The sequence below is a fragment of the Artemia sp. Qi Xiang Cuo genome, chromosome 5 (genome assembly GCF_049724085.1).
Source record: "Artemia sp. Qi Xiang Cuo chromosome 5, ASM4972408v1, whole genome shotgun sequence".
NCBI classification, from domain to species: domain Eukaryota; kingdom Metazoa; phylum Arthropoda; class Branchiopoda; order Anostraca; family Artemiidae; genus Artemia; species Artemia sp. Qi Xiang Cuo.
In genome coordinates, this window is record NC_142798.1 from 72,407,621 (window position 1) to 72,545,277 (window position 137,657).

Below are 137,657 nucleotides of genomic sequence, written 5' to 3' on the forward strand. Positions count from 1 at the left end.
GTATCGATCAATATCGAAGATAGGACTCCGATATGAATGTGTTCTGGCTGTACTGTCTGCATTCAGCGAGGGAGCTGATAGTGAAGCTCGAGCAGAAGCAGCTGGGCTCCAGAGGAAAATGGAATCTTTCACAGTTATATTCCAGTTGATCTATCTGAAAGCAATTCTGAGGACGACAAACTCCCCTTCTGAGCAGCTTCAGGCAGTTAATATGGTAATATATAGGTCCCGCACCTTGATTCAAGCAACAAGGAAGGAAATAGCTGAACTGCGCTCTGACACTTCATTTGCATCGCTTTTGGAGAAGGCAAAAGAGTTTGCTGAAGGTCTTGAAATTGAAGTGCCTGACGTGAATGGACCCGCGACTGAATCCTCCTCTGCAGGTCAGAAGGGACGACCTAGAAGAACCCAAAAAATATCAAACACCTGAAAGAATTCATGACCAGTTCGACCTTAGGAAAAAACTTTGTTAAATCCGACAATAGAGCTCCAACGCTAGCGGAAGAACTGAAAAGAGAATACCTGGAGACTGTAGATTGTCTGATTGCGGAATTCGACAGACGGTTTACAGATAACCTTTCAGTGCTCAGTACACTCGAAGCTCTAGACCCCAGCTCTACCAAGTTCATGGATGCAGGGCTCCTCAAGCAGTTCTCTGAACTTTATTCTGAAATGGACATTTGACCAGATTCTTCTTGAGGCCAAAAGCTGGTATTGCCAAGCGGTTTTTGCTCGAGGAGGAGGCAAAGCCGAAGAACTTCATGGACGTCATCGATGATATCGAGACACTTCCAGTGGCCTATTCAGAAATTATCAAAGTTCTTTATATTGCTGCCACACCTCCGGTCACGACAGCAAGCAATGAACGCTTGTTTTCTGGGCTGGAAATAGTGAAGAACTATCTGCGCTCGACCAAAGGAGACGATTGTCTCAGTCACCTGCTTTGATCTTTGCAGAGAAGGATTTAGTCAAAAACTTGGATTTCGACAAGCTTGTTAACGACTTCGCGAATATGAAACCACGACGGTTCCCCTTGTTGCCTTGAGTGTTCACTGATCTGTTTCAAAATTGTGTTGTATTTTTTGATTTTGTAAATGTAATTGATCGAGCAAAGTTGTGCATCGTCATAGCCGGAGCGTGACTCCGACTTGGACTAAAGTATTTACTGTAAGCAGCGAGCTGAAGAATTCGGCTACAGAATATACTCTAGTCAAAGCGTGAGTTTCTACAGAGGTTCGGCTTTCGTCAAGTTATAGGTTCGGAAAAGTGGAAAATTCCCAAACGGCTGTTTTTTAAACATCGCACATACCGTTTCCACTTTCTTCAAATATCTGGCCTTTTCTGAACCTATGGCATAAGAGCGAAAGAAGGAAAGGCAAAGCAATTGAGACAATTTCCTTAATTTTTACGGTAACTCCCACGGAAGGCAGTTTTTTTTTTCGGATAAAGCTAGAAGCATTTTTTTTATACAAGCCTGCTTCGGGGCCCATGTCGATTGCTTGCCCACCCTAAGGTTTGGCTGAAATGGCGCCTCTGACCCGGGGTTTGATTAAAAATCCTGAAGGGCTAGCGCAAAGACTTTTGTATTCAATGAGCGTTGTTAAGCCATAGACTAAACCCTGTACTAGACTTTTGGTGAAGGGCAGACTAAGGAAGTTTTTTTTTTTACAAGCGTCAAATGTACGACACAAACACTACTGTTTTACCATACCTACCTGTATGATTACCTACCTTCCGACCTATATGATTTTCTTTTCAAAATTGAAGACAAAAGACGCAAAACACGTCTTCTAAAGGTATTGAGGCGAAGCTTTAAAAAAATATTAAGGCGGATGTTTAGCTAAATCAAATATAACTATGAGCATGCAGATTGTAAAAAAGCAATATCTGAAAATTAATATCAGATATCTGACATAGCAGTATCTGAAGAACTGCTTACGTTATTAAGTTTGACCTTTCAGGGTGAGTTGTGGCGAATTTTGAACTAGCCAGAAGGGACTATGTGCGTACTATTAATACTGCTACTACGATTACTTTTGCTCATTTTGCTTTAAAAATAAATGTTGCTTTAAAACTAAATCAAAAGGCACTGTGTGTATGCTGTTCGCCAATAAGAGTTCTCAGCAATATCTCAAGAAGTACTAGAGGTATCAAGTTGAAACTTGAGTTGAAACTTTTAGTCAAGACCCACGTTAAAGAAAGATCGCTAGAAAATAGTTACTAGGCTTAAACTAGCTAAAGAAATAGACATAGACATTTTTACTTTGCCAAAAAAAAAAAAAAAAAAAAATCAACCAACATCAGAAATAACTATACAACCACATTAAGATTTTAAAAAACCCTGTTGGTGACTGTATCTTCTAACCGCCCTTTAATCAAAAATAAATAAAAACAATAATAATCATTAATAAATTCTTATTTTTTCAAAGAAAGAAAAAAAAAATTTACATTGTCACACTCTAACCATCCTCCTCCCTTCTCTCTTCCTCCCCCTTCCCTCTTACTGCCCCCAATCTCTAAATCTGGGGCAGAAACAAGCGCTGAAAACGAATATGTGGTGGCGCATTTAAAAGTCCTTGCGCCAATGGCAAAAAAGGGTGTATCAGCAGAACTAGGGAAAAAAAATAAGATTGGGTATATTTTTATTCTGGGGAGCTTTTTTGAGCGTTTTGTCTGGTAGAATATTTCTCCAGGAGTGCCATTTCTGATCCAATTCCATTAATAAGGGATTTCAAAAGTTGAGAGGGAGTATTATTTCTCCACTCTGCTATTCATATTTACCTTGCCTTAATTTGCACATGAAAACTTTAGGAATTCCCTAGTTCTTCAACTGATCGACATTAGCGTGAAAAGCTATACTTTGTGCAATACTAAGTATTTTTGAAAGTTATCTTCCCTTCCCCACCCTAACTCCTCCGATATGACCGAAATCTTTCCACCCTCGGACACCCTCTTTTTGCTACACTTATTTTTTTGCTGCAACTAGCAGAAATTTTACGGAAGCGATACCTAGCAACGCAATCTCATTGCACGAACGTCAATGTCATCACTTTGTTGATAATCAAAGATTTTAAAGCCAACGAAGGACTGACTAACTGTCACAGACAACAAGTATGTAATACAGAAGACCAACTGAAATAATTTTATGGTACTAACAAGTTAGTGCTTGCGCTTTTTTAAAATGTTTTAATAAAGATTGCCAAAGTTCAAAGAATAAATTTTAAATTTTATCTGTATCATTCGAGTATATTTTGAAAATTTTCCTGGTAAGCGCATCAAAGCTAGCTAGCTATTTTAGGCCAAGGGCTTGGTTCTGAGTGTTTCACAAACTGTTAGATTTCTATAGCACTGGTCTAATGATAACAAGGGCATACTTTGGACAGCTGAAGATGATGAAGATGATAATTATTTTCTGGCAGTTCCATTATGGTGAGAGCTCTGACTGCTGGTCTGACCACCTTCTAGGTTCTAAATTAATGCTACCCTTCATTGTAGCTGCAGGTCATCACAAGTATGCAAAGTGTCTGATACAATACATCTTGGAGATGAGGAACCTGCCAGATGAAGTGCAAGACTTATTTGAAAGAGGCCTATTCAATGTAAAAAGGTGACCAGGCTCGTTTAACCTTGTGCCGGATCATACTGTTGAATCCACCATAAATCTTGATTAAAAAAAAAATTATCGTCTGGTTGGTGTTACAAGAAGCCGACTAGTAGTTGCAAAGTGGATTAATACCCTACCTTTTGTTGCCTCAGTTTCGTCTGCTTTGTATGATCTTATTAATATGAATGAAACATCAGAGTTTGATTCTCCGCATCAGGAAGATAGCTCGAAATTTATCGAAAGGCAGATGATGCTAAAAATGGCTCTGTCCGTATTGCACTGTCACACAGGCCCCTTTACTACAACTGAAGACATCCTTACGAATATGATAACCAATGAGCAGGCCAGTCCATCGGTTGCCAGCTCCTTACTTGCAGATGAAGAACGAGGACTTAAAGCTGTAGCCATGTATGTCAAAGGGGATGGAAAAGCCTTTTGAAAAGTTGAAGTAATCCCAATGAATGTTTCTTCAAGAAAATCGGAATAAAAAACAAATAACGTTGGACAAAGCGCAGTTTTTCTTAGACCATATGACAGTGAAGAGAATCCTGTGTGGGATAGATTCCTGCATCCTGCACTAACAGAGGACTGAAACAGCTTAAAAATATTCTTAGATTTGAACTTATTTCATATGCTCCTTCCATTTTTAAGCTCAGGGATTCTACGTTGGCACTTCGAAGTTGTGCTAAGTCTACCATGCTAGACTTTCTGAGAGAGGGCAGTGACTTACGCGAATGGCCTGAAAACCCGAATTTCCAAGAGGAGCGATGCTTGTATGGGCGTGAAGCCTTTGTTATAGACTTCATGCCACTGGTTCACCAAAATCCACCAGCTGAACATGAAACCGTAGAAATCTATGCCATGCAGTTGCTTAAAGCCGTGTTGAAAGGGATACCTGAAACATTAAGTGAAATTCATATCGTGGGTGACAGGTATGACGGACTGTTTGGTCACACTGATCCAAATGGTGGCAGTATATCTCTGAAGGACTGCGATGGGTGTCACCAATTACGTGGCCACTGCTTGACAGTCAACTCCTTCTCGATGAGCTCAAAAATTGGAAACTGGACAAAGATTGATGCAAATGCTAAGAGCAAAGTAAATTTGATGAAAGCAATTTATGAAACATGGGAAGCAAATGTATTTGACTATGTAAACAGTTTAAGTACTGTCGACACCTTAGGTGTATGGCTGTCTGGGGGATTTGAAGACAAGATGAGAGCTGTATGTTTAAGTCATGATGTTGATTCGCTCAGTTTCGAGGAATTTCTATGTAGCACACATGAGGAAGCGGACACCAGAATGTCTCTACGCGTTGCCTTTTGCTTCAGAAATGGTTTTGAAACGATTACTTTTGCTCATTTTACTTTAAAAATAAATGTTGCTTTAAAATAAAATCAAAAACTAAATTAAGTTGAAACTATATTGAATTAAATCAAAACGCACTAAGTCCATGCAGGTTGTTAAGAAGACGTACCCCTCCTCCCCACCTCACTCTATTACTACTATAACTACTACTAACAACTCCCCGAAGCACCAAGTCGACTGGGGCTAACTCAGCTACACACGCTCCTCCTCCATCCCAAGCTATTCCTCCCTCTTTACACCCTCCCAGGAAGTTCCTATTTCCTTTAAATCTTTCTTTATGAAATCCTCCTACCCCAACTGAGGACGACCTGCTTTCCGTTTAGCCCTAGGTGGTTGGCCAAAAAGGAAATTCTTTGGAAATCTGTCATCCTTCATCCGCAGAATGTGTCCTAGCCATCCCAACCTTTCTCTCATTATAGCCCTAGAAAGCGGGATCAAACCACATTTTTGTAGAGCCTAATGTTTGAAATACGGTCAGTCAGCCGGGTACCCAGAACAATCCGTAGGCAATTTCTGTGGAAAATGTCTAGCAAATCTTCATCCGCTTCTCGGAGCGCCCATGCTTCAGAGCCATATTTGACCATTATCATCACTGTACCTTTCAATATTCTAATCTTGTTTGCATACTTATCTTGTTATTCGTCCAATTTTTTTTTAACTGTGAAAAAAACACCCTGAGTCTTGGCTATTCTACTTTTAACATCTTCACTGCTCCAACCGTCTTTACTTAAAATAATACTAAGGTAAGTGAAGCTGCCCACCTGATCAATCTGTTCGTTACCCAACGTCACATTTTCATCTTCACTTATTCCTAGGCTTTGTGACTTAGTCTGCTTAACGTTAATTTTCAAACCTATTCATTCATTTTGCTCAAACTATCATCTAGGATGCTTAAATCATCAGCATAATCTAAGTCCTAGATTATGCAGTCGTAAGAGTTTTTCCTTCCCATTTGGATCTGCGGTCTTCCATTGCCTTTCCTGTGCTCCTTAAGACAAGTCCATCAAAATGATCCATATAAAGGGGGATAGAACGCAACCCTGCTTAATTCCTGATTTCATACGAAACCAGCTGCTAATCTCATTTCTTACCTTAATCGCAGCAGTGTTATTGTCGTACATATGTTATTTTCGTACATATGAGCACTAATGACCTTAATGTATTTGCCTGGTATACCATAGGATAAGACCTTCGCTAAAGCTCTTTTATCAACATAATCGAACTCTTGTTCATAATCTATAAGACTGAGGACCGAAGGTGTTTGGTGCCTCGGGCACTTCTCAATTATTAACCTAAGAGTGAAAATTTGGTCGACAAATCCTCTACCTTTCCTAAAACCGCACTGTTCTTCTCTTAAAACTTTGTCTACAGCATCTCTCGGTCTAAAAAGATTCATATTACTAAGTAATTTACTATCTACAGAGACCAGACTAATGCCTCGATAATTACCGCACTCCCTTTTATCACCTTTCTTATAAAGTGGCTTATATAAGGTTTTTCTAAAATCGTTAGGTACTTACCCTTTTTCAAAAATCATTCTCGTAATCTTCAGTAACTTATTTTTCACCTCAGAGCCGCTATATTTAAGAAACTCATTTACCACACTATCAGCACCTGGAGCCTTATTATTTTTTAATCATTTTAGTAGTGTCACTAATTATTGCTCACAAAACAAATCTTCCTTCATATCCAAGGTATCACAAACTTTTTCATTTTCCTCTATATTTTCTCCTGCAACTCTATCTCGGTTTAGCACATCCTCAAAATGTTCTGCCTATCTCTCTTTAACTCTTTCCTTATCACTAATTGTGGCCACGTTCCTATCTTTAACTGGGACAGCTTTGGATTGACTACTTCCTCTCAATTTATTAATATGCTAGTACAATATTTTACTATTATGCCGTCTAGCCGCACCTTCATAAAGAGAAAGATGTTGAGGAGGGTGCAAACCCCCTCATATTTGTAATAAAATAGTTTGTTTTAAGCTTTAATGTTGGTCCCTACTTTCAGTTAAAAAAAACTCACTTTTGATTTAATTTCTGATCGTTTTTTAAATCGTGCCAGAAAATCAAGCTCCACCTCCACGCATATATCCCTCCTCTCCACGGATATATCCTTTAGATAATTCAATCTTGGTGAAAATTTACTCTGGACAATAATCCGTAACATCTCCACTCATAAAATGGAGTCGGCGAAGAGAAAGCAAGATATACGAAGAATTTTGAATAGAAATTTTGGCAATGTCTCATAGCTCAAAATTTCCCCTGTAAAATTCAACCTCTAGAAACTTCCCTGCCCGTGGAAAATCCCACCAGCAGAAAATTCTCCTCTCCCACCCGAAAAATGTATACATACTTCCCAATAACAAATACTATACATAAACAATAAACGAATTTTATAACTTAAAGACCCTTCCCCGGCAGCTTTGGGAGGGGGGGGGGTCATGTTGTCTTCAAAGACATAGTTATTCGGCTTTTCAACTATACTGAAAAAAATGGCTATCTCAAAATCTTGATCGGACGACTTTGATTAAAAATGAGCGTGGGAGGGGGTTGCCCTCCAATCTTTTTGGTCACTTAAATAGGACACCAGAACTTTTAATGTCCGTTCGAATAAGCCCTCTACCAATATTTTAGGACCACTGGGTTGATATATCACCCCTGAAAAAAAAACACAAAAAAAAACGAACAAATGAACACGCATCCGTGATCTTTCTTCTGGCAAAAAATACAAAATTCCACGTTTTCGCAGATAGGAGCTTGAAACATCTACAGTAGGTTTTTCTGATACGCTGTCTGATGGCGTGATTTTCATTAAGATTGTAAGACTTTTAGGGGGTGTTTCTCTTTTGTTCGAAAATTAGACAAATTTTCTCAGGCTCGTAACCTTTTATTGGTAAGACTAAACTTAATGACTATATTTGGAATCAGCAAATTAAGATGATTCATTTGATGTATCTATTGATATAAAAATACCGTTTTTTAGAGTTTCGGTTACTATTGAGCCGGGTCACACTTTACTTACAGTTCATTACCACGAAATATTTGAAACTGGGTTGCTGTTATTGTGATTTCTCTATTAGTTTAAATTTTACGTGGTATAACAGAAACGATGATAATTTGTTTATGAATTTCATTTTGTAAATTAAGCATTTTAATGTTTACTTTTATATTCCAGATTAGCTTAGAGAAATGTATTCAGTTTTTTTCTTCAGTCTAATATTCTGTTTTCTATTTTTCATTCATTTTGTTTATCCTGGTAGTATATACTTGATTATTTTACCGGAATATTCCTTTTATAAGTATAATTATTCAATGAATTCATTCATATCAAGATTGATAATCCGCGACTTCTTTTTTAGCGAGCATTCTTCAGTTTTCTAAGACCACTAAGTCGTTGAAATCCCATGTCCTATAGGACGGGGGTTCCGAGCCCTGGTGTAGCTTGTTATTTAGTTTGGAACAAGGGTCAGTGACTTGACTGTAAACTTAGCCAGGGTTGACCCAGCTTTAAATGGGTAGGTGGAGAAATGTGGGAAAGGCGAACAGGAAGGGTATGTGAAAGCACTGGATTGCTGGCTCCAAATCCCCAATTGCTCTTCCTGGCTGAAGGGCTGTGAAACGAAAGTCAGAACCGCCGGTAGAGACTGTAAAGTCAAATTTCATTTTTTTTCAACTATTTTTTACCTTTTTTTACTAAGTGGCTCTAGGTATTGGGACAGAAAAAAACTTGTGTCGTGGGGTTTTCAAACATACTGGATTTGATCAACCACACTTTTATAAAGAGTGCAGCCCTTCTTAGGTATTTTTTTCCTTTTCTGAAACTTGTATATTTTCTTATGCTGCATATTTTTACACGTAAACAAAACTTTAATAAGTGGTGAATATCCGGAATCAGCATAAAAAGCTTGTTATTTCGCTGTTATTTTGTTTTACTCTGCCTCTGTTCTTACATTACCTGAAAACCTTGCAATACAAATTTAAAGAACCATCTGGAGATTTGTTTGGGCGGGGAAACTTGAAAAGCTGAAGAAGAAAATGTTCTCCATTTGGAATTAGGTGAAATTGGGGTGGCAGTCTTTAGAAAAATATGTAAGTCGTGCTTCCTCAGAAATATTTGTGAATTTGTGGTTAAAGAGGAGCCATCAACTATAATTTTGAGGAAGTGGTTTCTTCCTCTAGTTAATGAGGATGTAGAAGAAAAGGCTAGAAAATTCCGACCCCTCTACGGTGGATTACCTGTCCTCTGAGGCAAGCAAAGGAATTGGGAACATTAAGAAGTGAATTAGAAATGGATGAACTAAGAAAGGTATTACGAGCCGTCTGGAAGTGAATAAGGTTCTTCCCATGAGAAAGAACCGGATTATAGAGCAAGAGGAACGGAATCGTTCAGTGATTTTCACTTATCATTTAAATATTCAAATGAGTTGCCATTTAGCTATGAACAGAAGGAATTTGTGCACTGAATAGTTCAAGGAATCTTGCCCTTCAGGGAGAGACTTAGTCGCAAATTGAGAACCCAAGCGCCAACCTGTTAAATGTGTGAAGATGAAGTGTGTGACAAACTGACGCACGAATTGCTTCAATGTCCCTCAAACAGTGGGTTACCCATAAGATTATTGGAAATATTAGAAAATGAGGGAGTAAAAACGACGTCTATAGGAGAAAAGAAGAAAGTTCTAAAGCTATCTTTCTGCGCTGAAAATAAACCGAAAAATAGTGCGTCTCTTATCTATCTATTCTGCATATTAGTGATAAATGTGTACATGCATGTGTAAAAATTTGGAAACGGCTAAAGCCAGTTAAGATTCGTTTGACAAAACCTTGGTTTGGAAGTTCTGTGGAATTCTTGGAAAGGAGTCGGATATAAAGAGAGCAAGAGAAAGCAAATATGGAATGGATAACAAAATCGAGCCTTAAAATCGTCAAAAAAATCAATTTTTTTCTTTTTTAGTTTGAAATTTGAGTAGCCAAAAGAGTATAATAACGAATTCAGTAATGTATTTGTGTTGTTTTTTTAAGTTTTTTTTGTGCCTTTACAAAGTTGTTTGCAAAGTCACAGCGAAGGATGGAAGGATAGAGGATGTTCTATAGTTGATTAATTGTTCTAAAGTTGTTTGCAAAGTCACAGCGAAGGATGGAAGGATAGAGGATGTTCTATAGTTGATTACCCTCCCCCCTCCGGTTATTGCCCCCCGGAAAATATATCCCCGCGGAAAATACCCCCCGTGGAAAATATTCTAAAAAATCCCCCAGTGGAAAATACTCCCCGGAAAATGATCCCGCGCAAAATACCCCTCCCCCGCGGTAAATAGCCCCCGAAAAATACCCCCCACGTAAGATACCCCTCTTGGAAACCCCCCCCCCGGAAAATACCCACCCACTACAAAAAAATACCCCTGTGGAAAATACCCCCCCCAGCTAAAAATAACTCCCTCAGAAAATACCCCCTATGGAAAATACCCCCTGCGAAAAATAGCCCCCAGAAAATACCCCCTGAAAAATACCCCTCCCCCGGGGAAAATACCCCCCGTGGAAAATAAGGCTTTCGAAATTAGGCTCTTGACAAACGAGAGTTCGATTTGAAAAGAAAAACTTAGCTAAACGCTTCCGAGGGTTCACTCACTTTTAAATATCGTTCATCGCATGGTGGAAGTGTGCCACGCATGGAGTGGAGCGTGCAATGCATGGCGTGGAGAAGCTTTGCGCGTTAGAAGTTGGCCACACTGGGCGAAACAAGCGGTGCTCTGAGAAACACACCAGGTGATGGATATTGGGCAACCCCTAGGGTACTTCTTAGCGGGCTTTAGAACAATTACTCGAAAGAGTTAGCGGTAAACTTTCTTAGTAGACTTATCTTTTGTGTGAACAGTACTAATCATGCCATTGGTAACACTTAAGAGGACAGCTCACCTGAACTCATCTAAGACCAGAAAAAAGGGAGGAAGCTGACTATTAACGTAATGAAATTGCTTGTTCCTATTCACATGAGAGTTGAGAAAGCTTTCCTGGTACCGTCGGAAAAACAAAGGTTATGAAGGATACAAAGCCAATGGTGTCTTCTCGCAGTTTTAACAAGCTGGAGAGAATAGGAAAATAAGTTTTCGAACCAAGGCAAGAATATTGGAAGTTTAAGTGATGATTGTCGTCAAGTATGATTCTGGAACTAGGGCGATTTGAAAGACGGGTGAAGATTTATTAGATGTTTTCCAGAGGAATTGTCTACGGATTGTTTCGGGTACCATGTTATCAGTCAAATATCAAGCTGTACGAAAAATGTGAGATGGTTAGGACAAGCTCTGCGGATGTAGGATGACAGATTGCTAAAGATCGTGCTTTCTGGCCAACAGTCAGTGCAATACGAAAAGATTGTCCCGGAATTGGATGGGAGGAGGCCGTAAGGAAGGATTTAAGGGGAATTAGAACTTCTTGGGTGGTGTAAAGGAGGAGGCTTTAAATAGATTGGGAAGGAAGAGGAGCTTCTGTAGCTGAGTCGGGCTCAGGCGGGATGGTGGTGCAGTGAGTTGTGTTAGTAATAGTAATAGTATTAGTAGTAATGTATCTATATATTTCAATTACACATACAATTACACATAAAAGATTCTAATTACACATGAAAAAAATACATTGAATTGCGCAAGGAAAACCCACGCGTGTGTCATTACACTTACACGTGAACATTCTAAAGAGCTGGCAAAGATTGCACTATTGTTGTCAATTGCGCATGGAGTTATACTTCAGCTTCACAATGTTTGATTGGTGATTAGGATTTGAATAAAAGGAGTTATTAAAAAATTGGATGCTACAATCAGAATTGTTTGATTGACATTTGCAAAAAGGGGTAAGGGATTTGTGAATTGGATTGTATGAAGGTGGAAAAAAAGAAAAAAAAGGATTAAACTAATTATCAGTTAAGGTAACCCCTCGGGGTTGTCAACTCCGGCAATTTGTTATAAATTTGAGACAATATAAATCTATGAAAATGGTTAATGATGATAGAATGACATTGTGAGTTGACCTAGCTTTACCTCTCCGATGTATTCTGTATAATACACAAGTTGTGTTTGAACAGTGTTGTCAGTTGAAAATAGGGTCCAACGTTATAATATACTAAAAAGTTGATACTAAGAGAGATGTAAATGGCAAGAAAATAATTTTAATAATGAAATTCAGAACAAACCATAGAAATCCTCGCAAATCAAGTAGTAAGGTGTATGTGAGTGCGAACCATCAAGGATCATAAGCATCAATGACCCTAACCAGCAGAGACATCAACCCCCCAAAGGTACCCTATCCCCAAACTCGAAGGGTGCCACACTCCCCCCCCTCCAACTTTTTGGCCCCCTCCCCCCCCCAATTTTTTTATTTTTTTTTTTCTTTTTTTTCTTTTTTTGGCAATTGACATTTTTTCTGATAACAAGTATCATTCATTACGATCGTAGCTTTCAAATGTGAAAATTAAGTCCCTTTTTGGATTGAAAAATAAACTATTTCTGTAGAATCTGAGTTAATAAGAATTTTCGATCGTAAACTCTATTTTTTTGTAAAAAAATTATGGAAAATACAATTCTCTGGTTCAAATGTGAAACTTAAGTCCATTTTTGGATCGAAAAATAAAAACTCTATTCGTAAAATCTGAGGTAATAAGGGTTTTTGACAGTAAACATATTTTTTGTAAGAAAATTATGGAAAATACAATTATCTGGTTCAAATGTGAAACTTAAGTCCATTTTTGGATCGAAAAAATAAACTATTTCTGTAAAATCTGAGCTAATAAGGGTTTTTGACCGTAAACTCTAGTTTTTTTTAAAGAAAATTATGGAAAATACAATTCTCTGATTCAAATGTGAAGCTTAAGTCCATTTTTGGATCGAAAAATAAAACTATTTCCGTAAAATCTGAGCTAATGAGGGTTTTTGACCGTAAACTCTAGTTTTTTGTAAGAAAATTATGGAAAATACAATTCTCTGCTTCAAATGTGAAACTTAAGTCCAGTTATGGATCGAAAAATAAACTATCTCTGTAAAATCTGAGCTAATGAGGGTTTTTGACCGTAAACTCTAGTTTTTTGTAAGAAAATTATGGAAAATACAATTCTCTCCTTCAAATGTGAAACTTAAGTCCATTTATGAATCGATCAATAAAACTATTTCCGCAAAATCTGAGCCAATTAGGGTTTTTGACCGTAAACTATAGTTTTTTGTAAGAAAATTATGGAAAATACAATTCTCTGGTTCAAATGTGAAACTTAAGTCCATTTATGGATCGAAAAAAAAACATTTCTTTAAAATCTGAGCTAATAAGGTTTTTTGACCGTAAACTCTAGTTTTTTGTAAGAAAATTATGGAAAATACAATTCTCTGGTTCAAATGTGAAACTTAAGTCCATTTATGGATCGAAAAATAAAACTATTTCAATAAAACCTGAGCTAATAAGGGTCTTTGACCGAAAACTCTAGTTTTTTGCAAGAAAATAATGGAAAATACAATTCACTGGTTCATAGGTGAAACTTAAGTCCATTTATGGATCGAAAAATAAAACTATTTCTGTAAAATCTGAGCTAATTAGGGTTTTTGACCTTAAACTCTAGTTTTTTGTAAGAAAATTATGGAAGATACAATTCTCTGGTTCAAATGTGAAACGTAAGACTATTTTTGGATCGAAAAAATAAACTATTTCCGTAAAATCTGAGCTAATAAGGGTTTTTGACCGTAAACTCTAGTTTTTTGTAAGAAAATTATGGAAAATACAATTCTCTGGTTCAAATGTGAAACTTAAGTCCTTTTTTGGATCGAAAAATAAAACGATTTCTGTAAAATCTGGGTTAATAAGGGTTTTTGACTGTAAACTCTATTTTTATATAAGTAAAGTATGTAAAATACAATTCTCTGCTTCAAATGTGAAACTTAAGTCTATTTTTGGATCGAAAAATAAAACTATTTACGTAAAATCTGAGGTAATAAGGGTTTTCAACCGAAAACTCTAGTTTGTTGTAGGAAAATTATGGAAAATACAATTCTCTAGTTCAGGTGTGAAACTTAAGTCTATTTTTGGATTAAAAAATAAAACTATATCCCTTAAAATCTGAACTAATAATTCAATATTTTTTTCATAAAACAAACAATTTTTTTAAAACTTCGAAATTTTTCAACTTTATTTATTTTTTTTCTTTTTGTATGTATCTTAAAATGTCAAAATATGCTTACGGTTCTAACAATTGTGCTCTATGATTGGTCAGAGACACGATTTGGCTTTCCCACTGGTATTCTATGACCAGTTATCAACACTACCTGGTCTATTTCATTTATTAAATCAGTATTTTTTACGCAGTGGAAAGATAAACACATAAGTCATATCTTTAAAAAAAAAAGTGAAGATGGAACATTTTAATAGAGTGTGTTCACATAACAAGGTTTTTTTAGCATTGAATGCCGACAAGGAGAAGTATTTAAACTATGAAACAAGTACAAGTGGTAGCACTATTTGAAATTAATGCATGCATTGTCATGACAGTAAGGAATTAAACTTCTTTGGAATACCGAAAAAATTCAACTCTTATGATGGTGATTATGCGAGATTGAGATCTCCAGAGATGATTGCACTCAAAGAGAATGCTAAGATAAAAATAATTATTGAGGATAGAGGACAACTCCTTGCTACTGTTGCAGGTAACACATTACCTACGGTTACATCCAATCATCAGCATTCGGGTATTAGCATTCAGCGGAAGGCTAATAAAAGAAAGGCCTACTCTGCTACTAATATCGTAAACTATATCTTGTTTACGTGCCGAAACTTTTACCTGTGTAAAAATATTCTGTTAATAGACAGTGAAATTGTCAGAAAAATAAAAATGGCATTGTCAGAAAATATCACTACGGAATATAAAGATGAAACAATGAAAGACAAAGCACCAGCAAACGTTACTGGCATTGATAAAACAGTCAATGAATTAAATAATACCAAAGACGAAAAGCATATTGAGCCCGCTCATGAGACACCAGTAAAAATTGTGTATGATTCAAAATGGAATAATGATTATTCTACTGATTACGAACTAAGAAAAGACAATAGCTACAATATCAAGAGAGAACAAGATGAACTATTTTATGGAACAGATTCAAAATGTCCAAAGTTAATCATTGATATTAATAATGTATCATAATATATTTTTGTATTAATATTCTACATAACATTATTTCATTAAAAATATTATATTGTTATGTGTTCATTATTTTTTAGAGTAAGCTAGCATATCAAGTGTTTAGAATGTCTATTAAAACATCGGAGATGTAAGAAAAGGAATTTGCGTACATCTATTGTCAGACACACTATTTCCGTAAAATCTGAGCTATTAAGGGTTTTTGACCGTAAACTCTAGTTTTTTGTAAGAAAATTATTGGAAAATACAATTTTGTGGTTCAAATGTGAAACTTAAGTCTATTTTTGGATCGAAAAATAAAACTATTTCTGTAAGATCTGAGCTAATAAGGGTTTTTGACCGTAAACTCTAGTTTCTTGTAAGAAAATTATGGAAAATACAATTCTCTAGTTCAAATGTGAAACTTAAGACTAGTTTTGGATACTCATAATGATGATGAGGACTGATGGTTCTAATTCAATATTATTTTTTTCATAAAACCTGGTCAGGAAGTGAGAACTGTCCAGGAGGAAGTCAGTGAAATTTGCAGCTTTTTCGAGGTTGAAGCACTCTATGTAAAGGGTAATGTACCTACAGATAAAGTTTTAATTCAAAAGTGTGACCCTAGGATTCCACTTTTCAATCTAGAAGAATTTAAGTATCCTAAATTTGAAGGGGTTTATCACCGTCCTGAAGACGAGGTCAGGTTCTTCGCGCACTGGATACTTAAGGACATATCTGATCGTGATAAATGCATAAGACATGGTAAAAAACCAGTCTATATCATGGGACCATCGTTTCTGGATGTTTAAGAGTGAACGTGTGTATGACTACGTATCATAATATAATTTTGTATTAATGGTGCTTTGTTTTTCATCGTTTCATCTTTATATTCCGTAGTGATATTTTCTGACAATGCCATTTTTATTTTTCTGACAATTTCACTGTCTATTAACACATTATTTTTACACAGGTAACAGTTTCGGCACGTAAACAAGATATGGTTTACGATATTAGTAGCAGAGTATGCCTTTCTTTTATTAGCCTTCCGCTGAATGCTAATACCCGAATGCTGATGATTGGATGTAACCGTAGGTAATGTGTTACCTGCAACAGTAGCAAGGAGTTGTCCTCTATCATCAACAATTATTTTTATGTTAGCATTCTCTTTGAGTGCAATCTTCTCTGGAGATCTCAATCTCGTATAAGCACCATCATAAGAGTTGAATTTTTTCGGTATTCCAAAGAAATTTAATTCCTTACTGTCATGACAATGCATGCATACATTTCCAATAGTGCTACCACTTGTACTTGTTTCATAGTTTAAATACTTCTCCTTGTCGGAATTCAAAGCTACAATAACCTTGTTATGTGAACACATTCTATTAAAATGTTCCATCTTCACTTTTTTTTTTAAAGATATGACTTATTCGTTTATCGTTCCACTGCGTAAAAAATACTGACTTAATACATGCAATAGACTAGGTAGTGTCGATAACCGGTCATAGAATACCAGTGGGAAAGCCACATCGTGTCTCTGACCAATCATAGATTTTACGGATATAGTTTTATTTTTTAATCCAAAAATAGACTTAAGTTTCAAACCTGAACCAGCGAATTGTATTTTCCATAATTTTCCTACAAAAAACTAGAGTTTACGGTCAAAAACCCTTATTAGCTCAGATTTTACGGATATAATTTTATTTTTCTATCCAAAAATGGACTTAAGTTTCACATTTGAGCCAGAGAATTGTATTTTCCATAATTTTCTTACAAAAAACTAGAGTTTACAGTCAGAAACCCTTATTAACTCAGATTTTACAGAAATGGTTTTATTTTTCGATCCAAAAAAGGACTTAAGTTTCAGATTTGAACCAGAGAATTGTATTTTCCACAAATTTCTTACAAAAAAACTAGAGTTTACGGTCAAAAACCCTTATTAGCTCAGATTTTACGGAAATGGTTTATTTTTTCGATCCAAAAATGGACTTAAGTTTCACATTTGAACCAGAGAATTGTATTTTTCAATCCAAAAATGGAATTAAGTTTCACATTTGAACCAGAGAATTGTATTTTCCATAATTTTCTTACAAAAAACTAGAGTTTACGGTCAAAAACCCTTATTAGCTCAGATTTTACGGAAATAGTTTTATTTTTCGATTCATAAATGGACTCAAGTTTCACATTTGAACCAGAGAATTGTATTTTCCATAATTTTCCATAATTTTCTTACAAAAAACTATAGTTTACGGTCAAAAACCCTAATTAGCTCAGATTTTACGGAAATAGTTTTATTTTTTGATCTTTAACTGAACTTAAGTTTTACATTTGAAAGAGAGAATTGTATTTTCTATAATTTTTTTACAAAAAACTATAGTTTACGGTCAAAAACCCTCATTATCTCAGATTATACAGAACTGGTTTTATTTTTCTATCCCTAATTGTACTTAATTTTCACATTTGAACCAGCGAATTGTATTTTCCATAATTTTCTTACAAGAAATTAGAGTTTACGGTCAAAAACCCTTATTAGCTCAGATTTTACAGAAATAGTTTTATTTTTCGATCCAAAAATGGACTTAAGACAGAGACTGGACAGAGAATTGTATTTTCCATAATTTTCTTACAAAAAACTAAGGTTTACGGTCAAAAACCCTTATTAGCTCAGATTTTACAGAAATAGTTAATTTTTTCGATCCAAAAATGGACTTAAGTTTCACATTTGAACCAGAGAATTGTATTTTCCATAATTTTCTTACAAAAAACTATAGTTTAACGGTCAAAAACCCTAATTAGCTCAGATTTTACGGAAATAGTTTTATTTTTCGATCCAAAAATGGACTTAAGTTTCACATTTGAACCAGAGAATTGTATTTTCATAATTTTCTTACAAAAAACTAGAGTTTACGGTCAAAAACCCTTATTAGCTCAGATTTTACGGAAATAGTTTTATTTTTCGATTCATAAATGGACTCAAGTTTCACATTTGAACCAGAGAATTGTATTTTCCATAATTTTCCATAATTTTCTTACAAAAAACTATAGTTTACATTCAAAAACCCTAATTATCTCAGATTTTACGGAAATAGTTTTGTTTTTTATCCATAAATGGACTTAAGTTTCACATTTGAAGGAGAGAATTGTATTTTCCATAATTTTCTTAAAAAAAACTAGAGTTTACGGTCAAAAACCCTCATTAGCTCAGATTTTACGGAAATAGTTTTATTTTTTGATCCATAAATGGACTTAAGTTTCACATTTGAAGCAGAGAATTGTATTTTCCATAATTTTCTTACAACAAATTAGAGTTTACGGTCAAAAACCCTTATTAGCTCAGATTTTACAGAAATGGTTTTATTTTTCGATCCAAAAATGGACTTAAGACAGAGACTGGACAGAGAATTGTATTTTCCATAATTTTATTACAAAAAACTAGAGTTTACGGTCAAAAACCCTTATTAGCTCAGATTTTACAGAAATAGTTGTTTTTTTTTCAATCCAAAAATGGACTTAAGTTTCAGATTTGAACCAGGGAATTGTATTTTCCATAATTTTCTTACAAAAAACTAGAGTTTATGGTCAAAAAACCTAATTATCTCAGATTTTACGGAAATAGTTTTATTTTTCGATCCAAAAATGGACTTAAGTTTCAAATTTGAACCAGAAAATTGTATTTTCCATAATTTTCTTACAAAAAACTAGAGTTTACGATCAAAAACTCTTATTAACTCAGATTTTACAGAAATAGTTTATTTTTCGATCCAAAAATGGACTTAAGTTTCACATTTGAAAGCTACGATCGTAATGAATGATACTTGTTATGAGAAAAAATGTCAATTGCCAAAAAAATAAAAAAAATAAAAAAATAAAAAATAAAAAAATGGGGGGGGGGGAGGGGGCCAAAAAGTTGGGGGGGGGCATTTACATCTCTCTTAGTATCAACTTTTTAGTATACTATAACTTTGGACCCTATTTTAAACTGACAACACTGTTCAAACACAACTTGTGTATTATACAGAATACATCGGAGAGGTAAAGCTAGGTCAACTCACAATGTCATTCTATCATCATTAACCATTTTCATAGATTGATATTGTCTCAAATTTATAACAAATTACCTGAGTTAACAACCCCGAGGGGTTACCTTAACTGATAATTAATTTAATCTTTTTTTTTCTTTTTTTCCACCTTCATACAATCCAATTCACAAATCCCTTACCCCTTTTTGCAAATGTCAATCAAACAATTCTGATTGTAGCATACAATTTTTTAATAACTCCTTTTATTCAAATCCTAATCACCAATCAAACATTGTGAAGCTGAAGTGTAATTCCATGCGCAATTGACAACAATAATGCAATCTTTGCCAGCTTTTTAGAATGTTCACGTGTAAGTGTAATGACACACGCGTGGGTTTTCCTTGCGCAATTCCATGTATTTTTTTCATGTGTAATTAGAATCTTTTATGAGTAATTGTATGTGTAATTGAAATATATAGATACATTACTTCTAGTATTATATGGTATTTTTCAATGTTACCTTCTAGTGATCAATGTGTATACCTAAGAATGTGGGAGGTACAAGCAAAACTAATGATCTCCGCATCTTTAGAAGACAAAGTGGCACTCAAGTTGAGCGCCAAGTGGAGCTCAACTTGAGATTTCGTGTATTATTTTCTTTTAAGTCGTAGGTTAATTTTTTCAAACCAAAGCAACTATCCGTTTACCGCAAAGATTAGTTAAGGAAACCACATGATTGCTTCACATTGGATCAAAGTTATTTTTCTCTTTTTGCTCGCATAAAATAATTATCTTAACTTTCAAATAAAGTGGTCAGATAATTTTTCATTTCCAGTTGTTTTTCCTTTTCGTAGGGAAGGGAAATATGTCTTAAGAGACCACAATAACAAGCCCAAAGTTTTTCTGGTTTTATTTCGTTTGTTAGGGAAAAAACGTTTTTCAGGGAAATATTTAGAGAAACATGGAAATCTATGAAGCTTTTACCTTCCACTCTACTACTCCTTGGGAAAAGAAGTGCCTCCTTTTTAAGAAGAGAAAGATCCTCTCGGTCTGATGTGGGTACATTTAAGTTTATGGAAGAATGGATTTTAACTGAGATATGCTCATAGCATTATCGGGTCTTTCTTTGAATAATGTCTCGAGCAATCATAGGTAGCGCATAGCATTGCCTAAGAAGAGGGCACATTGTATTTTTTTCTTTTTTTTAGATCCGGTCACTTCGTATAGAAGGAGTTGTCGCAGAAATTTCAAATGGTACTCATTCTATTAGATATTGAAAGGGCTAGTGCCCTTTTTGATAGTCGAAAGTGATTGAAGGACAGCCCCCCCCCCGGCCATCATTTCCCCAAACACACCTAATCAAAATTTTGAGATAGCCATTTTAATCAGCGTAGTATGAAGGTCCGGAAGTTATGTCTTTGAGAATAACAAAAATTATATCTATGCTCGTTTACAGCCTGGATTAAATCACACTTTTTTGATTTAGTAAAATTTTAAGAGCAGAAGTAGTAATAGAGGTAGCCCCGAAAATTTGCACTTACTACCCTAAGTCATTCTTGATATATTGCTGAGATATCTTATTGGCAGCCAGCATACAAACAGTTTGTTTTGATTTAATTTTAAACAACATTTAGTTTTTAAACGTAAGACATAACTATGGGGGTTGACCTGCCAAATAAATCTAGAGACATAGTTTCTTTTTCAGCTATGCTGAACAAAATGGCTGTCTTAAAATTTTGATTGGAAGTGTCTGGAAAATTATGAGCTAAAGAGGAGGGCTTATTGCCCTCCAATCCCTTTTGAATTTTAAGAGGGCACTAGAACTTTCAATGTTCTGTCAATTTAGCTGCTTTAAAATATCAATGATACTACTAGCTATGATATAGTATCGCTGCCTATGTCCTTATATGCCCTATAGTGCTTATATTCCCTTTTAATACCTCCATGCATATAGGTTTTTCATTTAATTTAAACTCCTCCTAAATGTTCCCTAAAAGTTTCCAGTTGATGTCTTTAATGTCGTTAGTTACAGTAACCGTAGAAGCAGCATTTCAAGAAGTTCGTAGTAACGAACTGTAAGTGAGGAGCGACCCGGCCCAATACTAATCGAAGCTCTAAAAAATGATACCAATAGCTACATCAAAAGAATCAGATTTTAATGCTGATTCCAAATATGTAAGCTTCATCAAATTTAGTCCTACCCATCAAAAGTTACACGACTGAGGAAATTTGCCTGATTTTCGAAAAAAAAGGGAAAATACCCCGTAAAAATTATAGAACTTTAATAAAAACCGCACCATCAGATTTGGCAGATCAGAGAAACCTACTGTAGAGGTTTCAAGCTCCTATCTGCAAAAATGTGGAATTTTGGCATTTTTTTACCAGAAGAAAGATCACGGATGTGTGTTGATTTGTTGTTTTTTTTTCCCAGGGGTGATCGTATCGACCCAGTGGTGCTAGAACACCGCGGGAGGGCTCATTCGACAGTTCTAGTGCCCTTTTTAAGTGACAAAAATGGAGGGCAACTAGGCCCCCTCCCACGCTCATTTTTTCCCCAAAGTCACCCGAAAAATTTTGAGATAGTCATTTTGTTCAGCATGGTCGAAAATATAATAACTTTGTCTTTTAGGATAACTTATTCCCCCAAAATCCCCGGGGGGAGGGCTGAAAGTTATGAACTTTACCCAATGTTTACATATAGTATTGATTATTGAGAAGTATACAGATGTTTTGGGGGTTATGTGGGAGGATCTTTCATGGGGGAAGGGACATTGCTATGAAGGGGGCACCCGATTTCCCAGCATTATTTAAAAAACGATCAGAAATTAAATTAAAAAAAATAAGTTTTTCAAATTAAAGTAAGGAGCAATACCAAAACTTAAAACGAACAGAAATTATTCCGTATATGATTGGGTTCGCCCCCTAGTCAATACCTCGCTCTTTAAGCCAAAGATTTTTTTAGTACTTTCATATCAGTTATTTATTCTAATTAGCGGCCTTTGTGATTAAGGGGTCATTTTTACAGAATTGGAAGAAAATTCGAACTTTGGCGTAAAGAGTGAGGTATTGACTTGGGGGCGAACCCCCTAATATACGTATTAAAAATATATGAATAGAGAAGTTCGTTATGCATGTTAATTCGCAAGTTACGTATATTTATTACTAATAAAAACGTTCGTAAATAAAATTAAACAACTTTCGAGAAAACCATTTAACCAAATACAATTAAAATGCAAATTTTGTTTTAATTATTGATCTACTGTGAGCCAAAATCAAAACCTGCGTTAATTCAATACCATTCAAAAATTAAATAAAAAAACAAGTTTTTTAACTGAAAGTAAGGAGCGGCATTAAAACTTAAAACGAACAGAAATTATTCCGTTAAGGCGAAAATTTTGGGCAATATTGTAACTATATTGAAATAAATCGAAACACACTAAGCCCATATAGGTTGTCAAGAGAACGTATAAACAATGCTTCAGGGTCGGTTGATGGTATTAAGTTAAAAATTTCATCGTGTGTTGAAGGGGATGTTGAAAAAAAGGTGCTACTTGCATGCTACCACTAATGCTGCTACTACTGCTACTACAGCTACTGCTACGCATAATTACTGAACCTTTCAACAATGCTGAAAAATTGATGTCTTAAAACTTAGCTTGGATATTTGTTATGGGACATGATGGGCGTGAGGGGGGGGGGGGCTGGTTCTTTCAAATCACTTTGACTCTTATAATGGCACTATAACTTCCAAGTTAAAATCAAATCAGACCCATCTGAATTTAACACGACCACCCATTACATAAAAACCTTATATGTCCCCAGGTTATAACTTAACGCCCTTGCCCCAGGGCTCTGGGGTGTTGTGCCAACCCTGGAAGCATTGTTATATGTTCTTTGGACTATTTTAAACAAAATTGCCGTCGCACAGTTTCAATCAGATACATTTGGTGAAAAGGAGGTAGTTGGGTGGGGGGGGGGGCTGCTTGACCTTCATCACTAGTGACTCTTAAAAGGGAACTAGAACTTCCAATTTCAACCAAATGAGTCACCTCAAAAGCTTATAAAACCATCCCTTCCATAATTACCCTAAATACCCCAGGGGCATAACTTACAACCCTCGTCCTCAGTCTCTGGTGGCTTGTATTAACCTCAAAAGCCTTGTTATATGATATTTGGACTACTTCGAATAAAAGGACTGTCTCAAAATATCTATTGGATACATCTCAGGAAAACACGTGTTTATGTGTGTGTTTGGGGGGGGGGGGAGGGTAGCTGCGTTTTCATCAGTTTGACTCGTAAAAAGGGCACTAGAACATATGATTACCAATCCAATGAGTCCCCTCCAAATTATATACGACCACCCTTTTTATAAGAACCTTATATGTCCCAAGGGCATAGCTTACAACTATATCCCTGAGAGCTGTAGGGGGGGGGTTGTATTCCTCACAGACACAATTTCTGAAACCTTCAACTACGATGAATAGAATTGTTATTTAAAAATTTTGATTGGAGATGTTAAGGTAAATAATGAGCGTGGGGGGGGGGCTGTTTGATCTTAAATCACTTTAACTCTTAAATAAGACACTATAACTACCAATTTCAAATCAAATAAGTCCCATCTGATGTTTATACGACCGCCCATTCAATAGAAGCCTTATATGCCCTCATAAAATAACTTACAACCCTATCCCCAGGGCGCTCTGGGGTTGTGTAATCCCTAGAGACATTATTATATGTTCTTTGGACTATTTTGAAAAAAAAGGCTATCTCATAATTTCAATCATGTGCGTTTGGTGAAAAAAAGGGGTTGTAGGAGAGGGGCGGGGGGGGGGGGGCTAAATGATGTCCGTCACTTTTGACGCTTAAAAAGGAACTAGAACTTTCAATTTTCAACCAAATGAGCTTCTTTTGAAGTTAAACAGCACTCCTTTCCATAAAAGCCTTAAATACCCCCTGGGCATAACTTACAACCCTGTTCCCTAATTTCTGTTTTTTTTTCAACCCCAAAATTCTTGTCATATGATACTTTGACTATTTTGAATAGAATGGCTATCAAAAAATTTCTAGTGGATGCATCTAGGGACAATACGACATGTGGGTGTGTGTGTGGGGGGGGTGGGGGGTTGGGGGCTTCCCGGCCATCACTTTTACTCTTAAAAAGAGCCCAAGAATTTTTAATTAGCAATCCAGTGAGCACCCTCCGAAGTTTATATGACCGTGCTTTCTAGAAAAACCTTATATGCCCCCAGGGCATAACTTGTAATCCTCTCTGCTAGGGCAGGCGGGATTTGTTATCTACAAAGACATTATGTCCAGACCTTTCAAATACGTTGAACGAAATGGATATCTCAAAATTTTGATTGGAAGTGTTTGGGGTAATGATGGGCAAGGGCGGGGGGGGTTTCATTTGCCCTCTGATCACTTTTGACTAATAAAAAAGGCACTAGTCCTCTCAATTCCCAGTCAAATGAGCTCTTTTTGAAGCTTCTACGACAAAACTTTCTATAAAAACCTTATATGCCCCAATATCATAACTTACTACCATTGTCCTGAGGGCTATAGGGGGGGGGCGGCTGCCATCCTCAAAGATATAATTTCTAGATCTTTCAAATACGTGGAACAAAATGACCGTATCAAAATGCTGATCAGAAATGTTTGGGGAAATGATGGGGGTTGGGGTAGTGATTCTCTCTGTGATTACTTTCGACTATTAAATAGGGCAATATTCCTGTCAATTTCTAATTGGATAAGCCCTTTTTGAAGTTTTTGCGACAACATTTTCTATAAGAACCTTATATGCCCCAAAGGCATAATTTATAACCTTAGCCCCGAGGGCTTTGAGGGGGTGGGGGAGGGGGAGGGGTGGTTTTCATACTCAAAGACGTAATTTCTGGACCCTTCAACTAAGTTCCAAAAAAATGTCTATATCAAAATGTTGATTGGAAGTGTTTTGGGAAATGATGGGCGTAGGGCGGGGGGGCATTTGCCCTCCGATCGCTTTTGCCTATTAATATGGGCACTAGCCCTCGCAATTCCCAATTGAATGTGCCCTTTTTGAAGTCTCCACGACAAGATTTTCAATAAAACCTTTATATGCCCCCAGGGCATAAGTTACAAGCTTTGCCCTGGGGGCTGTGGGGGGTTTGTCATCCTCAGACATAATTTCCTGACCTTTCAACTACGTTGAACAAAATGGCTATCTCAAAATTTTGATTGGAAGTGTTTGAGAAAATGGTGGACGTGAGAGGAGGGTTGTTCTGAGGGGGGGGGGTTGTCATCCGTAAAGTCCTAATTTCCAGAGCTTTCAACTACCTTGAACGAAATGGCTATCTTAAAATTTTGATTGGATATGTTTGGGGAAATAGTGGGCACTCCATTTAAAATATTGAGGGGGAAATTTGAACTAAATCAAAAGACGCTATTTGCATGTACTATGTGCATATACAAAAGAGTGTATCCCAAGAATTGATTTGGGTACTAAGTTGAAACTTTCAGAGAATGCTTAAAGGGGAAGATCATGGGACCAAAAGACAATATGTGCACGCTACTACTAATAGTACTATCCTTGCTACATTTACTACTACTACTTTTACTACCACCACTGTAACTACTACTACTATTACTACTACTACTACTACTTCAACTACTACTTCTATTAAAACTACTTGTAGAGCTAAGAGCATTGGGATGAAAGTTTCGAGTAGTATAAGAACAAACAGGTTATCAAAAGGACATATCACCAATGTCATAGCAATGGCTATTTATATTAATTGGAGATTTCTAAGACATGATGAGAGGGATGTTCAACTGACCAAAAGGCAATACGTTAATGCTATTGTTGCTACTAGTACTACTGCTATTATAATTAATACTAGTACTTGCAATATCGTTACCCCTACTATGATTATAATTACAACTATGCCTAATGGTATGAAGGTGAAATTTTGATGGAATTTCGAGGAGGGAACGTGAACTGAATCACAACACGCCATATGTATACAGTTTGTCAAAATGCCGCAAGAGCAATGTTTTAGGAATATTTTGGTGTCTGAAGTTGAAACTAACAGGGCTTGTTTTGGTGAATGTTGAACTAACCAAAAGAAAATATTTGTATTCTAACTCTACTGCTTCTACTCATACTACTACTACTGCTACTATTATTACTACTTCTACTACTACTACTACTGCCACTAAAGCTAAGACTTCTACTACTAGTTCTACTGCTACTACTACTGCTGCTTTTAGAACCTTATTACGACCTTATTTAGGACCCTTTTAATTCATTAATAGTAGGGAAGATTATAACAGACCCCTTAGAAATTGCAAATTCCTATGTGGGCAAGATTTGGCCCCTCTTGAACGACAAATTCGGGAATAGGGTGGACGGGACATTACAAAAGCGTCAATAGCACTAAAATAGTTTTATTTAAATCAAAATGCGGGTAAAGTTTATTCACATTTACTGCATGCTGAAATTTTAGCAATTCATCCGTATTTAGAAAATGTTGAGGGTGTATTTACGGAATGGATAAATAGTATTGTAACTAAATTAGGTAATTATAATGAAAAGGGTAGGGGCAGTGATTTTATTTATCAAAAATTTAAATGTAAATACTTCTAAATCTGAAAAAGATTTTATTTTAAGAGAAGGGAAGCCGGGGAAAATAACAGTTTTAAAATATAATTCAGATTTAGAGGGATGTCAATGTGTGGAACAAATTTGTTTCATTACAGGGCTACAGTGTTTCAAATATGCATTTCTTATCGCGGCCCACCGACCCCTGAAAGATAATTCTACTAAGACAAATTTGGACAAATTGGCAGCTATTGGAGGTGGAGTGGGTTAGAGTTTCCTAAATTAGATTTGAATTGTTTGAATGGTCAATATGCAGTAACACTGAAGGGAATAGATATTTTTGAAGAGGCTAATTAACATTTAAAGATTGGTGTTATTGTTTTAAAATATGAAACAGAATTCGAGGAGGGTGAGCGTAGTGATAAAAAGAGGGTAATATTTCCAGCGAGGACTTCGTTGATTGAATCAGTGATGCACTGGGTATAGCTTCTTTGAACGCCAGCTACAGAACCTGATTCAATTGGACATTTTGATCAAATTACAGATATTAGTAGGGTTTATTAAAAAGGGATGTGGGGTATGTTACTATTGTCCAACATTTTTATCTAGACTTCATAGCGATTTAAATCTAAACCCTGACATGAGACACTGTAAACGTCATGCGTACTAGTCTGTGGAAACGGTTAGTGTTGATAAGAAAATTCTGCGTTTCAGGAATTTCCAGAATTCACTCTTACAGAGTGACAAGATCAATTTAGACTGCGAGGCCAAACTCACAGATGTGTACGATTTAACAAACTTAAATCGTGTCAAAGAACTTGAAGCCATAGCAGTCTCTTACGCCCATGCTCAAAGAGATTCATGTAATACCATCCAAGTGGTAGATGTAGTTGAGTCATTGGGTGTGCCAGATTGCATTTGCCCAACCTTGACTGCACTTATTATAACAGTAAATAAGGTGATCTCCCGGTTGCGCCGCACAAATTATTAAATAAGTCTATCACCAGAGGACAGGTTTGCCATCAAAAATCGGAACAATATGTTGGGTTGGTAAGGGAAAATTTAATGAGGGTAAAGGGAAAGTGGCTAAAGGGAAGGTCTGTGACCACGATCATTTGTGGCAAGAAATTTAATCGGGGGGGGGGAGTAATTTTTATTGAGGGGCCCATCAATAATAAAATTTAAACGTTAGCCAGAAATATTTTCTACCTGTTTTTATACACAATTCGATTATGATTTGAAATTCATTTTACCAGCGTTGGCACGTATGCGGAAAGGTTAAGTTGTAGACGACGGATTGGTAAATAGTTCTTTTTCCTATTATATCATACCCAAATCATCTGAGAAGTTCCTTCTCTTAGAATTCAAATGGAAAGCAATAGATAGTGGTTGTACGTGCTTGAATAAAACCCATTTATTAGACTCCTTTAGTTTTCTCCATATCCCTAAGCCAATTGATTCAATCACAGAAAAGTGACAATTTTGATAGTTTCTCCCTCCTTAAAAAGTGCTTTCAAGATGATGAAATGTATGATTTATTAACGCGTAAGGGCATATACCCGTATGATTGTTACAGCTCCACCTCGAGGCTAATTGAAGTGAAATTACCGTCCATCAAAGTGTTTTATAATTCACTTAATGATTGTCAATGCTCCACTCCAAAGTATGAATTTTTCAAGAGGGTTTGGGCAAAGGAAGGTTGTAAGAATGAGTGGGATTATCGCAAAATGTACTTTGGAGGTTATTTATTCACGTTATTAGATATTGTCTGTAAGAACACGGATAAAATCTATTTCGAATTTGGGTTATGATTTTTAAATTCCTCATCTGGTGATGGATTTAATTCTAAAAATCAGTAAAGAAGAAATTGGTTTTATCACCGACGTGGATAATCATCTCTTTATAGAAAGATCAATAAGGGGAGGCTATTTTTTTCACGGGAACCGTAAATTCTATTGAATCGCCAGAAGTAGTTTAATTTCCAGAAAAAATATACTATTTCTGAATTGTTTGGGAAGTGTCAGATGATAAAATAGAGGCTATTGCTGCACCAGATACTTTGGTAAAATTCATACGGAGACGTGATTTGTTCAACAGTATTGAACCAAACTCTTTGCTGATTGTTGGTTATTTAGCTGAATCCATTGAACAATGGTTTCAAGAAATACTAAAATTGTTCACTGGTTACTCACATCATGAACTTCCGTAACCCCAGCTCTACCAAATCTCTTTCATCAGAGCAAATGGGTGAAAACACTTTCTTTGAACTCTACCTACTATATAATTTACAGAGTTGTTCGTTACTCAAGTTCTCGAATAACTGTAAATAAACAAATAAATCCCGATGCTCCAAAATTTCTACTTTCAGCGTACGGTCAGGTAATACATAAACCCTATGGTTGCATTCTGTTGAATCTTAATCAGAATACACCCGATGACTTGTGAGTACTCACTGACAATGAAATTACAGTGTATCTTCCGGTGAACAGTAAAAAAGGTTATTATTTGCCATCATGACACTGAAGAAACCCCATGAAAATAGATATTTATTATTCGTTCTAAGCACTTCAAAACCGCCATTTAGGAAACCCATACTCAAACATGGTATTGACAAAGAATTCATTAATCTAATATCTAAACTTTGTTTAAATTTAACCGAGGGAAAAGTTTAATTGTCAGAAGTAGTTAAGCAACAGACAAAGCAATATCGTTCCATTGTACATTCCTTGGCTTGCAAAAAGAAAAAGGAAAAGATTTCAAAAGATAACGTCTTCTCCAAGCGGGTGGTAACTTTTTTACACTTTTACTACCAATAATTGCAGAACTTGTAAATAGTTTTCTCTAGATGGCTAAACCCTACAAATTGACGCCAATAAAACTCGCCCTTTCACCAATGGAAAACTTTAAGGGCAATCTAAGTTAATTTATTAATGGTGAGAATATTACCGATGATAAAAACCACTTTTACTTTAAGATGCACTTCGACGAGTGGACAAACATAAACCCTATCGCGAGAGACCAGTCAATGTAAGTGTCATTGATCCCAAAAAGGAAATATCTATTCAAGATTCTGCTGGAACAACAACACAATTAAAGGAAGAGGACCTGAATTCAATATTGTCAAGTATTTAATATCTATTGCCAAACTCAGATCGGGAACAAAGTAAAAGAATCTTAATATATCTCATGTTGGAAAGTGGCCAAGATCACATTCAAGTTGCTAGTAATGGGAAACGATTCATAATTCAAAGGAAAAGTTATAATCTACTTTATTTAATTTATGATATGGTTAAAAATCGTAAATAACTTTTATCATTTGACAATCATCTATATAACTTTTAAATACATTAAACTCCCCGAAAAGTCTTATTACCAATAAGCAAATTCTAAAGAAATTAAAGGAGTATAGTAATACTACTACTGGTTCTCTAAAATCTTCATTAAAAGAAGAGGAAGAAAAATAAGATTTTAAATCAATTTTGGAAAATTGTAGCACACCTAGTAGCAGTAGAAACATTGTCTATTTGATGACACCAGTGTCTTTAGTCGCTACACATTTTCTACTCCATTGCGGACAAAGAGAGGTGTTGAAGTTGCTCAGGCTGTAGAAAGTATTCTTGAGCAAGATTCTTATACAAAAATTCAAACGGATCGTGGTAGTTAATTTGTTAATCCACATGTTTAAAAGATATTATTGAAATGTAATACAATGCTCTATCAAAAGTCATAGTCCAATAAAGGCTGTATTGGCTGAACGATTGATATGAACTATTCGACTTTTAATTTTGAGATATTTTACATTGAAAAATACTGCTGATTTTATTCAAGATTTAGATAAAATCATGCAAAATTTATAATCAACGACCCCACCGATCTCTGTCCAACGTTAGCCCACAGGAAGCTCATCGAGGAAATCATAATACACTTGACACTTTTCTTAAACAATATTCCAGTGAAAAGGTTGTGAAGAAAAAATCAATGCCGGTGATACTGTTCGAATTAATAGTGCGACTAAAATTTTTCAAAATGGAAATTACTTATGGTCCACTCAAATTTTTAAAGTGTTAATAATCCTAGATACTAAACCTATAATATATCGTCTACGAGACATCAAAGATGAAAAGATTCTCGGTTGTTCTTATGATTATGAATTACGAAAAAGTTAAAAATAATAGTGAAATTTATCATATTGAAAAGGTATTAAAGAGTATTACACAAGAGCAAGAGACAGTTGCTTGTTCGTTGGCTAGGATACAACTCTGATTTTGATTCTTGGGCAGCAGTTGGACACATTAAGAATGCCCAATGATTTCTATGTGACATTCTTGTCCAAGGTATCTGATCCACTCTACAATTATTTGAATAAAAAAAGTAATTTTTGGACAAAATTCTCTCCCACCATTAAATTCGATGGCTAGTATGAAGTTACTCTTGTCGACTGTATTCTCAAAAATACATTTGACATTCTAAGAAAATATCATGAATTTGATATTGAAATTGTACCACATGATTGGCCACTCGTTACCAATCATCAGATAGAAAATATGAATTCTTCTGAATATCCTTTTGTCACATTATCATGCGAGGAATTTGGAAGTATCAATGATTTGTGTCGTGCCATCACTAAAAGAATTTCGCCTCGTAAAAATGGAGCCTTTCAATTCATTTATTCAATGGAAGATGGCAAATTCTACATTAGTTCACCAATTGACAATGAAAAGGTTATTGTCAATGATAATCTGAGAGATGCTATTTGTTTTAAACAGAATATAATCAATGGTAAAAGTGCTGGAAGCATTAGTGGCATGGATCGTGTCATTTTTGCTGACTGTCCGCCTGCCTTTTCCTCGGACAGTTGTATTATTTCTTTACGCTTCATTCATTGAAACACCCAGAGTTGGTAATAGCAATGTTCCCCTCATACAAGTTCTTGAACGAAAAACCAGTAAAGATCGTATTCATCATTAAAATATAAAGCATCTTCATTATATCCCTGTAAACACTTCCTATTTGGAGCTCTGTCAGTTAACATTAAGAACTGAATTAGGTGATCCTTTATTAACAACAAAAGGTTTGGCATTGATTACGTTTCACTTTAGACCTGTCTTCGTTCAATAACAAGATGTCTAATTGAAAATGGGATTCGTTTGTCCTGATATTGCTTGCTAAATTGCTACTTTTGGTCCAAGGCAATTTGGTCATGGATTGGACTATTACAAAGGTCGTTCATCAATATCGGGCTATGGTCTTGGCAGTTGGTTTGCTAAGCTGGTTTGCTCTGTACTACCCATGGCTAAAAAATATATTGTACCGACTGTGGCAGATTTTGCATCCTCTACACTACATGATTAGGACTCTGGTAAGGATTTTAAAAAGGGGTTTCGGAGAATATCAGGTCCGGTGCACGAACCCTTGGCGGGCGATTGAAATCTCGGCAAAATGGAGGAGGTCTAAACAGGTCAAGAAACGCTGCATCACTCATCAGTCTCTTCTCAGGTCAGTAATGAAAGACACCACTCTTGTCAAAAAAGAAGAAGAAGCGAAGGAATGGAATTATTAGATCAAAAAAGGATTTCTTTTCTTAGACTAAACAATAGCATATCTACCTCACAAGAATTCCCATCCGTCAGTTACTTCATCTTTAAATCTATTCAATGCAGAAAATGTTGATGTGAGTGTAAAAAATGGTTGCTATGAACAATTCTATCCACAACAACCGCTCTCTGATAATATCCACTTTCAAATTTATTCCAATGAATACTACTTCATGGATATATCTTCAACATTTATTGATTTACACTTGGAAGTCAATAAATCTGAAAATACAATGCCACTTCTTATCGATGGAATATCTTATGAAAATTGTATATTGCAATATTTACAAATTTACACTTTTACAAAATTTATAAATTTACTACTACTACTACAACTACCAACTCACGGCAGCACTAAGCCACCTGAGGCCAACACAGCTACGCTCGCTCCTCCTTTATTCCAATCTATTCAAAGCCTCCCTTTTTAAACCCTCCAACGAAGTTTCCATTTCCTTTGAATCTTTGTTTATGACGTCCTCCCACCCCAGACGAGGACGACCTGCTTCCCATTTAGCCCTAGACTGTTGGTTGAAAAAAACAACCTTCGGCAATCTGTCATTCTTCATCCTTTCAATGTGCACTACCCATGCCAACCTTTCTTTCATTATAGCCCAGGAGAGCGGTGTTGAACCACATTTTTCGTATAGCCTATTGTCTGAAATACGGTCAGTCATCTGGGTATCCAGAACAATCCTTAAGCAATTTCTCTGGAATACATCTAGCAAATCTTCATCCGCTTTTCGAAGCGCCCATGTTTCAGAGCCATATTTGACTACTGTCATCACTGTAGCTTCTAATCTACTAATCTTGGTTTGCAGACATATCTTTCTATACTTCCAAACTTTTTTTAATTGTGAAAAAACACCCTGAGCTCTGGCTATTCTACTTTTAACATCCTCACTACTCCCACCATCTTTGCTAATAATACTACCAAGGTAAGTGAAGCTGCCCACTCGATCGGTCTTTTCGTTACCGAGCGTCACCTTTTCATCTTCACTTATTCCTAGCCTTAGTGACTTAATATTCTTAACATTAATTTTCAAACCTATTCTCGCACCCTGAACTCGCACAACCTCTAAAATTTCATTCATTTTGCTCAGACTTTCCTCTAGGATGCTTCAATCATCATCATGATCTAAGTCAAGGGGACTTTTTCCTCCCCATTTGATTCCGTGGTCACCCATTGCCTTTTCCTGTGCTCCTTAGTACAAAATCCATCAAAATGATCAATATAAAGGGAAATAGAACACAACCCTGCTTAACTCCTGATTTAGTACAAAACCAGTTGCTAACTTCATTTCCTACCTTAACCGCAGACGTGCTATTCGCGTGCATAGCACTAATCACTTTAATGTATTTGTCTGGTATACCATACAAGCATAAAACCTCTGCTAAAGCTCTTCTATCAGCAGAATCAAACGCTTGCTCATAATCTATAAAACTAAGGATCAAATGTGTTTGACAACTGAGGCATTTTCAATTTTCACTCACTTTAAGAGTGAAAATTTGGCCGACGCATCCTCTACATTTTCTAAAACCGCTCTGTTCTTCTGTTTAAGCTTTGTGTACGGTATCTAGGACTTGCACTGAGAAATGTATGGAACCATACTAAATATGTTGATTATTTGGTTTGTGTTCATGGTGCTAGGTCTAGTAGAACACTGCCGTCGGGTGTGATTTCCCAATAGTTATCAAATTGACTCAATGATATTAGCGTGATACTCTCAGTCAAAGCATCGGCAAATGTACACTCTAAACGTACATTCTCTGTTCGTACTATGCTCATATCCTGGGTCCCCGACAAGTCCAAAACAATTACACCATGATTTTTTGAAAACATTGAATCGGTTATTCCATTTTCAAATAGTTGGGAGTCATGATCTAGGGATTGCATGGTCAACTCGTACAGAGTTCTATATAATTTTTTTCAAATGATATAGTGTACAGTGGAATACCATTCACTTTGCACAAAAGGCTAGATAGACCGAAAAAATTAAAATCATGGGGGGATTCAGTCCAGGATCCAACGGCACTGCCACTCTTCACAAAGCCCAAAGCCAATTTTGATGGCCCAAAGCCCCATTGATAAATGTTGAATCGGTATAGCTACGAGAGCCGGTGGCAATGTGACGTTGATTAATGATCGTATGGGGGACAAGAAGTTTAATGTTGTTGCCATTGGCTCTTAGCTTTTCCACTGCCAATGCAACAGAGCTCATAACCTGTTGTTTTGAGACGTGGAGAAATGCCGATGTGATAATGACATTTGCATCGGGTGCTGCAGGAACTGTTTTTCTCAAAATGAAATTCGATGAGGCTAGTTGCAACTTTATGTCAATCTTGACATTGAGGGGTAACCATTGGGATATATTGAATATCTCATGATTTAATTTTCCAACTAAATGATACTCCTGGCTCACTGCAGTAGTCAACTCACCGTCAGTATCAACACCTGATTGATATTCATAGCCAAATGACTGTCCTCTCAACTCCTTATATGCCTTTGTTGACATTATCATATATTGTGTGTAGCTACCATAGTTGGATAAATTATTGCTAGTGCTCACCAATGTTCCGCTAATAAATACATTAATTTGTTTGAACAAACTGTGTAGAATACAGTTTTCGTAAGAGACTCCATTGGAAACAGTTGGAGTTGTATTATCTGACTTTTTTTTCACCGCAACATTTAAATCAATAAATATTGATGACAAATCAATAAAATAGTATGCATTAGAAAATACTTGAAAGTGTATTTTTTCCGAGAGGGGTTGTTGGTGGTGAAATTGTTCATAATAGCCATACTTGACACTGACATCAACATTTCCAGCATTGAACAGATTCAATGAGGAACTGATTGATGGATATGATTCCTTGTGAGGGAGATAAAGTCATCTTAAGAGAAGAAATCCTTCTTTGATCTAACAATCGTTTTCTTGTTATTCTTCTTCTTATTGGTCTTCGTTGTCTTATTTCTCAAAGTCCTTGTTGATGTCCATCGCTTCCCGCCTGGGTAGAGACTGATGAGTGAATGACGCGCACGCATCCTTTTCAATCCCTTCCCATTTTGCTGAGATTTTAATTCCTCACCAACGGCTCTTGCTGAAGATCTAATATTTTCCATAACACTCTCCTTGAAATTCTTGCCCGACCCCCAGTCCTGTAGTTTTGAGGCAGCAAAATTCGATTCAGCAGGTATAAGATATTTTCTGTCATGGGGTAGTAAAGAACGAAACGGCCTAGCAAACCAACTACCTAGATCATAGCTAAACATTTTAATACGCCCCTTGTAGTAGTCCAATTCATTGTCTATTTGACGTGAAGTCAAAGCACCAACATAGCAATCGATGTCTGGACAGACAAATGGAATTCTCCTATTGTTCATTTTAGGTGATTGTGCTATCGACAACAATGGGTCGAAAATGACATTTAATCACTACTAAGCCTTTTCTTATTTCTAGAGGATCACCCAACTCACTTCTTATTGTTAACTGACAGCGTTACAAATACGAACTGTTTACAGGAACATACTGAAGATGCTTTATTTTATAGTGATGAACAAGTTCATGGGTTGTTTTTCGTTCAAGAACACGTAGGAGGGGGACATTTGAATTACCAACTCTCGATGTTTCCACAAAGGATGCGTAGAGAAACAAGCATGAGTCTGAGGCAAAACCAGGAGGATAATCAGCAAAAATAACTTGATCCATCCAGTAAACAGTGCCAGAGTTTTTCCCAGTGATCATATTCTGTTTAAAGCCAAGAACGTCTCTCAGATTATCATTTAGAATAATTATTTCACTGTCAACAGGTGCGGTAATATAAATCCTATCGTGTTCCATTGAATAATTAAAATGGAATGTACCATTCCTACGATATGAAATTTTTCTATGGATTGTACGACAAAAATCTGTCATACCATCATATTCAATATATTTCAATTTGACATGTGGAAATTCGCTAGATTTATGTGCTTCAGCCCATTCATACTCAACAAAGAGTGACCAATCGAATGATATAACTTTGATACCATACACACGATCCTTTCTCAGGATGCCATAGGTATTTGTGAGAATACAGTCGACAAGAGCCACTTCCTACGAGCCGTCAAATTTGATGGTGGGGGAGAGTTTCGTCCAAAAATCACTTGTATTATTCATGTCGTTGTAGAAAGGATCGGAAATATTGGACATAAAAGTTAAACAGAAATCATTGGACATTGTCAAGATTCTCAAAGCCGATCCAAAAATCAAAATCAAAATTGTATCCCAGCCATCGAACAAGTACCTGTTTATCAACCCTGCGAGTACGATTTTTTAATATATTTTCAATTTGATAGATTTCACTATTATTTTTTACTTTTTGTAGTTCATAGTCATAAAATCCGCCGAGAATTTCTTCATCTTTAGTATGGCGCAAACGATAAGTGACGGGTTTAGTGTCTAGGATTTCTGCCAATTTAAAAAGTTCTGTGGACCATAAGTAAATACCCTTTTCAAAAACATTAGTTGTTCTATTAATTCGAACAGTATCACCAATATTAAATTTTTTCTTCTTGACAATCGTTTCACTGGAATATTGTTTAAGAAAGGTGTCAATTGTATCATGATCAGAATGATGAACTTCTGTTGGGGTTGAATTGGACATTGATCGATGAAGTCGTTGATTATAAATCAACATGATTTTATCTAAATCATGAATAAAAGCAGATGTATTTTTCAATATACAATATCTTGAAATTAAAAGTCGAATAGTTCTTGTCAATAGTTCGGCCAATGCAGCCTTTATAGGGCTATGACTATGATAGAGCAGTGTATTATATTTCGCTATTACTTTTGCAACATGGGGATTAACAAATTCCCTACCACGATCCGTTTGAATTTTTTTATACGAATCCTGTTCGATAATACTTTCATTGGCCTGAGCAACTTCAACACCTCTCTTTGACCGCAATGGAATGGCATATGCATAGCGACTAAAAACACTGATTGCAAGTAGAATGTAAATAATGCAAGTAGAATGTATATAATGCAAATGTATATAATGCCCATTGCATATAGTGCAAGCAGATCTCTTAACTCTAGATGAGATTCAAAGACGTCACAATACACCGTAAAAGTATATTCTACTTGCAATCACTGTTTTTAGTCACTGGGCATACGCCATTCCATTGCGGTCAAAGAGAGGTGTTGAAGTTGCTCAGGCCGTTGAAAGTATTCTCGAACAGTATTCGTATAAAAAAATTCAAACGGATCGCAGTAGTGAATTTGTTAATCCCCATGTTGCAAAAGTAATAGCGAAATATAATACACTGCTCTATCATAGTCATAGTCCTATAAAGGCTGCATTGACCGAACGATTGATAAGAACAGTTCGACTTTTAATTTCAAGATATTGTACATTGAAAAATATATCTGGTTTTATTCATGATTTAGATAAAATCATGTTGATTTATAATCAACGACCTCATCGATCATTGTCCAATTCAACCCCAACGGAAGTTCATCATTCTGATCATGATACAATTGATTCCTTTCTTAAACAATATTCCAATGAAACGAGTGTCAAGAAGAAAAAATTTGATGTTGGTGATACTGTTCGAATTAATAGAACAACTAATGTTTTTGAAAAGGGTAATTACTTGTGGTCCACAGAACTTTTTAAAGTGGCAGAAGTCCTAGACACTAAACCCATAACTTATCGTTTGCGCGATACCAAAGATGAAGAAATTCTCGTTGGCTTTTATGACTATGAACTACAAAAGTTAAAAATAATTGTGAAATATATCAAATTGAGAAGATATTAAAGACTCGTACTAGCAGGGGCGATAAACAGTTACTTTTTCGGTGGCTAGGATACAACTCTGATTTTGATTTTTGGATCGGTGTTGAAGATATTGACAATGCCCAATGATTTCTATGTAACTTTTATGTCCAACGTTTCCGATCCTGTCTACAACGACTTGAATAAGACAAGTGATCTTTGGACGAAACTCTCCCCCGCTATCAAATTTGACGGCGCGTATGAAGTGGCTCTTGTCGATTGTATTCTCAAAAATACCTATGACATCCTGAGAAAGGATCGTGTGTATGATATAAAAGTTATACCATTCGATTGGTCACTCTTTGTCGACTATGAATGGGCTGAAGCACTTAAATCTAGCGAATATCCACATGTCAAATTGAAATATATTGAATATGATGGTATGACAGATTTATGTCGTACAATTAATACAAAAATCTCATATCGCAGGAATGGTATATTCCATTTTAATTATTCAATGGAACACGATAGGATTTACATTACCTCACCTGTTGACACTGAAATAATTATTCTCAATGATAATCTGAGAGACGCTCTTGGCTTTAAACAGAATATAATCAATGGGGAAAACGCTGGCACTTTTTACGGGATGGATTAAGTTATTTTTGCTGATTATCCACCTGGTTTCGCCTCGGACTCTTGCATATTTCTCTCTGCATCCTTTGTGGAAACATCGAGAGTTGGTAATTCAAATGTCCCCCTCCTACGTGTTCTTGAACGAAAAACAACTCATGAACTTGTTCATCACTACATCTTCAGTATGTTCCTGTAAACACTTCGTATTTGGAACTCTGTCAGTTAACACTAAGAAGTGAATTTGGTAATCCTATAGCAATAACAATAGGCTTAGCAGTGATTACATGTCATTTTCGACCTATTGTCGGCGACAACACCTACTAAAATGAGCAATAGAAGAATTCCATTTGTCTGTCCCGATATCAATTGCTATGTTGGTGCTCTGAGTCCACGTCAAACAGGCAATGGATTGGACTACTACAAGGGGCGTACTACAATGTCTGGCTATGGTCTTGGTAGCTGGTTTGGTAGGCTATTACGTTCTGCACTACCCCTTGCCAGAAAATACCTTGTACCTGCTGCATCAAATTTTGCTGCCTCAACGCTACAGGACTGGGGGTTAGGTTAGAATTTCAAAGAGAGTATTAAGGAAAATAATACATCTTCAGCAAGAGCCGTTGATGAGGAATAAAAGTCTCAGCAAAATGAGAAAAGCTTGAAAAGCATGTGTGTGCGTTATTAAATCAACAGTCTCTAGCCAGGCGGAAGGTGAAGGAAATTATCTAGAATTTTGAGGAATAAAACAAGGAAGACCAATAAGAAGAAGAAGAAAAAAAAAAGATTGTTAGATCAAAGAAGGATTTCTTCTTTTAATATGATCTATCTCCCTCACAAGGAATAACTTCCATCAATCAGTTCCTCATTGAATCTGTTCAATGCTGAAAATTTTCATATCAGTGTCAAGTATGGCTACTATTAACAATTTCACCCCGAACAATCCCTCTCGGAAAATATACATTTTCAGATATTTTCTAATGAAGATTATTTCATTGATTTGTCATCAACGTTTTTTGATTTAAATGTTGCAGTGAAGAAAAGGGCAGATAATACAACTCCAACTGTTGCGGATGGTCTTTCCTACGAAAATTGTATTCTACACAACCTGTTCAAACAAATTAATGTATTTATTAATGGAACATTGGTGAGCACTAACAATAATTTATCCACCTATGCAAGCTACATACAATTTATGATGATAACACCAAAGGCTTATAAGGAGTTGAGAGGACAGTCATTGGGCTATGAATATCGATCAGGTGTTGATACTGACGGTGAGTTGACTACTGCAGTGTGCCAGAAGCATCATTTGCTTAGAAAATCAAATCATAAGATATTCAAAATTTTCCGTTGACTACTCCCCAGTATGAAGATTGAAATACAGTTGTATTTGGCCACGTCAAATTTCATTTTGAGAAAAACACTTGCTGCTGCACCCGATGCTCATGTTGTTTTTACATCGACAAGTCTTCACGTTCAAAACAACAGGTTATGAGCTCTGTTGCATTGGCAGTGGAAAAGCTAAGAGCCAATGGCAACAACATTAAACTGCTTGTCCCCCATACGATCATTAATTAACGTCACATTGCCACCGGCTCTCATAGCTATACCGATTGATCATTTATCAATGGGGCTTTGGGCCATGAAAATTTGCTTTGGCCTTTGTGAAGAGTGGCAGTGCCATTGGATCCTGGACTGAATCCCCCCATGATTTCAATTTTTTCGGTCTATCTAGCCTTGTGTGCAAAGTGAATGGTATTCCACTGTACACTCTATCATTTGACAAAAAATCCTATAGAACTCTGTACGAGTCGACCAGGCAATCCCTAGATCATGACTCCCAAATATTTGAAAATGAAATAACCAATTCAATGTTTTCAAAAATCATGGTGTAATTGTTTTGGACTTGTCGGGGACCCAGGATATGAGCATTGTACGAACAGGGAATGTTCGTTTAGATTGTACATTTGCCGATACTTTGACTTAGAGTATCACGCTAATATCATTGAGTAAATTTGAAACCTATTGGGAAATCACACCCGACGTCAGTGTTTTATTAGACCTAGCACCATGAACACAAACCAAATAATCAACGTATTTAGTATGGATCCATGCATATCTCAGTACAAGTCCTATTGTAAACTATCAGCCTTCATTGAAAAAATTCTAAGTGTTAACACTACCCTAATCATTTTTAATAGCAGATTTTCAAATTTAAAGACAGGCCATTGGCTGTGCATCTTTAAAACAGTGACGAATCTTGAATTTTTTTTTCTTCTTGACCTTTCGTATAAACTATAAAGTCCACATATCGGTAACTGTATTGAAAATAGTGAAAAAGCTACAAAGAGTAGTTGATTCAAAATCTAGAAGGATTACAGGATTTAACGACTAAAGCATATGGCTTTCACGCTATATTCTTTTTCATATTCAGATGTCGTGGCTATACCTACAAACAGTTTCTCGACATTTACATTGACTTACCTCGATTGAATGACTTTCTAGTGGAAAATATACTAACAAACGTGTTTAATATTAATTTTAGTGCCCTACAAATAAAATATTCTAAAAATGTATGTGAAATTGTTTATTAATAAATGAAAATTGTATATAAATTATAAAAACGACTTTTCTACTCTTTAGATTTCATCTTCTACTAGATATAGGTATTTTTCAATAACAACTAATGCAGGTAGATTATCCGAATTCAGAGTATACTGATCCTGATGTGCTGCAATGTTAGGCTCACATTTTCTACAGTAGAGTGTAACTTCATTCTTGTCATATCTCCTTGTATAATCAATGATACTATTCTCATTCATATTATAGAATTCACAAGTTTCAATTTGTTTATTTGAAACAATGTCACAAACAGTGTCCTCAAGTGGTAAATGACAATCTGTCACAGCAAAATAAAAATCAGTGGGCTTATAATCATAGTAGCCATTGTCTTCACAACGATGACGTAGAAACCAAATTCTTTTGTTGTTCCAACAGCTGAATCACTGACCCGGGTCCTCCTCCCAAAACAATCTAAAACCACGACGATACCAATCTCTTAGCAATAAACTAAAATGACGCTTAGGATTCTTTCCAATCATACCAGGATATGTATTCTCCCATTGATTACATTTATCATAATGGCAATTCGAGCATATGTGCCCTCTAGGATGAGAGTCACAAACCTCTTCAAGACAGGAATTACAACCTTTAATTTGTACTGCATATCCTCTATGTAATTTACACGGGTTGCATAATCTGCACTTTTCATCATACTCATCAATCACTGTGCAATTCTCACATAATGACCAGCTGCCCAGTCTGTACATGCATAGCGGACATGTATGGAACATTTTTTCATGTGTTGACACTCTCACTGCCACAATGAAACTGAGCTACCAGCAACAACAAATTGAGTGGGATGGAGAGAGAGAGAGGAGTAAATCATCCTTGAACACCATCTTTCTTATGAAAAAAAGTCCTAAATTTCTAAACTAGTGTTTAAAAGCATATCCACAATATCATTTTGCCGTGTCGTGATTAATATATCAATAAATTGTGTAAATGCATTTGAACCAAGACGTAAAAGCTTCATGCAATAGTCTAGTGATGGAGAATCAGTTTTCATTATATCGACAAGTATTTCCTGAGAAAGTATCTTCCTTTGAATAGACAGCTCTAGAAAATCCCCATCTAGAATCAAACCTTTTTCCATAAACACTAGATTCCCCATGATTCGCTCTTTCTCAAATCTATCCATTTTTTAGAGTCCTACCACTCTCACAACCAACTTCAGACTAACCAAATTTCTTTTTCTATGAAAATCACTCCTTTTATTTGAATCCAATTACCAGTCAAGTTATCGTATATGGAGTAACCTCCACTGTCTCTGATTGGCCCTAAAAAATAGGTGTTGCCTCAAAAACCAGTCTGGTTGAAAACGTGGAGTTGAAGCAAACTTGTGTAACAAGCTAGACTTCAGGAACCAGTGGGGAATCCCCACTCAACCTGCTCGCTTTATGGGTGTTGTCTCAAAAACCAGTCTGGTTGAAAACGTGGAGTTTAAGCAAACTTGTGTAACAAGCTAGACTTCAGGAACCAGTGGGGAATCCCCGCTCGTACTGCTCGCTTAATGGGTGTTGTCTCAAAAACCAGTCTGGTTGAAAACGTGGAGTTGAAGTTAACCTGTGTAACAAGCTAGACTTCAGGAACCAGTGGGGAATCCCCGCTCGCACTGTTCGCTTTTTAAAATGTCCACGTGAAACTGTAGTGCATATTCTTGTGAAATTAATATCAATAGCAAAAACCAGTCTGATTGTCTTATACAATCCTGACTATAGTTTCAAAACGTGTTTGACCACTTTATAGGTTTGCACACTTTTTTGCAATGTGCACGTGAAACTGAAGTGTATACCATGTGAAATTCCTTGTGCAATTGATATCAATAGCAATAACCAGTCTGGTAATCTGCCTTGGAAAGGTGCCAAGGAACGTAAAGTAAGCAAATAGCACAGGAAGGAACGTAAGCCAAGCAAATAGCATGGGAAGGAACATAAGCTAAGCAAAGTATAAGTTAGGACTCTACTCACATAGTAACTAATCAGTCATTATATAAAGGATCGGTCGAGTTAATTATAAATGAGAATTCTGAAAGTTTAATCGGTATAATGGCTGGACAGAAGGTTGAAAACTATCAAACAGTTCGTGGTAACGAACTGTAAGTAAGGAGCGACCCGGCTCAATGGTAACCGAAACTCTAGAAAACGGTATTTTGATACAAATAGATACATTAAAAGAATGAAATTTTAATGCTGATTTCAAATATATAAGTTTCATCAAGTTTAGTCCTACCCATCAAAAGTTAGGCACCTGAGAAAATTTAGCTGATTTCCAAAAATAGGGGGAAAGACCCCCTAAAAGTTAGAAAACCTTAATGAAAATCACATCATCATATTCCGCGTATCCGAGAACCCTCCTGTAGAGGTCTCAAGCTCCTATCTACAAAAATGTGGAATTTTGCATTTTTTGCCAGAAGAAAGATTACGGGTGCGTGTTTATTTATTTAATTTTTTTTTCCAGGGGTGATCGTATCGACCCAGTGGTCCTAGAATATCGTGGGAGTGCTCATTAGAATGGAAATTAAAAGTTCTAGTGCCCTTTTTAAGTGACCAAAAAATGGAGAGCAACTAGGCCCCCTCCCACGCTCATTTTTTCCCAAAGTCACCTGATAAAAATTTTGAGATAGCCATTTTGTTCAGCATGTTCGAAAATATTATAAGTATGTCTTTTAGGATGACTTAATCCCCCGAAGCTCCCGGAGGGAGGGCTGAAAGTTATGAACTTTACCCAATGTTAACATATAGTATTGGTTATTGGGAAGTATACAGACGTTTTAAGGGGAAATTTCTCCTGGTAGTGGGGGGTGTGGTTCGGGGATTATTTGGGAGGATCATTCCATGAAGGAAGTTTTCATGGGGGAAGGGGCATTGCAATGAAGGGGACGCCGGACTTCCCAGCATTATTTAAAAAAAAAAACTCAGAAATTAAATATAAAAAAATTAGTTTTTCAAATGCAACATCAGAAGCATCAAAACTTTAAACAAACAGAAAATATTAATTAAACGATTGGCCTTTACCCCTAGTCAATACTTCGCTCTTTGATCCAAAGATTTTTTAGTAATTTTACAATAGCTATTTATTCAAATGAACAGACTGTTTGATTAAGAGGTCATTTTTAAAGAATTGGAACAAAATTTGAATTTTCGCTTAAAGAGCAAGGTATTGACTAGGGGACGAACCCCTAATATACGTATTAAAAATATATGAATATAGAAGTTCGTTACGTAAGTTAATTTGTAAGTTACGTATAGTTATTACTAATAAAAACGTTCATAAGTAAAATTAAACAAGTTTAGAGAAAGCCATTTAACTAAATAAAAGTAAATTAATATGAAAATTTGGTTTTAATTATTCATATACGGTGAGCCAAGATCAAAACCTGCATTAATTCAAAAACGTTCAGAAATTAAATAAAAAAAACAAGTTTTTTTTAACTGAAAGTAAGGAGCTACGTCAAAACTTAAAACGAACAGAAATTATTCCGTATATGAAAGGGGCTGTCCCCTCCTCAACGCCTCGCTCTTTACGCTAAAGTTTGACTTTCTCACAACTGTATTTTTGTTCTTGTAAACAATAAAAAATTTTAGCGCAAATAGAGAGGCGCTGAGGAGGGGACAGCCCCTTTCAAATACGGAATAATTTCTGTTCGTTTTAATGTCGCTCCTTACTTTTAGTAAAAAAAAACCTTTTTTTTTATTTAATTATAGTAAAGAACGACGTCTAGCCCATGTTAACTGAAATTATCTATTGTATCAAGATAACTTGAAGCAAAATGCTTTTGAAAGCTGCTTCTTTAAGGTATGTTATACAAGGGATCATTAATCATAAATAGGGATTATGTAAGTTTCATCGTTATGTTTTTAAGCTTGTAAGACATTTAACTGAGTAAAGAGCAAAAAGTGACTTTTTAAAGTCACTGGTATTGACACCGAAAGTGCGAAAAAGTATCTACAAAATGAACCAAGTTACACTCTACATCGAAATCAGAGGGTTCGTGGTAATCATTATGGAAAACTAAAGCCTTTTCCCACTGCATATAATGCAAGCAGATCTTTTAACACTTGCAATCAGTATCTTTAGTCGTTATGCATATGCTATTCCATTGCAGACAAAGAGCGGTGTTGAAGCTGCTCAGGCTATAGAAAGTAATCTTGAAAAAGATTGTTATAGGAAAATTCAAACGGATCGTGGTAGTGAATTTGTGAAAAGGTATTATAGAAATATAATACAATACTCTATCAAAAGTCATAGTCCAATAAAGGCTCCATTGGCCGAACGATTGATAAGAACTATTCGATTTTTGATCTCGAGACATTTTATACTTAAAAATACTGTTGCTTTTTTTCAAGGATTAAAAAAAATAATATCACTTAATAATCAAAGCCTCCATCGACCGGTGTCTGACGCTAGCTCATTGGAAGTTCATTGATTAAATTATGAAAAACTTGATAATTTGCTTAAAGAACATTCCAGTGAAAAGGTTGTGAAGAAAAAATTCAGTGCCGGTCATACTGTTCGAATTAATAGAACAACAAAAACTTTTGAAAATAGGAATTACTTATGGTCCACTGAACTTTTTACAGTGTCAAAAATCTTAGACACCGAACCTATAACATATCGTCTACGAGACACCAAAGATAAAGAGATTATCGGTGGTTTTTATGACTATGAAGTACAAAAAGTTAAAAATAACGGTGAAATCTATCAAATTGAAAAAAACATTAAAGAGTCGTACACACAATGGCAAAAGACAGTTGCTTGTTCGTTGGCTAGGATACACAACACACACACACACACACACACACACACATATATATATATATATATATATATATATATATATATATATATATATATATACATATATATATATATATATATATATATATATATATATATAAATATAAATATATATATATATATATATATATATATATATATATATATATATATATATATATATATATATATATATATATATATATATATATATATATATATATATATATATATATATATATATATATATATATATATATATATATATATATATATATATATATATATATATATATATATATATATATATATATATATATATATATATATATATATATATATATATATATATATATATATATATATATATATATATATATATATATATATATATATATATATATATATATAGCCTGGTATATTTGTTTAAAACTATTTTTATTGTTCGGAAAAGGGCTAGGGAAGGTTAGTGTCCAAAAGAGGCTAGTTAAAAACAGCACCCATCATTATAGTTTGCACCCTTTCTATGCTTTATTTTTCTCTTTTTGCCCTACGTTGCCCTAAGATGTTCTTTTATCTTTGATCCAATTTAAAGTTAAAAAAAAAGAAAAAAGATCAAACAATAAATAAAAGTAGTATTTTTCTTATTTAGTATTTTCTTTTCTAGATACTGCCAGAGGGAGTTTTTTCCCTGGAAGATTAACCCGGGTTTCCTCTCTTATTCGCTTTCTAAATTTTTGACTGGTAATAATTTTGTGTGTGTGTTTATGTGTTTATGTGTTATGTTAATTTTGTTTATGTGTGTTTTAAATTGCATTTTGCGTTTCAGAGACCTCAAACTCAAGTGAATGTCCGTTCTCCTGTCGTTACGCAGCAGACAATTGGTGCACAGCCTGGATCGCCTAGAACCCCAAATATACAAAACAGGGTGGTTGTCATAAGTGTAATATACATATATATATATATATATATATATATATATATATATATATATATATATATATATATATATATATATATATATATATATATATATATATATATATATATATATATATATATATATATGAAACTGTTTTATTGATGAGTTTTTGAGTAAAGTAGTTGTTTTTTTATGTATACAATATTTTGCTGACGACAGCTGTTGGCTATATTGCCGAAATATTCGCTTTGGCCGGAATGTTATGGAGTAACATTCTGAACAATAAGTAGAACAACAGGAAAATTTTCTTATATAAGACAGTGGAACGCAAATTTAAATGAATGTTTTGACCCTATATTCAAGGGCCATCCTCAGCAAAACAAATGAAGAAACAACGAATATAATAGAACTCACATTAAAATAAAATCTTTTGTATTTTGTAACATTCTGAGATAGCCAATAAGCTAAAAACTATTGAAATGAAATTTATATGCTTACCAATCTATGTTACTATATTGGCCTACAGCATACACAGCATTTTCCCCTAAACTTACATGCAATCCAAAAAAATTAACCGATATTATAGGCCGTTTGTCAAATTGAACTGACAGTTGCGAATTGTTACATAAATGCGCTCAACTTAGTAGGGCTGAGGTCAGAGGATTTCTTTTAAAGGAAAGGGTTACCTATAGCATCGAAAGTTTATACTTTCGGCCTATATTTTCAAAATTTCCATGAGAGGTGCTTCAGATAAATATAATGAATATCCAGACCAGATAAACATGAAATTAATCTCTGAACCCCCTTCATTTGCAAGAATATTTATGGTGGTGAATATAGGAGAGTGACATGCGGCATATTAGAGAATAGTAGCGATTAATTCTCTTTATATCCAGCAAGGAGCACCCTACTTATTACAGAGTATGCTCTTTTACAGATGCCCAGCCTCCCTTGGGAGAAAGTTGCGTTTGGTTGCTTTCATGACCAAATTTCGACTCATTGTTAAGGGGAAGATTCTGAGTCTGCTCAAGCACAGCCATTGGTTGGTGGTATTCAGTATAGGTCCGTCGAAGGGAACCTACCTTCTCCCCCTTTTGCATCTAAAACTGGTGGGACTACCCGCTGTTGTTTTTAAAAACATGCAGTGACTAGTCTTCAATTGGTGTGCGTTTCATTAACATTTCTTTTGCCTTGTTTTTCTACAGAACACCCTATACCATCTGGGGAATCAATTAGTGGCTCAAGGAGGCCCTCTTCCCTCTTGGGTGGCTCTGTTGGAAACAGAGGGAAACTCTGGAAACTTTTTTTCCATTGCTCGATTGGTGCACTAGAACCAAACCATTAATGACTTCTCTCTGAATGTTTCCACAATTTTGGCCTGGTTTGTCAATTGGCATCTGCACGGATCAAAAGTAGTCTGGCCAGCTAGTCAAAAGACTGATTTTTGGTAATCCTTTTACTATATAGTCTAATAAAACAAAAATAATAGCACATGTTCGGCTATTTCTTCTAGACCACACATGGAAGAGTTAATTTAAAAATGATCTGTGGACTTCTAGTGAAATAGTTTAACACCCTTGAACAGAGCTAAATTAACTTCAAGGGGAACTACAAAGCCTTACGAGGAAGTTTCTGCTCTCATTTATGATTTCTCCGCAGTTTCTCAGTGGCTCCCAATTCTAAATATTTGAAACTATGTAAATATCTAATAATGACGTCTAAGTTGCTACGGAGCCATTCTAATATTATTTGGCGAGAGGGATAGATAGGAAGTTCTATTTCTAACTCTGAATTCATTTTTAAAGCTCTAGAGGCCGAGAACTAGGAATATAAGTTACCTTGACAAAGTATTAGACTATCCTCTGCTAAGAAATCCTCCAAGATGCACCATCCATTTCTTGTAAATCTTTGAAACTATGTAAATATTTAATTAAGAAGGTCTAATTCCAACTCTCAATTAATTTTTAAAGCCTCTAGAGGTCAAGAACTAGGAATATAAATTATCTTGACAAAGTATTAGACCCTCCTCTGCCCGGAAAATCCTCCAAGATATGTCATTCAATTGTATACAATACATTTTTCCTACTGAGTTGAGCAGTAGATTGTTATTTTGTTGAAGATCAAGTTGCCAAACCCAAAAATAAACCTCAAAAAGTAGAATTATGTACTACCAGATTTAACTAATCAACCCCCTTTCCTTTTCTAGTCGTAATAAAAAACACAACAAATATAAATACAATTGTTCGAAATAATAAGAAAATGTTTTCCCTACCAGGACGGGGAAAAAAACTGCCATCTAAGAATATTTCGGCTCTACTATCAATCACCATCCAAAGAAACGTACAAGAAAAAGTAAGTAAAACCATAGGAATCCCATTCAAGGCTGTGATCATGAAAATTAATTGGGTGCTCCAGGACCCAACAAATCCAGGAATTTTTTTCCGCAAGATCTGACAAAAACTGGTTTAGGTTTCTGTATTCTGAGACAATTAGCTTAGGCTTAGTGAAAAAACTACGCTGTAGGTATATCTTTATTATATATTTAATATATAGAGTCGGTATTTTGGTTAGGTTAAATTTGCATGCAGCCCCGCTATGCTTAACCCCCCAATGTGCAAATATATAGCCCAAAGTATATACATTCTGTTTATCTCTCAATGTGTCTCAGTTGATTCAACCCGTGTGCCTGTAAATTGAATCAACTTGGGTGTGTTCGGAATAATGGACAAGTACCAATAATTGATTCAGCATTTGTATTTGTGTTTTATCCTAATCAGTCAATTACCATCTTGGACGTCTTCCCTCAGTACGAGCTATCGCCCGTAGGATATTCTAGAATTAAGTAAATGATAATTTACTAGTAGCTTTTTAATGAACACTTTTTAATTAAGCTAAAGAAAGCGCACGTAATGTATTAACTAAAAGTTTTAAATCCATTTCGGCTGCATCGGTTCTTGACATCCCGAAGTGGACCAATAGTTGATTTTCTTCGATTGATAATTAATTTTTAGCGTGAGTAGACTCAACCTTGGGGATTTTGACGAAGAAAACCAACTCAGGAAAGCAATTTTATTTTATTACTTTGTTAAGATAGGCCTACCCAGACCTTTTATTATTTTTTTTAATTAACATAAACGAGATAATTATATCTATTGTTATCATTAATCTTAAAAAAAAACTTTCTGAAAAAGAAGTTTTTCAAAGAAAAGAGAAAGCCTCATTAAACCTAAAATGAGCAGAAATAAAATTCTGCAATAATTCGAACCTAAAACGACCAGAAATTACTATAAAAAAATAAATAAAACCCAAAACGAAGGTGAATTAAAATAAATAATCTTATTAAACATAAATTTAACTGATGCTAAAAAAGATGAATAAATAGATACTAAAACGAGCTAAAATTAAACTGACACCTGAGTCAAACTTAAAACGAACAAAAATTACTATCTTCTGATTTATTTTAACATCCCCTTCAACATTCCCTGGAGTTTTAACATTCTCCTTAGGCATTGTAGATATGCCCTTTTGGCAACCAGGGCACACATAGTATTTTTAACAAGTTCAACATACCCCTGAACAGTTTCTGAAAGCTTCAGCTTGATACCCTTAACTGTTTCTGATATATCGTACAAACCATTTCAACAAGCTAGTTGACCTAGTATCTTTTGATTTAGTTTAACATTCTCTGAAAGTTTCAACTAAATACCATTTGCTGATCTTGAGATATTACAGATACGCCCTTTTGACAACCTGGATGTACGTAGTTGTAGTTTGATTAATTTCAACATCCCCCTTAACATTCTGTGGAAGTTTCAACTTAATACCCTAACTGTTCCAGAGGTAATGCAGACATGTCATTTTCACTACCTAGATGCAAATAGTGTCTTTTGATTTAGCTCAAATCCCAAACAACATTTCCTGTAAGTCTCAACTTAATAATGAAAGCCGCTTTTGAGATATTGTTGCTACACCCATTGACAACTGGGATGCGAATAGTGTCTTTTTATTTCAACATCCTTTCAACATTCTCTGAATGTTCCAACTGAATACCCTTCCCTAACTGTTCTTGTATAATAAGCCGTTTTGACAACCTGAATGCATGTAGCGCACCCAGAATCAAATATTCCTCCCTTTCCCAATGATAAATCCCGTATGTAAGGAATGAGCAAATTGCATAGTTTACAACCCTTTCCCCGTGGCTGTGGGGGCACAGCAACCCCGTAGGCATAGTTATTAGTTCTTTTGTCAATTTTGAACGAAATGGTTGCTTTGAAATTCTGAAGTACCCACACTGGGGTATTGTTGGTGCACCCTTTTGACAACCAGCATGCACATAACGTGTTTTGATTTTGCTAAACATCCCCTCAATATTTCAGGGAAGTTGTCACAGGTAGATAACTGCAGTCTTAAGTAGTCACAGTCGCAAGTAGTCGCAGTCGCAAGTAGTCACAGTCGCAAGTAGTCACAGTCGCAGTCACAAATAACCGAAGACGAAGTCAAAAGTAGTCACCCTTCCGAAGTCTCTCTTGTTCATTGAATGAGGGTTAGGGCCCTTTAGGTAAACATGAAGACTTACTCGGTAAGCTTACATCGCGCCTGCAAGACCAAGAGATTCAGGTTTTTTTTCACTGGCCAGGGGCATCCTGGTAGCTTGCGTTTTACAGACAGATAAAATATATTTATGGGGAGGATCGAGACTGAACCTGCCATGGAGGGCCCTCAAGCCTTGGTTGCAGGTGTTGGCAAATTGGATACCACTACATAAGGGATATTGGAAATTTTATGATGGGATGTCTTGGGAGGTAAGTGTGCTTACTTCCTCTGTGAGGAGGCTGAGAATGGGCTGGAGTAATTTTTGAAGATGCCAAAGATTAGTGAATTTCAGGGATAAATTTTTTCGAGGGAATATATCGGTGCTCCCAGGTATTTTGAGGTCTACTCCGAGAGACGTAGTTATTGCGAAAAGATGATTTAAATAGAATGGCATGGAAGACCAGAAGGTAGTGAGTTTAATTTTTCAAATGTCATTGCTTTTTTTTCTGTGTTCGTGTCTGTTTTGCATATAGGTTCACGAGTTTTAAAATTCATTCATGTATGTATGTATCCTTCTCGAAAAATATACGGAATTTTGTATTTTTGTTGATAGGAGTTTCAAGCACCAATTTGACAATAATCACTCTGATTTTCAGAGATATTCTCCCCGTTTTATAAAGATAGATAAATTTATTCACTCCAATATGTTTCTCGATGTAATTTCTTGACATTGTTTTAAATCCAATATTCAATATAATTCAATTTATCTGAAGCATCTGTCATTGAAAGCTTCAAACTGTTGATCTAAATGTACTTTGTAATGTCTTAGACCCGCCTGATAACCTCCTCATAATAAAATCAGTAGGTCTTCACCCTAATAGCTAGTGCGCAACTATGCAACACTCAAGAATCATTGATTTTATTGGATAATAGGTTAATGATAACGGTACATTTTTTATGGATAACTACTATGTTTAAGAACAACTGTTGTACTAGGCATAATTGTGGCCTAACCCTTTCGTTATTTCTTAGAGTTTTTGCTCGATAACATTTCGGGCCAACAGGCCAAAATTGTTGCTGCCTAAGTAAAGAGTGATAAGGCTTCAACGTATTTTTTCTCAGGCAACTCCATATTGAACGAGCTACCGTAAAGTCTTCGGAGGGAGCACGTCCAAATGGAAATTGAAAGTTCTAGTGTATGTTTTGAGAGTCAAAAGTGATTTGGGTGATTGGAGGGCAACCTTACTCCCCCCACAACTCTTTTAGATGCCCTCCTCCAATTCTATCCGATCAAAATTTTGAAATAGCCATTTTATTCAAAATAGTTCAAAGGCCCAATAACCATACCTCGGTGCTGACAAGACCACTCACAACCCTTGAGACAAGGGGTGTAATTTATGCAGGTTGCCTATGTTCTTGACATACAGATGTTGTTGTTGGGATAGGGGGTCTGCAACTACTTGAGATAAAATACATTTTAAACGTTTTCTCTTTTATAGCGTTAATAAAAATACAGAATTGCTGCGACTTCCAGGAACGAATGTCAATATGTATCATAATGTCAACCTGCATTTCATTAATTATTTTCAGTATTCTTGATTATTCTGGTAATTTTCTTTCCTTTTTGTTCATATTATGACAAATAACACACACAGCTTGAAATAAAATTGTTTTCAGTAAATTACAAATGACTTTCCCTGTTTGCTGTAGTTTCTGTTCATTTCAGGTTTGACCTGATCATTTATTGTAATTTCCGTTTGTTTTGGGTTTTATTTATTTATTTATTCTAATTTATGCTTATTTTACGCTTGATTCACTAGTTGACTTTATTTCTACTCGTCCTAGTTTTAATATTGCTATTCACTTTTCTTTGAAAAACTTATTTTGTGGGAAAAGTTTTTTTTAATTAATTTCTTTAAAAGGCCACTACATATTTAAGTTTCCGTTCTAAAAAGCCCCTTTCGATAATCAATGATCACAGGTTTAACGTTCAATACAATTACGCAATAAAAAACAAAAAAAAAATATACAAATGTTCATCTTTATAATAGTTTTTGACAAACAAATTTAAAGTTTATGAATTTTGTATATTTAGAATCAATATAAATAATAGCGCTGTTGATGCATATCTTTTAGAATAAAATTATTTTGAATTTGGGTCCTAATTGGGTTTTTAAGGAGTAACAAAGGTCGTTCTATACGTAAAGTTTGCTTGTACAATCTGTTTCATCCCTGGTTCACTTAAAAGTAAGAGAAGATAACACTCCCCACACCTACTTTCTTTAAATATAAGTTTGACATTCGCAATGGATATTCATCGGTGAGTTAGTGGTTGACATCACTTTGGTTTTGGGGCCGTTGATATGTAACCCGAACTGCTTGGCTTTTGTGGCTAACTTGCATAAAAAGTCTTGAAGTTTGCTTTTGTCTTCTCCATCAAGCCAACATCGTCTGCAAAGTTGAGATCTTGGACTAGTCTGTCTGCAATTTTGATCCCGTATCCATCAATTTGCCTGAATATGTAGTCCACTATGAGAATAAAGAGGAATGGAGACAATGCCCATCCTTGTTTGACACCTGTCATCACTTTGATATCTTTTATTTCCTTCGAAGGTTCTCACGCAGCATTCCGTGTCTTCGTACATTGCTATGATAAGGCGAACCAGCTTTTAATGAATACCATAGAAGATCAGGATCCTCCATAGTATTGGGGGGTCTATTGAGTCGAATGCTTTTTCAAAAACGACGAACAATAGATATAGACGTTGTCTCCGCTCGTTTGATTCTTGAAGCATGGTGTGCAGCGTGAATATCAGATGGGCGCAAGATCTTTTTGGTGGGAAACCATGTTGCTCCTCGCGTAAATTCGGGTCTAAGGCAGCTTGAAGTCTTATCAGGATTATTATGCAGAAGAGTTTTCCGGGTATTGAGAGAAGGTTGATGCCTCTGTAATTGCCACAGGCTGTCGCGTCTCCTTTCTTGAAAAATTTAATAATAGTTCCTGATCTCCAGTCTTTGGGGACTTTTGCTTTTTGCCAGAGGAGGGAAAAGAAGACTAGCCACACCGAAAGGGACCTGCAGATCGATGACTTGACCATTTTTCCAGATATACGGTCACTACCCAGAGATTTTCCATTCTTCAGCTTTTTCGAGGCTCAAACGATCTCATCCGCCGTTGGCTCGTCTTCGTTAATAAGGGGATCCAAAAATGAGCTGTCCGGAATATCTAGTGGAACAAAAGGGGACGGGCCGTTGAGAAGGCTTTCGAAGTGATCCGCCCATATATTTTTCCGGTCATCTGGATCGGTTAGCAGTCTTCCGTTTTCTTCTATTGCTGGTCCATCTTCTACGTTGGTCTTTCCAACGATTTCTTTAGTTAGGCGGTGCACAGCTCTCGTGTCGCCACGTCGGGCTACTTTTTCTGCCATTCTTGCTTTCTCATTGAGGTGCTGTTGCTTGTCTGATCTAGCACTTTTCTTCACTTCTCTGTTCGCTTCTTTATACGCTATGTCTTTCGACATCAGCAGAAGGATCATTTCTAAGCGTGCTCTGTTTTATTTTCTTGCGGTCTTCGATCAAGTCCCATGTCTTCTGGGATATCTGCTGTTCCTTTATTGGCTTTTTAAAGCCAAGAACTTCTACAGCAGTTTCCATGTGGTTCTATTTTATTGTCGTCCAAGCTTCTTCCACGTCTTGTGGTATATCAACAAGTTCCTCGAATCTGTTCGAGAGTTTAATGCTGAATTGTCTCTTAACATACTTGTCTCTTAGCTGCTCCACGTCAAAATTTCTTGGTAGTTTTGTTGGTTGTTGAGATCTGTTGGAGCGGAGTTTCAACTTGAGTGTTGCTACGAGAAGTTCATGGTCTGACCCGACGTCCGCACTTCAGTAGCTCCTCATGTCTTTCAGACTAGTTCCCCACAATCGTCGGATCAAAAAGTGGTCAATCTGGTTTTTGACATTTTTATCTGGGGATGTCCATGTATACTTATGGATATCTTTGTGCTCGAATAATTTACCTCCTATCAACAGGTCGTTCGACATGGCAAAGCTGACTAGCATTGCACCATTTTCGCTGATAGTTCCAAGCCCGTGATGTCCCAACACCTCAGGGCAATAAGATCTGTCCTGACCAACTTTCACATTTAGGTCGCCTGCCAAGCACGTGACGTCATGGAGAGGGATGGAGTCTAGGACGGACTGGAGGGTTTCATAAAAATCGTCTTTCAAGGCTTCATCGGCATCATTTGTTGGTGCATAGCAGATGACTAGCGACAGCTTTGCATGTTTAGATGCAAATCGTGTATAAAGGATTCTCTCGTTAATCAGCTTCCACGAGCAGAGAGATTCTGCTGCTTTTATGGTTCAATATAGCTGCGACTCCAGCTGCATGTCTGTCGAATTTTCCACTATACAGGACTGTATAAGTCGTGTTGCTGTTTACTGCTTTGAGTTTCTTTTTTCCGCAGCCTTTCCATCGTGCTTCGGTCCCTGTGAGGATGTCTAGCCGAAAGTTTTCGCACTCTTGTAGAACTTGTTCAGTTTTTGAAAGAGCTGACATGGTCCTTACGTTCCAAAATCCGATTCGTACTAGTTTCTTCACGTTCAGAAATCTGGTCGAGGGGCTTGCAAGGGTCGTCATCGTATTGAGATTTGATCCAAGGCTTTTTACTGACGTTTCTTTAGCACATTCTTTTTCTACGGGAGCGGCTTGCTAGGCCACTGCCCAACCGGTTTCTTCGGCTTGGCTTGGGCCAGGGACGCCAATCTTTGATCGGGGTGCCAGAAACCCCCGGTGCCTACCCAACTTGCAGAGGCCGTTGTCCAAGTCTGGATCTTCTGCCCTTTCGCAGATGTCCTTCAGGAAAGGATCCTCCCACTACGGTAACCTGCAGTACCATACAATTTAACCCATTGCTGGAAGGAGGTTCGTAACTAGTGGGACGTGTCCACACGCCGGTGGGCCCTGCTCAGTGTGCGTCAGAGGGGTCCTCTTCCTCTTCCACCTGTATTTATGACCCCTGGGCGAGGGTACCCCAGTTTCAATTATGGACTCCCAGGGGCTAGGTCCCCCTTGGTCCGCACCTCCCTTTATGGAGATACCCTACATATCTGTAGGATGTTCCCCTATCCGCCACCTGGGAACGCGCTGAGTGGCCTGGGGAGGGCGCTACTGAGAAGGTATTCAAATTCCTTAGAAGGTATTCAATTATATATTGTTATCAAAATTCCTTTTTTTTAGAAGTTTGGTCAGTATTAGCATCAGCCGTTCTTTACTCGCAGTTCGTATAGAACAACTGTTTGATTTTGCAGTATGCAGGACAATCTGTCCTGAAGCATTTTTTTTTTTTTTTTTTTTTTTTGCTGCGTCTAAAGTTGTTATGTCAGGGACTGACTTTCAAATAACTTTTAAAGTTATCCGAGAACAGGTTTCGAAACTATTTTAAATTTAACTCTGCTTTAGCGTTGAAGAATCATGTAGCAGAAAGTGTTCACTTTCAAGAAAAATAAGCTTTGCTTTCGTTGAAAACATTAAATTTGATCTATCTTAACAATAGTTTCAAAGATAATGGGCCTTTATGTATTATAGCGACCCCACTTAAGAATGTTGATCTATAAGATCTGAGAAAACCAGTTTGCCTGTCTGCAGTAGGTTATAATTAGCTTAGTCTCATTGAAAAAAACTGCGATGTAGGTATATTTTTACCAAATATTTAATATATACAGGTGATTAGGTTAGGTTTGGTATTTAATATAATGTGTTCTGGGCGGCCTGCTTTCCATAATTCCCTGTTGTATTTTTCATAATTCCTTTACTAAAGTATTATATTTTCATCATATTTTGGTATGTTTCATTAGGATTAACCTAACTTCACTTGTTGGGTGGGGTCGCTATAATACATAAGTACCAGCAAGGCCGTACCCAGATGGGGGGATTAGGGGGGTTAGAAACTCCTCCGAAATGTTTTTTGACTCGTTAATACGTAACAAAAATGGATATAAACAAATTTTGTATGTGTTTTTTGAGGGTTTTTTGTACCCCCCCCCCCCGAAAAAAATATTTGAGTAAAACCCCCTGCGAAAAAAAAACTGGGTGCGGCCTTGAATACCAGATAATATTTAAACTTCTGAGTCAAAAAGTGTAAACAGTACTGTGTTATTTCGAAACTCCTCTAGATTTCTATAGTCATAAAATCCATATTTTCCCCTAAAAATTAGTGACGATCTAAAATCAGGCTTTTATTCTTATTGCGACGTGCGAATAATATATCCATCAATCAGTATCGTCAAGTCATCCGAAGTAGAAACCAGGTTAGCAAATTGCGATTTAGGTAAACACCTTCCGTGGGATGAGTTAGATTATTTCCCAATGAGAATAATGTAATATAAATAAAGTAAATATAGTCTCCTCAAATGTGCGCAAACTTTGTTGAAGATCCTAGTTCCCAGGAGATGGCTTTATTTAGGAAAGCAGAATGGTTCATCTTACCATTATATCCCTGGTTGTGAAGACGATACCTTCAAGTCTGTTGCTATATATACGGATACTAAGCCGTGGATTTTATTCAAGAAAAAACAAAGTAAGCACAATTTCTTTTTCTATTTATCAAATATTTAAATTAAAAGAGGAAAATATATAGCTATAGCTTTTTTAGATTCTAGTATTGTAGCACTTGAATACATTTTAACTTTATTCACTCACAAGAAAATTCTCTGAAAATTAGGAGTGATACTGAAAATAAACAAAAAAAATCCAGTCTAGCATTAGACTGGGAGCTAGGCCGGGAACAAACATTCTCTCTGGGAGCTAGTTAACTAATAGGGACCATAATATCTCTGCATTTAAATTATTTATATGCAAGCATTGTTATTTATGTGCGAGTGCACTCCTAACCAAATCGGCGAAACATTATAAATCTATCGACAGATTGATACCGTAGTTCACACTGCAAGAAACATATGTTCATAAGTAATTTTTGTAAGCATCTACATCCCGAAGGTAGTGAAGGCCATCAAAAAGCCCTTCGATGAAATACATGTTCATCAGTAATTGTAAAAAGTTGCTTCCCGAGTGCAGTGAGGGCCACCAAATACCCTTGAAGCGGGCTTCTGGTAAACAAAGAGCCCGTGAAGCATACACCTTTTTGTGGTTAATATATTAATTACTTAACTATTGTCAGAATAAAATTTTATACTGCATATGCTATTATGTTACAAAAATTTATAAATATTTATTCGAAAAGTTGGGTATTTTACTTAAAGATAAAATTCTGAAAATTTAAAGCTATTGTTGAATTTAAATATCTAATAGAGAATTTAAAAAAAATTCCGTATTCAAATTCAATTAAAAATAGCAAAAAAAAAATAGCAAATCTTATATTCAAATTTTCTCTACTTTTTTTCTCAATCGACTTGAATTAACAGAGTACTGAACATCAACCGTCATGCCCAAAGCAAAACTGTGTATTTACTTCGAAAGTGATCTAGAAAGTGAGAAAGAGGTTCGAATAAGTATTGGCCACTGGGAACATTTACAGGGTGTATCCAATACATATCGGGATAGGGATAAATAAGATAAAGATCCTCCAGGAACATTGATGACGCAGAGGGTGTTGAGTAGACGCAAGCCTGTCAACCATCCTTGCGGCAGCGGGAATCGAACCCCGGGACCGTACTGCCGAGCGGAGGGTATTCCCACTGTGCTACCATACGATTCATATTAGGAAGGGAGGTAGAAATTTGTTCGGGCTATTTGATCACATTATCGAACATTACTTATGAACTATATCGTGCGATTCACGAGAAGGAATAGTAAGTGAAGAGCGGCCTCTGTCAATAAAAACTGAAACTGTGAAAAATTAAATTTTGATAATTTTATTCCAAATATATGAGTTCTTCAATTTCTTTTGGATGCTTAAGCAAAAAATATATTGAAATCTTTTCGTATTATTTTATTAACATGATTAAAATGGGGCTTCAACGTTTCTCCAGCATTTCGTCCCTATTCTCTATTATTTTCATAAGTTTATTCTTGTACTTTGTATAAACAACGTTTTTTGCAATACACAGAGAGCTATCATCCTCTCAGCATCCATATTGCCCCCTCAGTCCAAAACTAGTATTCCAAATGAATATAGGCTAGGGAGTAAATCAAAATTGACCTGAAGGTCTTCTCACGAATTTGTCAAATCTTGGACCAAAAATTCACTTTTTGACATTCATGCACACCATTCCTCACCACAAAAATCTACTGACTTTTTCACTTTCCCTAATATTTGTTATGCATCAACGCAAGATTCTTTAACCGTTAGGAATATTGGATGTCCATTCCATATAAAAACCATTCACGTTATTGACTGCATATATGTTTTTGGGACGATTAAGCCGCCACGTTGTAATATGACCTCTGAAACATGGACGCTCTGTAGTTAAACATTTTGATATCTATAAACCAATTGGTCATTTCAGAGTTTTTGCCTGATAGTACTTTTGGCCCTTGTCGAGCAAAACTGTTTTTTTTTGTTTTTGTTTTTTAGCTCAAAGGGGCAGAAACCGGAACTTTGTTGAGGCACAATCTCTTTTGTTAATATGAGACGTTTTGTGTCTTTTTTGTCTCCTTAAAAAAAAAATTAATCTAAATTCAAAGAATCCCTTTTCCGATATTTTACGACCATTGGTTAGATATGGTTACTATAATTTTTATAATTTTTATGATTATTGTTTTCTTTACAAGAAATGGTGAGAACATACTAAAATTACAAATCCTCACCGATACTCCAACTTCAAAAATAAGAGAAAAATGTTTTGCGGGATTTTTTCGAAAACTTAAATAACGCATATACCTCATTTTGGCAGAAAAAAAGAGCTGTCAATCATTATCAATAATCTTCAGCAGGGGCGAATCTCCAAGATTTTTATTCGGAGGGGGGGGGGGAGAGGGGTCCATATCTGTATATTCAAAGGGCATGGGATGTATAATATTTTTTACTCCACATTATTGGAGGGCACCGTGCCCCCCCCCCCCTTTGCTACCCCCAAACGACACCCCTGGTCTTCAGTGTTTCTTGACTAGCTCATCCTGTTTCTTCAAGGGTATTCACACCAGGGAATGATGTAACTGTTGAGGATTATTTATCCTACATCGTATGCTATTAAAAAAAGGAATAAAATAAGACATCTTATCCTAACATGACTCAACTAATCCAATATTGAAAACTTCTTTGATTGGAAGAAGGTAGTAAGCCGATGAGATAAATACTTATAATTCTCTCTCTTGGGTTTCGAATTAAGACTACAAATGAAAGAACATCCAGGGCGACTTGGTTGACGGTTGCTATGAAAAAAAGCTCTTTTTTATCCATAATAAGGACATACTCACGAATAGAAAAAAGAACTGAGTACCAGCTTTCGGTATAATCAAAAATAAAGGTTTTAACTATTAATTTAATTAATGGTAAATCATGTTAGTCACATTAATCACGTTAATCATATTAATCAGAAAACTATTAAAGGGTGTAAAAGTAGTTGTCTGATTTTCTTTCTTAGCAAAAATTAGATTTTTAAATTTTGAAACTGTTAAAGAGAATAAGGTAAAAATAGATATTAATGAAGCTCAAATTCAATTCAATTCAATTTATTAAATACTACAATAAATACATAAATACACTTAAGCGCTAGAGGTCCCAAGAAGCATAGCTTGTAGAGGACCTCGTATCAATCACAAAATCCACACAAAACAAATCAGGGAAGGAAAAAAAAATACAACAATATCTCAAAAATATATACACAATGCGAGAAAAATCAACAAAAAAAAAACAAAAAAAAAACAACTGCTACACAATAACCTTTGACTTAATTTTATCCAAACTGAAAATGTCCTGTAATTTATTAAAATTTCAAACCATTAATAATATTATTAAACAACAGGGTTCGAATCTAATTCAAAATAATAATTGGAAAGAGAATAAAAGGAACTTATAAAGTAAATAAGAAAAAATAGATGGAGCAAAATCAATAAATAAGTAAAGAAAAAAACGAAATTAATTCAAGAGGTAACGAATATTTTCTGCCAAGGGAAGACGAGTTTTTTATAAGAGAAACTTCACTGGAAATAGTGTTCCAAAGAGCAATCGCTCTATAAATTGGTGACCTCTGAGCTGCTGAGGATACCCTTTTAGGCAGCCGAAATTGGTGAACAGAGTTCCGAAGTAAAGTCTGGCACTTACGTGTTGATGCTGGATCAAAGTAGAATATGATGTTTGGAGGAAGCGAGAAATTGAAGGTTCGATGAGCTAGTTCTATGTTCTGCTTCTTGATAACCACATCTAAGGCATCTAGACCTGTATCACTGTAATGATCAGCTGTAGGAGAGAGTCGGGGAAGGCGAAAAGTTGCCTTCACCGCTCCATTCTGTGCTGTTCGGAGTTGCCGAAGGGAAGAATAGTTAGTATTGCCCCATACAGTGCAGCAATAAGAAACATAAGGAAGGACAAATGAATAGTAAAGAGAAAGCATTACATCGGGAGGAAGAAACTGATTGGCACGATGAAGCATAGACACTTGACGAGAAATTATAGGGTAGGTTCAGAGATGTGGTATGGGGTTCGAAAATGAATAATGCTACTCTCAGAGCTATTCAACAGCATCCCGTTCTGCTCACACCAATCACGCACATGGTTGAGCAGAAGCTGAGCCTTAGCAACAGCAGAGGGTGGATCATTTAAAACCACCAAAAAATTTCTATCGCCTGCAAACAAAACAGTGTGGGTATCAAGGTTGGGAGATGGAGGAAGGTCATTAATATAAATAAGAAAGAGGAGTGGTCCCAAAACTGAGCCTTGAGGTACCCCTTTGGAAACCGAAGCTAGATCAGAATATTTCCCATCGTAACACAGAATCTGTTATCTATTAGACAGGTAAGATTTGAACCATTCAATAGCAATTCCCCAAACTCCAAGTAGAGACATTTGTTTCAGTGAGACAAAATGATCTACCATGTCAAAAGCTTTAAAAAATCAACAAACAGTCCTAGAACGCAATGACCCTTATCTAAGTTCATACAAACAAATTCTGTAACGTCATCTAGAGCACATGCAGTAGAGAGTTTAGGTCGGAAGCCTTACTGGTGATCAGACAGAACAGAACCGCTTCCAATTGAAGCACCAGTAGACAGGAATGAAAAATGTCTCTTATGCACAACTTTTCCAAGTAATTTCGAGAAAATTGGAAGAATTGATATAGGTCTATAATTTGACACTAAGCTGGGGTCACCCTTCTTAAAAAGAGGGAGTACTTTTGCAATTTTAAACGAATCAGGGTATACACCTTTTGAAATAGATAGATTTAAAATATGGGTAAGAGGTTCAACAACATAAGAAAAAACAGACTTAAGCACATGGTTTGTTAGTCCAAGCGCATCAGCTTTGTTACTGCTACTTAAAGAAGAAATAAAATCACAGATCTCTATGCTTGTACAAGGACTTAGAAAAATACTTCTCTCAGCTGGTGAAGATTTACCTAGCTTAGGAAAGGAAGGGGTCTTAACAGTTGGTAGGGTGGTAAAGTAAGAGTTGAAGGCACTAGGTACAGCTGCTTTTTCAATAGTTGAACTATCTGCATTCTTGAAGGCAGTAGGTTTTTTCTTTGATTGTTTCCTACGAGATAAAGCTTCATTAACTACACTCCAAACTTTCTGTAAATTACCTTTGCATTCCTGAATTTTCAACAAAAACTATTTCTTCTTAGCTAGTCTAATTGTTGATGTTAATACATTCTTATAGTGCTTATACTTTGATAAATAATCAGGATCAAGGCTTTTGCAAGCCAGATTAAAAAGCTCTGACTTCTGCATTGTTGATCTCACAAGACTAGGAGACATCCAAGGCATCTTGGGTTTATATTTACTAGAAGATTTTACTAGGGTAATTTTTTTTTTCAATTAATGTTGTCATCCGACTTATTAATGAGGCTGAAGCCCTATTAACATCTTCAGAATTCATTACTGAACACCAATCACTAGTACTAAGATCAGAAATAAGGTTATGAACATTGCTCTGACTATAAATTCTTGAATAAAACTCACCTCTGGTATCCTCTTGGCTCAAAATTTTTATTTTGAGAATAGAACAGGAAGTTAAAAAATGGTCAAAAAAATCACAGAAAATAATACCAGAGGAAAATTTAATATTATTTTTAGAAGACAGAAAAAATTTTTCAATCATAGTTGTAGAAGATATGACTGGATCAACACGAGTAGGAAAGAAAATGCAAGGAAGAAAGCCAGAGGAAGAAATACATTAAAAAAAAACGGTCAGACTCATTATCACACCCAATATTCAATAAATTGCAGTTAAAGTCTCCAAGCATAAAAACATTTCTTGAAGCAAGCTTATCAACTGAGTACATTTCATCAATTAATTCAGAAAATTTCGCAATTGGGAAAGGTGGAGGCTTATAAAATAAACAAATAGTGTCACAACTTACTGTATCACATGAAAGGTCAACAACCAAAGCATATACACTTCTATTATTTACAACCGGATCAAAAATCATCTCAAGATCTGAATGTATCACAACATTAAGAATACTTCTGACAAAAAGGGATATACCACCAGAGCACTTAGTTAGAGATCTATTTGAGTGGTATGCAGTAAAACCTGGTATGTCATAGTCAGACATATCATCACTTGAAGACAGCCGGGTCTCAGTGAGACCTACTACATCATAAGGGCAGTTGATACCACCAATATATTGTAGAACATTATCCTATTTGTACCTTAAACCTTGCACATTCAAAGTAAACACATTAAAGTTTTTAACAGAAGACATTGAGGGTAGCACTTTTTCAAAGTAACGTTGATAAGAATGATAACAACAATCAGACTGATGAAGAGATTTTAACAGAGGATCATTTTCACTATCATCACTAGAAACAAAACACATCTGAATGTGTTTCAAAACACACTGAATCTAGAAGAGGTCAATCAAAACACACTGAATCTAGAAGAGAAAGTTTAGTTAGGAAACAAAAAGAATCCTGATATCATCCATTTTCATTATCCAATATTAGGAAAAGTGGTGAAATAGATAAAGCTAGACAGGAAGAAAACAGAATGGAAAATATGTTAAAAACCAATCAATTGAATGTAATAATTTTGATGACAAGGAAAAAAGCACAAACCAAATAAAAAAAAAGAAAAATTGGCAAAAAAAATAGCTAAGCAGATGAAATTTTGTTGTAAAGAGAAGAGTTATGTTAAGCAGCACTAGTCATTCTGAAACAATACTGGCAAAAGATTCTTGCAAAACAGGAAGGGCATTAATGTCACCAATGAATGATATTTTGAGTACCCTACTTCCGCTTTTAACAAAAATATCACCATTCACAGCCCATGCATTATAGATTTAAACAGCAAAAGGATTTAAACAGCACTGACTGAAATGAAGAAAAGGATTCATTTCGATAAAATAAAGAAATAGAAGGAAAATACTGCCAAAAATAAGAAAAAACAAAGGGCAGCACTCATAAAAAAAAACAACTGGAAATGACCGATGGAGTCAACTCGGTTTTGGTAATTCAAAATGCGCAACGTTGCAATTTTTTTTTTTTTTTTTTTTATCATGGGTTTTGAACATTGGGTTTCACCAATGGTTTGATCATCTAGTCTTGACAATTGGGTTTGGCCGTTTTTTTACCATTTGTTTGGACAAGGATGATTTATCGGGTCTTCAAGACATACAACGTGATTTTGTTTACTCCTAAATACAAGTTCGTCCCATTTGCGCTTCTAATAGTTATTATTTTGAAAATATACTGTTAAATATAAAAACACCCACAAAAATTTAAAATATAAATTCAATATAAGAATACAAATACACATAAAATACACTGTTCAAAATATATAGATACTTTTTAGCAAATGCAGATGGCACTCTAATCTTTAAGGAGTTGGAAGGCCACTTTTATTCATGACAACTTTTTTTTCGTTTAATTTTGAATTGATCTCATCTCTGTTCGTTTTAGGTTTCTTGTATTCATTCTTATAACTATTCTATTCATTTTAAGTTTAATTCGATTGTTCATTTCATCTGCTCGTTTAAGGTTTTAAAATTCCTCTTATGTTTCTTTGAAAAACTTTTTTTGGAAAAGTTTTCTTGAATGACTGTCATCAGCATTGTTCAGCATAGTAGTTTAAAGTAATAATAATATTAATGATAATAATAATAGTAATAATAGTTATAGAAAAAGAAAAAAATGATTAGTTTAATTCTAATTGCTTTTTAAATAGAAGCAAAGCTGACACTTTTAAGTTTCTGTTATTATAATTTCCATTGTATTTATAGTAACAACAGTTCTTATATTTTCGACATGTTCAAACCAGTGGCGGATCTAGGAGAGGGGTGAGGGGGTGCGCGCCCCCTAACGTAGTCTAAAGTAGTGTAGTTTACTTAATTAACGCAAGTTTGCGTTACCTAAACTTGCTCTTATCGCAAGTTTATCGGATCATTGTATTTTGCCCCCCCCCCCCCAAAAAAAAAAATACTGGATACTCCCTTGGTTCAAACATATTTAGAATTTCCGAAATTCGCATTTAAAATACTAATTCACTTGTCTTTTATTAACAAAGTCTATGATTAGATACACGAAAACGCACAATTGTGGTAACTACGGAAAACGAATTACAGCTTTTTGATGACCAAGATTCACGTTCTCGTGTTTTGTTCAAGCTTCTAAATTATTTTTCGTTTTATTTAGCTTTATAAAAAAATCAAGAATGAAAATTGTTAGCTGTTATTCGTGGGCCTTTTTCTAAAATATAAAAAAAATGAAATTAATGATTAAATATTTAATTAGGTACTGACGCTTATCATATTCAAGGCCTCAAAATTTTGAACAAATGACGGCACATTTAATAAATCACATGCACCTTCGTTACATATGTTTTCTTTATTTTATATTCCTCATTAAGAAACGTTTCTCCTAAAGTCAAGTAAGTAAAAATTATTTCAGCTACGCAAATAATGTTTCCCTTGCGAAAGATTTCTTGGTTTATTAGATTAATTAATTAAAAAAAACTTTCCGAAGAACAAATTTTTTAAAGAAAATTTTAAGCTCAGCACATACAAATACCTGTTAAAATTCAAACTCAAAACGACCAGAAATTACTATTAAAGAATAAATGAAACCCAAAACGAACAGAAATTAAACAAACAATCATAGCAAAAACCATACAACGAGTAATAATATAAATGGACAAATAGATCTTAAAGCGAGTAATGCTTAGATTAAATATGAATATAAAGCTTAAAACGAAAAAAAAAATTCTATTGAAGATTAAATGAAACTTAAAACGAACAGTAGGTTTTGACACAGTAGGTTTTAGGTTTTTACCGTGAGAGAAGGAGGCAATACCCAAACTCTTGTTTGTTGGGATTTTTGTTCGTTTCAAGCTTGATTTGCATTCTCAATTTAAGTTTCTCTCGTTTTAAGATTTATTTGTTGATTTACATTAATATCTATTGTATGTTTGTTTGCCTTGATTGCTTATTTAATTTCTTTTTTTTTTAACTTTCATTTATACTTCAATAGGAAACTATTTTTTTTCGTTTCAAGCTTGATTTTCATATTCAATCTAAGCATTACTCGCTTTAAGATCTATTTATTCTTTTATATTATTACTTGTTGTATATTTTTTGCTATGATTGTTTGTTTAATTTCTGTTCGTTTTGGGTTTCATTTATTCTTTAATAGTAATTCCTGGTCGTTTTGAGTTTTCATTTTAAAAGGTATTTTCATCTGATGATCTTAAGTTTAAAATGTTCTTTACTTTTCTTTGAAAAACTTATTTTTGGAAAGTTTTTTTAATTAATTTTTGTTCATTTTTGATTGCAAAAAGTTTCAAGTTTTAAAAAATTCCTTATTTCAAAATCAAACTTTAAAAAAAATCAAACGTTCATGAAAGTATCAAAAATAGTATCAAAGTAACAATATCAAAGTGAAAAAATCAGTTTGTGTCAACCTCGGAGTTTTTATTATCTGATGTTTGAACTAGTATTGACAAAATGGTTATCTCAAAATTTTATATCAAATGGGTCTGGGGAAAAAAGTGAGTGGGGTACTAATGGCCCTCCGGTCTCTTGACTCTTAAAAAGTGAACTAGAACTTTCAGTTCCCAATCAAATGAGCCCTCTATGAAGTTTATACGAGCATCCCTTTCATAAGAACCATGCATGCCTTTAGGGCATAATTTAGAACGCCTTTCCTTGGGCCCTGGGGGGGGGGGTTGTATTGACACCAGAGTTTTTCTTATCTGACTTTTGAACTGTTTTTTTTTTCTAACAAAATGTATATCTCGAAATTTTCATCAGATGGGTTTGGAAAATGAAGGCGTGGGGGGGGGGGGCTAGTTGCCCACGGATCTCTTATGACTATTGAAAAGTAAACTCGAACTTTAAATTACCAATGAAATGAGCCCTCTCTGAAGTTTATACGAGCATCCCTTTCATAAGAGCCATATATGCCCCAGGGCAAAACTTACAACGCCTGCCCCCGGGCCCTGGGGGGTTGTGTCGACACCTGAGTTATTGTTATCTGACTTTTGAAGAATTTTTAACTTAATGGCTATCTCAAAATTTTTATCGGAGGCGTTCGGGAAAAAAGGGGCGTGGGGGGGGGGGCTAGTTGCCCTCCAATCTCTTTTGACTCTCAAAAACTGAGCTAGAACTTTCAATTTCCAATCAAATGACAATTCTCTGAAGTTTTTATGAGCATCCCTTCCATAAGAACTATATATTCCCCAGGGCATAACTTACAACACCTGCTCTCGGGCCCTGGGGGGCTGTGTTGACCCCGGAGGTTTCGTTATATGGTCTATGAACTATTAAAAAAAATGGCTATCTCAAAGTTCTTACCAGATGGGTTTGAGAAAAAAGCGCGTGGCGGGGGGTGGCAGGAGCCCCTTAATCTCTTTTGACTCTTAAAATGTGAACTAAAACCTTCAATTTCCAATCAAATGAGCCCTCTTTGAAGTTTATACGAGAATACCTTCCATAAGAACCATATATGCCACCAAGGTATGACTTACAACGCCTGCCCCCGGGCCCTGGGGGGTTGTGTCAACACCGGAAATTTTGTTATATGATCTTCAAACTATTTTTTTACAAAATAGCTATCTCAAAACGTTTATCGGATGTATTTTGGAAAAAAAAGCGTGGGGGCTGTTTACCCTCCGATATGTTTTGACGCTTAAAAAGTGAACAAGAACTTTCAATTTCCAATCAAATGGGCCCTCTCTGAAGTTTTTACGAGCATTCCTTCTATAAGAACCATATATGCCCCCAGGGCATAATTTATAACCCTTGCCCTGAAGACTGTGGGGGGAGTTTCCTGCTTAAAGATATAATTTCCAGAACTTTCAACTGCGTTGAACAAAATGGCTGTGTAAAATTTTTGATTGGATGTGTTTGGGGAAATGCTGGGCGCGGAAGAGGTGTTGGTTGCCTTCCAATTACTTCCGACTATCAAAAAGTACACTAGCCATTTAATTTTCCAATCGAATGAGCCCTTTTTGAAGTTTCTACGACAATGCTTTCTATAAAACCCTTATATGTGGCTGTGAGGGTTGTGGGGGGGGGGGTGTCATCCTCAAAGACCTATTTTCCAGAATTTTCAACTACTTTGAACAAAATGGCTATCTCAAAATTTTGATTGGATGTGTTTTGGGAAAAGGTGGGCGTGAGAGGGGGGTTAGTTTCCCTCTAATAACTTTCGACTACTAAATATGGCACTAGACCTTGTAATTTCCAATCGAATAAGCCCTTTTTGAAGTTTTTACGACAAAGCTTTCTATAAAAAGCTTATATGCCCTCAGGGCATAACTTCCAACCCTTGCCCTGAGGGCTGTGGGGGGAGTTTCCTGCTCAAAATAAATAATTTCTATCTGGAAATCAACTACGTAGAACAAAATGGCAAGATTTCCAATCGAATGAGCCCCCTTTGAAGTTTATACGACGACCCCTTCCATATGAAGTGCCTCTGGGAAAAAATAATAATAATAATAAAACATTGGAGCCGTATGACCTTCACTATAGGCAACGCTATAGCGTTGCCTCTGATATTACATAGGAGATAATCTGAAATTCAGAACAATAGATAACCAACGCTTTACTAAAGCAATTCCGTGAAACTTGGGATAGGAAAGAGAAGTTATTGTGTTTTAATCAGACGTTAGGGACAAAGAAACAATTTTTCATATGCTAATGAACCCCTAAGGTTTTCCCCTAAAGAGTGAAAGAATTTTCAGGTAGGAAGTTCTAGGCTCTAACTAAAATCAGGTCTTCGGTGCTAGGGCTGGTGCTCTTTTGGATCTAAAATCGGAGTACCTGTTAGCTAATTTCAAGAGAGAAATATATCTAAAGTCGGAATAGCAGAATATTAACTCCTATGCCTTGAGAAATCCATTAGCATTATAGTATCCCCCTGTACATAAGGAACCAAAGAGCTCTGTACCCTCTTTGAAATCTGTATTAATAAACAATTTTTCAGCTGTGGCAAGTTTTTACTTTGCTTCCTACAAGTAGAACCTGTGGATTGGCATCCTTCCCGGGGGGGGGCATGGCCCCCCTGAAAATTTGGGACCGTAAATTAATTATAAGGAAGCCAAAAGAAAAAAAAAAGCAGGATATGCAAAACCATAGAAAAAATGTGTGTTGCCCCATTTTTTATAGATTTTGACCCTATAATGAAAGTTTAAGAGCCTAGCTATTGATAACATTCGATCCAAGAATCAGTTTTTTATGGCCTCCGTTTTCAGTTTTATGGCCTCCGGAATCAGTTTTTTATATCCTAAATATGCATCTGTTTATTAGTGCTTTGTGTTTATTAGTAATAATTAGTGTTTATTAGTAACAACTTAATAAGGGGCAATTTCGGTAAAAATATGCCGTCAATTTTTGCTTGCATTGCCAGAGTACCCATGAGCTGATATCTGAAGCCACTATAATCAGAAATGTTTCACCTGAATGGAATGCTGGGAAGGCTTGTATTTTCCCCCTGAACGGATACGTTTTTTGTTTGTTATTGTCATTTATTTATTTTTCGATTGTATTTATCTTGTTCTCGCTTTGAAAAAGATTTAATTTTTTTTCAGTTATGAGGTATAAAGGTGTCAAACATTTTGGTTTGGTATTCAAAATTAAATTAAAAATATTGAATTAAAAATTTTTATTTGATTTTCTTAATCTTAGTTTTAATGTTTTACTTTTAACAAACTACTTTGATTATGCGTTAGTTTTTATAAACAATTGAGTCTAAAGGCATTAAATATTTTGGTGTTTGATAACCAAGTTCACAACTGTCGATATTATTAAAAATATCCGTCCAACGCTTTGGCCTTGCTCAACAAAACTGAATATTGGGAGTTTTTATCTTAGTTTTTGTAAGTAGGATATTGTTTTCTGTAATTTTTTTTAATTAATTACTTTTTCCATTTTTATATAACCTACTTTAACTTTAATTGACATACTTTTTTCATTGCCTTTAGAAAAATGTTAATCTCTAAGCTTCATTAAATAAAATAAAGTTTTTTCAACTGTAAGCAAGGAGCAAAATTAAAACCTAAAACGAAGAAAAATTATTACGTATTTGAGGGGGTTGCCCCTTTCCTCAATACCTCGCTCTTCACGCTACAGTTTTTCTGCACTTCAAAAAAAAGTTACTTATTGTTATTTATTATTAAACGACCCTTGTGTTTCAGTAGTTGTTTTTCAAGAATTGGGACAAAATTTGAACTTTAGCGTAAGGAGCGAGGTGGTGAGGAGGGGGCAACCCCCTCATATACGTAATCATTTCTGTCTTTTTAAGTTTGAATGTCGTTCCTAACTTTCAGTTGAAAAAAATTTATTTTATTTTATTTAATATCTGATCTTGTTTTCCACCTCCACTCTCCACGGAAAAATCCCTCTCCCCACACAAATATTCTCTGGACAATTCAATCCTGGTGAAAATTTAACCCGGATATTTACCCTTAACATCTCCACACCTAAAATTGAATCGACAAAGAAAAAGCAAGACATAAAGAACTTTCGTATAGGAATTCTGGCAAATTCACCAAGAGTGAAATTTCCCGTGAAAAGTTCACCTCCTGTAAACTTTCCTTTCCATGTAAAATTTTTCCAGTGTAAAGTCCTCCCAGCAGAAAATTCTTCCTCCCCCCCCCCCCACCCGAAAGATGTACGTAAAATCAACAATATGTTAACTTTATACCTTAAAATACTTTCCTTAGGGGTTGTAGGGGGTCATTTTATCTCTAAAGACATGTCTAAAGACATGTCACAATGTCTAAAGACATTGGGTCTTTAAAGTATGTCGAGGAAACAAGCTATCTCAAAATTTTAATCGGACGATTTTGAGAAAAAGGTGGCGCGGGAGGGGACCTAGTTGCCCTCCAGTTTTTTAGTCGCTTAAAAAGGGCACTAGAACTTTTCATTTCCCTTAGAATGAACCCTCTCTTAACGGTCTAGGTCCAATTTGTCGATACGATCACCCCTAGGGAAAATAAACAAAAAACAAATAAAGATGCATTCATGATCTTTCTTCTGGCAAAAATTACAAAATTCCACAGTTTTGCAGATATGAGCTTGAAACCTCTACAGTAGGGTTTTTTGATACCCTTAATCTGATGGTGTGATTTTCATTAAGACTCCTATGACTTCGAGGGGGTCTTCCCCCTCGAATTTTATTAGAAAATCAGGCAAATTTTGTCGGGCTCGTAGCTTTTGATTGGTAAAACTAAACTTAATGAAACTTATATATTTCGAATGAGCAAAATAAACCAATTCTTTAGATATATAAATTGGTATCAAAACTCAGTTTTTAGAGTTTTGGTTACTATTGAGACGGCTCGCTCCGTACTTATAGATCATTACCACGAACTGTTTGATTGCCCATTAAAATCCAAACAGAGATCATTGAAATATGAAATTTTTTTTTCTTGTTTCGCTATCGTATTTTTTTTTAATGTCTGAATACAAAAAAATAAAATTACAAAAAAATAAACATATAAGGGATTGTGAAACAGATACATTTTACATGACTGTTCTAAAATCAAAACGAGGTATCTGTGCAGGCAGGAGGATTTTTTTTAGTATCTCTACTCCTTCTGTAAACTATTCTAAGGTGTAGGAAATTGCATAAGGACAAGTCTACATCTGTTATAATCTACGGAAGTAATCTTTCTGTAATTTTGGTTTGAGTTTGATTTTCTTTTGAGATTAAATGCATATTAATTCAATATATTATTGATTAAACAAATTGATCCCTTTGCCAGGAATCCTTGTGGTTTAAAATTTACTGTATTTTGTTTCATTATGTATGCAATTTAATTGCTCTTTTTATTTGAGAGTTTTTCCTAAAAGTATTTAAAAATAAACTTATTCTAAAGTAAAAAAAAAAAATCCTGAAATATATTCCCTGTCTTCCAACCACCACTGATATTTTGGCATTTGTCCCCCCCCCCCCAGGAAATTTTCTGCCGGCGCCCTTGATTTCTTCTGGACACCCAAATTAGTATTCGGTATCCCTGAATTTCGATACTAAGGTTTAGCTAGTTCTAATTTGGGCCAGTCATAATTTCCATCAGTTTTCAAATTGGCCAAAAATACTAGAAAAAATTCTGATTGACTGAAATTAGTGCTAGCTACATTTCAGTTTTAGCCAAATCTCATTGTGAATGGGGCTTAAGCAAAATTTTTAAATATAAAGAAATGCCCAAATTGTCTTCCCAATAGTCTTCTTCAACGAACTTGTCGTCCAAACAAGTCTTAAGAAACCATAAGATCAAAGTGAATTGTGTGAAAGGCAATTCACCTAAAAGCACTATCAACTGCAACAACAACATGTTGAGGAGAATAATTTTTGGAATCTCCCACTGATATTTTGCTTTGCTCTATCGCACAACTTCTGATTTCATCTTGTCTATCCAAGCTTAGGCTAAGCTAGTCTCATGAAAGCAATTGCAATATTGCTCATAACATGTGATTGGAAAGATCTAATCCGACAAATAAATTAAAAAGTTCGAAATATTGTACAGCAGAAAATAAATATAAGGAAAAATATATAGTCTTTTAGAAAAAACGTTATTTTGAAATCTTTAGCAAAAATTGTTTTTAACCTGTAGCACACTAACTGTGTCTAATTGGTACTTGAGGGGGAGTTCATGGCGAGGATTACAATGTCCAAACTCAGCCATGAGACCTAGATAAACCCTAATTAAGCCTCGAATGAAAGAGATGAATTTAGTGAGAGAGATAAATATATAGGCAAAGCCTTGACAAACCCTAGTCTCGTAATAAAATATACAAGACATTACAGAAATAAAAAAACACTAAGATTTTATTAGAACAGAAAAGAAACATAATTAATTTAATTTTTTTTACTTGTGACTTAATTTTTTTCCTTTTAAAGCTTAGACTAATTTTGTCGCATGAAAGCAAGTGCAAGTTGGGCCGCAAGAAGAATTTGGACCGCAAAATAAAATAAAAAACAGTTTTATATAGAAAAAATGAAATAAGAAACAACAAGAAAGGACAAAACAAATTATGACAGAATGAAAACCCAGACAGAAGGAAAACCCAATTTTCTTCTTTTAAATCAATTCAGCTTTAAATAGCGCATTTAATTTTCTCTGATTTTCGCAAACCCATTATATTCTTCCCGCCCCCCTGACGCTTAGCCCCTTCAAGAGTCCCAATTCACTTCGCAATCCATACTACTACAGAGAAGTTTATCACGCGTTACATCCCCTTTATCAGGGTGCACTTTAATAAATCTTGATATCAATTTTAGATTAATTAGGATTCCTTTGGGTCCTTTTTAATTGTTTGTGTATTTTCGTAATAGTTATTGTCATTTTTATATTGCAATTTTGTTTTTTGCTTCTTTGTGATGTATTTCTAGTGCTAGGTTTTTCGATAAGTTTTGAGTTCTATTTTTATTTCCTTTTTTTTGCAGAATTCTTGTTTTCTAGCTATAAATTTATTAATTGGTGCCCCTATTCTTAATGATTTTTCACTTGCCCTATACTGATGATTCTAACTGATTTTATTTTAACATCATTTGACCAGAAATGCAGACTTGATCTTCTTTTAGCATGTAATAGTCGTTTACCAATAAAGTTTTATTTAATTTTTAATACAACTACCAAGGGAAGCCATGAATATGATTGATAAGTTGAAATTAGAAAAAAAACTGGGTGAATTTGGAATTTCTTTTTTAGAGGAATCTCTTTTGTGTCTCTTTTAATCCACATGAAAACTTCAATTTCTAAATTGAATTTTCTGTCTCTGGAGTATACCTAAATTGTGTCTCTGATCATTTTGTCCAAAATCCTTCTTTTTTATGTCACAATTTGACCTTTCGAATGTTGGACTCATCTAACTCAATTTTAAAAAGCCAGGATAAGAATTTGACACTATATAAAGCTTTGTCACCATTCTAGCCACGATTTCTTCAAAGGAGAAAATTCAAGGTCAATCTAAGCTGTTTTCCATTTGCTCAAAGTTTGCAGGCCTTTTTTCAAAATAACCAAATGAAAAAATTACTATGCAATAACTGTTGTACCGGACGATGTAATACCTTAAAAATCATTTTGCAAGCCTCAGCGTCGGCTGACTGTCTCAAAGACAAACGATCCATTAGCGAATTCTCCCAAAGGACGAGCTATCATTGAAAGTTGTTGGGACTTTGGGGTTTGACTTTACAATTTGACAAAAAAGACAGTGAAATGTACTTCTTTTTTGTCGAGAAGTTTGTCAGTCATAGCGGGTGGCGCCACAGGAAACTTCTAAAGCGGCCAAATTACTTAAATGATACTGATTCCTTTGAACTGATTTGTAGTATTTTTCGAGAAAGCGTGCTGGAATTTTTAAGGACGGCCCTTTCCTGAACTTTGACTGGAAATTTCTGATCCGTTTAATCGAAGAAACAGAATCTGTGCTTTTTGATAATCTAAATTTTATTAAAATTGAAGATATGTATTTCTGGGACAAAACGGGGAAGGTGAGTAATTTTACTTCCGGGAAATTTGATTTCCGGGAAAGTAGGTGCTGGCTTTTGATTTTTTGTCGTTTATTCGGGTCTCTTATTCAGGTTCTATAAACTATGGCAATACTACAAATTCAACTATAAATAATTGGCAACAAATAATAAAAAGTTTATAATGGACGAGGTAGAATGATCAAACAGTTCGTGGTAACGAACTGTAAGTAAGGAGCGACCCGGCTCAATGGCAACCGAAACTCTAGAAAACGGAATTTTGATACCAATAGATATATCAAAAGAATCAGATTTCAATGCTGATTTCAAATATATAATTTTCATCAAGTTTAGTGCTACCCATCAAAAGTTAACCGCCTGAAAAAATTTGGCTAATTTTCAAAAAAAGGGGGAAAGACATCCTAAATGTTATAGAACCTTAATGTAAATCATACCATCATATTCAGCGTATCAGATAACCCTACTGTAGAGGTTTCAAGCTCATATCTACGAAAATGTGGAATTTTCCATTTTTTGCCAGAAGAAAGATCACGGATGCGTGTTTGTTTTTTGTTTTCCCCAGGGGTGATTGTATCAAACCAGTGATCCTACAAGACCGTGAGAGGGTTCATTTGATCGGAAATTAAAAGTTCTAGTGCCATTTTTCAGTGACCAAAAACATTAGAGGGCAGCTAGCCCCCCTCCCACGCTTATTTTTTTCCCACGCTTATTTTTTTGCCAGAAGAAAGATCACGGATGCGTGTTTATTTGTTTGTTTTTTTTTCCCCAGGGGTGATCGTATCGACTCAGTGGTCCTAGAATATCGTGGGAGGGCTCATTGGAACGAAATTTCAAAGTTTTAGTGCTCTTTTTAAGTGGCCAAAAAGAATGGAGGGCAACTAGGCCCCCTCCCACGCTTATTTTTTTCCCAAAGTCACCCGATCAAAATTTTGAGATAGCCATTTTGTTCAGCATGGTCGAAAATATGATAAATATGCCTTTTAGGGTGAATTAATCCCCCGAAGTTCCCAGAGGGAGGGCTAAAAGTTATGAACTTTACCCAATGTCAAACAGTTCGTGGTAACGAACTGTAAGTAAGGAGCGACCCGGCTCAATGGTAACCGAAACTCTAGAAAACGGGTTTTTGATACCAATAGATATATCAAAAGAATAAAATTTTAATGTTTATTTCAAATGCATAAGTTTCATCAAGTTTATTTTTACCCATCAAAAGTTACGCACCTGAGAAAATTTGGCTGATTTTCGAGAAAAGGGGGAAAGACCCCCTAAAAACTATAGAAACTTAATGAAAATCAAACCATCATATTCAGTGTATCAGAGAACCCTACTGTAGAGGTTTCAAGCTTCTATCTACAAAAATGTGGAATTTTGCATTTTTTGCCAAAAGAAAGATCACGGGTGCGTGTTTTTTTTTTTTTTTTCTTTTTATTTTTCCGAGAGGTGATCGTATTGACCCAGTGGTCCTAGAATATTGTAGGAGGGCTCATTGGGACGAAAATTAAAAGTTCTAGTGCCCTTTTTAAGTGACCAAAAAAATGGAGGGCAACTAGGCCCCCTCCCAAGCTCATTTTTTTCCCAAAGTCCCCTGATCAAAATTTTGAGATTGCCATTATGTTCAGCATAGTCGAAGATCTAATAAATATGTCTTTTACGATGACTTACTCCCCCACAGTTCCGAGGGGAAGGGCTGCAAGTTTTGAACTTTGCCCATTGCTTACATGTCGTATTGGCTATTGGAAAGTATACAGCCATTTTCAGGAAGAATTTTTTTCTGGTAGGGGGGGGGGGGCTAAAAGAGGGGGTTACTCGGGAGAATCTTTCCGTGGAGGATGTTTCTTTGGGGTAAGGGACCTGTCTATGAAGGGGGCGCCAGATTTCCAAGCATTATTTAAAATACGATCAGAAATTAAATTTAAAAAAACAAGTTTTTTCAACTGAATGTAAGAAGCAACATTAGACCTTAAAATGAACAAAAATTATTACGTCTATGAGGGGGTTCTCCCCCAAGGCAATACCTCGCTCTTTTCGCTATAGTTTTTTTTAGTGCTTTCAAAAGAGCTATCTATTCTAATTAACGGCCTTTGTGATTAAGGGGTCATTTTTAAAGAATTGGAACAAAATTCGAACTTTAGCTTAAAGAGCGAGGTATTGAATAGGGGGCAAATCCCCTACTATACGTATTAAAAATATATGAATATAGAAGTTCGTTACGTAAGTTAATTCGTAAGTTACGTATATTTATTACTAATAAAAACGTTCGTAAATAAAATTCAACAAGTTTCGAGAAAGTTGTTATAATTTCTGTTCGTTTTAAGTTCTAATGTTGCTTCTTACTTTCAGTTGAAAAAACTTGTTTTTTTTTAATTTAATTTCTGATCGTTTTTTAAATAATGCTTGGAAATCCGGCGCACCCTTCATAGAAATGTCCCTTACCCCAAAGAAACATCCTCCACGGAAAGATTCTCCTGATTAACCCCTCCTCCAGCCCCCCCCCACCAGAAAAAAATCCTTCCTGAAAATGTATGTATACTTCCCAATAACCAATACAATATGTAAGCAATGGGCAAAGTTCATATCTTGCAGCCCTTCCTCTCGGAACTGGGGGGGATTAAGTCATCGTAAAAGACATATTCATTAGATTTTCGACTATGTTGAACAAAATGGCTATCTCAAAATTTTAATTGGGTGACTTTGAGAACAAAATTAGCGTGGGAGGGGGCCTTGTTGCCCTCCAGTTTTTTGATCGTGATCTTTCTTTGAGCAAAAATGCAAATTTCCACCTTTTTGCAGATAGGAGCTTGAAAATTTTTTAATAGGGTTCTCTGATAGGTGAAGCTGATTATGATGGTGTAATTTTCTTTAAAGTTAATTAGAAATGCAAAATTCCACATTTTTGCAGATAGGAGTTTGAAGCTTCTTTAATAATGTTCGTTGACAAGCTGAATCTGATGGAGGGAATTTCGTTAAAGTTAATTTAAAAAATTAGCAATTAAAACCATATTTTATTGCTTAAAAAAATTGAGGTGTGAGAAAGTCAAACTTTAGCGCAAAGAGCGAGACGTTGAGGAAGGGACAGCCCCTTTAATATACCGAATAATTTCTACTCGTTTTAGGTTTTAACGTATTTCCTTACTTCCAATTAAGAAAAAACTTGTTTTTTTTTATTTCATTTGTGAATGTTTTTTAATTAAGGCAGGTTTTTACTTTAGCTCACCGTGCATGAATAATTAAAACGAAATTTGCATATTAATTTTACATTTATTTGGTTAAATGGCTTTGTCGAAACTTGTTGAATTTTATTTACGAACGTTTTTATTAGTAATAAATATACGTAACTTACGAATTAACTTACGTTACGAACTTCTATATTCATATATTTTTAATACGTATATTAGGGGGTTCGCCCTATAGTCAATACCATGCTCTTTAAGCTAAAGTTTGAATTTTGTTCCAATTCTTTAAAAATGACCTCTTAATCTCAAAGGCCGTTAATTAGAATAAATAGCTCTTATGAAATTACTAAAAAATCTCTGTCTTAAAGAGCGAGGCATTGACTAAAAGGTGAACCCAATCATATAGCTAATATTTTTTATTCGTTTTAAGTTTTGTTGTTGCTCCTTACTTTCAGTTAAAAAACTTGTTTTTTTATATTTAATTTCTGATTTTTTTTTTTAAATAATGATGGGAAATCCAGCGACCCCTTCATAGCAATATCTCTTCTCCCATGAAAACTTACTTCATGAAAAGATCCACCCATATAACCCCGACCCACCCCCACCCCCCTCTACCAGAAAAAAATCCCCCCGAAAACGTCTGTATACTTCCTAATAACCAATACTATAGGTTAACATTTGGTTAAGTTCATGACTTTCAGCCCTCCCCCTGGGGGCCTCGAGGGATTAAGTCATCCTAAAAGACATAGTTATAATATTTTCGACCATGCTGAACCGAATGGCTATCTCAAAATTTTGATCGGGTGACTTTGGGAAAAAATGAGCTTGGGAGGGGGCCTAGTTGCCCTCTATTTTTTTGGTCACTTAAAAATGGCACTAGAACTTTTAATTTCCGTTCCAATGAGCCCTCCCACGATATTCTAGGACCACTGGGTTGATACAATCACCCCTGGGGAAAAGAAAAAAATAAACACGCATCCGTGATCTTTCTTCTGGCAAAAAATGCAAAATTCAACATTTTTGTAGATATGAGCTTGAAACCTATACAGTAGTGTTATATTATACGATGAATATTACGGTGTGATTTTCATTAAGGTTATATGACTATTAGTGGGTCTTCCCTCCTTTTTTCGAAAAGGAGACACATTTTCTCAGGCGTTTAACTTTTTATGGGTAGGACTAAACTTAATGAAATTAATATATAGGAAATCAGAATTAAAATCTGATTCTTTTGATGTATCTATTTGTATTAAAATACCGTATTTTAGAATTTTGGTTACTTACTTACAGTTCGTTACCACGAACTGTTTGATACTGGTATATGGTAATAAGCTTACCTAAGCTATGGATGTCAGGTCTTATTTTTCTTCAAACGATAATTTCGATAGGACCTGTGCCTGTCACCATCGGGTTCAAATTCAAGTCTCTTGCCAGAATATAAAATCACTAAATAAAATAAAACTAAAATCGCTGAACAACACTAATAATGAGCCGAACCTGGAATTATTGTTGTAACATGGCCCTAATTTTGGTTGAGGCGTTGATGGCCGCTATCCTAGTACGATCTCAAAAAGGTTGGGCCTATAGAAGGGGGTGGAGTTTTTGCAAGTTTTTAGTCTATGGGTAATGGGTTCCCAAATTTCGCTGATGCGGAACTCTCCATTGTCTTTATTGATGGCTGGTTTGTTTTTAGCAATTTCCAGAGCTTCTCTGATTTTCTGCTTTAAGAATTGTGGAACAATAGCAATAAGTTGGGCCTGGTCAAACTCAATGGAGTGGGAAGGGTTTTCAAAAATATGATGGGCCAATGCAGAAAAACTATCTTCCTCCTTGAGATTTGTCTTTTTAAGGCATGCATCAATGGAATCAGCATGTTCTTTTAATCGGTGATGTATAGGTATCACCCGAACTGCAAGGAATCTCCTATACTCCTGGTGGATCTGATGTGATCTTATATTTGCATTTCTTCAAGAAGGAGGAAATGGTCATTCCAGAAGGAAAAAACACCTTAAAGCCAAGCTTAGTGAGTTTGGAGCTTAAAATGTCAGTAATGTCCTTAATATTAGGTAATGACAAAAAGGGTTTATCTTTTTCACTCTTAGGGGCAGAGCTCTTGGTTTTTGTGCTAATCTTTCTCCTGGAAATAACCTTATCAATGACTTGTTGGGGGTAGCCATTGCCTATAAGAACATCTTTTATATGATCAAGTTCAGTCTTCAGCTCAAAATCAGAGGAACACTCTACAAACGCTTTATCAACCAATGAATAGACTACAAAATTTTTTTTTTACTATCGAATGGTTATAGGAGTCATATCTCAGATATCTATCACTATGAGTTGGCTTTGTGTATACACTCAAGTCAAACCTAGTTTCCCGTTTGGTAATGAGAACATCTAAGAAGGGTAAACTATGGTTATTTTCGAGTTCAATGGTGAACTTTATATCTGGATCCTGCTGGTTAAAAGTATTGAGGAAGGATCTCTTGGCTTTGCCAAAGTTAAATAAAAAATTGGGTACTTATCTGTTGGCCAGTACATACTCGAGAATCTGAATCTATAAAATCATACAACCGGTTTATTGCTGTTTGTATACGGAGACAATTAGCTTCGACTCAGTGGAAAACTACATTTTAGCAATTTTTTAATAAATATTTAGTTGACATTTTGGTTTATTTAGGTTAGATTACTTATTGCATTCAGCCCCGCTATATTTAACCCCGCCCCCCCGTAGTGTGCAAATATACGGCCCAAATTACATATATCCTATCTATCTCCCAAGCATGGCAGTTGTTTCTACCTCGTACCTGTAGATCCAAATTCTCTAGTGTGTACTGGCTAATAGGAAAGTAACAACAATTGTAATAAAAGCATATTTTGTACAATTTTTTTAAACTTTGAATAACATAAAATCAAGAAATAAAAACAAACGTCGATTACAAGAGTGAATATCATAGAAATCTAGATTTGAAATTACTAAGACTCAGGCTCAGGATAAAGAAAGATAACCTACTGGCTACTTTTAACTATTCAAACTCAGCAACATGTCAATTTTTTTTCCTGAGCATTTGTTCTACCTTTCAGTGATTAAATAAAAAAAAAAACAGGTTTTTTTTCAACGGAAAGTAAGGTTCAGCACTAAAACTTAAAACGAACAGAAATTATTCCGTATATGAGAGGGATGCCCTTCATTTACGTTTTTTCTAGTATTTTAAAAAAGCTATTATTCTAATTAAATGGTTCTTGTGTTTCAGGAGTTTTTTTTTCAAGAATTGGAACTCTTTAAAGGAGGGGGTAACTCCCCTTGCATACGGTAGAATTTCTTTTTGTTTTAAGTTTCAATATTTCTCCCTATTGTCCGTTGAAAAAACTTCTTTTTTTAGTTTAATTTTTGGTCGTTGTCAAATAATGCCAGGAAATCATCACTACAAATCCGTCCCAGCTGAAAATTCCACTAAATTTTCTTGTGGACAATTTCGCCTAGAAATTTCTCTAAAGCCTATTGTAATATTTCTTCTTGTAAGTTCATCTTCGGGAACTTCCCTGTCCATGAAAAATCCTCCCAGTGGAAAATCCCCTTGCGGAAAAGTTCCCTCCCTAAAAATGTCTGTTTTCTTCCAAATAACAGATACTACATGTAAACAGCAGAAAAAATTCATAACTTATAGCCCTTCCCCCGGGTACCTTGGGGTGATAATGACAATTTCCTCGGAACATCTCTACATCAAAAATTGAATCGGCAGAGAAAAATTATGACGAATTTCGTATAAGATTTATGACAAATTCTCCCGTAAAAGTTCCCCCTTGTTAGTTCATACCCGGAAACGTCCTTGTCCATGGTAAATTCTACCCGTGAAAAATCCCCCCCACAGAAAATTCCCCTAGATGGAGATGGAGAAATATCAATAAAAACAAACTTTGATTACAAGAGTGAATATCATAGAAATATAGATTTGAATATAGATTTTATTGGCAACTTTTGGATATTCAAACTCAGCAACATGTCAATGATTTTTCTCTGAGCATTTGTTCTACCTTTCAGTGATTAAATAAAAAAAAAAAAAAACATATTTTTTAACTGAAAATAAGGTTCAGCATTAAAACTTAAAACGAACAGAAATTATTCCGTATATGAGAGGGATGCCCTTCATTTACTTTTTTCTAGTTTTTTAAAAAGCTTCTTATTTTAATGAAATAGCCCTTGTGTTTCAGGAGTTGTTTTTAAAGAATTGGAACTCTTTAAAGGAGGGAGTAACTCCCCTCGCATACGGAAGGATTTCTTTTTGTTTTAAGTTTCAAGATTTCTCCCTAGTTTCCGTTGAAAAAACTGTTTTTTTTTTTTTTAATTTAATTTTTGGTCGTTGCCAAATAATACCAGGAAATCACCACTACAAATCCGTCCCTGCTGAAAATTCCACCCAGAAATTTTCTTGCGGACAATTTCGCCTAGAAATTTCTCTTTAGCCTATTTTCATTTGAAAAAAAGACTTGTCTTTCATTTAATTTCTTATCTTTTTTTCAAATCATGCCGAAAAACCCCTTCAATGGGAAATTTTTCCTTGAAATTCCATCCTCCGAATGGAAAGTTTCTTCCACGGAAAATCCTCTGATGAAGAATTTCTCCCGCGAAAAATTTCAACATGGAGAATATCTCCTGCGGAAAATTCCACGAAGAATTACTCCCAACGAAAATTTCCCCATGGAAAATTTATCACGTGGGAACTCCCTCCCTCCCACAAAAAAATCTCCCAGGCAATTTTAACCGCTCTGAAAATTTACCCCGGACAATTTCCCCGGAACATCTCTAGATGTTAAATTGAATCGGCAAAGAGAAAGTAAAATAAATTTGATATAGGAGTTCTGGCAAATTCTCCAGTGTAATGTTTCCCCTTGTAAGTTCATCTTCAGAAACTTCTCTGCCCATGGAAAATTCCCCCCGTGGAACATCCCCTTGCGGAAAATTTCTCTCCCTAAAAATGTCTGTTTACTTCCAAATGACACATACTATATGTAAACAACAAACTAAATTCATAACTTATAGCCTTTCCCCCGGGTACCATGGGGAGATCATGACAATTTCCTCGGAACATCTCTACATCAAAGATTGAATCGGCAGAGAAAAATTATGACGAATTTCGTATAGGAATTATGACAAATTCTCCCGTGCAAAATTCCCCCTTGTTAGTTCATCCCTGGAAACTTCCCTGCCCATGGGAAATTCTACCTGTGGAAAATCCCCACACAGAAAATTCTCCCTCCCCTAAAAAGGCCTGTTTACTTACAAATAAAAAATACTATACGTAAACAATAGGCAAATTCATAACGTAAAGCCCTTTCCTCAGGTTGCGGGGAGTCAGGTTATCTCCAGAGGAACAGTTTTTTTATCTTTCAGCTATGGTGAACAAAATGAATATCTCAAAATTTGTATCGGGTGTTCTCAGGGGAAAAGGGGCGTGGGAGGGGGGCTAGTTTCCCTCCAATATTTCGGGTAACTTTAAAAGGGAACTAAAACTGTTGTTTTCGTTCGAGCGAGAACTTTCCCAACATTCTTGGGCCTTTTATTTGATGCGATCACGCTGACAAAAAAAAAGGAATAAATTAAAACGCATCCGAGATTTTTCTTCTGACAAAAAAATACAAAATTCTACATTTATGCAGATGGGAAGTTAAAATCTTTACGGTAGGGCTCCATGATATGCTGAATCTGATGCTACGCTTTTCTTCAAGATTCCTTGACTTTTTGGGGTGTTTGTTTCTTCCCTTTCCCGAAAATCACGCAAATTTTCTCAGGCTCGAATCTTTTGATGGGAACATTAAACTGAATGAATCCTATATATTTGGAATCAGCATCAAAAGCCAATTCTCTTTTATATGAGCAAAGCCTATCAGCTTAGAAGGCATTAATACAGCCATGGCCTTTTGGAGGTTCTCAGCAACATTTAGAAGTCCTCCTGACTAAACGTATTTTGAGTTTGAGAACAGGCTATACCAACTTATGGATACAGGTAAGTATGCTCTGTATCAACATGTATGACTCAATGGATTAAATACATCATTGTTCTTCTTCTTGGCCATTTCCGAAACAATTTTCTATGTCGGATCTTTTCTGCAGGACGTTTACCTGTAGCAGAAAAAGCCGAAAATAGTCAAATATGTTCAAATATCGTTTTTGATATCGATATTTTCGTTTCGATATTCGATATAGATATTTGCTCTGATATATCGATATATCAATATTGATATTGAATATCGCCCAACACTACGAGAAGGTAGTATTTTCTTGGGACATTTAACCTTCAGTTCCGAAATTATCTTATGTCTGTTATTCGAACATTTTTCCGAATTCTGAATTTGTCTTACAGATAGGAGGAGGGGATCCTTATTAAAACTGTGGTTAGATGAATTATTCTTTAATAAGCGGTATACATCAAGATAAACCTGACAAAAAGGGAAGAGATCTGGATGTTTAGGCCTGAAGATGCGTTTTCCTTAAGTATCAGACACCCCCGTATCAGACACCCACTCGCCCAGCTGAAAAACGGAAAACTCATACCACCCCTTCAAATTTTTGGTTTGATACATTTTTCTTTTCCTTTCTCCTAATTTTATTTATTTTTATATTTATTCATTTTCCTCGTTGCTCTAATTCTTTTTTTTTTATTTATTTATTTTTCGTCTAAAATAGACTATGTCTGTTGCTATCTCAAAGAATTGAAACCTACTGTTTCTATAAAAAGATTACATTCTATATATAAATGAGCTATCAGACAACGATTCTATTTGTAATCAATTTATCAAGAAGAAATTCACTAGAGGATAATGTCCAAAATCTGAATACAAATGAAATGACAGGTTTTAACAACCATAGGTACAAAGATAGACTTTGCCCCCAAAACGCACTCCAAATTTGTATTGAATGTTGATAAAGATTAAAGCCTTGCATTTCTATAGTATTGAATTGTAAAATAGAACTATGTATTTAGTTTATTTTGTGTATATTTGGAAGTGTTAACTAATAATTAGATACTGTATTTAGGATATTTCTCCTCGGTAGCTACTACTGGTATGTTTTGGCTGTGTATTGCTTCACTGTTTAGTTATTATTGATCCAATTATTGGTTGCCTCTAAAAGATCGCATAGCTTAGATTACACCTTAGCTTACTCAATTAAATAAATAACCAAATTTACGATTGACAAAGTAAAAAATTCCTGATTTGCAAATATAAGGAAACGGTAAGGTAAAGAATACGGCACTGGACTTTACAGTCCCTACTGGCGGTGCTGATCTCCGTTTTCTGGCCTTTCTGCGGGGAAGCGCAATGGAAGGTATTGGGTGTCAGCCATCCTGTGCTTTCGCACATCCTTCCTGTTTACCTTCCCCAGATTTCTCCAGGTACCCATTTGGAGCTGGGTCGATTCTGGCCGAGCTTACAGAGTTACCTCACTGACCCCAGTTCTTAACCAAATAGTCAGCGCCGCCAGGACTCGAACCCTTCTCCTCACGCACAAAGGATTTAAAGTCTAGTGTGTTAACCAGTCGGCTGTATTTGCAAAATATAGTCGCATTTATTAAGAAATATATAATCAGTTATTTTCGGGTTTTGATCGTTTGTTCATTGCTGGCTATCAAGTTAGTAGTCTCTTTCTTTCGATTCAATTTAGATTCTCATCAGGGTGAAAATTCCTATTTATTTCAATGACTTCAAAATTGACAGCTGTTAAAAAATAGTTATAATTTTGAATGCAGTTAACTGCAATATTTGTGTTTATTCAGAAGTGTTTACTAATTATCAGACATTGTATGTAGGATATATCTCCATGGTACCAACTATTGGATTTTTTTTTATTCCTCAGTGAGCAGGGATAGTTTCACCTTTCCGTCAGTATTAAATATTAAACCATTTTCGATTAGCAAAGGATTGTAACTGGTCCCAATCTTATCTGGCTATTTATTAATTCATCGATTTTTACAAAATAATGAGGTTTGGTTGCCTTGTTTTAACGAATCTAGGAGGGGGAGGTGGCTAAAAATTTATACCGTCTTGGGCAATTTTTCTTTTAAAGATTTTATCCTTTTTTACATTAACTTCTACAGACATACACAAATAGACCCAAATGCACACGCAAACGTGCAGTTTATGTGTACAAGGTTATATATACACACACACGTACATACAAACACAAACACTTATATGTATATATATATATATATATATATATATATATATATATATATATATATATATATATATATATATATATATATATATATATATATATATATATATATATATATATATATATATATATATATATATATATATATATATATATATATATATATATATATATATATATATATATATATATATATATATATATATATATATATATATATATATATATATATATATATATATATATATATATATATATATATATATATATATATATATATATATATATATATATATATATATATATAATCAAATCAAATATGTTTGAAAAGATACAGCAGAAAAAAGAACACCTATTTCAACGCAACCAGTTATATACTGTCAGTAGGAAGGCCCAAATAACGAAAGCTTGCAATTATTACAAATGATGATTCTTTATTTGGTTCAATCAAAATTCATAATTTTTTATTTGCTAGTTTAGGAGTACATCGCATGTACATTGTGTTTGACGTAATTCAGTGTACGGATTTAATTTTTCTCAAAATTGTAACGTTCTGTCTTTTAGATTGAAGTTATCAAGTATTTTGCAGTAGATTGCATAGGTTGCATCAAAACATGGCTAATTGTAGACAGAGAAAAGCCAAGGCAGATAGTCCAAGTAATTGAGGGGCAAATGTTTAAATGGCTAGGGCACGGGTAATTGGCGGGAGTATGTATGACTCTCTTATCGGACACACACTTGTTTGTTAATTTTTGGAAAGGAATGCCTGCCTACAGTCTCAGGCATGTTGACCAAGAATTTAAAATTGACATAGACCATACTACAACCTCACTCGTGGAAACAAATTTATACGCACGTACCTGACCTGGCTCAGTCTTTTTTCACATCCCTTTATTTTACATTTTATTTTCTTTCAGCTCTTTTTACTGTATGGATGTCCAACCTGCGGCCCTTGGGCCGCACTGTGCCCCGCCTGAGAATTTGTGTGTCCCACTAGTCGTTATAACTCCAAGTAGTATTTTTAGTAGACTGGCTAATTAGCCTTGTATAGTAACTGCGTAGTTAGGATGACTCATCCCGAACAAAAATGTATTTTTGTGATTCTCTGGGGTGAGATTCGACTGGGGTGGAAGGGAGTATTAGTTCATACATTGGGGATGCGGCATGGCCTTATGTTGCACCTTTATAGGGTTAAGATTGGTTGGCCTCCATGAAATGTGCCTCGTGTGCTCTTTAGAATACCCATTTTTCTTGAAATTTGTCCACCATAATAAAAGATTGGACATTCCTGTTTTAGTGCAATTCTGAGATATGTTTGTTTTGGGAATTACTTCTTAAGAAATGGCCTAAGTTCAGTTTAAATTTTTCGGGATAGGCTTAGGAATTGAGTCCCGAAACCAGCCGTCAATGATGTCTGTGACGAGCTTCCAGACAGCTAATTATAATAAGTCTAGGAAAATATTAGCACGTTATCACAAGGGCTCAATAGGCCTTAACAACCCAAAGAGGAAAGTATTTCCTTAAGTGGTTGCAAACTCATCAGAATTATTTTCTTTGTATCAACTTGTGATAATTGGTAATGAAAATATGCACTTTAAGGCAAATAAGGCCAAGAAAGATAATTATTCGTTAAAGAAAGACTGCTTTTAAAAATTGTTTGCATAATTCTTTTTCTGACAATATAATCAGTAATTAGATGTATTGAAGCAGTGACGATGGTGATGAAAATAAATACTTATTAATACTAATCCGCGTGGCAGTACTGAACGAGAACATAACTTATATGATAGAACGAGTTTTTTAGTAAGTAGTCAATAGTTTACGTGAGCTGTTTTACAGATCATGTTTCATTTTTGTCATTTAATTATTATTTGTGTCTTAGAAAATAACTTGAAATATTTTAGGGTATTTAAATATGTTATAATAGTCAAGTGTATAAATCTGTAGTGGCATCACTCATCAAGTATATTATTCCATGCATAGATAACATTACACATAAATTATATGTATCTCAAATTGGGTGAGACAATTTTTAAATAACCTAGCGTTTATAAATAGATAAAACTTGAAGAAAAAATTGTATAAAAGCATCGTCTCATTGTTTGCAAAAAACAATTAACCTAAAGCGGAAATCATGCCACAAGAATTAAAATTTTCTGCCATGGAGTAACAGGTCGACAATATTAGATTGTTGCCTAATCACTTTTAATCCATAGAGCATCATGATCTGTGCCTGGACATTTTTTGGACTGTGATACAAACCAGCCTGTTGCAAGGCTTTTTCCGTCACGGGTTGGCGACCTTTTATGACAAAATTTTCGAGAAACTGACACGAGTTTGCACTGTGTTGCCCTCAGAAGGCTTCGTGCTGTCACTAAGGAATTACCCATTTTCCAAAACCTGGTGTAAATGATAGGAGCCCCACGTATGCCGCACAGTTCCGCCATGCTTGGCACACTTTTTCTACGCTTGGCATACGCCACCTGGTCTGCGTTATTTCTGAAATTTGGTAGCCCTTCGGCTTTGGTGGGTTCTTTATAGTTCCAGTAGTATTTCATAATACCTGTGTATATTTGAAATGAATAGAACATTAGATCATGAAGTCAAGGCTATATTTGGTAATATCGCCATCTATATTGAACGATATTTTTGCTAAAATGAGTAGGGCCTATTTTACTAATATCTGATAAAAACAATTTCAGAGTAGAAAATATAGATATTGTTTATGTTGATACTATTATTTATCTTTTTTTCAGTCAACAACAATCTTAAAAAGGAGGTTCCTAATAACAAAACTTATATAAATCTAATATAAATTATTACAAACTATACTAAAGAGATGGTTTATATATAACAGAATATTGACAAAGAAATAAATGTCACTATAATTAAAAAAAAAAAAAAATCGTTGAATATTATCGTTTTCTTCCTCAGTAAAAACAACGCCAAAATTTCTTGAAGTCCTTTGTCTGTTCTTGAGGTTCTTTCGCCACTGAAGGATAAAATTGAACTGTTTAATACCATTACCTGGTACTAGGTTGTTTCCGGTTCTTCTATGCAGTACCATGTACTCACATAAATTCATTCTAAATCTTGAGAATCCACTTCTTTTTACTAATCCAATTATTTTTGTTGAAACTTCGAACAGATAAGAATTTTAATCTCGGGTACAGTTCATTGCCTATCCGTATCTCCTTGGACTCCTCCCCCCCCCCTATATTTTGGGAATTAAATTTTAAGCCTAGACCTTGGGAAAGTATATATGTTTAAAATTATACTCAAAAAGCATATTAAGTATATGTATTAATAACATCTAACATCTTGGAATTTTTCGTCTAATCTCGGATTCTTCGCAAGAAAAATCATAGGATACTGTTAGTTATAAACATCTTGGAATTTTTCGTCTAATCTCGGATTCTTCGCAAGAAAAATCATAAAAAAGGTAAAGGTAAAGGATGCGGCACTAGACCCTTAAGGTCCAAACCGGCGGTGCTGATCTCCGTTTCGTGGCCCTTCAGCCAGGAAGTGCAATGGGGGGCTGGGGGCCAGCCAACCTATGCTTTCGCAAACCCAAGAAAAATCATAGGATACTGTTAGTTATCAGCAGCAACCCTGGTTCATTGCAAAGGAGTCGGTTAAGTAGGCATCGGCCTGCTATCTAAGTGAAATAACTAGGCTACTACGACTACTGCTATTGGTGGGTCATTGGCAATGGACGGTCATATATCTTCGAATCATTTTTTGAACTCCTATTGCCTTCAAATGGCTCCCAGAACTGATAGACTATTCGAATTTCCCTTACTCTATGCCTTACTCTAGACCATCATCAAGAAGTTAAATTCATCATTTTTTTGCAACTTCGAGAAAGCTATGCCAGCTTTGCCTCCCACAGAGACTATCTGTGTTGCCTTTACTTTTATTAGCCATGGCTCTCAAATCTTTCATCGGTTCCATCAAGTTGATAATGGTTCGTCATAGCTATTAAGCCGTATTTTGGAACGCAAGCTCTCACCCCGTCCGAATCTATTCAAACCTTCCCTCTCTATGCCCTCCCAAGATGTCCCAGTTTCTCTTAATCCTTCCTTACGACCTTGTCCATCCCATTTCAAATCTGGGCGTTGACAGTCTTCAGGGTTTTTGTCTTTTTTTGGCCTCACAACTTTAAGATTGCTTTTACTATGTCTATAGAATTGAATGAACTGTTTGTTGACCGTAGGTGTATAGTGTAAGGTGGAAGATTCCTTTAGTGCGTATTCTATTGCAAAATATAGTCAATTGTATTTTGAAACATTTTTTAAACTAAAGAAACCAATTAAGATTATTTGGTGTTTCTAGTAAAGTAAAATTTAAAGTTAAAAGCTAAGAAATGGTTATTGTATAGTGCAAACAACGCATATTATATATCCGACGAAGAAAAAGAAACATAATTACAAGATTTAAAATACCAACTTAAATATGTTGTTCAAATACAAAGAAAGAGGGAGGCTAAAACGTTCGGCTAAAATGGAACTTTTTCTAAAAGTCTATGGCTAAACTTAGACATCTCCATTGGCACACCCAGGATTTCTGAAAGGGGTGAGGGCAACACCAGAAAACAATCTCTGAAAATTGGTACCCGGAGCTATGGAACTAAATTAAATATGGTTCAGTTTCTCAAATGTCAATATCTAGTCATTGTCATCAATTAAGGTGGTATGGTTCAAGGGGGGGGGGGAAGGGGCATGCGTCCACCATTTTTTTTAATCCCCGATATATTTGGATTTTTTGGGGGGGGGAGGGAGGCGTTTTCACTGAAAAATGCCTTATTTCGTGTAGTTATTGAAAAAATTAAAAAATCAAAATTTTTCCACCCCCCATTCTGAAAACACATCCTATCACCAAGCATGGATCCAGGATTTTCTTAGGGGGGGGGGGGGCGCAAAATAGGTTGATCCGATAAACATGCGTTAGGAGCAAATTAAATTACCGCAAACTTGCGTTAATTAAGTAAATTACACTATTTTAGACTCCGTTAAGGGGGGGGGGGTTCCCCTTGACCCTCTCCTGGATCCGCTACTGCCCCTCACCCGAAATTTTCTTGACTTGACACTAGTGTCTCTAGTGTATGTTTCTTTACTGTTCCGGTGCCTATTAAGGTGCTCGCATTGAAATACCAATTATCCTTACTGTGCCACAGGAAAGCTCTGCACGTGATTTCTCAAATGAATACAATCATCAAGGGGGGTTAAAGGAGTAGTAACAGGGTGCCAATTTACAGACATTCAAGGGAGCAAGGGTTTTGTTCTACTTTTCATTAAAAATACAACACAAGTTTTTTTTTTAATACAAGGGGAGGGTCCAATTTATTTTTTTTTTCATCTTTTTTAATGATAATATATATGAAGGAAAAGTTTTTTCAAAATCTAGGAACAGCAATTTTCTTCTGCCCTTATTCTTGCACCAATGAAAATACTAATAATAAGTTTATAATGTTAGGCTTTTGTAAGACCTAGTGTCCTACAATGGACCTAATGTCCGTGATCCTAATGCAAATGTAACTGAGGAATAAAATTTGTTTTTGATTATAGTTTCATTATAGAAGTACGTGGATGTAATCACCCACGTATGTAGATTATCCCTTATGCAACAAGACAATGTAAACTGATGTTAATCCATTAATCTGATTGGGGTTGTGTAGAATCCGAGGAGGGGTATTGAATTTCTTGGTAAATGTTAAATTGGGTACTTGTATGATATACCCACTACCAAACATTCTTCTAATATGTTTCTCTGACGCTCAATCTTAATGAAATATACCAAAGTAAGATAAAAATATAATAATCTAGAAACAAATTTGGGCTATATATTCGCACATTAGGGGCGGGGGTAAAGTATAGCGAGTTTGCATGCCTGATGTGTTAGGTACAATTACTCTGAATATTATGTAGTAAGAATTGCCTTCTAACTTTACACTATTAAAATAATTTACCCCCCCCCCTTAATATGCAAATATATAGCCCAAATTATATACTTTCCATCTATTCTGTCACTTCTCTTTGTCTTGTCTCGCGTTAAGCTGAAAGAAAATAACGAGAAAAATCGTTTTTATAATGCGTCAATGAATGACAACTTCAGCAGTAGTGGGTTTATCATACAAGTACCATAAATCGTTAGTTAAGGCACCTTAACACCTTTTCTTATGTGTTCGAAATTTAAATAGGTTCTTTATATATTATTTGATTCGTAAGTTGTTCTTGTGAAGAAAATCATTTATTTTATATCCGACTTCTTTTATTCGGCAACTTAATTGCTATATTTGTAATCTAGGATGGCTAAAAAAAAAATCCGGCTTTAAATTTTATTTACATATGCTCATAGCAGTCAAGACTTTACAACATTTACACAAATAAATGGGAGTATAAAAAGATAAAAAAAAAATCATTTCAAATGTAGGTTTAAAAAGTAATACAATATTGGAAAGAACCGTATTTAGGCCTTGTCAATAATCTTCTTGAATTCTTATTTATAAATGTCTTTTTTCTTTTTTAATATTTATAAGAAATACAGAAAAAAGGCTTTACAATGACAAACAAATAATTAATCAACAATCATATCAATCTTATTTGTAAATTCTTTTTATGTAATTGCCTGTTTTTACAATCACTGTTTTATTACAAATATGATAGTTTATAATTTGTCAGTTTTTACTGAGGGAGGTTGAAATATCTAATATTCTACACAAGGCCGTATCAAGGGAGGGAGGGGATACGGAGTTTGAACCCTCCCCCAACCGAAATTTTTGTCTGACTCGTAAAACCGTCACAAAAATGTATATTAAGAATTTTATGCGTTTTTTAAAGTTTTTCTTTGTAAATGTTTGTTTATGTTATGGATTTGAGCATTTACATATGTTTAATACATATGTTTTTGCATTTACATATGTTTTTCTTCAGTTATTTTCATTTAACTCGCTTCCTTTCTGGCGTTTTGACTAGAGACCTAATTTGAGCAAATCCGTATTAAAATGTACTTAAACACATGTAAATGCTCAATGCACTGTGGTTTATGCACTTCATGTTGAGCAAATCCGTAAAATCATAATCTTCAGTTATTTTCATTTAACTCGCTTCCTTTCTGGCGTTTTGACTAGAGACCTAATTTGAGCAAATCCGTATTAAAATGTACTTAAACACATGTAAATGCTCAATGCACTGTGGTTTATGCACTTCATGTTGTAAAATTACTACGGTGCTCTATTTTGGCAAATATTAGGGGGAATCCCCCTAATATTTGCCAAAATAGAGCACCGTAGTAATTTTACAACATGAAGTGCATAAACCACAGTGCATTGAGCATTTACATGTGTTTAAGTACATTTTAATACGGATTTGCTCAAATTAGGTCTCTAGTCAAAACGCCAGAAAGGAAGCGAGTAATAATGAAAATAACTGAAGATTATGATACCAGGGGAATCCCCCTAATATTTGCCAAAGTAGTGCAAGGTAGTAATTTTACAACATGAAGCACATAAACCACAAGTGATTTGCACATTTTTTTTTTTTTTTTTTTTTTTTTTTTTGTATTAGCGTCTCTCTTGCCTTTCGAAGTATGTCCCTAAAATAGCGTCTTCCTAAGCCAAAATTAAAAATGTACGGTGTATGATAATAATGAATTTTAACAATGTGTATTTTTTTAATGAAACACATCTACACATAACTTATATAATTTTTAAATACTTTTTCAGCTCATTTTGAACATCACTCCCTGTAAGACACCTCTCCCATGTTGCAAAACGCTTGGGTGTCTAGCACGACTTACCTACTAACATCCAAAGTAGAGGAAACTTTTTAGTTAATTAAGAAACACATCATTGAGAAAAAATATTCTATTAATTTTTTATTATTTTTATAAATTAAATAAAATTACCTGTTTTTACAAGCATCTTCATGAAGTCTTTAAAATTCAGTATTAAAAAAAAATACAGAAATAAGTTCAATACATCTAAAAAAGCAAATCACATAAAAATATAATGTAAACAAATTGATTTTATCACCTTTTTATTACTTTTTTTAATCACCTCTCTGTTTGTTTTATGACGCAACTTTCTCTGAAAAATCGTAAGATTTGTTAAGCCTGGCAAAGAGTCTTGGATCTGGAGCATAATACTGGCCAAAAAAAAAAATCAAAAGAGTTACAACTTATTGTAGTAGTATGCGTGTTTGAATATGTTGTAGTTGTTAATCAGAAATGATAAACCTATAACCAAGGATGATACCTTTGTTGGAATATTTACGATTCTAAACACTTTCAAGGTAGCGCAAATTATTTACGTTCTGTTTGTCTTACGTAAGATGAAAAGAAAAAAAACAAATGGTGTCATTCTCAATGATATTTTGGAACAAAAACTGATTGAGAACCCTCGTATGGACTTGCCGAGCGAACCAAGGGCAAATTTGCTACGGCTGAACGCTTGAGCTGGCAATCATAACGAGCTAAGGCAGTGGAAGGAGGTGACAAAAATTTGGTAAAGCCGGCTTTTGCTAGCTAAAGTCTGGTGAACTTGTTCTTACATATATTAAATATAAATATACAAGTTTTTTCAACTGAGAGTAAGGAGCGTATGCGAGGGGGGCTGCCTCTTCATCAACCCTCGCTCTTTTCGTTAATGTCTTGATGTTTTTTATAAATACCTTTCATTCCAATTCAACGGCCTTTGTTTTTGATCCGCTTTTCTTAGAAAATTGTGACAAAAATTAAAACTTTAGCTTGAACAGCGAGGTTTGAGGGAGGAGGTCCCCTCTAATATACGGAATAATTTCTCTTCGTTATAAGTTTTAATGTTGCTCCTTACTTTCAGCTGAAAAAAAACTTGTTTTTTATTTAACTTCTTACCGTTTTCCAAGTCGTGCCAGGAAATCTCCCCCCCCCCTCTGTTTTAATTTTTTCCTGAAAACTCCCCTCGGAAACTTTCCTCCCCATGGAAAATGCTCTCCATAGAAAATCCTCCCCCGCAGAAAATACATCCCTAAAATTTTTGTATATTTGCCAATAATAAACACTATATGTGAGCAGTGGGTAAATTGCGTAACTTACAACCCTTTCCCCATGGACTATGGGGGGTTATGGCATCCCCAAAGGCAAAGTTATCGGACCTTTTAACTATGCTGAATCAAATGGCTATCTCCAAATTTTGATCGAATGACTTGGGGAAAAAAGGGGCGTGGGAGGGGAACTAGTTGGCCGCCAATTTTTTTTATCACTAAAAAACGGCACTAGAAATTTTGATTTTCGATCAAATGAGCCTTCTCTCGATCTTCTAGAATCATTTGTTAGATACGATCATCCTTGGGAAAACAAAACTACAACAAATAAACACGCATTCGTGATCCTTCTTCGGGCAAAAATAAGAAAATCCACATTTTTGCATGTAGGAGCTTTAAGCCTATACAGTGGGGTTCTCAGATATGCTAAATCTGATGGTGTGATTTTTATTCAGATTGCTTGACTTTTTTAGGAGTGTTTATCCCCTTTTACAGAAATTGGGCAAAGTTGATGTATCTGCTCTTTACGCTAAAATCTTAAAGCTCTTCAAAATACTTCTCGTTGAAATTCACCGGCCCTTGTGTAACAGTAGCTGCTACTAAAGAATTGGCGGAAAACAAATTAAACTGTAGCGTAACAAGCGAAGGATGAGGAAAAGCCAGCCCCCCTTATATACGGAATGATTCCTGTTCAGTTGAATAAACTTGTTTGTTCTATTTAATTTCTGGGTGTTATTTCGAATCATACCAAGAAACCCCCTCCCCCGTGTAAAGTTTACGGTAAAAATCTACCGTGGGAACTTTCCACTCCAGGAAAACTTACCCCGTGGAAATCTTACTTACGCTGAAAACTCCCCTCTCCCCGAAAACATTTTCGTATGTTTCCCAATAACAAATAACAAATGTAAGCAATGGGCAAATTTCATAACTTTTCCCTAGGTGATGTATTGGGTTACGTCATCCCCAGAGACATAGTTATAGCACCTGTCGATTATCCTGAACGAAATGGCAATCACAAAATTTCGATCGGAGGTAATTGGAGAAAAAGGGGCGTGGGGGCGGGCTATTTTCCCTTCAATCTTATTGACTACTTAAAAATAGTCCTAAAACTTTTAATTTCAGTTCAAACGAGCCCTTATCCGATATTCAAGGACTGTTGGTTCAATACGATCACTCCTGGAAAAAATACAAGCAGAAGAAAATAACACACATCCGGAACCTTTTTTCTGAATAAATATATAAAATTCAACACTTTTCTAGATAGGAACTTAAAACCTCTACTGCATTGTTCTCTGATATACTGAATATGAAGGCTTCATTAAGAATGCTTGAATTTTTGGGGGCGTTATCCACCCCGCTTTTTAAAAAATCAGACAAATTTTCTCAGGCTCGTAGCTTTTCATGGTAGCACATTAAATTCATTAATAGTTTGATATATTTGGAATCAGCATAAAAAGTCAATTCTTTTGATGTATGAATTGCTATCAAAATTCTCTTTTTTTAGAGTTTCGGTTGCTATTGGGCAGAGTCTTTCCTTACTTAGAGCTTGTTAATACTATTTCTTAGAAAAGGGAATTGGTTACACTTGCAGTAACCCTAAGAGGCATGCAGATATATATGTTGTGCTCATAAAACTGTCAGCATGTCACTTTAAAACTTTAGAGCAGGAAACATGTTATCTGCTCATAAAGCGCAGGAGAAATGCAGGAGACAGCCCCTCGTATACCGAATAATTTCTGTTTGTTTTGAGTTTAATATCGCTCTTTAATTTCATTCGAAAACCCTTTTTCTGTTTGATTGCTATTCGTTTTAACGTACCCAGGTTCACCATAAATGGAACGAGGGCTACCACTCTCTCAAACTTGACTCTTTTAAGGGAAGTTTGACCTTTCCAGAAAAATGCTTCGAGAAAAAGAGTTCATTTAGTTTATTTGCTTTATGATATAAAGTATAAGCGGTGAGGTTAATATACATATATATTCGCAACCATTTGAATATTCATCCAATTCATCTGAAATTTATTTCATAGAAAGCTTGAAAAGATCGGGCTAAACCACTTCTTGGGGCATATTTACCCATACTTCCCAAAAATAAATCCATTGGCCAGCATCCAAATAGATAATACCGCCAGTATGGCCTCTGAAACTGGGACGCTATATAAATACTCTTTCATCAGATATGAGAATTTTTGCCCGATCACATTTTGGCCCTGTTCGGGCTAAACTTATTGTTTTACGGATAAAATGCTAGTCTTGTAATTTCATGCGGTGTGATCTCATTTGTTACTTGAAATGGGCACCGAAAAAGAGTACTAGTGAAAGAAGAGTCTTTCAAATGATTCTATCTTCAATTCTGCAATTCAATTGAAGAAGTCAATTGATTCCTCCTTCAATTCTATCGAAAGATTCTTTCGATAGAAGCCTTTTATAACTCCTATTATTTAGTTGCGATTACTATTTGTATGATACGCTCCTTATTTAGAGCTCGTTACCACGAGGTGTTTGATAGATTCCCTCTTGAACTGAAGGAGCATATTGTCAAAGTTTGAATGCGAGCACGTATAAAAGATTTTTTCGTAGGGGGGAGGGGGATGATAAAAAACAGATTTTTGGCTTAATAATTTTAATAAGAAGTGCCCAGACATTCGTGAAAATTTAGGGTTTCAGGGGGCCTCGGCTGTGACGGCCCCCTCGCATACCTCCCTGGTTGAATTATATTCTTTTTCAAAAGATAATTCTATTTACTTTTTCTTAATGCTAAGACTGAGTACCTAGAGCCTGATCAACTATATTTTCTCTAAATTCAGAAATCTACCGCATAAATTCTAGGACTTTTTTTTAAATTACCTGTGTTCTAATTCAGTCTCTTGCCCTTATGTGGAAAGCATATTAAAAATAATTTTTTTTTTATAATTTTAATTTTTTTAAATTGACTTACTATTGTAATAATTTCTTCTTGCATCTGAAATTTTGATACTTAATTAGAACCACATTCATTTTGCAAGAATTTTTTACGAGAAAAACATAAGTGTTCAACAGCAGGGTGATGTGAAATTTGATTTTGAATAAATCTTGTTCTGGTCCTGCAGAACTAGTACAAACTGCAATTCCTTGCATAAAACAACACGTTTGTCAAGCTTATCCTGGCAAGTATAGGACCAGAAACAAATTCACTGCTATCTGTTTTCTATCTGAAAGTCTTATCAAAGCTTGAATTTCTAAGAACCTGTTTTCCGCATAGAACCTTTCCAAAATAGTTGGAAGCTTGCTCGTTTTCTTTTCTCCAAGAAGCGTGGTTTAAATTCCATGAATATGTTAGTTTGAAAATGTGCAATAGGAACTTAATACTAGGTAAGCTTTAATAAACTTTAGATAGACATTAAGCTAGAAAAGGATCACTGTTGGACTAAACAAGAGCAATAAAGAAAGTTTTATGCCGCTTTTAAAGGCTTACGCCTAATGCAGCCGCAGTTCTTGAAATATCAACTAAATTTCCATAATATTCAACAAAACAACCGTGTTAACTGCACTTTCGGTAAAACATAGTCTGATAACAAACAGAATATCGACCACTATATTCACCACGGTAACGGTTTCAACTGTGTTGACTCTACTATAGATAAAACACCTAATGCAGCCACACTTCTTGAAATATCAACTAAATTTCCGTAATATTCAACAAAACAACCGTGTTAACTACACTGTCGGTAAAACATAGTTTGATAAAAAATAGAATATCAACCACTATATTCACCACGGTAACGGTGTCAACTGCGTTGACTCTGCTACAGATAAAACACCTAATGCAGCCACACTTCTTGAAATATCAGCTAAATTTCCGTAATATTCAACAAAACAACCGTGTTAACTGCACTGTCGGTAAAACATAATTTGATAAAAAATAGAATATTAACCACTATATTCAGCACGGCAACCGTGTCAACTGTGTTGACTGTACTATAGATAAAACACCTAATGCAGCCACATTTCTTGAAATATCAACTAAATTTCCGTAATATTCAACAAAACAATCGTGTTAACTGCACTGTCGGTAAAACATAGTTGGATAAAAAATAGAATATCAACCACTGTATTCACCACGGTAACGGTGTCAACTGCGTTGACTCTGCTATAGATAAAACACCTAATGCAGCCACACTTCTTAAAATATCAACTAAATTCCCGTAATATTCAACAAAACAACCTCATAACTGCACTGTCGGTAAAACATAGTTTGATAAAAAATAGAATATCAACCACTATATTCAGCACGGCAACGGTGTCAACTTTGTTGACTCTACTATAGATAAAACACCTAATGCAGCCACACTTCTTGAAATGTCAGTTTGCAAGAGCTCTGTTTTCAGGCCACCCACATCCAACACAGAGTTTGACGCGAGTTGTGCAAATTATCGTTTTGAGTACCGTCTTTAGCAGGGGTTTGGATCTTTTCAGAACCCGTGTTCAACCATGCTATTCTGGCGCGTTGCCATTTGAAGAGCCCGTGTCCAACACGCTTGGAGCTCGTAAGATGAAGACGTTTTGAAGATTGGCTGGGTTAAACTTGGAGAACCTGAAAATGATTCCTGTCGAGTCCGCCCAAAACACGCTTCAAACCCTGAGCCTCAAAACACAATTCTGATATTCGACAAAACGACGCTTTTAGCTGTGTCGACTCCTCTATCGATAAAACTTACAGTTGTACAAAGCCTATATCACATTTAAGCCACCTTTGGACAAAAATAAAATCAAGCCCAACAACAGTGGCTATAAATATGCTGGGCGTAATTTGCTGAGTTGGACTGTGTTCAACTTTCGTGCTAATTTTTATGACTGGCCAATCAGATTGAAGGTTAGAGGTGTGACTTTTTTTTAATAAGAAAGATAGAAGCTTTGGATAGTAGATTTCCTAACTATATGATCAATCTGGCAGCAAATGCAAAGACAAAGTATTAGTAGACAACATTCAGGGCTGATATAGGCTCGTGTTGAAAACAAAATAGTGTTGGTATAGACTTTTCAAATCCCGTTCTTGCCATTTCAGTTTTCCACGCTTGTAGTACATGTTCAACATAAAAATCCTAAAGAACACAAATAATTCTTAAATTTTAGCTTTTCTTCATAGTGGGGACTATAGGCCTGGACATACATCAGATACATTCTCGTAGTGACCCTTTATAGAAGAATAGGACTACTTGTCAATATTGATAAAACATTCTTCTTTTTTGTGTCCCTTACTTGATCAAATCTAATCCAGTCCTCGACGGTATCACAATCCAGTCGACCCTGTCTCTGAAATACTAAGGGATAACGTACAGTCGAACATCTAGTTCAAACACCAGAGATCTGTCGACAGAAACAGTCTGTAAATGTAGCCCCTGAATATATGGACATACTCTTAGATGCAAGTGGTCACTCCATCAATTTATTATGAGATAATTTTTCAATGCCGTCGCCTCTCCTGCTGTATGATACATATGACCCCGGTGCAAAATGTTGTACATCGGTGAGCATCGACAAAAACGAACCACAGACTGCAAATTTTGAAAATTGCTGCTGGTATTTCCAATACGGTCTTCTAACATAAGAATTGCATCCATGTATGGCGCCGTTAATCTATTATCCGAGGTGATTGACTTTGAACGTAGGACCTCAAGAGGATCTTCTAGCCCAACTCTACGAGTCACTACAGACTTCACTTTTTATTTGAATGGAAGGCCAGTATTAAGTTTTAGTGTCAAATACCAACACTTGTCAAAGGAAGCCAAGATTTATGAATATGGAGTTTTTCTTGATTTTGACATCACAATTATACTAGTGAAGCAGATTATTGAAATAAAAAGAAATTTGATTGGAAACCCTGTATCCTAACTTTTTGTCAATTCTTGCCTTCCAATACCATGTCTCGAAATCTTTTGCCAAATTCATCATACAGATTGGAAACTTGCTATTTTTCTGCCTTGTATTGTATCAGACTAACGACGCTTCTTGATTACTAAGGTCCTTGCTTCAGCCCTGCAGTGTATTACTACAGCTGGGTTCAAACTTTGGGCCCCGTTTTACAAAGCTAAGGCCAACCCACTGTGCAACCGCAGGACTACTGCCATTTTAAGCTTCAGTCATTTATAATTTCAAAAATATGCTTCAAATCGGCATTCTAATCTGAATGATCAGGCCCCTTTTGTCCTAAACTTCTGTTTTATGAACAAGCATTTCAGTCTCCTAGGTGAAAGTGTTAGCAGAATCCATGCGCTTTTAAGGGTTTAAGAGCTCAGGGTGCAAAACTGAGTTTGAAAATTAGTGTTAAGAATAATAGGTCACTAAGAATTGGAATAAACGAGTGTGAGGAGGTGATGTCGAGAGAACTGATCAAGTGATGACGAGAATATTGATCAACTGGATAGCTTCACATACCTGGGCAGTATTACTTATTAAAGATGGTGGATGCAGTGAACGTATAAAAAGTAGAGTACCCAAGGCTTACTGTGTATTTTGAAGTTGAAAAAGTTCAGAAGAATAGAAAGATAAGCCTGGGAACCAATATCAAAATATTGGATCCTACGGTGATGACATTTGTCAAGCATCGTTCTGAAACATGGGTGCTTCCAAAGGCTGAGGGAGTTCTCTTAAATATTTTTCAGAAGTATTGTCTAAGGATAGTCTTAGGTAACTGACTGACTGTATTAAAACAATAAGTTGCGTGAAGAATATGGTTCAATCCCATTTTCTAAGGATATAATGAAAGAAAGGCTACCATGGCCAGGCCCCGTTTTTTGGCTAACGGACGACAGATTGCCAAGAAATTTGCTTATTAGCCATGCATCTTGAGCCAAACGAAAAGCCAGTCGTCTCCAAACGGTGTAAAAGGAGGTCACAAGAAAGAACTTAAAGGAAACTGAAACTTTGTGGAAGAGGGTAGAAAGTGGAGCTTTGATTAGAGTGTGACGATGGAGGGAAATGCACGGCTGTATTAGCCCCAGGTGGCTTGATGCTGCAATGAGGTGTTATTGGTTGTATTAATTCCACATATTGCCGCCATCTGTAAATTTCAATGGAATAGCTAGACAGATTCGCCAGCCAAAGAGTGAGATTCACTCTATATATCTGCTACCCAAAAAGTCGGCCCTGACAGCCCTTTCGCCAGCAAACAGCCCAGATTAGTTGGTGGGTATAGGCTATCACTTTGCCTGGGCAGTAGCTTTAGCTAGCAGAGCGCAAAAATGGGATATATATCAATTATAGAATATTGTCGACGAAAGATGAAAGCCCTTCAGCTTTCTTTTTGCTTTCAATGCCAATTTTGCAACTTTTATAGTCTACAGTCGCTTCCATTATTCTAAGATCAATTTTTGAAAAATCGCATTTTAATGAGATCATTACACCTATCCCCTTTCTACAAACTTGTAGGTGGCCGCCTAACTCTACAAAAATCAATTGCACCAACATAATTTCTACCATTGATTTAAGTCATTGTTTACTTAGAACATCTGCTTTCTCTCCAGTATAGAACAAAATTGTAGCTGAGTGGAATGAGATAATGAAATGTAATTTTTAAATTTTAAAGATGTTCATTTTTCCAGTCCAACAGGCAATTCCACTGAATCAATAGAGATCGTAAAGGTGATGTTGGCATGACATGCCATGTCTAGGTATTAATACATTAACTGAATACTGGTAAGTACGTGGAGAGTGACAGTTATGTGGCTAAATTTATAATTTTGCTCTCCGTTCAAAGATCCATATTGCGTGAGAATTACTTACTGTTTGCTCTCTATGTCCGTCAGTCAGAGCTGAGAATCCTAGATCAACATGCAGCTTTAAAATAAACGTTATAGCTGTTTCACTGGGGCCTAAGAATGGAAAATATAAGCGGTAAATGACCCTGAAACGTCCACCTAGTAGGTTATAATTGAGATGAGCCAATTTTGTACTTTCCCTGTTAAAATAAATTTGAGTTCAGGCATGAGTTTAATGAGGCAGATGGATGTAGTTTCTTGGAGATTCTCATTGGACCCACGAAATATACCAGTCGTAGATGACTATGACATCTCCAAATGCAGACTGAATTTCAGATGAACGTCATATAAACGTTCTTCTCAGAAAGTATTGTTCTTTCTTCATTAAGTTCGTACATATGTTGAAAGAGGCAGATAGCTGTATTTTTTTTTGGAAGAGCTATTTCACATATAAGTGATATAGGACTAAGATATAGACGTTAGTTTAGGCCGGATCAAGGCTAGGTTGCCAAACCAGGATAAGCTACACAATGCCATTGCTCGGAGCGAAAATAAATTATGTCCAAAAAAAGAAAGTATTTTAGGGGTGTACTTAAGAAATGATCCTCGAGACGAGTTCCTGAACATTTCGAACGAATCTTCTACTTTTTCTGTTAAGAAAAGTTGGAGTTTATGCATAAGTCTAAAGTGGTGGAAGGCTGTAGCTTCTGGGAGTTTCTCATTGGGCTTTAAGAAGGAGATGTACAAGTCATAGGTGACTCTGACAGGTCTAATATGTAGTCCCAAATTCATATGAACGTCTTGTCAATATTCATCTGAGCAGATCTTGTTTTTTTCCTCATTAAGAGTAAGATGTAGATGTTAGTTTCTGCCACATCAAGGCTAGATTGTCCATCCAGGATGAACTATTTCAGGCCAATGCTCGGAGTGAAACTATCTTATGTGAAAAAAAGAAGATAGCCTGTTAAGGGCGTATTTTGGGGGCTGAAACTGATTTTGTAGCCGGAATTGACTACACTTGGAAGCTTAACGTAGTTTTTTTTTCAAATTTATACAAGGTAGATTTTTAATATGATTAAAATTGTTTTATATCCGTATGTGACTTCTGATAGTGCTTCAGAGCCAATCAGTTGCCTTTAAAGTGTTTTAAAAACTTCAAACTACTTTCCTAAAAAAAAGCATATTTTCAGGCAGATTGGTTTCGTTCAAGTGGAGTTATGCTTAGACAAATGTCACCGTCGCTATATGACAGTAATAGTTTGAAATTAGTTACGAAACATTTGTGAATAAAAGTTTAACATTTCCTCCAAAATTTGGCAAGGCCAAACTAATCCGAAAGATCTTGACTATCCTCCGTCATTCTTTTGCTATTTCACCAAAATCCTTGTGGCCATGCTTTAGTTATCTCAATTCTTCCCAAATCTGGTCTGCTCGACACAATGACATTAAGATAATCTATCTATTTTTTCTATAAACTACACGAAGCTCATTAAAGTGGTTCCAAAATTTCTGCTGATTCTTTAAGAAAGGACTTTGGGATGTAGCGAGATGTAGAGACGTGATTCTTGCATGGACCATGAATGAATCTGAAAAAAATTCTATCTCTTAGGCATGAAGTCTCCTTTGGCTGTCATACCAATAATATTATACAGATGGAAGAGAAATGTCCGATTTGTATGGACTTCGTCTCTGTCACTCTACCTCTTTTCTACGGTCTAGAGTTTAATTGTATATTGGGTGTGATGTTAATGCAAAGCCTATGAGTGAAATAAAAACCTAGTGGGAATTTTTGAATTCAATATATATATATATATATATATATATATATATATATATATATATATATATAGCCCCCTTCATAGAAATGTCTCTTACCCCAAAGAAACATCCTCCACGGAAATATTCTCCAGAGTAACCCCCTCCTCTAGCCCCCCCCCCCAGAAAAAATCCTTCCTGAAAATGGTTGTATACTTCCCAATAACCAATAAATAATGCTGGCAAGTCCGGCGCCCCCTTCATGGCAATTTCCCTTCCCCCATGAAAACTTCCATCATGAACAGATCCTCCAACATAATCACCGACCCACCCTTCCCTCCCACTACCATAAAAAAAACCACCTGAAAACTTCTGTATACTTCCCAATAACCAGTACCATATGTTAACATTGGGTAAAGTTCATAGCTTTTAGCCCTCCCTCTGGGAACTTCGGGGGATTAAGTCACCCTAAAAGACATATTTATCATATTTTCGGCCATGCTGAACAAAATGGCTATCTCAAAATTTTGATCGGGTGACTTTGGGAAAAAAATAAGCGTGGGAGAGGGCCTAGTTGCCCTCCATTTTTTTTGTCACTTAAAAAGGGAACTAGAACTTTTAATTTCCGTTCCAATGAGCCCTCCCACGATATTCTAGGACCACTGGGTCGATACGATCACCCCTGAGAAAAAAAAAACAAAAAAAAAAAAAAAATAAACACGCATCCGTGTTCTTTATTATGGCAAAAAATGTAAAATTCCAAATTTTTGTAGATAGGAGCTTGAAAACTCTACAGTAGGGTTCTCTGATACGCTGAATATGATGGTGTGATTTTCATTAAGGTTCTATAACTTTTAGGGGGTCTCTCAAAATTTTGAGATAGCCATTTTGTTCAGCATGGTCAAAAATATGATAAATATGTCTTTTAGGGTGACTTAATCCCCCGATGTTCCCAGTGGGTGGGATAAATTTTTTTAAATTTACCAATTTTTAAATTTTATTTTGGTTTTTGGGTATTTTTACTTAAGTTTTCCGGAGTTTTTTTTTGGGTTTGGGGGTGGTAAGGGTGGGTCGGTGGTTATGTTGGAGGATCTGTTCATGAAGGAAGTTTTCATGGGGGAAGGGAAATTGCCATGAAGGGGGCGCCGGACTTGCCAGCATTATTTATTGGTTATTGGGAAGTATACAACCATTTTTAGGAAGGATTATTTCTGGGGGGGGGGGGGCTAGAGGAGGGGGTTACTCTGGAGAATATTTCCATGGAGGATGTTTCTTTGGGGTATGAGACATTTCTATGAAGGGGGCGCCGGATTTCCAAGCATTAGAAATTAAATCGATCATTAGACGATCAGAAATTAAATAGAAAAAACAAGTTTTTTCAACTGAAATGTAAGAAGGAATATTAGAACTTAAAACGAACAGAAATTATAACGTATGTGAGGGGGTTCTCCCCCAAGTCAATACCTCGCTCTTTACGCTACAGTTTTTTTTAGTGCTTTCAAAAGAGCTATCTATTCTAATTAAACGGCCTTTGTGATTCAGGGGTTTGTGAATCAAAACTTTTTTTTTTAATTTTTAACGTAAAGAGCGTGGTATTGACTAAGGGGAGAACCCCATCATATACGTAATAACATATAAGTAATAAAAAAACAATAAAAAAACAAGCGATACGGCCCAATAGTAATCGAAACTTTTAAAAACGGAATTTTGATGTCAATAAATGCATCAAAAGAATATGTCTATAATGCTGATCCTAAATATATAAATTTTATTAAGTTTAGTATTACTTATCAAAGGCTACAGGCCTGAGAAATTTTACTCGATTTTTTAAAGAGGGGGGAAACATCCCCTACAAGTAAAAGAATTTTGATGAAAATCACACTGTCAGAATTCAGCGTATCAGAAAACCCTATTACATAGGTTTCAAGCTCATATCTGCAAAAATCTGCAACTTTGTATTTTTTGCCAGAAGAAAAATATACGAATATAGAAGTTAGTTACGTAAGTTAATTTGTAAAGACATCCATTTAGCAAAAGAAAAGTAAAATTTTTATGCAAATAAAAGCTGCATTAACTAAAAAACGATCAGAAATTAAATAAAAAAAACAAGTTTTTTAAACTGAAAGTAAGGAGCGACAATAAAACTTAAAACGAACAGAAATTATTCCGTATATGAAAGGGGCTGTCCCCTCTTCAACACCTCGCTCTTTACGCTAAAGTTTGACTCCGTCTCACAACTTTATTTTTTAAACAATAAAAAACTTTAGCGTGAAGAGCAAGGCTTTGAGGAGAGGATAGCCCCTTTCATATACGGAATAATTTCTGTTCGTTTTAAGTTTTAATGTCACTCCTTACTTTCAGTTTAAAAAACTTGTTTTTTTTATTTAATACAGAAAAGTAATGAACCGTATTAAAACCTCAGAAGAGCAGAAATAACATCCTGTGATATATAAACTTAAAACGACGAGAAATTACGGTCAAGGAAAAAAATAAAAACCAAACGAACAGAAATTGAATTAAATAATCACGTCTAACATAAAGATAACAGATACTGATGTAAAGCCATGAATAGATCCTAAAAGGAGTAAACAATCAAATGAACACTCAAATGAAACTCAAAACATTTGAAATTACCACAAACAGGAGTTTCGAAACTGCCCCCCAGCCCATCGGAGTGTAGCCCCTCCCCCTTCCAAATCAGAGGATCAGTAGTAGTAGTAGTAGTCACAGTCACAAGTAGTCAAAGTCGCAAGTAGCGCCCATCGTAGTTGCAGTCGGAGTTGTAAGCAGTTCCAATAATAAAGTCTATATGTAAACAATGGGCAAATCTCATAATTTTTTAACCTTGCTCTAGGGGCTGTGAGGGTTAATGTTACCCCTGGGCATAGTTATTGGACCCTTTGACTATTTTGACGCAATGACTATCTCGAGATTTCGGTCGGGCATCTTTGGAGAGAGGGCAGCTAAACAGAGCGCAGGAAGAGTACTGCTTGCCCTCCAATTAATTTTGACTCATGAAAAGGGTATTAGAACTTTGAACCTCCAATTTAATGAAGCTATCAGTCTATGTCCTATCAGTCTAAATTGTTAGTTTTATTCCATCGATGATTGCTCGTCCAAATGATATAGTTTTGACGTTTGGTATTTTATATCCCTGAACCGATTTATCAAGTCTGATATACTCCTAGTCCTGGCAGCGTAGTAGCTATCTGCTACAATATTCCTTAGCCCATACAACCGGCAAGAACTCTCAAAAGAGGGGTAATAACAAAAAAAAGCAGATGTAACAATAGAGCCCTGATCTGACATTCATCAGTGTTCAACAGTGCGTAGAATTAAGGCTGCGTACGATCAGTGATTCGAAATTCATGTTCCCTATGTTTAGCTCTTCTAGGATGTAACAGCCTTTGATGTAGATTAATAAAAAAATATTTCTGCACAAAATAAGTTTTTCATAAAAAGTAAAGAACTCCAAAAGAACAAAAATGAGCAAAAATAGAATCAAATAATTTACCAAGGATATAACTACGAAATCTCAATATCTATAATTAAATGAAAGCCAAAACAAATAGAAATTAAAATAAGTGAAGCTCAAAATGAGCCGAAATTTATCCGAAAAGGATTCTAAAGAATCTAAAAATTATACTTTCTAGAATTCAGAAGGTAATTTATAATTCAATGAAAAAAATCTAAATGAATTTACTGAAAAAAATGTGCATTGTCAATTTAATATACATGTGTCGATATTTATTTCCTAAAATCTTAATTAATTTTTGTTTTCTTAAAGTTATAAGTGAAAACATTTAAAATAATTTTTTTTTCAGTAAAGTACAAATTATATTCTGGCTTTTAGAAAACATAGGGTTCTGGAATGATGCGTTAAAAGAGAGTGATGCGTTACGATGCATGAACTTTAAATATCAGGAAAAGAACGTAAAATGGCAGAAGACGAGCTTAACATCACGGAAGAAATATAGCCTTGATTCAATGCACTGTGGGAAATTCTTGAAGTAAGTTCAATTTTCAGTTGTTCAATATATTCCACTTTAGTAAGACCCGTCTGTGGAGCCAAGCAGCATCGCAAGGTAATGAACAACCAACATCGTTAAATTAATTTTCAGCAAAGGTTGTAGTAGCCGTCAAAGGGTCTGGAGCAGGTGCTAAACACCGCTGTTTCATAGCACTGCTTCACGGCATGCACATAACATAAGCTCTACAAGTTAAAAATTCAACACCAGTGTAGGTAACCAAAGCCATCCAAGTGAATAACATTTAAATTATTTATTGTTAAACATTTTTTATTATTAAATATTTATTATATAAAATAATTTATTATTAAACATTTAAAGTATTTACAGGCTATCTCCAAGTAATGCGATTGTCCTCAACCACCGGTTTTGTATTTGTAACAATATGCTGGCTTCTTGTAGAAAGTCAACCCGTTGGCAAAAATAGAAGCAGAAATGACTCAAGAGTCATTCGGACAAAAGTACAAAGTCTTCTGGCTGAGGATAATTACAGAGTGAGTATTCTTCTTTTAGTGTATAATCAAAGCATGGCTGAGAAACAAGTTTACACTGATACACATGCTGCGACATTAGTTTTAGGTTGTCGACCACAAAAGATCTTTTAGACTACAAAAGGATAAATGTTTCTTGGTAATAGAGATGAGACAAAAACATCAAATTTAATAGAGAATTCGATTTTCGGGGAAATCCCCGAAAATTTGGGGATAGTGGAAGCACTGAATAGAACGCAACTGATGAGCGAAAACTAATGAAAGAGAGAGTTGATACAGAACTCTCAGCTTCTATTTATGGGAGACATCTGACAGTTTACAAGTGACCACGGAATTCCTGTGTTGTTCTAAATAGCTTTCCTGTGAAAAGGCAGCGCGACGGCGGAGTGCACCTGACACTTTGACGATAAATCACATCAGACCAGTTTTGTTAAGAAAACAACTCTCAGTGATAATTTATTTCCCCCCCCCCCCTCCTGGCATTGTGTGCCCCTAGACCCGGGCCTAGTGGGTCTATTGATACATCTGACCCTGGCTGGAACACACACTGTGACTATGTTACACCCATAAGTATGACGAAGAAAATTTCTTAAATCAGATTGGCCTGCCATCACAAAAAGCGAAAGAGAATAAAAGCGAAAATGGGCTTTTATAAGGCCAATGAAAATACTGGAAGCAATAAAAACGGGCATTTCGAGAAGACAACTGCTTCCCTTCTTCAGCAATATTTGAGAAAGCTTAAAAAAAAAATCCAGTTCCCATTTTCTGAGCGATTTAGACCAGAAAAAAAGAGAATAAAAAAAAGAAAAAACAAACAACGTGGATATCAAAATGAAACACACACCCAAATTGGAAGAATTAAAAAGCTTTCAACACAGAATCAAATAACAGGTAAAAGAAAAATCAAATAAATAAACCCAAATCAAAAATGTCAGCCACTCACTCAAATCAACGACTAAAGATGTTCTCAATCAGAATCTAGAAGCGACTTGTTATTTTGTTCCGCGTTGATTTTTAATTACATATATAGCTTTTTACATTTATAGCGCAGTTAACGTTGATTACATAATTATACAGCGGTGGTTTTCCTATCTGATAAGAATAAACGTACAGTGTATTCTCGTTACTACCGTTTTGTAAATTCCATATTGTTATAAAAAGCCGAAATTTAAATTTTTTATGAAGTGCTTATTAACAGCTTTACTGCTACAACTACTTCAAACTCACTGCAGCACCAAGCCGCCTATATATATATATATATATATATATATATATATATATATATATATATATATATATATATATATATATATATATATATATATATATATATATATATATATATATATATATATATATATATATATATATATATATATATGTATATATATATATATATATATATCTTTCGAATATTTCTTTCGAATAAAGACTATCAAACTATTTCAGTAACACAATATCAAAATTTATTGTAAATAGTTGGGGTTCAAGGAGGAGGCATCCCCCCCCTCATATCTGGAATAATTTCTGTTGGTTTTAAGTTTTAATGTCGCTACGCACTTTTATTTGAATAAACTTGTCTTTCCAGTTTAACAGTAAGTAAAAGATAAACAAATTGATAATTCCGTCTAGTATGAGAACAATATAAAATCCATGACTTTTTTTTTTTTTTTTTTTGAGGAAAATTACTAAGAAGCATTGGACATAAATCCTTGTTATTTTTTTCTCAAGCCCATTAGATTTATTTGCTACGAAAGGGATTTTACACCTCACCGAAAAACTAATTTCGTTCGAATTAACTCCAGGAAGTTTATAAATTCCAAAATCACTTTAAATCGATAAGCAATGAAAACAGAAATTTCTGCATCGTAGCTTAATCTTCAGTTTCGACCATTTTTGCTTTTTTTTATTTTGGAAAAAGTCTTATAAGGATGTAAAAACTTGTGTAAAGAGTAAATAATTGAATATTCAACATATTGAAAACGATTTTCTTACTTTATTGATAATTAAAACTACAATCAAAATAATTGATTTTACTTAAAAGAAAAAGTAATTATCTGCCTTTCTTTTGAGATATTCCCGAAATTGAGATATTAATGCTCAGTAATGCTGAATTATATTGTCAAGGTCTTTATTTTATAAGAGATACTAGGCAGCCCAATTCCTAATTTTCACTTTGGGAGCTGATGAATAAAATTCAAGATATCAAAAAATATTTCTTTTTAGATTTAATTAACTTAGGATATAAAGTAAGATGCGGAAATTCATATAAAATAACTAAACTTCCCTAATACTTGGATATTCTTGTTTTATTCAGACGCCCTATAATTTAAGGTTCCATTTCAGTTCAACAATTCGTGAACAGGTAAATCTGTCATTAGTGAAACGAGCACTCATAACAGCTGTTAGGTATGCTTCCACCATCACAACTGTTACTAACAATTATCGGCTGGCTTGCAGAAACAAAACTGCTAATTAACAGAAACTTGTTGCTAATAAGTCGTAGAAACATATGAATAGGCTGTTAAACTTAAAAGCGATCATGTGTTATAAAATCAAATGCTAAAATAGATTTTAAAACAACACTTTGAACTTCAAAACGAGCATGAAAATTGAATTCCAACTTTAAATCCCAAAAGTCATCCATCGTTATTTCCTAAATGACAGAGTTCGCAAAATTATTCTATTATTTCAAATTTTGAACTTAATGCACACGATTCATCAATAATTTTGGGCAAAAGCGTTTCAAACTATTGGAAAATTTCAACAAGAACAGTTAACAGCAATTTTCTGTTGGGTCACGAAAATACAGGTCTTACTAAGATTGTTTTGAAGATTATTGTTTTTTTTAGATGGAAGAAACAGTATTATTATGTTTCAAAACCTGCTGCTTTCAAAAAGGTATTTTTCAAATTCATATTTGATTCTACCTGATAAGTTTTTCTCTTTTTCAGAGATTGGAACGGGAACGGCGCGACATCGAAGGAAACACCATCATGGGGAATTTAGCACCATATTCTGCAGAGCGTCTACCTGGAAGAGATCGACCTCACCGACCAATGCTATCAATCCTGAACCCACTGGATGTCCTTCGTCAACGACTACTAATAGAAATGAATCGTCGTCGATTACAAATGCAAGCAAAAGAAAACAAGAAGCTACTAGATAATATAGGCAGAAGACGTAAAAGGGAGACAGGAGAGGTCCTGTGGGGGGTTTAACCGTAGTTTTGCTGTTTACTCATAAATAAATTGATATATTCCGTTTTGTGCTCGGTTTGCCAGTATTTAAAGGAGAAATCTCGACCGATTTTGGCCATATACATCTAGTCACAGTGTTTCTAATTTTATTTTCTTTACAATAAATACAAGGTTTATTCAGTGACTTCATATCATCATTCCTTTTTCAAATTCAGGCTCAGCAAACATGCAGGTTTTAGCAATATATAGCAAGGTATGATAAGGAAATCGTCCAAGCGTCAACAACTAACTGAGGAGCAAGCTTCTCCAGAGCTTAATGGCTAATGCGCCCTATTCTTGAACAACTCTTGCTTTGCAGCGACAAAATTCGACAGATGTTAGGGACACAATGATTAAATTAATAAAACAAAAACGTAATCCAACTTACGTTGTCGTATTAAAGACTAGAGATAGCAAAATAAAGTACTCATTTATTATGAAAAAAGCGTTTCTTTTTTCATAGTCCAACAAACATAGGGAATTACTCGGGCTAATTCAATAATTGTTGCTTGTTTTAAGTTTCAAATTCGCCCTTCACTTCCAGAAAACGTTTCTTTTTTTATTTAATAAAAATTATTTTATATAACCAAAAAGACAATATTGAATTAACTTTCAATAAAAATTAATCAGATTAATCTTAGCATATATGCTATGAGTGTGTGTATGTGCACTAAGGAAAACGAAAACGTAATCCTGTTATTTAAGTTGTCATGTGGAAATTTCCATAACCAGATATATCTTCTAAAAGAATACGAAAACTCGAGAATTGTATTTTTTAACAAAAAAAACACCTCCACGTACAGCCTCGGAGTTTTTGGTAGCGGCAATACTAATTCTTTAGTAACCCTAATTGTGACAGGATTTCTGACCGATGGCCGAGGGTTTTTAATTTTCTGATTTGCAAGTACTTTGTCGGAGCCCCAATTTACAGAGACTGGCATTAACCAGCTATCAGTTAGGAAGCTCTTCAAAAATTATTCAGTCTTATTAGTTGTAAAAAAACACTTTTTTTTCGAAGTTAAAATTAAAATGATCTTTAATTTATACTTTGTGTTTCAACAAATGTGCTTAACAAATAAACCTTACAAACATGATTCATTTTTTATGTTAATCATTAAATCTATTGTATTTCACATTTTGGTTTTGCAGAAAATATTTTTCGCAACCCGAAACATATTTTAGAAGCTTTAATGTTAAAATGTATAATAATCATACGAGTATGTCAAAATTACAACTATAAATCAAACATTTGACGGAAGATGAGAGAACACAGAAGTCATTCTTGACTTCTGTTTTTTCACACTCGTTTCCTCGTTATTTAATCTTTCAACTATAATTTAAGAAAAAGTATTTGAAAATGATACCCTGTTAATTACTATTACTTATAGCATGATAATAACTAGTAGCTTAAAAATTTAAACAAAAGTTTGGAACGTTAATTGATAATTTTTTGAACATTGATCGGTAACGTTTAGTTTTCAGTATGCCAAAACGATCAATCTAGCACTAAGGGACATCGCGAAAGCAGCCACGTCAACTGTTTTTGAAAATTCCTGTCCAGATGAGATTTAAACCAAATGTAAACTTTAGTTCTGTTTGTTTTAGATTTAACGAAAATTCATTTTCGTTTCCCTTGAAACCGTTATACATATGGTTCTGGTTTTATTGGTCTTAGCTTTGAAATTGCTTTTTACTTGTCTATTGAAAATTTTTGTTTTGATGTTTTCAAATTAATTTATGTTTATATAATTCGATCGTATTTCGATTAATGTTACTTTGTCATATTTAGTGTAGAAGCATTGATGGTATTTTTTATACTTGTACTTGTTAAGAACTAGTATGCTGAGTGAAGTTTAAATTTTATAAACTTGCTGTGGTTCTTACTCTGTTTGCGTACTTGTTTCCATTCATCCTAATGTCTTTTGTTAGAACATTTCAATGCAAAGAGATCAAGTTTTGCAATAGAACCAAACATTTTTTTTAAATATTTTTTTAGTTGATTATTTAATAATAATAACCACATCTCCTCCACCCCACCCTCAGAATTCAAATGTAAAGCTCTCACAATGACCTCACACGAAATGTGAGACTCTTACATTTTTATCATCAGATACGTTCCCAAGAAGTTGTAGACAAAGTATTTTGAAAATGTGAGCACATACCTTTCAATTCGTCTTGATGCTAACCTGTAAAAAGGGCTAATAGTCTAGTAAAAATGTGGTTTAACCTCAAACAAATTGCTATACAAATGATTATTTCACTATCCGACTACAAAATGTGTGCTGATTCCGAATCCAAAAAGTTTGCCGATCTGGCTCTTTCACAAATTTGAGTTTTTTTTAGGTTGAATTTGAGGTTGAGACAAAAATGTTGATTGAGTAAATACCAGCAAATTTGATTAGATATGTCGTTTATAGGCTCTTTTTTTGCTGATGAACATGAAAATAAATGCTTAAAGTCAAAAGAATTGTTTTGGGCTTAAAGCTTTGAGAGAGAGTGAGGTTGGGGGATGGGTTCTAGAAAAATTGTGAGAAAAAGGGGTAAACCTCAAACAAGTTGCTATACAAATGATTCTTTCACTATCCGATTAAAACAATATGTGCTAATGCCGAATCCAAACAATTTACCGCTCTAGCTCTTTCACAAATTAGAGTTTTTGAGGTTGCATTCGAGGTTGAGGCAAAAAATGTTGATTGAGTAAATACCAGAAAATGTGATTTGATACGTCATTTCTACGCTTTTTTCTTGCTGATGAACATGAAACTAAATGCTTAAGGTCATTAGAATTGTTTGGGTCTTAAAGCTTTGAGAGAGAGTGAGGTTGGGGGAGAGGTTCTAGAAAAATTGTGAAAAAAGGGTTCAAACTCAAACAAATTGAAATACAAATGATTCTTTTACTATCCGACTAAAAAATATGTGCTGATGCCAAATCTGATAAGTTGGCCGCTCTAGCTCTTTCACAAATTTGAGCAGCTATAAATATCAGCTTATATTTAAATAAATAGTTTTAGCCTCCCGCTTCACTTCTTCCCACCAATACAATATTCGAAGTACCAAGGTCCCCTCATACTTGGTAAAAGTTTTATCTTGATCCTCGATCCAAGCTCTTTCTGAGCTTGTGCAATATTCGAAGTCCCATGGTCCCTTCATAATTGGTAAAAGTTTTATCTTGATCCTCAAAATTGCCGAATTTTGCGTGCTAGGCAGTGATTTTCGGTGCTACAGTAAAACAAATTTTGCGCGTGTCGCGGTACGATATCGATCGGAAACGATATTTGGATATTTATGTTTATTTCCAGCTTTTTCAACCATCTATCTTTTATTAACTGCTTTTGTAGCCATCTAACTTGTTTCAACTGTTTGTAAATTTGAAGCTCTAGGGGGGCATTTGCCCCCTGCCCCCTCCTCTCCCCCCCCAAACTTCGTACGCCCATGCCCACTAGGGAACGACAATGAATGTTTCCAACCAAATCGCAGAGCCAAGATCAAACATACCTCTTTGTTCTACCAAAATGTATTTGTCTACATTAAGTAATTAGTTCATTTTCCCCCCTAGGACTGACTTTAAATTGACTCAGGATGCATATTTAATAGAAATTTCAACCATTTTGAACAAAAGGGGTATGTAAAAATTGTGATGTGAAGCAACAGGCGTATACAAAGGTACTCAGGATAATATTTCGTCCTTGAAGAGCCAATGAACGGCTTTATGAAGACTTCTGGCGTCTGAAAATGTCATTAAGAATTTTAATTTCGCTATATCGAATCTGGCTTCAAGCGTTCACGACAATCTATCTATAGAATATGAACAAAATAAAGCAACTACTATGTGGCAACACTTACCAAAAGTTTGTGTAAGCCACCAGCTTTGACAAAGAAGAATTACGATTCCTCAGATGGTTCCGATGATACAAAAGGTTCAAGGACTGCTAAAAGGATATTTATGTGCTTTTTTGACTCTTTTTTAACCTTGATGAAACTTTTAACTTTGATAATGACACTTTTTTTTTCCACCAAACGTTTCAAAAAAAATTTTTAGGGAACGTTTAAGACTTGACTTACTTACTTGACTTAAGACTCCTGCCGAGGGTTCGGCGTAGATACCAATGAGACTCAGCGCCTCCAGTTTGACATATCGCTTTCCAGGCTCGCAGGTTCTTCCACCGGGATGTGGGCTTGGGTGAGGAATTCATCGGCTTTTTCTTTCCACCTAGCTGGGGGGCGTCCTCTGGGTCACTTCCATCCGTGTAGGTTGGGGTTGAAATCAAATCCGACCCGTGCTGGGGCGTCGCGTGGCATGCAAAGGAGGTGGCCATACCACCTAACAGTACGCTGGGCGAGCTGAGTCAAGAAAGGAGTTTTAGCGGTACGTGACAGGAGAGTCTGGTTGCTAACAAAGTCAGTTCAGTGAATTATTTCGATTCTTCGGAGATGTTTCATCTGAGCGACATTGATGGCGCTGAGGATAGATTTTCCAGCTGGCCACGTCTCCGCTCCATACAGCAGGACGGTGCTGACTGACGCATTGTAAATGCGCATTTTGGTAAAGTGGCTTATGTTTGGCTTTCGCCAGATGCTGCTAAGCCTCCCAACAAGTGCTGAAGCTTTGGCAATTCGAGATGTAAGCTCTTTTGTGATCAAGCCATCATTCGACAGAATAGATCCCAGGTAAGTGAAGTCTTCAACCACATCTACTCGGTTGCTTCCAATGTTGACTTCCTTTACAGTAGAACGGGACGTTTGGGGCTCAAGGAGCATAACTTTGGTTTTCTGCCAGTTGATCTTCAGTCCAACTATTGAGGCTTATTCTGAGAGCATCTGGAGAGCTTCGGTGACCTTTTCGACGGTGTTCGTAATTAGTGGTATGTCGTCGGTGAACTCAGCATCAGATAGTAGCCGGTCTCTGAACTGAAGACCAAACTGAAGGCGATTCGTCGTGCTGGTCATAACATGGTCTATGACGCATTTGACAAGCTCGGGAGCGGCGGCGCAACCTAGCCGGATGCCGGGGTTCACCGAGAATGTGGGACTGCGTCTTCCATTGACTTGCACGCAGCTTTCCGTATCCTCATACAGCTTTTCCAAAAGTGATTAATATTTCTTGGGTAGACCCGTAGTTCTTAGTATTAGCCTAAGTGAACGGCGATCAACAGAATCGAAGGCAGCTTTAAAGTCCACGAATGCGATGTACACTTTTTGGTGGAACTCTCGCGTCTTCTCGGTCAACTGGCGCATAGTAAACATTTGCTCCGTCGTCGACCTGCCGGGCATGAATCCGGTGTGCTGGACTCTTCTCTTTCTACGCAAAAGGTGGAACACCTGTCCAGGAGTGACATGGCGAAGAGTTTACCAGGAACGGAGAGAAGCGTGATCCCACGATAGTTGGAGCAGATTTGACGGCTGCCCTTTCATTTCCAGAGCGGCAATATGATGCCAGCACGCCAGTCATTCGGTATACTTTCCGTCGTCCATACAGCTGAGAAGATTACCAGGAGCCACAGAATCATCGCTGCACCCCCGTACTTGAGGAGTTCTGCAGAAATACCACAGAGGCCGGGGGCTCGATTATTATTTAACCGTTTTATAGCATTGTGGATCTCAGAGGTGGTAAACGGTTGTGATACGAGGTTGGAAGTAGCCTCGGGTGTGGTCATGGCTGCTTGAATCAGGGTCGGGATGAGCAACTGCCTCGGCATTCAGAAGCGTTGAGAAGTAACTGCTCCAGGCAGAGAGTTGGCCTGCATCGTCATCCGCCATGCTTCCGTCAGCAGACAAAACACGGCTCACGGTGGAAGTCTTCCCTCCCGTCAGCTCGAGGAGGTGCTTGTACAGGGAGAAGGTGTCTCCTTTTTTGCAGCATCTTCAAGATCGGTGGCTTTCTTGTCAACAAAGGTCTTCCTATCTCTGTGCAGTAGGCTATTGCGCAGGCCATTGATTCGTCTGTACTCTGGCATATTCTTTGCTAAGCCGGCCTTCCGGCGCAGCTCGATTACAGACAGAGTCTCCTGGGATATCCAGGGTTTATTCTTGTGTCTGCTGCGGCCAATGGTACTGCCAGCAGAATCGAGTATATTGTCTTTGAAAGACTTCCATGCTACTTCAGGGTCGTCCAGAACTTGGAGGCAGCTCAACCGGTTAGAGATATCGAGAGCATACTTCTGTTGCATTTCAGGTCTAGCCAGACTACTCAGATCGAGCTTGGAAGGCCGTGTCTTTCTTGTCCTTGTGCTCTCAGGCGTAGCCTCAGTGTGGCGACTACCATCCTATGGTCTGTGTTTCCAAGCTCGGCCGACTTATAAGTCTGGCAATTTGTTATTGACGAGCGCCAGCGACCCGAGCGACACTACACCAAGTGTATTTGTGTATATGTCGTCTCTGAAAATGCGTGTTTGATATGACCAGATTATGCATATTGCAGAGCTGGAGGAGTCTTTGTCCATTGTCATTCAGTGAATCTGGAGCCACAGGGCCGAGAACACTTCTCCACACGCCCTCCCTGTCATTTACCGTGGCGTTAAGGTCTCCTAGAAGAGTGACGATGTCGTGGGGTGGGACTCTAGACAGGGTCGCTGAGAGCTCTGCGTAGAACTGATCCTTCACTTCCGCAGGACTCGGATTGGTGGGAGCATAGCATACAATAATTGTCCACTTTCCATGCTTGTGCTGGAGCTGAGCCATCAGTATTCTACCTGAAATTTGTTTATAGGAGAAAAGGAATCTCTTGGCTCTGGCATTCAGCGCGAGGCCTACACCATTTGTCTTGCTTTTTGGGTCACCAGACCAGAGCAGGTGATATCTTTCACCAAAATCCTCGGACTCTTTTCCGACAAGGCGGGTTTCCGTAAGACCAACCACAGCTATATTGAATCGTTTAGCTCATAGGCAAGCATTGATTTAGCTCCAGGAAAGTTGAGTGTGAGTACGTTCCAGGTGGCGAGTCGTATTCCATCTTCGTCAATAAGGTTCATTCGATGTTCTGAAATCGGTCCAGGGACATGGTGGGGTCGTGAAAGGTAAAGCGGGGGGGTAGGTCATCCGAGGCAGTATCATCGTTTTTCGTTGCGGTAAAATTTTCGGGTGGAGGGTTGCAGACCCAACCGACCCTAGGCTTGAGATCTAATTAGATCTAGGACTTGCCTATATACTGAGAGTCCCTCGGGTGGGCTCCACCCAACTCATCAGGTTGAGGCTGCCCATTAAAATGGAGCGTTTAGTTAGGGGAAACCCCATGTCCAGAGGCAAGTGGTCAGCAGACATACTCTGCCTCATTCCGGACGAACTCCATCCGCCTCCAACGTTTAGGGGGAGTTTCAATTAAAAAAAAACTATATGCATACAGGTTTTCTATGAAAAATATTTCATAGACAGCGCCACTTTATAATAGCTAGCAATATCACTGAAACTTTTAAAGGAGCTAATTTGATTGGAAATCAGAAATTTTAGAGCCCTTTTTAAGAGTCAAAAGGGATTGGAGGGCAAGTAGTCCTCCCCCCAGGCCCATTCATTTTCCAAACAAATCCAGTCAAAATTTTGAGACAGCCGTTTTGATCAGCATAGTAGAACGGTCCTGTAACTATGCCTCTAGGGATTTTGGGTATATAAACCCCCCACAGTTATGCAAATTGCTCATTAAACTTTAAAACTAAATTTTGCTTTAAAACTAAATCGAAATGTACTGTGTGTATGGTTGCCAACAAGACACATCAGCAATATCCCGAGAACGACTGAGGGAATTAAGCTGAAATCTTTCAGGGCTACTACTATTACTACTCCTGCTCTTCCAATTTAACTAAATCAAAAGAGTGTAAGGTATCTAGTTTTTCAAACAGCATAGATATAATTTTTTGGGAACAGCATTAACTTTAATTTTTCAGGTCAACTTGAGGAGGTCTAAAACAAAATTAAACAACCCTATTGTGTCAGGATTAACTAGTACTACTACTACTACTAACAACTCACCGCAGCACCAAGCCGCCTAAGGCCAACACAGCTACGCATGGTCCTCCTCCACCTCAATCTATTCAAAGCCTCCCTTTTTACACCCGCCCACGAAGTTCCCATTTCCTTTAAATCTTTCTTTATGACGTCCTCCCACCCCAGACGAGGACGACCTGCATTCCGTTTAGCCCTAGATGTTTGGCCGAAAAGAAAAAGCTTCGGCAATCTGTCATCCTTCATCCGCACAACGTGCCCTAACCGCCTCAATCTTTCTTTCATTATAGACCTAGAGAGCGGTATTGAACCACATTTCTCGTGTAGCCTATTGTTTGACATACGGTCAGTCAGCCGGGTAACCAGAACAATCCTTAAGCAATTTCTCTGAAAAACATCTAGCAAACCGTCATCAGCTATTCTGAGCGCCCATGCTTCAGAGCCATATTTGACCACTGTCATCACTGTAGCTTCTAATATTCTGATCTTGGTTTGCAGACTTATCTTCCTATTCTTTCAAACTTTTTTTAACTGTGAAAAAATACCCTGAGCCTTGGCTTTTCTACTTTTAACACCTTCACTGCTCCCACCATCTTTACTAATAATACTACCAAGGTAAGTGAAGCTGCCCACCTGATCAATCTTTTCATTACCCAACGTCACCTTTTCATCTTCACTTATTCCTAGCCTTAGCGACTTAGTCTTCCTAACATTAATTTTTAAACCAATTCTAGCACCCTGAACTCGCAAAACCTCCAAAACTTCATTTATTTTGCTCACACTTTCATCTAGGATGCTTAAATCATCAGCATAATCCAAGTCCAGGAGACTTTTTCCTCCCCATTTGATTCCGTGGTCTCCCATTGCCTTTCCTGTGCTCCTGACGACAAAATCCGTCAAAATGATCCCCCCACAGGGTAGTAGAAATCGATCTTGCTTTACTTCTGATTTAGTGTAAAACCAGATTCGACCCATATTTCTAGGATTAACAACCACTGAGTTATCCTATGTCATAGCGCTCGTCCCTTTAGTATATATGTTTAGTATATCATACAAGGATAAGATCTTTACTAAAGCTCTTTCATCAACAGAATCAAACGCTTTCTCGCAATCTATAAAACTGAGGACCAAAGGTGTTTGAAAACTCAGGCACTTCTCAATTATTAGCCTAAGAGTGAAAATTTGGTCGACACATCCTCTAACTTTTCTAAAACCGCACTGTTCTTCTCTTAAGACTTTGTCTACGGCATCTCTCAGTCTAAAAAGTATCATATTACTAAGTAATATTCTACCTACAGAGACCAGACTAATGCCTCGATAATTACCACACTCACTTTTAATACATTTCTTGTAAAGTGGCTTAATTAAGTTTTTCCTAAAATCGTTAGGTACTTCCCCTTTTTCAAAAATCATATTCATAATCTTCAATAACTTATTCCTGACCTCAGAACCACCATATTTAAGAAACTCATTTACCACCCTATCAGCACCTGGAGCCTTATTATTCTTTAATCCTTTTAGTACTGTTGCTAATTCCTCCTCACAAAACAAATCTTCCTTCACATCCAAGGTATCACAAACTTTTCCATTTTACTCTATATCTTTTCCTGCATCTTTATTTTGGTTAAGCAAATTCTCACAATGTTTAATCCATCTCTCTTTAGTTTTTTCCTTATCGCTACTTGCGACCCCATTCCTATCGTTAACTGGGCCAAGTCCAGATTGACCACACCCTCTCAATTTGTTAACATGCCAGTACAAAGTTTTACTATTATGTCATCTAGTTGCATCTTCCAGATCCTCGGCAATTTTATCCATGGCCTCCACTTCACACCTTCTTAGTTCATATTTTAATGCTTTCTCCACTTTCTTTACATATCTTTTGTTTTCATATAATCTATCACTCAGATAATTCCTGTACAAGTCCTTTCTCCTTTCTATTAAACATAAAGCTTTTTTACTAATATTCTTAGCTGCAGTTCTAGCTTTCTTCCCTAATACACCATCAGCAATTTCACAAATTATTTTTCTAAAATTATTCTAACCATCTTCCACATTATAAAATTTTAAACTCTCAAGTTTAGCATTCAACTGTTCCTCGATATTTTATATCAAATTCTTATTCTGAAGTGTAGCAGCATCATAACTTCCCGGCAAGTAGTTACGCTTCTAAAATTTCTGCTTTAAGCTTATCTTAGACTCCAGTAGATAGCGATCTTTACTTTAATCATTGAGAGCGGCATTCCTATGTAACCTAGCATCTTGTATTGTTCCTGCCAAGTCTTCGGTTTACTATAAAATAGTCAATAAGGTTAGTTGCCTTGCCATCATGTGGATACCATGTTAACTTGTGGGCCATTTTATGACCAAACACCGTATTGGGTATAACTAGATTGTTATACTTACAAAACTGCAACAGTCTGTATCCATTACTGTTTTCTTTTCCTACACCAAATTTACCTTGGCTAGGATACCATATATCCCTATTTCTACCAACCTGGGCATTACAATATCCCAGTAATAACATCATATTTCTACCTGGGACCTTGTCTATTTGCTCCTGTAACTGTAAGTAAAATTCATCTGAGTCCCTAGTACAGGGGCGTATCGCCCTGTAGAACAGTCGGTTCTACAGGGGCGTATACTACTATAACTGATACCTTGAACTTTCTAGTCATAAAATGAGCAATTATTATTCTATTATTAATACCTTCCCAGCCTAAACACGACTTAGCAGCTTCCTTATTCATCATGAGCCCTACTACCTGTCTATATAACCCATCCTTCCTGCCTGAGTAAACAAATTCTATATCACCTAATTTCATGCTTCCTACCCCTGGGATATGAGCTTCTGAAACTCCTAATAAATCCAGTTCGAATCGTCTGAATTCGTCAGTCAAAATGTCGATACGATAGTCAAGATTAACAATTGTTGAAAAATTTTCTCAAACATACTAATAGCCAGCCAAACTATGGATCCTTATAGAAAAAAATCGGAAGATATAAATTATTATCCTCTTTTCTACAGAAAAGGCTATGTCAATGAAAAACGAACAGAAATTAATTTTAAAAAGCTTTATCCGCAAAACAAGTTTTTCAAAGAAAAGTAAAGGATTCCATTAAACCAAAAAGAGCAGAAATCAAGTCAAATAATATTCCAATCGGTAAAAATACCACAAATCATTTTCAACAAATAAATGAAACCCAAAACGAACAGAAATAGCAATAAATAACTGAGTCACACTCAAAACGAGCAAATATTAACACGAGCAGGGCTGATAATCCTCATGCCTTCTCAAAACCAGAACATAATTTACACTAACAAAATTTGTAAAGAATGGGCAAATTCCATAACCTACAGATCTTTCTCCAGGGACTGTGGGCGTCATGTTACCCCAAAGGTATAATTATTGGACCTTTAAGCTATGCCGAACAAAATGGCTATCACAAAACTTTTATCGGACGACTTTGGGGATAAGGGGACGTGGGACCCTTCCCACGGGGACCCTGCCTTACAATCTTCTTGGTCACTTCAAAAGGGCACTAGAACTTTTTACTTCAGTTTTTTTTATGGGAACTTGAAACCTCTACAGTAGGGTTTTCTGATACACTGAGATCTGATGGTACAATTTTCATTAAGATTCCTTGATTTTTTAGGTAGTTTCTTACCTTTTTTTAACATCAGGCTCGTAGCTTTAGATAAGTAACATTAAACTTAATAAATCTTATATATTTGGAATCAATCATAAAAAGACAATTTTTAGATGTATCAATTGATATCAAAATTTCTTTTTTTGAACATCAGGCACTTTTTGTTACTATTGAGCGTAACTTATATCATTCCTAAAAGCACTTTATTTTACTTTACTCCCCTCCCTAATAGTCAAATATATAGCTCAAATTTCACATCAATGACGTCACATTTTGCTGAAGATGTTTTTTCAACCATGAACCAGCCATTTTTGGCTTTTAATCGAGAAAATGTAACATTACTTACATTCCTTACTGAAACTTCGTTATCCCAAACTGTTTGATATAAGATACTCATTTAGTTCAATATTGAAAATTTGGCAGGTCAGAATTAGGTATGTCATGTAATTCTGTAATAACTTAAGTTACAGTTGAGCTTGTCACTTTAATAAGGATGACAGACATTCGCAAAGAAGAATCTATCGTCAGAGAGACCAGGAAACGCAACCTCCTGTACCTCACTCACCACCACCTCCAAAGCAATTACCACTACTTACATAACACTTGTCACTACCATGGTCAGGGGAATAGTGACCGCCTCAGCCTTGACAATACTGAATGTGTTTCAATTGAACTCAGTTCTACCTAGTCATCAACATTACATTTAAGTGGAAACCCAACTCAAAAAAGTAATTATATCATTGTGAAACACCATATAACAATAAAACGTTTATAGAGACTATATAACAAAAAAACACAACAACATATGATAATAGTGATAAAAAGTCTACATCTACATCAGTAAGTGGTACCAAAAAGGAGGCAGGAAAAGACTAAAAGTACTCAAAAAGCAAAAAGTTAATTTGCACATTCGAATATGGTGAAAAAACACCAACAGAAGTTGTTTTCACACGTTTTTTGTGTGAAATCAGGCCATTTAGCTAAGCTAAATTTCGATATTCCACTGAAATTTCTACTTATTTCAGTCTGAAACAACTTAAGATTTTTTACGCTCAAAAATCCCCACTAAACCTCAAAAAAGGACAAAAATTATTCTGGGTAAATATTCGAAGCCTTTCCAAAAGCGTTTGGCCAATAAAACAGTATTATAAGTCAAGACCGTACCCAGGATTTTTTTTCGGAGGGGGTTTTACTGAAAAAAAATTTTCGGGGGGGGGGGGTAGACAAAAAAAAACTAAAAAACGCATAAAAAAATTTTTATGTCCATTTTTGTCATGTTTTTACGATTCAGACAAAATTTCGAAGGGAGTTCAAACCCCCCTAAAACCACCCCTGGGTACGGCCTTGTTATAGGTTCCCAAGGAGGAGGAGGCCGGGGTTAGAATCATGCAATTATTAACAGCTTCATAATTTTCATAAGGACCTGACCAACATTAAGTACTAATTTTTTATTTTTACCAAAATATTTTTTGCGAAGTTTACCGTCGTTATAAGTTTCTCTAATGTCCTTCGTTTTGATTTCCTCTAAGCCGTTTTACTGATTTCAACATCAGACACTGATAATAATGAATCCTAAGGAAACGCATTTCCAAAAGGATTTACTGGAAACAAAGGCAATGACTTGTCATTGGAACCTAACAGAGGAATTTTCTTATCAATTGGACTTAGTTCTGGAATGAGGCCTAGCTTTTTGTAATTTCAAAAATCATATTTGTAAATCCATTACGAGGAATGAAGGCATCCAGACATGAGATCATCATAATTAAGAAAACAGTAACCTAGGTCAGTCACCACCAGAATAAAAATCAATCGCCATCCTGGTTCATGTTAAGATTGGACTAAAACGCCATATGAATCGGAAACAACTAATCAAATTAACTTTGTGATTTATACCTGGCATTCTCCAACGAATTGCTCCAAAGAAAGAAAAATTGCAAAGAAAATTGTTTCCCTTTCTCCAAAGAAAGGGAGACTTGCACTAGTGTTAAAAAAAAACAGCCAAACCTGGTACTTAGCCTTTTTTTTTTATAAAGATCAAAAATGTTTTGAGCTTGAATATACCTTCCCGGGGCATATTTGTGCCTCTCGATACATTGCAAAAAAAACAACTCATTCCTACCTAAACGATTTTCTAAGATAGTGAAAGGTCCTTGACCTGCAATTCCAACAAGGGACAGTTTTTAGAACATATCCCAAGTCAAATATTTTAGATATGTTAAGTCTTCAAAATAGATAATTGAATTGATGACAATAACACCCATTGTGTCACTAGTATCAGCTTAGTCAGCTAGTCGAATCTACAGATAATTTCCAAGCTCACCTGAAACTACGTTTTGTAGACTAGATTTTGAGCTAAAACCATTCTTGAAACAAAAATAATTCTGAACAATGAAGAAAATGTTCAATCCTAAGAAAATGAAGTCACAAGACGTTGTAGTATACATGACTCTTAATTTAATTCTAACTTAATTCGAGCTTAATTTAATTCTAACCTCATATTATCGAAAATTTTCAGATTAAAAAAAAAATTTTTTTTTTCTTTAATAGGTAGTACTAGATTAGTGTGGAGAACACAGGCTAATTTTAAAAATATACACAAGTATACTTTGTGTTCCCTTTTGGGAATATTTGTTCTATTGTTTTCTTGTCATTGTAAAGCCAAATGAAAAATAATTATATAAGTAATTTTTTTTTCTCCAATAATAATTGTCAATGGCTATTTGGCTACATGGCTATTTGGCGATCAGTCCTGAAGAAAATGAAGTCACAAGACGTTGTAGTATACATGACTCTAAAACTGTTTTTCACCTAACTTCCGGTTCTTACCAAAATCAAGTCTCCTGTCCATGGGTCGGTGCTCTTTAAGATTTGAAATCAGCGTACCTGCTTGCGAATTTCGGGACCCAAAGACATCTAAAGTCGGGATAGCAACTTGCTATATTGCGGCACAAAACAGTTCGTGGTAACGAGCTGTAAGTAATGAGCGACGTGGCTCATAGTGACCGAAACTCTAAAAAACGGAATTTTGATATCAATGAATGCATGAAAAGAATCAGCTTATTATACCGATTCCAAATATATAAAATTCATCAAGCTTAGTATTGCCAATCAAAAGTTACGAGCCTGAAAAATTTGCCTGATTTTTGAAATAGGGGGGAAACACCCCATAAAATTCAAAAAACCGTAATGAAAATAACACCATTAGAATCAGCGTACCAAAGAACCCTAATGTAGAAGTTTCAAGCTCATATATACAAAATACGGAATTTTGCTATTTTTGCCAGAAGAAAGACCACAGATGCGTGTTTATTTGTTTTGTATTTTCCAGGGGTGATCGTACCGAAATAATGATCCTAGAAGATCGGAAAAGGATACATTCGAACGAAAATTAAAAGTTTTAGTGCCCTTTTTAGGTGACCAAAAAGATTGGAGCATATTAAATAAAACGTATGCTAAGAAGAATTTTTCAGGCTGAATCGTCCGCAAGAAATTTTATGGGGGATGGCAGCGAGGATGGAACTGTGTGACGGGAATTTGACAGGGGGGTGCACCTTACATAAGATAAAACTTCCACGGAAGATTTCCCCGTGAGGGGGGATATTTCATGGAGGGTGATCAAGATTTACCGGAATTATTTGTAAAACGATCAGAAATTAAACAAAAAAAAAAAAACGTTTTTTTTTAACCGGAAGTAAGGAACAACATTAAAACTCAAAATGAACAGAAACTATTCAGTATATGAAGGGTTACCCCCTCCTCAATACCTTGCTATTGACGCTAAAATTTGACTGTTTGTCCCATTTTTTAAGAACGGCTACTGAAACTCAGGGGCCATTTAATTAGAATAGGAAGCTTTTTCTAAAAGTGCTAACAGCCTTAGCAAAAAGAGGAAGGTATTGAGGAGGGGGCAGCTCTTTTTTTTCTATCTATATTATTTACCTGCAGTTTCCTAGCATAACGATTTTAGTTAGTAAAGATCATAACATAATCCTATTGATTTATGCCTTGATCTTGATCATAATGATCGTAGCTCTTTTTATATAGATATACAATCAATTTATCTAATCTAAACTACCAATTTCCCTCAGCACCGAAATCAGCTATCGGCACCCTGATTTCAAAGGCATTTGAAGTTCTTGGTTATTAAAATTAGAAAACTGCTGCCCCTAATTTGGAAAAATAAAAACCCGACCCGAGTGCACAAGGACCGATTTCAGTTTTACCGCCATCTTTCCATGTTAAACCCCCAAAGACTCTTATCAGTTTCCTGCACTGTTTGATATCATGATGGAAAACAAAATTATCTGACGCTTTACCTATGACATACCTCTGAAAAAGAGACTCCTCTGAACACTAATCTAAAAGAGAATAAAAACCCCCACTTCCCAAGCATTTCCTTTTCTTCGCTAAAAGAACAAATAAACGTTAAAATGGGGGTAATTCCATTTATTTATACAGTGAAGCAGATACAGAAGTCTTGATATTTCGATCACATATACAGCAATCGTCATCATTAGAATTACTAAAGTATATACTTTAAAATTAACATATTTATACAAAACAAATAATTAACTTCCGGGTCATTAATAAAATAAAATAACTTCCGGGTCAATAACTAGATTTTCTCGGAGAGAGTTCAATAACAAGGTTAATTCAAAGTTTTGGGATGTAAATTTTCTTCTTTAATCTTGCCTAAATGTAATATAAATTTCCAATAAAGGTGGCAAAGTCTTCTGTATCTTCTAATTGCAAATCAAATATTGAATCTATAGTTGTATGCTTGATCGAACTCATTTCCCCATATATACGAGGCATTTTCGATGTTACATCTTGAGTAGGTATCCTTTTCCCAGACCACAATGCCTTTCTACGACCAAAAATTAAACCTTTAAAATGGGGATAAGTCCATTTATTTAGATAGTGAAAACAGGTACAAAAATGTATATATTTCGATCACATATACAGCGAGCGTTATTAGTAGAAGTACTAATGTATACATTTTAAAACTAGCATATTTATACAAAACAGATAATTAACTTCCGGGTCATATATAAAATAATTAACTTCCTGGTCATTCACTAGATTTTTTTCAACTTAATATTGCCAAAATGTAAGATAAATTTGGGTTTTCAAATTGGGTTTTCTGGATTTTCCAATTGCAAACGAAATGTTGAATCTATTGTTGTTTGCTTGATTGGTCTCATTTCCCCATATATACAAGTTTTTTTTTATGTAGCACCTTAGATTAGGTATCCTTTTCCCAGACCAAACTTTGTTTCTATAACAAACGAATAGACGTTCAAATGGGGATAAGTCCATTTATTTTGACAGTGAAAACAGGTACAAAAGTCTAGACATTTCGATCACATATTCAGTGATCGTCATCAGTAGAAATACCAATGTATACACTTTAGAACTAGCATATTTATACAAAACAAATCGTTAAATTCCGGGTCATATATAAAATAATTAATTTCCGGGTCATTCACAAGATTTTTTCGGATTAATCTCGCCAAAATGTAAAATAAATTTCCACCAATGAAGGTGGCAAAGTCTTCTGGGTCTTCTAATTGCAAACGAAATGTTGAAACTATAGTTGTTTGCTTAATTGGTCTCATTTCCCCATATATTCAAGGCATTTTTGATGTAACACTTTAGATTAGGTATCCTTTTCCCAGACCACGCTGCTTTTCTATGACAAACAAATAAACATTCAAATGGGGGTAAGTCCATTTATTTTGACAGTGAAAACAGGTGCAAAACTCGGTTTTGGTGCATTATGCAGGGACTGCTATATACTGTATGTGGAATGTCAACGGGAAATGCTACAGTCAAATAGGAGAGACAGGTACCTGGTTATAATGGTTTATGAACAAAATAATAAGAATTACAAGTTACAATTATGCGCCCACAACGCTTTAATGTCCTTCCCAATCGCTGAAAAATAGTCTCTGCCTTCAGACTTCACTTTCGCACGCCACATGTGCTCGGCTAAGTAAGCTGATAGATGTTGGCGGACAGTACCTCGGTGTCATTTATTTTGCCATTTGGCTGAGCCCCACATTCGCTCTACCTTTTGGGTGTTTGCGCCCGTTATTGGGTGGACAAAATTTTTCTTATGATTAACTGTTTTATGTATAAAACCTACTTCTTCCAGGTCACTGGTTTTGTATTCTCTCCAACAATCTGATATTATTGTTGTCCTCGGCTCTATGTGCAGCTTAATTTGTTTTAGCAAAGTTTCTGCACTTCGGTCGGGGACCTCACATAAAAATCTTTCCCCAGTTTCTCGGCAGACTCCCCCAAACACCCACTGTTGAGGTAAAATTCGTCCAGAATTATTTTTTCTTTTCGTAAACATGGATACGTCTATTTCGACTCTGTGATCAACTCTTCAAATTTTTCCACAGTTTTTCTGTTGCACAGAGAACACGCTCACTTCACGAAGATAGTTATTCCAATCGATTACCGTATGTCTAGAGATTCCTAGTTCTTCTTCACACATGGCAATAGACGACAATTCTTTGGTCCAGGAATAAATGAAACGAACTGCAGTAAGAAATGGTATTTTACTATTAGCAAACCACGTATTGACACTCAAACCGACTTTTTGCTTACATTGCCGTACACAACACCTCCAATATCGTCCAATATGCTTCTCATACAAGTATGAAGTCATGTTGTGTTCATGTTCGCGTTCTGTTGTCTTGGGCAATAACCCCTTATCCTGTAAAAATTCAACTGCCTCTTTTTCTGTCTTTGGCAAATCCCAAATTGTAATTTTAACATTCATATTAGATAACCCGTTCCACTCTAACAACTGTTTTAGTACCAGGTATCTCTCTCTCCCGTTTGACTGTAGCATTTCCCGTTTGACATTTCACACACAGTACATAGCGGTGCCCGCATAATGCACCAGCTATTTCCTTTAAATCTTTCTTTATGATGTCCTCCCGCCCCAGACGTGGACGACCTGCTTTCCGTTTAGCCCAAGACGGTTGGCCAAAAAAGAACCAGCTTCGGCAATCTGTCATCCTTCATCCACAAAACATGCCCTAGCTATCTCAACCTTTCTCTCATTATAGCCCTAGAAGGCGGAATTGAACCACATTTTTTTTTATAGCCTATTGTTTGAAATACGGTCAGTCAGCCGGGTACCCAGAACAATCCTTAAGCAATTACTCTGGAAAACATCTAGCAAATCTTCATCCGCTTTTCGGAGCGTCCATGCTTCAGAGCCATATTTGACCGCTGTCATCACTGTAGCTTCTAATATTCTAATCTTGGATGGCAGACTTATCTTCCCATTCTTCCAAACTTTTTTTAACTGTGAAAAAACACCCTGAGCCTTGGCTATTCTACTTTTGACGTCTTCACTGCTCCCACCATCTTTACTAATAAAACTACCAAGGTAAGTGAAGCTGCCCTTCTTTTCATTACCCAACGTCACCTTTTCATCTTCACTTATTCCTAGCCTTAGCGACTTAGTCTTCCTAACATTAATTTTCAAACCAATTCTAGCACCCTAAACTCGCAAACCTCTAAAACTTCATTCATTTTGCTCACACTTTCATCTAGGATGCTTAAATCATCAGCATAATCTAAGTCCAAGAGACTTTTTCCTCCCCATTTGATTCCGTGGTCTCCCATTGCCTTTCCGGTGCTCCTTAAGACAAAGTCCATCAAAATAATCCTTATAAAGGGGGATAGAACAAAACCCTGCTTAACTCATGGTTCGATACAAAACCAGCTGCTAACCTCATTTCCTACCTTTACCGCAGCAGTGTTATTGTCGTACACAGCACAAATCACTTTAATTTATTTGTCTGGTATACCATACAAGGATAAAACCTTTGCTATAGCTCTTCTATCAACAGAATCAAACGCTTGCTCATAATCTATAAAAACTAAGGACCAAAGGTGTTTGAAAACTCAGGCACTTCTCAATTAGTAGCCTGAGTGAAAATTTGGTCAACACTTCCTCTACCTTTTCTAAAACCGCACTGTCCTTCTCTTAAAACTTTGTCTACGGCATCTCTCAGTCTAAAAGTATCATATTACTAAGTAATTTTCTACCTACAGAGACCAGACTAATGCCTCGATAATTACCACATTCCGTTTTATCACCTTTCTTATAAAGTGGCTTAATTAAGGTTTTCCTAAAATCCTTAGGTACTTCCCCTTTTTCAAAAATCATATTCATAATCTTCAGTAACTTATTTCTAACCTCAAAGCCACCATATTTAAGAAACTCATTTACCACCCTATCAGCACCTGGAGCCTTATTATTTTTTAATCCTTTTAGTACTGGAGCTAATTTCTCCTCACAAAACAAATCTTCCTTCACATCCAAGGTGTCACATACTTTTCAATTTTCCTCTGTATCTTTTCCTGTAACTCTATCTCGGTTAAGCAAATTCTCAAAATGTTCGGCCCATCACTTTCGGGTCATTCACTAGATTTTTCCGGAGAGTTCAATAACAAGGCTCATTCAAAGTCTTGAGAAATAAATTTCCTTCTTTAGTCTTGCCTACATGTAAAATAAATTTCCAATAAAGGTGGCAAAGACTTCTGTGTCTTCTAATTGAAAACGAAATGTTAACTCTATAGTTGTATGCTTGACTGGTCTGACTTCCCCATATACACAACTCCTTTTCGACGTAACACCTTAGATTAGGTGTCCTTTTCTCAGACTACACTGCCTTCCTAAGACGAACAAATAAATGTTCAAATGGGGATAAGTCCATTTATTTAGACAATGAAAACAAGTACAAAAGTCTAGATATTTCTATCACATATACAGCAAACGTCATGAGTAGAAATAATAACGTATACATTTTAAAACTAGCATATTTATACAAAACAAAATAATTCTCTAAGGAAAAAATTCTCTGATATCCAAACTCCCATTTCTGAATCATTTTCTTAGCTTCTCTTAAAAAGAACAAAAAAGAGATTTTAACCTCCATACAGGGCAAATTTTCTGCTATCGCAGCTCCTACTTGTCAATCATTTTATTGGCCTCCTTTAGAAGAAACCACCTTGGTGAAATTTTTAAGAAATTCGGAAACATTCTGCCACTTTCCCACGGGGATAGTGTCTCAAAATCCACAACTACCTAAGAGCAAAACTGTACATACTTAAATAACAATATCCCACGTGTTTCCTGGCAACTATATCCATTCTTTACTAAAATCCTAAGTCTTTTTAGACTCTTATACTGATGAAACTCCTAAGACGACTAGAATGCCATGCTGTTTTTTTTTCTGCCATGAGAGATTAATAGACCAATTCTCTTTTATATTTGTATTTAGAAATTACATTTACTACAAAATATCTTAGTTTTAAGTTTTAGATTGGCTCTTTACTTTTATGTTATTTTTCTTTTAATTTAACATCAACCCGTTTTAAATTTGTTTTATTATTATTATTTATCTGAAAACCATCGGTACAAAACAAAAGAAAGAACAAAATAAAGAAACGTACACAACTAACAATAATAAACACTAATGAAGACAAAGACATTAGTGAAGATAATATTATCAGAAAAAACAACAAAAAAACAAAGAGCTAATGGGTCAGTAAAGGAGTCCAAGGATGACTGTGCTTTAATAGCTGAATATTGTAATACTTATTTTATGGCAATTAAACTATACATTGCACTATAATGTCCTAAATAAAGAACGCACGGCAGTATGTGAGCATGTCCTTAGATACTGGCATATTTCCCTAAAACTACCCTATACCTTTAACCTGCTTCCTAGTTATTCAAAGGTCTACACAAACTTTTAAATAATTTGATATCCCTAACTAAGCGCTTTAACACGCTTTATTCTTCTTTATCAGAAAGTGATGTCTTATTGCTTGGCCCATTGAGAATGAGACGTTATTTATAAAACTCAAAATTAGCTGATGCTTACGATCAATGTTTCTTTTAAACGTTGAAACCATCCAATGCCGTAATTTATAGGCTTATTTTGAAGATTCTAGCCAATAAGAGGTTTCTTTAAGAATATTCTGATTTGCCATCCTTAACTATTTTCAAATCCACTAAACTTTCGACCAATTCTACAACAGCTTTGTGGCTGATAGATTCGGGTTCACTAATTCTAAAACCCTTATTAGTTGAACCTTAATGCTGGTAAATCCTCATTGTGAATGCACCTTCGTATCATCATATCATATCAATCTCAGGTTTTAGTAACGGTTTTATTAAATGCATAGATTTTCTGACCTAAGAATCTTAAAGTGAGTAAGACAGGATACACAGCTTTCAGAACTGGTCAACTTTGCTACTTAAAGCCTCTCAATTTGTCTTATCGTACACATTATGACAAAGACAACGCTGTCATTATTTATGCATGTCTTCCTTTTGTTGAACCCCCAAAGGGTCTTTAGCTCTACTCGAATTCTCTCACTCTCCTCTTGTAACTTGGGAGACGTTTTGAGTAGGATGCTAGGTTATTGTTCCACGAGTACATGCTTATTGAAAAATTTGCACCAATTTTTATTTCTAAGCGTTATTCTTGGTGATTTTTGTTCCATTTTGCATAGGTGCTATTTGTTTTTTGTAGCCTCACACTCTACTAGTGACTACTAATATTTGCAATTTGTTTAAGTCGCGTATCCAATTTATTTGGTGGCATTTCCAATATAATCCCTCCATCAATTGAGAAGATGAAAGCGTTCACTCTGATTTCGCTCGTGTCGAATACCACTCGTAATGAATAAAGTACAATTTCACTTGAAACGCAGGCAATTTTCAAAGGTAAACTTGCAAGCAGGAAATTTAATACAAAAGCACCATTCAGCAATCAGTTGCCATGTGACACTTTCCTTTGGCAAAATTAACCTAAGAACGTTATTCTAGAGTTCTTTAAGACAACGTTCAAACGTTTCATAAAAAGAACAATATCCAAAACATGCTACTTGTTGTGCTACAGTATTACAAATAAACGCCAAGTAAAAAGAAGGTTTTTCACCATCAGTCTTCTCGAAATTTCAGTGCTTTTTAATTAAAATATTTTGCAAGTAAAAAAGTGTTGGATGTAGTTTATACGACTTAAAATTTCTAGCATAGGGACAAATCCAAAAATTATTATTTTATTTGGTTGTTTACACTCACCCTCCCTAGAGGGTTAAGGGTACACTTAATGTCAGCAATTCGCATTAGGAGGGATGAAACTAGAAAGAGCTCAAGAACTTAAAAACTCCCTTTCTTCTTTAGGAAATGCAGGAGAATATGGCCTGTGAGCACAGCAGTATGTCAGATTAGTAGCCTTTCAAGCAATTGACAACAACAAATAGGCGTTTTCTAAACATTTTCAGCACCGCTTCCTTAGCACATGCTGCGCCCATTTAAACGGTAAAGGAAGAACCAACCTTACCTCCGACTGAGGCTTTATAGTATGCTTCGGCTTTAGTTTTTTTTTGGCTACGCCTTAGATGCGAATATTTTTATATCTATTGGATCAAGTTTTTAACGGAGAGCTTCGAAACCAAGATAACTAATTTTGCAACTTTGATTAAATAAGTAGTTTAAATCGTTTCATTGGGGTGTTGACTGTAAATGCTGATTAGTCATACATAAAATACTATGTACTCAGGGGGGGGGGATAAAAAACTTTTAATTTTTATAAGAAACTTTAGAATAATTTTTTTCTAGAATAAAAAAAACTTTTCAGTTTTAAAATAGACTTTTTCAGGGGGGGGGGGGGGAATGGGAAACTTTAAAAAACACAACCAAAATTTGCTTATATGCTGTTCTGTTACGTTTTTATGAGTCGGACAAATATTTTGGGGGGTTTCAAACCTCTAAACCCCCCCCCCCCTAGATACCGCCTTGCATGCACCACACCAAGAATAGTCTCTTTTTCAATTTGTAGCTGCCATACAGATAGAATATACAGGAGAACAAGTTATTTAGGAAGGTATCGGAACCAAATAGCCCACGAGGTTGCAAACAAAAGACTGGGCACATCAGGGTATAGTGGAATGAGAGCACACCATATGATTTTAAATTTCTGCGGTTTTTAAGGAGGTCAGAATGACAGAAGGTTTAAATAGGATAGGAAGGATTGTTCATCCACATCTCAGATTCACACAGCCTAAACAAGCCACGAATGCGTAGTAGTATTATTACTACATCTTGTTTATCAAGACTATCACTTCTCCATATATTGAACAGAATTACGCTCCTCTATGCTATTCCGAAATAACCTGGGATCGTTTGTATGACTTAGCGTGGATAGACTTACCTTTCCGTGGCGACCTGTCACTAGCTTCCTCTAGGATTTTGAGAAGATAAAATAAAAACGAACTGATTCACAAAGCTTGGTATTAAATTTTAATTTACAATTACAGTATTTTAATTCTTAATAGTTTTTCCTCAAAGTAGGTTTCAAGCATTTAATTTTATTAAAAATAATAAAAAGTACCTGTTTAATAACAGGCCATTTAGAGATTTAGGAATAAAAGAATATTTGTTTGAAAAGTCTTTTCCAATTTTTTAAAAGGAATTTGTGTTTGAAAAGCCCAGACAAGTATGAGTTTGCATGTAATTTAGAAAATTGCCAAGCGTTTATATTTCAAAGAAAAGTTCTGGGGAAAAATTCCTCAGATTTTTCCAAAGTTTTGATGAAAACAAAGGAAAAGCTTAAGGCTAACTCAATTTATAACAATAAAGTCTTAGCTTCTAAAAGATGAAAGGAAACAGAGACGCCAGCTTTAATTTGACATACTGTATTCATTTTTCCAACTTAATAGTAACAGCCAAAGATGTTTCTTATAGAACTAAGACAAAAGAAGAAATACCGGGCATGTCTCTTTCCTGCAAAAACGGAATAATGCATCAAC

At 35.7% G+C, this 137,657-nt stretch overlaps 1 protein-coding gene across 3 annotated transcripts; it reads left to right on the forward strand.

Annotated features, from left to right (window-relative positions):
* The first annotated feature begins 58,022 nt into the window (after window positions 1-58,022).
* Window positions 58,023-113,358, forward strand: Dh44 (corticotropin-releasing diuretic hormone 44). Of its 3 annotated transcripts, none has more exons than XM_089088984.1 (3): window positions 58,023-58,131; window positions 109,820-109,983; window positions 112,935-113,358. In XM_089088984.1, exons 2-3 carry the CDS (start codon window positions 109,834-109,836, stop codon window positions 113,199-113,201), a joined length of 417 nt encoding a protein of 138 aa, XP_088945110.1. In that variant the 5' UTR covers window positions 58,023-58,131; window positions 109,820-109,833; the 3' UTR covers window positions 113,202-113,358. The 3 variants fall into 3 exon arrangements, with proteins under 3 accessions (XP_088945110.1, XP_088945111.1, XP_088945109.1); XM_089088985.1 differs by lacking the exon at window positions 58,023-58,131 and adding an exon at window positions 85,739-85,835; XM_089088983.1 differs by lacking the exon at window positions 58,023-58,131 and adding an exon at window positions 95,114-95,242.
* Window positions 113,359-137,657: the final 24,299 nt, after the last annotated feature.

Excerpts from the sequence above, each read along its gene's own strand:
- Dh44 (XM_089088984.1), top strand. The coding sequence starts at position 109,834 with ATGCGATTGTCCTCAACCACCGGTTTTGTATTTGTAACAATATGCTGG. Across the intron at positions 109,984-112,934 it reads TGGCTGAGGATAATTACAGA|AGATTGGAACGGGAACGGCG; the intron begins GTGAGTATTCTT and ends TCTCTTTTTCAG.